Source organism: Aegilops tauschii, chromosome 6 (genome assembly GCF_002575655.3).
Source record: "Aegilops tauschii subsp. strangulata cultivar AL8/78 chromosome 6, Aet v6.0, whole genome shotgun sequence".
NCBI classification, from domain to species: Eukaryota; Viridiplantae; Streptophyta; class Magnoliopsida; order Poales; family Poaceae; genus Aegilops; species Aegilops tauschii.
The window spans coordinates 474,131,171-474,274,472 of record NC_053040.3 but is presented as its reverse complement, the minus strand read 5'-3'; the positions used below and the strand labels follow the sequence as shown (position 1 = coordinate 474,274,472).

General features: G+C 43.7%; 8 protein-coding genes, 4 long non-coding RNA genes and 2 pseudogenes across 18 annotated transcripts; 11 read left to right on the top strand and 3 right to left on the bottom strand.

The window, feature by feature from the left end:
- Nucleotides 1–2,706: 2,706 nt before the first annotated feature.
- Nucleotides 2,707–8,566, top strand: LOC141026307 (two-component response regulator ORR29-like). Its single transcript, XM_073502556.1, has 8 exons — nt 2,707–3,249; nt 5,368–5,583; nt 5,726–5,881; nt 5,964–6,125; nt 7,103–7,246; nt 7,344–7,420; nt 7,719–7,871; nt 7,966–8,566. Exons 2-8 carry the CDS (start codon nt 5,400–5,402, stop codon nt 8,308–8,310), a joined length of 1,221 nt encoding a protein of 406 aa, XP_073358657.1. The 5' UTR covers nt 2,707–3,249; nt 5,368–5,399; the 3' UTR covers nt 8,311–8,566.
- A 4,089-nt stretch (nt 8,567–12,655) lies between these two features.
- Nucleotides 12,656–14,068, top strand: LOC141026306 (uncharacterized). The gene is made up of 2 exons (XR_012188210.1): nt 12,656–12,939; nt 13,667–14,068. It is a non-coding gene; the product is annotated as an uncharacterized lncRNA (long non-coding RNA).
- Nucleotides 14,069–17,035: 2,967 nt separating this feature from the next.
- Nucleotides 17,036–25,469, top strand: LOC141026305 (uncharacterized). Of its 4 annotated transcripts, none has more exons than XM_073502553.1 (8): nt 17,036–17,356; nt 17,501–17,656; nt 18,867–19,010; nt 19,108–19,184; nt 19,284–19,397; nt 19,803–19,973; nt 20,062–20,243; nt 25,139–25,469. In XM_073502553.1, the coding sequence occupies exons 1-8, from the start codon at nt 17,173–17,175 to the stop codon at nt 25,188–25,190; spliced, it is 1,080 nt and encodes a 359-aa protein (XP_073358654.1). In that variant the 5' UTR covers nt 17,036–17,172; the 3' UTR covers nt 25,191–25,469. The 4 variants fall into 4 exon arrangements, with proteins under 4 accessions (XP_073358654.1, XP_073358653.1, XP_073358655.1 ...); XM_073502552.1 differs by having other exon boundaries at nt 19,278–19,397; XM_073502554.1 differs by lacking the exon at nt 17,501–17,656 and having other exon boundaries at nt 17,041–17,356; nt 19,278–19,397.
- A 4,577-nt stretch (nt 25,470–30,046) lies between these two features.
- On the top strand, nt 30,047–35,906 carry LOC141026304 (two-component response regulator ORR29-like). The gene is made up of 8 exons (XM_073502551.1): nt 30,047–30,589; nt 32,708–32,923; nt 33,066–33,221; nt 33,304–33,465; nt 34,443–34,586; nt 34,684–34,760; nt 35,059–35,211; nt 35,306–35,906. Exons 2-8 carry the CDS (start codon nt 32,740–32,742, stop codon nt 35,648–35,650), a joined length of 1,221 nt encoding a protein of 406 aa, XP_073358652.1. The 5' UTR covers nt 30,047–30,589; nt 32,708–32,739; the 3' UTR covers nt 35,651–35,906.
- Nucleotides 35,907–39,999: 4,093 nt separating this feature from the next.
- LOC120966662 (uncharacterized) lies at nt 40,000–41,412 on the top strand. The gene is made up of 2 exons (XR_005760854.2): nt 40,000–40,283; nt 41,011–41,412. It is a non-coding gene; the product is annotated as an uncharacterized lncRNA (long non-coding RNA).
- Nucleotides 41,413–44,384: 2,972 nt separating this feature from the next.
- LOC120970650 (two-component response regulator ORR29-like) lies at nt 44,385–52,828 on the top strand (annotated as a pseudogene).
- Nucleotides 52,829–57,406: 4,578 nt separating this feature from the next.
- On the top strand, nt 57,407–63,265 carry LOC109777717 (two-component response regulator ORR29-like). The gene is made up of 8 exons (XM_073502550.1): nt 57,407–57,949; nt 60,068–60,283; nt 60,426–60,581; nt 60,664–60,825; nt 61,802–61,945; nt 62,043–62,119; nt 62,418–62,570; nt 62,665–63,265. The coding sequence occupies exons 2-8, from the start codon at nt 60,100–60,102 to the stop codon at nt 63,007–63,009; spliced, it is 1,221 nt and encodes a 406-aa protein (XP_073358651.1). The 5' UTR covers nt 57,407–57,949; nt 60,068–60,099; the 3' UTR covers nt 63,010–63,265.
- Nucleotides 63,266–67,357: 4,092 nt separating this feature from the next.
- On the top strand, nt 67,358–68,767 carry LOC120970899 (uncharacterized). Its single transcript, XR_005765443.2, has 2 exons — nt 67,358–67,638; nt 68,366–68,767. It is a non-coding gene; the product is annotated as an uncharacterized lncRNA (long non-coding RNA).
- Nucleotides 68,768–71,708: 2,941 nt separating this feature from the next.
- LOC123495543 (two-component response regulator ORR29-like) lies at nt 71,709–75,024 on the top strand (annotated as a pseudogene).
- Nucleotides 75,025–81,524: 6,500 nt separating this feature from the next.
- On the top strand, nt 81,525–88,750 carry LOC109765621 (glutamate dehydrogenase 1, mitochondrial-like). 4 transcript variants are annotated; one of them, XM_073502547.1, is made up of 6 exons: nt 81,525–81,936; nt 83,017–83,267; nt 83,424–84,464; nt 87,594–87,814; nt 87,954–88,092; nt 88,629–88,750. In XM_073502547.1, exons 1-3 carry the CDS (start codon nt 81,934–81,936, stop codon nt 83,542–83,544), a joined length of 375 nt encoding a protein of 124 aa, XP_073358648.1. In that variant the 5' UTR covers nt 81,525–81,933; the 3' UTR covers nt 83,545–84,464; nt 87,594–87,814; nt 87,954–88,092; nt 88,629–88,750. The 4 variants fall into 4 exon arrangements, with proteins under 4 accessions (XP_073358648.1, XP_073358647.1, XP_073358650.1 ...); XM_073502546.1 differs by lacking the exon at nt 88,629–88,750 and having other exon boundaries at nt 87,954–88,359; XM_073502549.1 differs by lacking the exons at nt 87,594–87,814; nt 87,954–88,092 and having other exon boundaries at nt 88,629–88,648.
- Nucleotides 88,751–94,018: 5,268 nt separating this feature from the next.
- Nucleotides 94,019–99,315, bottom strand: LOC109765614 (protein FAR1-RELATED SEQUENCE 5). Its single transcript, XM_040393815.3, has 6 exons — nt 99,066–99,315; nt 98,160–98,256; nt 97,941–98,031; nt 95,192–97,330; nt 94,981–95,109; nt 94,019–94,408 (listed from the first exon to the last, which is right to left on the bottom strand). The coding sequence occupies exons 4-5, from the start codon at nt 97,322–97,324 to the stop codon at nt 95,086–95,088; spliced, it is 2,157 nt and encodes a 718-aa protein (XP_040249749.2). The 5' UTR covers nt 97,325–97,330; nt 97,941–98,031; nt 98,160–98,256; nt 99,066–99,315; the 3' UTR covers nt 94,019–94,408; nt 94,981–95,085.
- Nucleotides 99,316–102,729: 3,414 nt separating this feature from the next.
- On the top strand, nt 102,730–103,949 carry LOC141025442 (uncharacterized). The gene is made up of 3 exons (XR_012186896.1): nt 102,730–102,817; nt 103,469–103,639; nt 103,723–103,949. It is a non-coding gene; the product is annotated as an uncharacterized lncRNA (long non-coding RNA).
- Nucleotides 103,950–105,790: 1,841 nt separating this feature from the next.
- LOC109765619 (protein LITTLE ZIPPER 3-like) lies at nt 105,791–106,668 on the bottom strand. The gene is made up of 2 exons (XM_040391483.1): nt 106,565–106,668; nt 105,791–106,401 (listed from the first exon to the last, which is right to left on the bottom strand). The coding sequence occupies exon 2, from the start codon at nt 106,364–106,366 to the stop codon at nt 106,112–106,114; it is 255 nt and encodes an 84-aa protein (XP_040247417.1). The 5' UTR covers nt 106,367–106,401; nt 106,565–106,668; the 3' UTR covers nt 105,791–106,111.
- A 29,397-nt stretch (nt 106,669–136,065) lies between these two features.
- LOC120965977 (protein LITTLE ZIPPER 3-like) lies at nt 136,066–136,988 on the bottom strand. The gene is made up of 2 exons (XM_040391482.1): nt 136,852–136,988; nt 136,066–136,678 (listed from the first exon to the last, which is right to left on the bottom strand). The coding sequence occupies exon 2, from the start codon at nt 136,655–136,657 to the stop codon at nt 136,418–136,420; it is 240 nt and encodes a 79-aa protein (XP_040247416.1). The 5' UTR covers nt 136,658–136,678; nt 136,852–136,988; the 3' UTR covers nt 136,066–136,417.
- Between the last annotated feature and the right edge of the window lie 6,314 nt (nt 136,989–143,302).

Genomic DNA, 143,302 nt, shown 5'->3' with positions numbered 1-143,302 from the left:
TTTAGTTTCTTGCATTTCATCATGTTCTGGTTGCGTTGGTTGATCAGTGCAACTCACGAAAACAGTTTCCAATTGGTCGAAGTCTTAAAATGCGTCATGGTTGGTCAGAACATTGTCGTCTTTCCATTATTGGAAAATAGAAATTGGGTGAGGACATGACTATGTACAATGGAAATTGAGCCTATGTGCCCTGTTTGACTGCCAGAGTATGCCACCCTTTTTTAATCTGTAAGTATTCAGTTTGTGTTAAATTGGATTGCACTCCGGTGTAGTTCAGAATGACTGTTGTTCCACCAAAACTAATAACCATGTAACTGATGGTGACAATACAATAGTTACCACACGACGTTTGTATCGTCAATGCAAGCTCACTTGGGGTTTGATTCTCTTATCTGGTTGTTCATCATGTTGTGGAAATGCAGTTTATTTCTTCTCTCATCTTCCAGTTGGTAGATTCCATTTTATTAAGAATCTCTAACAGGTAGTGGATAGAGTGCATCCATCCGTCCATCATGGACTAAGTTGATTTCCCTTCATTGTTTTCACTATTCTTCATAGCCTGTTGTAAGTTTGATCATCAGAGACTGATGCCGAATACCATGCATTCCACAACTGTCTGAAATCTGTAGCCCTCCTTAGTCTCAGCGGTCATATGTATAATGTCCGTTGGCCTCGCACCACCAAACTCCTCGTTGACAAAGAGATTTGGCAAGGATATTGCTGAAAAGAATCTTGCGTGTCTCCGGGTCAAAGAATTTCGGCCAGCCAGAGCCGGAGAATCGACTGAAGCTAATTATTTTTTCCCACAAAAGCGAATAATAGAAATTGCGTAAAGGTATTCACCAATATATATCAACTAAGGACAACTTGGAACAAATTTATTGTACCTTGCCATGTTTTGTGCAGTTTTCAAATTCTAGAACCATCACGGTGACAGGGCAGCAACTTCCACCATTGGCTCCTGAGAGTGTTCATCTAAAGTTCATGTATGGGCAGGCAACTAGTAGAATTGCCCGCGCAGATGGGCAGGCAATGTCTATTATGTACACTTTTTTAGGAAAATGTTGGTTATTTTTTTATTAATTGAAAACATATGTAATCTCCAGTTTTTCAATGTTTTAGTTGTTGTTGAGGAATTCTTTTACTCGCCTTTAATTGGATATTATTTTTGTTGGTTCATGATTTCAGAGTATTGGAATTAAAACATGGCAAGTTGGCAATAAAATTGATTGAGCTCCCAGCCTATACTTGTTATAAATCGTTGTCCAAAAATATGCATGCAATCAAAGTCATCAATCGTTGATTCACATATTTAAAAAAATAAATATTTAGTCACATGAAAATAGTATCTGAACTTTCATGAATAATTTTTTATATCAACGTCATCATTTCTTAAATTTTAACTAGCATATTTACATAAAGATGAACAACCGAAGTTGTACATGGATGACTAGGTCTATCAGTCTATGCCTACAATGGCTACTACTACAGAATATACCTATTAGCACCGCGTGTCGCACACTTAAGGCATCAGAAATGTGTGCAAGAAACATTGCACACGGTTGTTTAGAAACGCTTGTGTGTGGCATATGATAGACAAAGTATGTACTTGTTCACCATTTGCAATGTGGTCATTCGCATAAAAATTGATGATAGATAGACCACTGTGCAAATATATCGACCCAATAGACCCATTTCAAGGATGGTATATATTTCGCAGAATGACCCACACCTCACCGCTGACCAGATCCTGCACCGCCACCACCATTTCTCTCTATATCTCTCTCAATTCCTCAGGGCGAGCTTCTTGAGGTCAGGGAGGTGGCCTCCTCGGCGAGCCACTTGAGATCCTATAACGGTGTGATCAGTAGCTTGTTGTCTCTCAATAGGCTGAAGGACTCTCTAGACGAGGGTGCCGATGGAGTGACATAGGTGAGCCTCCTTCCTCTACAGGTGGTCCATGGTGTCCAACATAACCCATTATCCTCTCCGCTCTCTACACAGGAAGCTGAGGACTCCAACTCCACCGGTGGGTGTGGCCAAACGAACACGAGCTCGCCGTGAGCAATGGTGGAGGCGAGCCGCGCTGTTTTTTTTTTTTTGGTTTGGCATACACGTCAGACATGGGTACCGACGATACCTCATTACGGCCACAAGTGCCCCAGCCATTGTGGTGTACGTTTTTGCATGTTTCTAATGTACCAAACTGTAATAGTGGTCATGCATTTACGAAAAAATATTTATTAAATCATCTCATCAGTTACATGCTCATAGCTACAGTACACATATGTGCAATATAAAGTTTCCTATCCGACACTATATACAACAAACACGAGTCACTGTGCATTTATCGAAGGAAATGTTGCACCTCATTTTTCCTGATAGTAATGATGCTTACCTTATCTGCGGAAGAAATATTATGATAATTATCTATTTTTTGGCTCGTCCGAGAAATTTAGTCTTAAGATTTGCTGGTCTTGTCTCTTGAAGGTGATCATAGGGATGGGCTATGAGTGTGTGTGTGTTCATAGGGGCGAGTGTTCGTGCATGTATGTGAACGTTTGCCTTTGTACTGTGTTTCTCAAAGAAGAAAATATAATAGAGTCTCCATATGTGATATCTTCGTAGTAGTATAAGGGTGTTTGATCAGTAATTTAAAAGCAAAATGTACATTGGGAAGTGGTACACATATGAGGTGATCGGCTTCTCCTCTCCCTGGTGTCGCCCCTCGGTGGCGACCCGGGGGCGAAACCCTAGCGTCGTGCACCACCTCCCCCTCCCCTTCCCCCTTCTCGCCGCTACCTGAGGGGTCGCCGGCTGGGACGTGCGACCACCAAGGAAGGTGGCGGCGCGGCTCCTCTCCGCCCCATGGTTCGTGTAGGGCGTTGGATCTGGGGCGGCGGCCCTAGCGGCGAGGGCGGCGCGTGCATGGCAGTAGGCGGCGGTCACTAGCACACGGAGACGCATCCTTGGTTGCGCGGGAAACGAGGAGGCGGTGGTCGGGGGCTCGGTGCGGGAGCCGACTCCACCGGTTCCCTGCGCCAGATCTAAAGAGGGCGGCATCTCCGCGCGCGGCCCGGCGAGCCCCATCTGCTCAGGACTCCGGCGTCCTCTGGTTCGTCGGGCCTGCAGGCTGGGTGGCGTGCTTAGGGTCGAGGGAGCGGATTGGGGGAAACCCTTGGCCCGCGGTGACGGCCACGACGTCGACGGCGCAGCGGGCGCGTTTTCCCTCTTCTGGGCCACACCGAGGTACATCCCTTTCCCTCCCCCATGTGTCCCTCGTGAAAACCTGAAATCCTCCATTTGGGCGGCGGCGACGCTCCGGCGTCGTCACCTTCTTGAAGGCGTCGCCTTTGGACAGCGGGGTGGCAGGCTCGGCTCTTGCGCTGAAGTTTGGCCGCCATGGCGGCCGGTGTTCTTCATGGGGCAACACTCTAGTGGCAGGGGTGGATGCCATTTTTTCCCGGCCTCTTCTTTGCCTCTAGTTCGACAACGTGGGTCTTTCATTCCTGTCTTCATCCCTTTAGGCCACCGGATGTGCCATGTCCACACGTGCTCGGGTAGAGCATCTCCGCCTTCCGACGGCGCAGCGCCCTACGAGCTAGGGCGAGAGGGCAGGGTGTGCCCTCTTCGGAGGCAGAACTAGAGGGTGTGCCAGCCGTGTGTGTTCTCAGGGTCTTGACGGCAAACGGGCTTCCTCCGGACTCCGGTGTTGGATCATCCTCCATGGTTTCCCTCCTCTTCGGCACGTTCGCGGCGGCGGCGGATTAGTTGTTTCTTGTGTGTCTTGTATCTTGAGCTGTTGTGTTGCTCTGTTCTTTTTCTGTTTTGTGTTGCTTTCGTGGCATATCGGTCTGTAAGGGCGTCATTGATTTAATGCCGGGCCTCGGCCTTTTTTCTAAAAAGAAGGTGGTATGCATATACACCAAAAGCCAGTGTGACAAACATTCACTTGTTCGTGCATGGAGAAATACGACTGGACACATGTCATAAAGAGATAACCATGTGTAAATGTGAAACCATGAATCTACACAACCTGATTTGGTTAAAAACAAGAGCTAGATTCATTTATTTGAGATCCATTGGTGGTTGAGGGGTGTGAGAACATATACACTATAGTTAATGTAGTGCAAATGATGTCACAAACATTTAAAGAGTGCAGCCCATTTTGTATCCATTCTAACTTCTAACCACCCATACCAGATATCTGCTGACCGGTGACATCAGACCATCCAAAGGGTGCAGCTCACATTGTCGCCATTCTAACTTTTGACTAGCCATAGCCGATATCTGCTGACTGGTGACATCTGATCGTCCAAAGGATGCAACCCACTTTGGATCCATTCTAACTTTTGGCCACCCATATTGGATATCGGGTGACCAATGACATCAGACCATCCAAACGGCACCGCCCATTGTGTACCCATTCTAGTCTCCAGCCATCCATAGCAAATTTCACTATTCACAATTTAGGAGACCATGTTAGACTCCTTGCTCATGATCAACTAGTACTTAAAGTAGAGTACTCTATTATGTTTGAAACTTTGTTTCTAGTGCAGACTTATGGACCTCACGTAGGAAATCACCTCTGAAAGTAATGTTCTTTAATTCTAAAATTTGAGGGTCACACAGAACACTGACTCTATGTCCATTGTTTCAACAATATTACAACTCTTTAGGAGAATGTGATTATAACTTTGACCTCGCCACTACATTGTGTTCACATCCATGCGACATCACTTTTTCATTTTGATTTGTGCCGCCAGTGACTGCGACATCACCAAAGAGTTGTGGTTTCAAGTGCACTGATCACTTTGAAACATCCTTTTTTTTGCACAAATACAAATAGAATAATCTTGCAATACAAAAAAGTTTTGCGGTTAGCTGACCCCACAGCTTACATGTAGAATCGCCGCTGAGTGCAGCTCCTCCGAAAAATGGTGTTATAATTGTGGTTTTGTTTTTACGTTGTCGTCGCATCCATGTGATGTGTTATGTCATTACGCTTTGTCGTTTTGGAATTCGACGCCTTCTATAACAAATATAAATACAAGTGTACACATAGATTTTCTCCACTACTTTAGGTGAAACATATCATTTCCGTACATATATGTTTGCTTGGTTTGTATATATTATGTAGCTAGTACTTTCGTGGTTATTGAACAATCTACATTTGGTGGTAACTCTTTTTTTGGAAGAGAGGGGGGGTGATTCATTTATTGTTGTGTCAGATTCTATCCCACCATGTGTGTCACCTTATAGGATGCATGGGCCACACCTGGCCACTTTGTGCTATTAGCTCTTTTGCATTTTTTAACAGTAATGTATTAAATTTTTATATTATATAAACATGACTGTGTGAAACAGAAGAAACGTTGTTGAGCTATAAATAGCCACCAATGCCCAATTGCCACATTCACGCATACAGAAAAATAGAAGCAAATAGAGCTCTCGCTTTGAGAAACCCCATGGCAGAAAGAGCAGAAGGAAGGCCCTCAGATGCGCTCATCGTGATGGTCATTGATGAAGATGAGTTCCATGCCAACTCTGCAAAATCCATGCTCTCTGAATTGAACTATTATGGTAAGGTTTTCTACATCCCATGAAAGAGGAACTATCTTCATCTTTATGAAAATATACATTTTCAACGTTTCATGGAAACCATTTCTTCTCATGTTTTGAGATGTCATTACATTCAGATAGTGAAGTTGATCTTGTTTTCCAGTGGCAGTCTATACAAGTCCCATAGAAGCGCTCGGTATTCTTGAAAAGAAAGCACATGATGTTGATTTTGTCATAGCAGCGGTGGACATGGAAGAGTTGAATGGCTTTCAGTTCCTGGAAGCAGCCAAAGATATGCATCGAAACCTTCAAGTGATCAGTATGTTCACTAATAATTGTCTCCAACTGCATGCACACGCATCTTCTTTTATGTGACATTGATAAGTCTTTTTTTTAAGCAGTGATGTCAGCAGATACAACAATGTACACAATGAAGAGATCTGTTGAACTTGGTGCTCGTTTTTTGGCGAAGAAGCCTCTTGATGCTACTACCATTCACAATATGTGGCAACATCTTGATGTAAAAGTTCTTAGGCTGAACAGGATGAAGTATCTGTTTCAAGGTTGAAATTAACATCTTATGACAAAGTATTTATGCTTATAGTTTCTAGAAAATATCTTAACACTATAATCTAATGGTTCATTGAAAATCTATTTTAATGTACAATTTTTCACATGGCCAATCCAATCATTCTTTGGAGTACAATACATCCATTTCAAAGTAGATTTCTTTTTATAGATTGGCACGAAACATAAGAGTAAGAGTAAAATATCATTGCTTCTCTTGAATTATTTTCATCTCTATCTCTTTTTCTTCACCAAGGCAAATAATTACTATCTCCTTCCATGTTTTCAAGAACACACATTTTGTGTCAAACTTTAGCCATCAATTTGACCCCCCCCCCCCCCCCCAACTGTAGAAGGGCCATTATTTTTTGGCAAAAGTTTAAGAGGTTCAAAAGATAGGTGCTTTGAAATGGAATGAGTCTCTACCAATAAGGTGAGTTGGTGGCGCATGTTCATTGGTGAAGCCTCCCCTCGCCCACGACATGCATTAACTCAATCAAATCAAATTAAATATTTTGATATGCCTCTCTTGGTGGGTGTAAGATAATTGCATTAACTCAATCAAATTAAATCGGTCATTCTAGCTATACGTCGGACATGGGAAAATCGAAAATCAAAGCAAATCTTTTACATTAACTCAATCAAATCAAATCAAATATTTTGCATTAACTCAGTCAAATCAAATCAAATCACTTCCTACATTAGAATATGTTGGGTGTAAGGTATATGTCGGATATGAGTGTTGAGTCACTAGAATATGTATGCCTCCGTTTATGAACGCGCAATTAGCTATATGTAATAGTAGTACAAGTTAGAGACGTCTGTTTTAGTGCATGCTTTCCAGAACATTATATTAATCTTCTCAATGTGGTAGTAACCTGAATTGTGTCAAGTAAAATAAGTCTTGTCTTCCTTTGGATTGCACGAAAACATGAAACTGCAAATATTAAAGTATTATGTTGTGCACACACAGGTGTTGGAGATAAAGCGCAAGATGGAGAAGAAGTTGGAGAGTCTGTAGCACAGCAAAAGGATGGAACTAAAACGACCACTCATTTCAAATGGATACCTTTCCTGGAGAGCAAGTTTTTATATGCTCTTCAAATACTTGGAGCAAGTAACTACCCATCTTAGGCCCAAGCACTTTCACTTCAGGATTAGCCTTCTCGATTTAAAATCGATAATATGAAATTTTACCTGTTAATTCATTTCAGATGCATCGCCCAGCAAGATAAAGATAATCATGAACGTGGATACTGTTACGAGGAAACAAATTTCTGCGCATCTGCAGGTGTGTTCCCAATACACATTTATTGAACTCTGGAGCATGTATGGAGTCATTTCAAATGAGCTAAGTCAAACATGTAATTTGACTGAAATAAGCCAAAGTGTCTTGTATTAGAAAAATTATTATAAAATGCTTTTGTTTATAAGTTAACAATACAGATGAACAGTGAACCCAAATTTTTGACTTGAAAAAAAACGAAAGGCCTGATATTATATAGTGTTTTCTAGTACCTAATTTATGAACTAAAGTTTTCATCTTTGAATGATTGTCTACTAATAATTGTGTATTTTATATTTTCAAGAAACATCGAAAGCGTATGGAAAGGGAACAAAACATGGCAATGTTTATGGATAGCTACGGGAATTGTGCCTCAAGTTCTAAATCCGTGAAGACTCGTCATACAATCCCTTACATGTCGGGCTATCATTCAGAAGACGATGTCCAAAGAACAATGGTGAGCTAACAATGGAAAGTTATTTATATATTATATTACTCAGAAAATAAAGTTAACACTTCAGTGATTAATTAGTCTTTCTAATTCATCTCAGATGCCAAGCTTGTTTGGAGACACTCAAGGCGTTGATGTATCTGCAGCAATGCGAAGAGCCTTACAACTTGGGGCTGTTTTTGACGAGTTCCAGTATTCCAATGGTCCTTCTAGTGACGAACCATGTGAAGGTATAGGACATAAAACAGGAGAAGATGGCATCGTTGATGACGCTAACGGCTCAAATTCATCTAGTCATGATCAAGTTGCTGCTCAAACATACAATTCAAGAGCTGCACAAGCAATCACATTCAGGAACAATTATCATCATGACCAAGTCTCCAACATAAGTAAGGTTCCAGTTGAGGGCCTTGTAGACTATCCAGATTCCGAGGATTCTGATTAAGAGGAGATGCCTTAATTCAACTAGATATTATTGAGTATGGACCTAAAATCTCACTAGACTCTATGGTGAGTTGAAGATTAACATGCAGAGCCGAGTCGGTGATGTTAGGGGCCTAATCAAAGTGTCGTTATTTTCTTTGCAAGATTGACAAAGACATTCCAATAAGATTGAATCGTGAGTGCTAGAAACTAAGAGGCAAGATAGCTTACTCTCCGATTTATACTAGATATACTAGTTCACTATTCTTGTAAACTAATCATGTGTGAGAACGACATCGTACCAGTTTGGACGAAAAAGACGCTTAGGCGTCCCTCATGAACATCCAGGTCGCCGACGAACCCAGCTCCACCCGTAGAGTCAGCTGGGCGCTACCGTTTGGCTGCTTCGAGCACGCCACCTCGATCTACCTCTATATGGGGAAAGTACCAGCCAGGGCTCTGTTCGCGTGTAGCCGCCCTCGGCCACCAGCAATGGTAAGCGCCTGCTGCCTGTTCCTATAGCTCACGATGTTGTCCGGCTATCATACCGGCTGTGGTGCGCTCAACGGCCTTCTGTCCCACTGCTCACTCGGTCTGACATGGAGTGGCCCTGTCACTCGTCGAGTTGAGGCAGGCCTGCTTCGAGATTCTAGGGCCCTTGCCTTTTATTTTTAGAGAATCCAGGGCCTTTGCCTGATCGTGACCGTGACCGTGCCCAACGGGAGCACGTAGAGGGTGCGGCCCACATAGCGAAGCACGCGGTTTTACTATAGTGCATTTCAAATTGTTTTGAAAACAGTGAACATATTTTGAAAACACAAAATTCTTTCAAGTTTGTCAATATTTATTGAAAACGCAAACGCTTTTTGAAATTTCCAAAAAAAATGAAATAGCGAACAATTTTTGAAATTTCGAACATTCCTTTCCGAACATTTATTAAAACAGAAGAAAATCGGTAAAACAACCAGAAGGAAGAGAAAAAACCTACCTGAACTGGACCGGAACCTTCTAGAAGGTTCCTAAAACCAGGAAACTTAGCGTGAATTGGGTCGGCCCATGAGTGTGTTGCATGTGCGAAACTTCAACAATCTGCCACAAATAAGCGATGAATAGGAATTGACATGCGCAACCGCATGGGCTAGCATGTGGGTGAATTGACGGGTCAGAAATTTGGAGCCCCACAGCTAAAAAAAGGAAATTCGGGGCCCCTAAAAATTGAAGCCCTTGTGCCATCGCACAGGTCACACGCCCCTAGGCACATACCTAGTAACATGGAATAGTGGCTAAAACAATATACATATATGGCATGGGGCTGACTGTATCTTACTTTATACAAATAGATGACTCGTTGCGACCATGGCGAAAAAACCAAACGCAGCCAAGAAGTGACGCTAACTATATGAAACTAAATAAATACATTGTTGGTTGGGTAACACAAAATGGTCGAATCATGGACCGAAGGGCCGAGTTTCGGCCTTTGGCGCCATCGAAATAACGAATCGGTGAGATTTTGATGCTCTGTGGCTTTATGGTTGTATTCCTGGCCTACTAATACACCAGGGCATGCTAGGGAAAGTTGATTGTGCGCCCTACCCCCAGGGCGTGCCCCTTGCCTTGTGGCTCCCTTGTATGTCTTCTAGCCTCCTACTGAAAGCTTCCAAGGTCTCTTTTTGTTTAGAAAAAATCATCAAAATATTTCATCGTGTTTGGACTTCGTTTGGTATGGATTTTCTGAAAAACCAAAAACAAGTAGAAAATAGAAACTGGCACTAGGCACTGAGTTAATAGGTTAGTTCCGAAAAATTATGTAAAATGGCTTATAGAACATACAAGATTGATAATATAATAGTATAAAAAATCAAGAATTATAGATACGTAAGAGACATGTTAAGAGTGCGTCCAAATACTAAAGAACGAGATCCTCTTATACATCTCTAGCTCGACAATTGCAAGAATCCATTTATCAAGTTCAGTGATCTACAAGGCCATGCAAGCTTATATCTTACCACCAGTTTATACCTATTACTCTCGGTACAAACATATAATTCATGCAAACAACCAATTGTTATTCAACTCTCTAAACAACTGAATTTCTTACGATTGGGTTGTTGTCTTTGTTGCTTGAGGACGATCAAGGTTTAAGCTTGTGGAGGTTGATGAGTGATATTTCTACGCTCATCACACCGTTGTTTGAATAGGATAACCTTAGAAATTCTGAGAAAATCACTGCAATATTGTCACTAATGACTAATGAATGCGAGAGATCGCAAAATCCTTTGTTTATTTTATTTCCATAGGTAAAGAGGCCATACATGAAGAAAAAATATCGGTTATAAGGAATCAAGCAAAATGGAGAAGAAAGTAACGAAGTAGGAGACGCAACAATTGATACCGAGCAAAAGACGACGTTTGGTACGAGCGAGAGTAGATTTCATCTTTGGTCCGTTAGTATTGATGACTTCGCAAAGTTGGTTTTGAGAGTCTGGGAATACGTTCCAAAATGTCACGTCCGCTCAGTATTTTTGTTTTCAAGTTAGCGGTGTTAAAGAAAGACCGGCTCACATTCAAAAACACATTGGGCATGCACGATCGCCCGGCTCAGTGTGCGCATCGGTCGCATCCTGCCGGTCTGTTTTGTTCATTGTTAGGTGGATGTCAGGGGTTGCCACGGCCTATTTCCCTCACGTCATGTTGGTCGGATGCCTTGTTTTTAGTTGACTACCCGATATTTGGACTTTGTGATCTGCCCGGATGGTTTCGAGTCACCTCGGTTTTTGAGAATAGGAGTCCTGGTTCCGATGGTTCAATTCATGTACCATAGGGGGGAAGGGTGTGATCGTCCTCTATTGACCCGACGGTTGGGTTGCCCTGGCCGGCTAAAGAAGGACATGAGCAACGATCATTAAACCAGGATGGTTCCTGATACTGTTTGAATGCAAACGAAGGAGAGGGTAAAATAACTCGAGAATTGTGCCATATTGCCATAGGAGTTGATACTGCCAGAGGATTAGGTCTCTGCGCCAATCAGAGATGCTCAAGTTTTCATCACGAGCAAAAGGTATTCATTAAAAGAATGTCTACTATACATGCCTCCCATAGATTGCTTAACTTTATGGTATTGTAGGCGTGTTTTATGATCTCTGCCCGGCCTTTGGATGATGCGGCCTTGCCAGTTAGAGGGTTGGTTGGGAGGGGAACATGGTTCTGATGGCTGAGGTCGGTTGGGGTGGGGGGGGGTGGGGATTGCGGTTGGACTTTCTGTCAATCAGGTCATTGGGTTGCCCTGCCTGGCCAGCGAAACACTTAGGCAACAATCTCCGTTGTCCGTCTTTGCTAAATATACAAGGCACCTACAAAGGTAATACAAATATAATTACTTATAGGATATTCACGAGAAAATTCCTTCAAATGGTACACCTAATTTCCCAATTGTTGTTTTTCTGTCACATTTACCATACAAGGGAAGGTCGGAGCATCAAAAACAAATCTGCAAAGAAAGCTATGGGAAATTATCGCCATTAAGGCAAATAGAAACACTTCACAAGCGTAATCGTTAGCACACAGTTGAGAAAAAAATCCTTTAAATAGTTTGCTTAACTTCTAGGTTTCTGTTGGTCTCTGCGCTAATTGGCACAACGGGTCAGCTAGTAAACATATAAGATTGTGAGGACCAAGGAACTGTGCACACAAGACTCGGATATTCAAACGCCACACTGAACCCATGCACCAACACAACCTGAACTCCTAGCCACCCTCAACCTAATCAATGTAGGTAAGTTCATCTTCCACGATGTGTTACTCTATATTCATATTTCCTAATTTGGACAACTACACGGGCAAGCTCGCCATTGAAGGCTACGGTTTGTGTGATGGTGTACATGTATGGAAGTTTTACTCACAAACCACGCCATTTGCCCTATCATGTGTCAGCACTCCTTCGGTCCATCACACGCACACGCACACACACACACCTCAAACAAATGTGGATCCAATCGCATCCGGCCCAGAATAAGTAAATATGTAACCCCTCCATGGAGTAGTTGCTCCACCTTCCTCCATCTCAGGCGATACGCACCCGGTCACATGAGATAGAACAAGGTTGGTGCAGTGTTGTCGTTATGCTCACATGGTTAAATTGATAAGTACCATCCAACCATGGAGCCTTTGTCCTTCACCTCAGCATTCATTAACACGCCTATGACATAATGCGATGGTCCCACCCATCTTGTCAATTATAAACCATGACGTGTATTCAGTGTTGTATTTTCTCATTTGGCTCTCTCCGGAAGAGAGGATGACACATATCCCATGATATAGTGAATGACAAGATAATTTGGACCATTTCTCGCTGCTTTCGGTTCGCCCGCTCTCATATTGTGCCAACATTATTACTAAAGCAGCTTTTCTGGGTCCTTCGAGACCCTCCTGGTATTAAATACAAGTTCTTTTCTATAAGAACAACCAACATCCATCAAACACCCATCACTTTCTCTTTATCCCTTCCTTCGACATTCTCTGTTTTCCTGCCCCACCAAGTTATAGGTGAGAAGGCATGAGAGAAGAGTCCCCTCTTGCGTTGCTTGGAGAACTGAGCACTGTCAAGGAGGAGGAGGAGGTGGTGGTGGAGGAGCATGACTAGCGGCGGCTGCAGGTGAGCTAATCTGGTCAGCTCATGATTATTGTGTATCTTCTCCATTTGGCTGGTCTCACTCACTGACTCACCACATCCAACACCTCTATAGCTTCGGCGTAGGCAACCTTTTTGACATAATGTCAGAGAGGCTTAATGGCGAGGAAACCATGGAAACGACTCTGGCCAGGGGGCGGGGCCCTCCCGAATGATCTTCTCTGCTATCTTATGTCGTTCCTACCTTCCCACGACTCTGTGCGGACGTGTGTTCTTGCTAAGCGATGGAGCATGCTTTGGAAGTCTATGCCCGCACTGCGCAGCGATGACCCCAATAGTTATGACGCCATTAGTGGCCCCAGCAGATTTGTGAACGAGTTGCTTCACCTTCGCACAAGAGTAGGGGTCTTAGCGCAGCAACAGAAACTATTAATTTCCTCAACTGAATGCTTGATTAGGTAATGTAAGGTGGTTTGGACTAATTTAGGTAGTATCGAAGGCACAAATCTGAAGTGTACATTTTTTTATTGGACTAGGACAGTTTGACACCCTCCTCTATGGTTGTTTCGTGTAAGCGTTACCCAAAATGCTTCCTACCAAATTTAAGTTAAAACATCTGCTCACTTTCATGTTCCATTACTATCCCATTACAAGAATTTCTCAGATTATGCCCTGATAGCTAGTTAGACTAAAACCGAAGAGTTCGTATGAGACTTTCATGTGCTCAATGGATCCTTTGTTGTTTATGCAGGGTTCAATTTCGATCTATATATGATCAGATCATCCTCGTTCTTCAAACTTGAGGCCCTCGGATCTGGTGCCATGAAGTTGTTGTGTTTAGTCTACTAGTGTGCTATTCATATGAAGTTATGAACTCTTATGTGATTTGTTGTGTTTCGTCTACTAGTGTCCTATTCAAATGAACTCTTATGTATTGTTGTGTAGCTTGTTGCTTGGATGTTGTCATAAATCATATCATGTTGAGGTTTGGAGTGCCGCGGTAGTCCTAGTGCACTTTTGCTCATCTCATGAACTTAGTGTCAGGCCTGAACCGATTATGTAATTGTGGTAAGATGTTTTAGGCACCTGTCTAGTGTCGTTTCTAGATTGTGCTAAGTAATATGCAACATGTGATTGTCTGCTTCTTTCTAAACATGCCATGTTGATTGAGTGTGTCCATGCTAAAAAATACAAGTTACAATTTCCAATGGAGGTGGATCTTGCGCTCGAGAAGTATGGGGGTCTTTTCCTGCCGATGTTCCACAACATCATTGGCACGCCTGTAGCTGCGCACTCTTGAGGTCCATGAAAGGAGTCTGTGAAGGTGCTTTTTAGTTCATGGTTTGCTTCTCTTCTCTCGCAACGGTGAAGACTGATGGCGAGATGGTTGTCGCTCAGGGACCCCTAGGGGCTTCTTTGTATTTTTATTTTCCTTGATTGTTTGTGCAATGTTGTAGCACATGTATGTCTATAGGTTGTGTGCATCCTAATGATGCAGATGCCGAGGGTCAAGCCTCCTTTTTGAACAAAATACATGTGTGTTTCTAGATTGTTTAGTCTATATACAATCTCCATTACTCTCTTCCCTCTTGAAAAAGAACACTCTCAAGGATAGACAACCATAATATACCTACCATCTCATTAATGCTCTTCCCAGTCAGTCCACTCTTTCTCACCACAACTCTCGTTGGGGAGGTGAAACGGTGGTTGTGGACTTGCAGTGATAAATTCATTAAGGTTTCACTCTTTTCCTTCTTTAGAGAATTCCTTATTTGACCCTGAATAAAAATGTGGTTTCATATTTGTCCTTGAAAAAATCTTCCATATTTGACACATGGTTGAAGTTTTGTTCCTTATATGAAATTCCGTCAATTTTGGTTACTAATGGTGTTGAGTGAGGCAAGAAAATACAATTTCCCCCCTGTTACATCCCCACTATGACCAAATAAGGAATAGCCTCTTATGAGTTCATGAATGGGTGTGACCTAGACGTAGACGAGCTCGCCGTCAGCAATGGTGGAGGCGAGCCGCACTGCTTTTTTTGGTTGAGCATGTACACGTCAGACATGGATGCCGACGATGACCCTACCTCATTACGGTGACAGGTGCCCCAGCCATTGTGATGTTTTTGCATGATTCTAAATGTACCGAACTATAATGGTGGTCATGTGTTTACAAAAATATATATTTATTAAAGCATCTCATCATTTATATATTCATAGCTGCAGTACACATATGTGCCATAGTTTCCTATCCGACACTATAATATACAACAGACACGAGTCACTGTGCATTTATCGAATGAATTGTTTCAGCTCATTTTTTTCTGACAGTGATGATGCTTACCTTATCTGTGAAAGAAATATTATGATAATTATCTATTTTTTGGCTCGTCGGAGAAATTCCGTCCCAAGATTTTCCGGTCTTGTCTCTCGGAGGTTCTCATGAGATGGGCTATGAGTGTGTGCGTTCATAGGGGTGAGTGTTCATGCATGTATGTGAATGTCTGCCTTTGTACTATGTTTCTCAAAGAAGAAAACATAATAGAGTCTCCGTCTGTGATATCTTTGAAGTTGTATAAGGGTGTTTGATCAGTAATTCAAAAGAAAAATGTACATTGGGAAGTGGTATGCATATACACCAAAAGCCAGTGTGACAAACATTCACTTGTTTAGGCTGCATGCATGGAGAAATATGACTGGACACACGTCATAAAGAGACCACCATGTGTAAATGTGAAACCATGAATCTACACAACCTGATTTGATTAAAAACAAGAGCTAGGTTCATTTATTTGAGACCGTTAGTGGTTGAGGGGTGCGAGAACATAAACATTATAGTTAATCTCATGCGTAAATGTGAAATCATGAATCTACACAACCTGATTTGATTAAAAACAAGAGCTAGATTCATTTATTTGAGACCATTAGTGGTTGAGGGGTGCGAGAACATAAACCTTATAGTTAATGTAGTGTAACTGATATCACAAACATTCAAAGAGTGCAGCCCACTTGTATCTAGTCTAACTTTTGACCATCCATATCGGATATCTGCTGACCGGTGACATCAGACCATCCAAAGGATGCAGCCCACTTTGTAATCATTCTAACTTTTGACCATCCATACTAGATATCGGTTGACCGATGACATCTGATCGTCCAAAGGTTGCAACCCACTTTGTATCCATTCTAACTTCTGACCACCCATATCAGATATCCGCGGACCAATGACATCAGACCATCCAAATGGCGCTACACATTTTGTAAATATTCTAGTTTCTAGCGGTCCATACAAAATTTCACTATTCACAATTTAGGAGACCATGTTAATTAGACTGCTTGGCTATGATAAACCAGTACTTAAAGTAGAGTACTCTATTATGTTTGAAACTTTGTTTCTCGTGCAGACTTATGGACCTCACGGAGGAAATCACCACTCAAAGCAATGTTATTTAATTCTAAAATTTTAGGGTCACACGTAAACACTGACTCTAAGTTCATTGTTTAACAATATTACAACTCCTTAGGAGAATGCGGTTATAACTTTGATCTCGCCATTACATTATGTTCACATCCATGCGACATCACTTTGTCATTTTGATTAGTTCAGCCAGTGATGGTGCCAGCACCAAAAAGTTGTGGTTTCAAGTGCACTAATCACTTTTAAATGTCCTTTTTTACACAAATACAAACATAACTAAACTTGCAATACAAAAAAAGGTTTTGCGGTCAGCTGACCCCACAACTTACACGTAGAATCGCCGCTGAGTGATGCTCCTCCGAAAAATGTGGTTATAATTGTGGTTTTGTTTTTACGTTGTCGTCGCATCCGTGCGACAATGTGTTATGTCATTACGCTTTGTCGTTTTCGAATTCGATGTCTACTATACACAAATATAAATACAAGTGCACACATAGATTTTCTCTATTACTTTAAGTGTAACAGATCATATATGTGTGCTTGGTTTGTATATATTTGAAACATATTATGTAGCTAGTACTTTCGTGGTTATTGGCCAATCTACATTTGGTGGTAACTCTTTTTCGGGGGGGGGGGGGGGCTGTGATTCATTTATTGTTGTGTCGGATTCTATCCCACCATGTGTGTCACCATGTAGGATGCCTGGACCACACCTGCCCACTTTGTGCTATTAGCTCTTTTGCAAAACGATAGTAATGTATTATGTTATTTTTATATATATTATACATATGACTATGCGAAACGGAAGAAACCCTGTTGAGCTATAAATAGCCACCAATGCCCAGTTGCCACATTCACACATACACAAAAATAGAAGCAAATAGAGCTCTAGTTTTGAGAAACCCCATGGCAGAAAGAGCAAAAGGACGACCCTCAGATGCACTTAGCGTGATGGTCATTGATGAAGATGAGTTTCATGCCAACTCTGCAAAATCCATGCTCTCTGAATTGAACTATTATGGTAAGGTTTTCTACATCCCATGAAAGAGGAACTATATTCATCTTTATGAAAATATACACCTTTTCATGTTTCGTGGAAACCATTTATTCTCATGTTCCGAGATGTCGTTACATTTAGATAGTGAAGTTGATCTTGTCTTTCCAGTGGCAGTATATACAAGTCCCATAGAAGCACTCGGTATTCTTGAAAAGAAAGCACATGATGTTGATTTCATCATGGCAGCAGTGGACATGGAAGAATTGAATGGCTTTCAGTTCTTGGAAGCTGCCAAAGATATGCATAGAAACCTTCAAGTGATTAGTATGTTCATGAATTATTTGTCTCCAACTGCATGCACATGCATCTTCTTTTATGTGACATTGAGAAGTCTTTTATTTTTTTAAGTAGTGATGTCAACAGAAACAACAATCTACACAATGAAGAGATCTATTCAACTTGGTGCTCTTTTTTGGCGAAGAAGCCTCTTGATGCTAATACCATTCACAATATGTGGCAACATCTTGATGTAAAAGTTCTTAGGCTGAACAGGATGAAGTATCTATTTCAAGGTCAAAATTAACATCTTATGACCAAGTATTTATGCTTATAGTTTGTACGAAATAACTTAACACTATAATCTAATGGTTCATTGAAAATCTATTGACGTACAACTTTTCACTTGGCCAATCCAAATAATCTTTGGAGTACAATACATCTTTCAAAGTAGATTTCTTTTTATAGATTGGCACAAAAAGTGAGAGTAAGAGTAAATATCATTGCTTCCCTTGAATTATTTCTCATGTCTATCTATTTTTCTTCACCAAGGAAAATAATTACTCTCTCCTTCCATGTTTACAAGAGCACAAATTTTGTGTCAAACTTTCGCCATGAGTTTGAACCCCCCCCCCCAATGTAGAACGGCCATTATTTTGGCAAAAGTTTAAGAGGTTCAAAAGATAGGTGCTTTGATGAATCTCTACTATTAAGGTGAGGTGGTCGTATGTTCATTGGTAAAGCCTCCCCTCGCTCACATCATGCATTAATCCAATCAAATCAAACTAAATATTTTGCAGTGCCCCTCTTGGTGGGTGTAAGGTTTGCTTTAACTCAAGCAAATCAAATCGGTCGTTCTAGCTATATGTTGGACACGGGCAATAAAAGAAAATCAAAGCAAATCTTTTGCATTAAGTCAATCAAATCAAATCAAATATTTTGCATTAACTCGGTCAAATCAGATCAAATCACTTCATGCATTAGAATATGGTGGGTATAAGGTATATGTCGGATACGATTGGTGTTTAATCACTAGAATATGTATGCCTCCGTTGTAATGCACGGGAAATCAGCTATATGTAATAGTAGTAAAAGTTAGAGACGTTGGTTTTGGTGCATGCTTTCCAGAACATTATATTAATTTTCTCAATGTTGTAGTAACATGAATTGTGTCAAGTAAAATAAGTCTTGTCTTCCTTTGTTATTGCACGAAAACATGAAACTGCTAATATTAAAGTATTATGTTGTGCACACGCAGGTGTTGGAGATAAAGCCCAACATGGAAAAGAAGTTGGAGAGTCCGTAGCACAGCAAAAGGATGGAACTAAAACGACCACTCAACTCAAATGGATACCTTTCCTAGAGAGCAAGTTTTTATATGCTCTTCAAATACTTGGAGCAAGTAACTACCCATCTTAGGCCCAAGCACTTTCACTTCGGGATTAGCCTTCTGGATTTAAAATCGATAATATGAAATTATATCTGTTAATTCATTTCAGATGCATCGCCCAGCAAGATAAAGATAATCATGAACATGGACACTGTTACGACGAAACAAATTTCTGCGCATCTACAGGTGTGTTCCCAATATACATTTATTTGTACTTTGGAGCATGTATGGAGTCATTTCAAATGAGCTAAGTCAAACATGTAATTTGACTGAAATAAGCCAAAGTGTCAAACATGTGAGGGATGTGATGCTCAACCTGGTGGAACCAACTATCCCGTGGCTCTGCAAAGTTTGTCGGGTGCTACAAATTTGAAGTTGAAAATATATGATCCGACACGGGTATGCTCCCTTTTCGCCACCTCCTATTGTTGTTTGACATCCACTAGATTCCATGTATGTCTGCATGAAGATATTTGTCAATATAATCTTATCAAGCCTGTTCCTTACATGTGTTGCATGTTTTCCAGAATTCACATGCTTGAATCTTGATGTTTCTTGAACACATTTGTTGCTATGCATACCGCTACTGGATAATTTAGTCATGTGTACTATTCATAGATGTAGGATTGAGATTATAGTACAGCTTGGGTTACAAATCGTGGTATATGCTAACTGTTAATTGCTATACAAAAAGAGAGCCATCAGAAAGCTTTCAAAGCATGTACTTCCGTATCTAAAAAAGGAGCTTGTACTTCTGAATTCAGATCTTGAATTGTGGTTTAACCTTCTCCATTTTATTTCCAGTTATCTATTTTCAGAATGGATTTGAAATGGCGCCCTGTGTTTAGGAAGTTAAAAACATTGTTGCTCAATGAATGGTGTGTCGGTGATGATTTTACTGGATTGATTTACTTTCTCCAGCACTCACCAATTCTAGAGACACTTAAGCTTCAGCTTGATCTTGAAAGTTCTGAGGTATATATATTCTCAGAGTAAGATAGCTTGTCTTTGAAGTTACCATTTACCATTTGTTGACCTAAGCAAAATATTTTGTTTACTACAGGATTATCATTTGAGCAAAACTGATGAAAGTTGTAACTTAAAGGAACAGTCATTGCTATCACCACATCTCAAGGTAGTCAAAATTATATGTTGCACGCCGGAAGATGTGATAGTTCGCCGTATTTTAAAGATTCTATGTGCCCATGGAGTGCCTTACGAAAAAATTGAGGTTGAAGTTCGCATGTAAGTTGCCATCATCATTCTTCATCATTATTATCTTTCAGTCGCCAACCAATACATTAACATACTTGGATAAAAAAATCTTAGCCCCAAGCAGAGTAGGACGATATATCCACACCACTTTTTACGTCCTTATAGCCCACCATGACACCGTACTATACTTGGGAACCACAATGTTGCACGTTTAATGGTGGCATTGATGCTTCTTGTCATCACCATAGGTGTGGATGGAACCCAACGGTAACACTGGCTAAACAACTAGAGCTGCAACATGTGCTTGGTAGCTACATGCAGCAGAATGCCCATGTTAGCAACGCACAAGAGTAGGGAGCTTAATTATCAGTTAGCGCAGCAACAGAAAGCATTAATTTCCTCAACTGAATGCTTGATTAGGTAATGTAAGGTGGTCTTGACTAATGTAGGTAGTACCGAAGGCAGAAATCTGAAGTGTACATTATTTTATTCGAATGGGACAGTTTGACACCCTGCTCTATAGCTGTTTCGTGTAAGCGCTACCCAAAATGTTTCCTACCAAATTTAAGTTAAAACTTCTGCTTAGTTTCATGTTCCATTACTGTCCCATTACAAGAAGTTCTCAGAATAAGCCCTGATGGCTAGCTAGACTAAAACTGAAGAGTTCGTATGAATTCAAGCATTCTGTGTTGGCCCAGTCCCGACGCCGAGTACTTCCGGTGACGGCAATATGACTGACGACGAACGACGATGACGAACGAAGCTCACTGACGAACTCGACGAAGTGCTTTTACGTCGAGGTGCACCGCAACACAAAGCTAGCCTCCTGCTAGTTTATCTCCAATCAATCCTTCCTGACGTGTACTAGTACTAAGCACTAGCACCTCTAGCCGGGACACAATACGAGCACGTACGCACACTTGATCGATCTGTACTTTGATCGACTCGGCGCAGGCTACGTACACGAACACTTGATCGATTTGGATGGCCACAGGACCGTATCGGTCCTGAACTTTCTTTGTATTGATTTGATCTTGATCGGTACAAAGATTATAAGGGGTGGTTCCATATATATACTAGTATAGCTAGCCTATACATAAACCTATTAGGTGACTGACTCCTAGTCCGAGCCGGCTAGGAGACGGAGACGTGTTTAACTCCAACAATCACCCCCCTAAACACGACGTCGTCACGTCACAGCTCCGACGCCGATCCTTCTTCGCATCTTCAAGAACTTCTCTTGGTCCAAAGTCTTGGTTAGCATATCCGCCAGTTGATCATTGGTGCAAATGTAGTTGACCTTCATCTTACCTTCTTTCACGCTGTCCTTTATGTACCGATACACCGTATCAATGTGCTTGCCCCTATCATGATGCACTGGATCCTCGCGTAGAAATGTTGAAGACTCACTGTCAACATTGAGCACCAATTGTTCCGGATCTCGATCCATGAGATCACCGTGCAGCCTCCCTAGCCACACACCTTGACACATCGCAGTGGCAGCTGCAATATACTCTATTGCATCAACTGCGGGTGCTTTACTCTTCTTGCTCAGTTCAAGACGAGGTTTCATTGAAGCTTCAATTAGATTGCAATCTTTCATGCCACGGTTTTCAAGTATCTTCCTTGTGTATGCCTCCTGGCATAGTGTGATCTCCTCTGTCTTTTGATGTACCTCTATCCTGGGGTAGAAGCTCAAAAGACCTAGATCATCCCTCTTGAAAATCTCCTTCATTTGTAACTTGAACTTTGCAATCACCTCTTCATCTGCTCCAGTAATCAATAGGTCGTCGATGTAGATGCCAACTAGTAGACGATCCCTTCCTTCACCTCGCTTGTACATTGCATGCTCTAGTGGGGCTTTCTCAAATCCAAGAGAAATCAATGTCCGACCAAGTTTGATGTTCCACTCCCGAGGTCCTTGCCATAGCCCATACAAGATTTTGTGTGACTTCAGTACCTTGTGCTCTTCTCCCTCTTTGATGAAATCTGATGGTTGATTCACATACGCATCTCCTTTTATCTCGCCATCCAAAACCGCAGAGTTTACATCCATGTGATGTACCTTCCATGAGTCCTGAGCCGCGAGAGTGATGAGTAATCTCACCGACTCCGTCTTTGCAATGGGAATGAACACTTCTTCGAAGTCCACACCTTCCTCTTGCACATACTCTTTGGTTAGTAGCCTCGCTTTGTGCTTCATGCACCCTTCAACATCCTTCTTGACCTTGAATTCCCACTTGAGCTCCATAGCCTTTTCATTGTTGGGAAGATCCACAAGCTCCCATGAATTATTGTCATGGATCGACCCCAACTCTTCTATCATAGCATGACGCCAACACTCCTTTGTATTTGCGTCCACAAATTCCACCGGTTCCTCGGGGCTTACTAGACACCGTCGCCCACTCCCGTTCACCATTATCGGGTTAATCATCCGAAGAAATTTCTCCGGATATGGGTGTAACTCCGGCTGTAGATGTTCGGTTGTAGATGGACGTGTCGTTTTCTCCAGTACTTTCGGAGGCGACATAGGTGCCGAAGTGACGTCATCTTCTGCGTACAATTCTGCTAGCAACTGCGAGCCACCACCGATGCTCGCTTCTAGGCTGACAAATAGAGTACTGGACATACTTGCTGACTGGCCACCACCAAGTGATGCTACTGCACCCCCTGCGCATGAGATTGGTGCTGCATCATTTACACGTAGTAAAGTTTCAGGTGCCACCACGTATGAACCATGAGACACTTCCCCAAGTGGGTCTTTTCCTTCCTCTGGATGTTGCCCACGTTCTGGCCCATGCACCATGCCTCCACGTGGTGATGCTTGAGCTGCTAGCTTGCAGTGGCCACCACCGCCCAACTCGCTGGAGTGATTGGCTTCTTCTGGGTACCCGTCCTTTGCTAGGCTGCGCCCTCCGACACACATGGCTGGGCTTTGCAACAGAACGCGTGTGCCTCGCTCGCCCCGACTCGCTACTTGGCGACCGCCTGCAACGCTCTTTGCCGAGTTGTTTTCGTGGACATCTGGCGCCATGTACGCCATTACGTCATTGTCTTTTGTGTCGCTTTTGCGGCCGCCTACGGGCCTCTCCTCCAGTTGACCAACACAAAGACTGCTTCTCCATGGTCGAGCACACGCTGCTTTCGCTGTATCCGATCCAGCAAAGTTAGCACTTACGTCTGTAGCATCGACGTAAGTTTCGGAGTCACCTCCCGCATCAGTAGCATCGACACGAGTTTCCGAACCATGATTATGAAGGTGAACTTTTTCTTTCACGAGCACAACAATTTCTTTAGCCGGCTCTTGAAGAACTGGATCCTGCTTGTCCACGAGTTCACACATCAACATCATGTCACTATCATCTCCTTGCTGGGCTATGAGCGCCTTCTGCTTCGGTGCTTTCTCGCAGTCAGCCTTGAAGTGGCCGAGGAGGCCACAGTTATAACACCTCACTTTTCTGATGTCAAACTTTCTCCTCGGTGGTGGTGCAGCCTCATCCTCCGAGTCGTCGTCCGAGTCCGCGTCCGAGTCGGCGAAGTTCTTTCTCACCGAACGCTGCTTCCCCTTCTTCTTGCTGCTGCTCGTGGATCCGCCTTGCTTTTCCTTTGACAAAGCGATCCACTGCGCCCTTGTGAGCATCACAAGCTCGTCGTTCCTCCCGTCCCCAAGACTGTACCGCATCCGCTCGTCGTGAGCCTTGTACCGTCCGACAAGATCGTCGATGGAGAGAGTCGCGAGATCGACGCACTGCTCGATCGCCGTGACAATTTGCAGGTACCGGGGAGGGGCTGCACGCAAGAACCGCCAGACAACCGAGGCCTCCGTGAGGTTTTCTCCAAGCGCGCGGATCCGATTGACGAGAGTAGCCACCCGTGAAGCAAACGCATCCACGGACTCATCGTCGCCCATGACCAAAGTCTCGTAGTTCCTTAGGAGAGTTTGGAGATTGGCTTGCTTGACGCGGGTGTGTCCCTCAAACATGAGCTTCAGCGTATCCCACACCTCCTTCGCCGTTGCTTTGGCGATTAGGTGCTGGAGGACATCCATCGGCATCACCGAGTAAATCGCCGACGCCGCCTGCCGATCCTTCCGGTGCTCGGCTCCCTCCTTCTTGAAGGTGTCGCCTCCTGGGTCGACCGCGTCCCATAGCTCGTTGGCGCGGAGGCCACACTCCATGAGGGCCTTCCACACCCCGAAGTTCTCGCGATCAAATCATGGGTACGACGAACTCGCCGGAGCAGCAAATACTTTAGCCGCGCCGGAGTACTCCGCCAGCTGCTTGTTCTTCTCGTCGTCCGCCATGATCCTCCGTTACTAGAAGATCAACCTTGCTCTGATACCAATTGTTGGCCCAGTCCCGACGCCGAGTACTTCCGGTGACGGCAATATGACTGACGACGAACGACGATGACGAACGAAGCTCACTGACGAACTCGACGAAGTGCTTTTACGTCGAGGTGCACCGCAACACAAAGCTATCCTCCTGCTAGTTTATCTCCAATCGATCCTTCCTGACGTGTACTAGTACTAAGCACTAGCACCTCTAGCCGGGACACAATACGAGCACGTACGCACACTTGATCGATCTGTACTTTGATCGACTCGGCGCAGGCTACGTACACGAACATTTGATCGATTTGGATGGCCACAGGACCGTATCGGTCCTAAACTTTCTTTGTATTGATTTGATCTTGATCGGTACAAAGATTATAAGGGGTGGTTCCATATATATACTAGTATAGCTAGCCTATACATAAACCTATTAGGTGACTGACTCCTAGTCCGAGCCGGCTAGAAGACGGAGACGTGTTTAACTCCAACATTCTGATAGCTAGATCAACCAACAAAATTTCTCATAATATTCCCTGCATTCCTTCCGGTACGAGACTTCATGTGCTCATTGTGTCCTTTGTTGTTTATGCAGGGTTCAATTTCGATCTATATATGATCAGATCATCCCCGTTATTCAAACTTGAGGCCCTCGGATCTAGTGCCATGAAGTTGTGGTGTTTCGTCTACTAGTGTCCTATTCATATGAACTCTTATGTATTTCTGTGTAGCTTGTTGCTTGGATGTTGTCATAAATCATAACATGTCGAGGTTTGAAGTGCCGTGGTAGTCCTAGTGCACTTTTGCTCATCTCATGAACTTAGTGCCAGGCCTGAACCGGTTATGTAATTGTGGTAAGATGTTTCATGCACCTGTCTAGTGTTGTTCTGGATTGTGGTAAGTAATATGCAACATGTGATTGTCTGCTTCTTTCTAAACATGCCATGTTCATTGAGTGTGTTCGTGCTCGAGAATACAAGTTACGATTTCCAGTCGAGGTGGATCTTGGGCTCGAGAAGTACGGGGGTCTTTTCCAGCCGATGTTCCCCAACGTCATTGTCACCGCCTCTAGCTTCACATTCTTGAGGTCCATGAAAGGAGCCTTCTGCAAATGTGCTTTTCAGTTCGTGGTTTGCTTCTCTTCTCTGGCAGCGGTGAAGGCTGATGGCGAGATGGCCGTCGCTCAGGGACCTCTAGGGGCTTCTCTGTATTTTTATTTTCCTCGGTTGTTTGTGCAATGTTCTAGCACATGTATGTGTGGATCCTAATGATGCAGAGGCCGAGGGTCAAGCCTCCTTTTTGAAAAAAATACATGTGTCTTTCTAGGTTGTTTGTTAGTCTGTATATAATTTCCATTACTCTCTTTGTTGAAAAAACACACTGCTCAAGGATAGACAACCATCAAACACCCATCGAAAACCTACCATCTCATTAATGCTCTTCCCAGTCACTCCGCTCTTTCTCGCCACAATGAGTCTTTGAGGAGGTGAAATGGTGGTTGTGGACTTGCGGTGATAAATTCATTAAGGATTCTATATTTTCCTTCTTTAGAGTATTCTTTATTTGACCCTGAATAAAAATGTGGTTTCCTATTTGGCCCTGAAAAAATAAAATCCTCCCTATTTGACACATGGTCGAAGTTTTGTTCCTAATATGAAATTCCATCAATTTTGGTTACTAATGGTGTTAACTCAGACAAGAAAAATACAATTTCCCCCTGGTATAATATTTATGACCTAGGCATGTCAATGGCGCGACAAATGACGCTGCAAGGCCCGTTTAGTTAGATTTACTTAACTCGATAGTTCATTTTCCCACAAAAAGAGCTTTATTGAACTACTAGACCGATAAGTGGGGACCCGGTTTACATCCCCACTATGACCAAACAAGGAATAAACTCGTAGGAGTTCATAAATGGATCTTCGTGAGCATATTAGCATCAACTGTCGTAGTCGCACTCAGATTGCAAGTTATGAATGGATAATACTGGACTTGGATATTTGTCTAGTAGCCTCTACCGGACCATTACAATCTGGCCATGCATGGCCTGACATTGTAATTCATGAACTCGCCGCGAGTCCACCCTCAAATCCTGCGAGATTCGGACACCCATCTGCCTCGTCATCCCCGACGAAGTCGCCAACCACGCACGTGTCCAAGGACACCAAGGCAGTCACTTAGTTCACCTCATCCTAGGTTGCCTTGTTTGATATAACGATGGTGATCTCTTGTATTTAGCATTGGATTGTATTCTGACCATGTAAGGATTGTGGTCATTTAGGTCTGAAGAAATAGTCATGTTGCTGCTTGAATGTTCGGTGTATGCCTAAATTTCACTTCATATTCTTTGCTTTGAACATGTTCATTTGATCTCTTCTTGGTCTTGAAACTGGTTCTGTACGTCTTTGCTTCTGTAAAGTCAGAAACTTCCCGTCTTTGTTCCGATCCTTGTCAGTCTCAGTCTGTAGGTACATATTTAAAAAAAGTTAGATGTGTCCGCAGATACAGCCACTGAATTTACATCTCAAATTTGATATCTGCAGATACATAACGGCAGGGGTTGTTATGATACTGGCTGCTGATCTTTGGCACGATTGAACAAAAACATCTTGGTACCAAACTTATCGTACACTTTCATGTTTTCTGCAGATCTCAGTTTCCAGAAGGATCCTCCTAACGCACGAGGCCCTGGAGCTTCCACCATTAATGGCTACAAAGATGTGTCCTCGGTCGTCATGTAGGTGTTAAGCCTTTTGTTAGTCTGTAATGGTGGTCCTGTGTTGGCCATTATCGCTAGATTTAGTTTCTTGCATTTCATCATGTTCTGGTTGCGTTGGTTGATCAGTGCAACTCACGAAAACAGTTTCCAATTGGTCGAAGTCTTAAAATGCGTCATGGTTGGTCAGAACATTGTCGTCTTTCCATTATTGGAAAATAGAAATTGGGTGAGGACATGACTATGTACAATGGAAATTGAGCCTATGTGCCCTGTTTGACTGCCAGAGTATGCCACCCTTTTTTAATCTGTAAGTATTCAGTTTGTGTTAAATTGGATTGCACTCCGGTGTAGTTCAGAATGACTGTTGTTCCACCAAAACTAATAACCATGTAACTGATGGTGACAATACAATAGTTACCACACGACGTTTGTATCGTCAATGCAAGCTCACTTGGGGTTTGATTCTCTTATCTGGTTGTTCATCATGTTGTGGAAATGCAGTTTATTTCTTCTCTCATCTTCCAGTTGGTAGATTCCATTTTATTAAGAATCTCTAACAGGTAGTGGATAGAGTGCATCCATCCGTCCATCATGGACTAAGTTGATTTCCCTTCATTGTTTTCACTATTCTTCATAGCCTGTTGTAAGTTTGATCATCAGAGACTGATGCCGAATACCATGCATTCCACAACTGTCTGAAATCTGTAGCCCTCCTTAGTCTCAGCGGTCATATGTATAATGTCCGTTGGCCTCGCACCACCAAACTCCTCGTTGACAAAGAGATTTGGCAAGGATATTGCTGAAAAGAATCTTGCGTGTCTCCGGGTCAAAGAATTTCGGCCAGCCAGAGCCGGAGAATCGACTGAAGCTAATTATTTTTTCCCACAAAAGCGAATAATAGAAATTGCGTAAAGGTATTCACCAATATATATCAACTAAGGACAACTTGGAACAAATTTATTGTACCTTGCCATGTTTTGTGCAGTTTTCAAATTCTAGAACCATCACGGTGACAGGGCAGCAACTTCCACCATTGGCTCCTGAGAGTGTTCATCTAAAGTTCATGTATGGGCAGGCAACTAGTAGAATTGCCCGCGCAGATGGGCAGGCAATGTCTATTATGTACACTTTTTTAGGAAAATGTTGGTTATTTTTTTATTAATTGAAAACATATGTAATCTCCAGTTTTTCAATGTTTTAGTTGTTGTTGAGGAATTCTTTTACTCGCCTTTAATTGGATATTATTTTTGTTGGTTCATGATTTCAGAGTATTGGAATTAAAACATGGCAAGTTGGCAATAAAATTGATTGAGCTCCCAGCCTATACTTGTTATAAATCGTTGTCCAAAAATATGCATGCAATCAAAGTCATCAATCGTTGATTCACATATTTAAAAAAATAAATATTTAGTCACATGAAAATAGTATCTGAACTTTCATGAATAATTTTTTATATCAACGTCATCATTTCTTAAATTTTAACTAGCATATTTACATAAAGATGAACAACCGAAGTTGTACATGGATGACTAGGTCTATCAGTCTATGCCTACAATGGCTACTACTACAGAATATACCTATTAGCACCGCGTGTCGCACACTTAAGGCATCAGAAATGTGTGCAAGAAACATTGCACACGGTTGTTTAGAAACGCTTGTGTGTGGCATATGATAGACAAAGTATGTACTTGTTCACCATTTGCAATGTGGTCATTCGCATAAAAATTGATGATAGATAGACCACTGTGCAAATATATCGACCCAATAGACCCATTTCAAGGATGGTATATATTTCGCAGAATGACCCACACCTCACCGCTGACCAGATCCTGCACCGCCACCACCATTTCTCTCTATATCTCTCTCAATTCCTCAGGGCGAGCTTCTTGAGGTCAGGGAGGTGGCCTCCTCGGCGAGCCACTTGAGATCCTATAACGGTGTGATCAGTAGCTTGTTGTCTCTCAATAGGCTGAAGGACTCTCTAGACGAGGGTGCCGATGGAGTGACATAGGTGAGCCTCCTTCCTCTACAGGTGGTCCATGGTGTCCAACATAACCCATTATCCTCTCCGCTCTCTACACAGGAAGCTGAGGACTCCAACTCCACCGGTGGGTGTGGCCAAACGAACACGAGCTCGCCGTGAGCAATGGTGGAGGCGAGCCGCGCTGTTTTTTTTTTTTGGTTTGGCATACACGTCAGACATGGGTACCGACGATACCTCATTACGGCCACAAGTGCCCCAGCCATTGTGGTGTACGTTTTTGCATGTTTCTAATGTACCAAACTGTAATAGTGGTCATGCATTTACGAAAAAATATTTATTAAATCATCTCATCAGTTACATGCTCATAGCTACAGTACACATATGTGCAATATAAAGTTTCCTATCCGACACTATATACAACAAACACGAGTCACTGTGCATTTATCGAAGGAAATGTTGCACCTCATTTTTCCTGATAGTAATGATGCTTACCTTATCTGCGGAAGAAATATTATGATAATTATCTATTTTTTGGCTCGTCCGAGAAATTTAGTCTTAAGATTTGCTGGTCTTGTCTCTTGAAGGTGATCATAGGGATGGGCTATGAGTGTGTGTGTGTTCATAGGGGCGAGTGTTCGTGCATGTATGTGAACGTTTGCCTTTGTACTGTGTTTCTCAAAGAAGAAAATATAATAGAGTCTCCATATGTGATATCTTCGTAGTAGTATAAGGGTGTTTGATCAGTAATTTAAAAGCAAAATGTACATTGGGAAGTGGTACACATATGAGGTGATCGGCTTCTCCTCTCCCTGGTGTCGCCCCTCGGTGGCGACCCGGGGGCGAAACCCTAGCGTCGTGCACCACCTCCCCCTCCCCTTCCCCCTTCTCGCCGCTACCTGAGGGGTCGCCGGCTGGGACGTGCGACCACCAAGGAAGGTGGCGGCGCGGCTCCTCTCCGCCCCATGGTTCGTGTAGGGCGTTGGATCTGGGGCGGCGGCCCTAGCGGCGAGGGCGGCGCGTGCATGGCAGTAGGCGGCGGTCACTAGCACACGGAGACGCATCCTTGGTTGCGCGGGAAACGAGGAGGCGGTGGTCGGGGGCTCGGTGCGGGAGCCGACTCCACCGGTTCCCTGCGCCAGATCTAAAGAGGGCGGCATCTCCGCGCGCGGCCCGGCGAGCCCCATCTGCTCAGGACTCCGGCGTCCTCTGGTTCGTCGGGCCTGCAGGCTGGGTGGCGTGCTTAGGGTCGAGGGAGCGGATTGGGGGAAACCCTTGGCCCGCGGTGACGGCCACGACGTCGACGGCGCAGCGGGCGCGTTTTCCCTCTTCTGGGCCACACCGAGGTACATCCCTTTCCCTCCCCCATGTGTCCCTCGTGAAAACCTGAAATCCTCCATTTGGGCGGCGGCGACGCTCCGGCGTCGTCACCTTCTTGAAGGCGTCGCCTTTGGACAGCGGGGTGGCAGGCTCGGCTCTTGCGCTGAAGTTTGGCCGCCATGGCGGCCGGTGTTCTTCATGGGGCAACACTCTAGTGGCAGGGGTGGATGCCATTTTTTCCCGGCCTCTTCTTTGCCTCTAGTTCGACAACGTGGGTCTTTCATTCCTGTCTTCATCCCTTTAGGCCACCGGATGTGCCATGTCCACACGTGCTCGGGTAGAGCATCTCCGCCTTCCGACGGCGCAGCGCCCTACGAGCTAGGGCGAGAGGGCAGGGTGTGCCCTCTTCGGAGGCAGAACTAGAGGGTGTGCCAGCCGTGTGTGTTCTCAGGGTCTTGACGGCAAACGGGCTTCCTCCGGACTCCGGTGTTGGATCATCCTCCATGGTTTCCCTCCTCTTCGGCACGTTCGCGGCGGCGGCGGATTAGTTGTTTCTTGTGTGTCTTGTATCTTGAGCTGTTGTGTTGCTCTGTTCTTTTTCTGTTTTGTGTTGCTTTCGTGGCATATCGGTCTGTAAGGGCGTCATTGATTTAATGCCGGGCCTCGGCCTTTTTTCTAAAAAGAAGGTGGTATGCATATACACCAAAAGCCAGTGTGACAAACATTCACTTGTTCGTGCATGGAGAAATACGACTGGACACATGTCATAAAGAGATAACCATGTGTAAATGTGAAACCATGAATCTACACAACCTGATTTGGTTAAAAACAAGAGCTAGATTCATTTATTTGAGATCCATTGGTGGTTGAGGGGTGTGAGAACATATACACTATAGTTAATGTAGTGCAAATGATGTCACAAACATTTAAAGAGTGCAGCCCATTTTGTATCCATTCTAACTTCTAACCACCCATACCAGATATCTGCTGACCGGTGACATCAGACCATCCAAAGGGTGCAGCTCACATTGTCGCCATTCTAACTTTTGACTAGCCATAGCCGATATCTGCTGACTGGTGACATCTGATCGTCCAAAGGATGCAACCCACTTTGGATCCATTCTAACTTTTGGCCACCCATATTGGATATCGGGTGACCAATGACATCAGACCATCCAAACGGCACCGCCCATTGTGTACCCATTCTAGTCTCCAGCCATCCATAGCAAATTTCACTATTCACAATTTAGGAGACCATGTTAGACTCCTTGCTCATGATCAACTAGTACTTAAAGTAGAGTACTCTATTATGTTTGAAACTTTGTTTCTAGTGCAGACTTATGGACCTCACGTAGGAAATCACCTCTGAAAGTAATGTTCTTTAATTCTAAAATTTGAGGGTCACACAGAACACTGACTCTATGTCCATTGTTTCAACAATATTACAACTCTTTAGGAGAATGTGATTATAACTTTGACCTCGCCACTACATTGTGTTCACATCCATGCGACATCACTTTTTCATTTTGATTTGTGCCGCCAGTGACTGCGACATCACCAAAGAGTTGTGGTTTCAAGTGCACTGATCACTTTGAAACATCCTTTTTTTTGCACAAATACAAATAGAATAATCTTGCAATACAAAAAAGTTTTGCGGTTAGCTGACCCCACAGCTTACATGTAGAATCGCCGCTGAGTGCAGCTCCTCCGAAAAATGGTGTTATAATTGTGGTTTTGTTTTTACGTTGTCGTCGCATCCATGTGATGTGTTATGTCATTACGCTTTGTCGTTTTGGAATTCGACGCCTTCTATAACAAATATAAATACAAGTGTACACATAGATTTTCTCCACTACTTTAGGTGAAACATATCATTTCCGTACATATATGTTTGCTTGGTTTGTATATATTATGTAGCTAGTACTTTCGTGGTTATTGAACAATCTACATTTGGTGGTAACTCTTTTTTTGGAAGAGAGGGGGGGTGATTCATTTATTGTTGTGTCAGATTCTATCCCACCATGTGTGTCACCTTATAGGATGCATGGGCCACACCTGGCCACTTTGTGCTATTAGCTCTTTTGCATTTTTTAACAGTAATGTATTAAATTTTTATATTATATAAACATGACTGTGTGAAACAGAAGAAACGTTGTTGAGCTATAAATAGCCACCAATGCCCAATTGCCACATTCACGCATACAGAAAAATAGAAGCAAATAGAGCTCTCGCTTTGAGAAACCCCATGGCAGAAAGAGCAGAAGGAAGGCCCTCAGATGCGCTCATCGTGATGGTCATTGATGAAGATGAGTTCCATGCCAACTCTGCAAAATCCATGCTCTCTGAATTGAACTATTATGGTAAGGTTTTCTACATCCCATGAAAGAGGAACTATCTTCATCTTTATGAAAATATACATTTTCAACGTTTCATGGAAACCATTTCTTCTCATGTTTTGAGATGTCATTACATTCAGATAGTGAAGTTGATCTTGTTTTCCAGTGGCAGTCTATACAAGTCCCATAGAAGCGCTCGGTATTCTTGAAAAGAAAGCACATGATGTTGATTTTGTCATAGCAGCGGTGGACATGGAAGAGTTGAATGGCTTTCAGTTCCTGGAAGCAGCCAAAGATATGCATCGAAACCTTCAAGTGATCAGTATGTTCACTAATAATTGTCTCCAACTGCATGCACACGCATCTTCTTTTATGTGACATTGATAAGTCTTTTTTTTAAGCAGTGATGTCAGCAGATACAACAATGTACACAATGAAGAGATCTGTTGAACTTGGTGCTCGTTTTTTGGCGAAGAAGCCTCTTGATGCTACTACCATTCACAATATGTGGCAACATCTTGATGTAAAAGTTCTTAGGCTGAACAGGATGAAGTATCTGTTTCAAGGTTGAAATTAACATCTTATGACAAAGTATTTATGCTTATAGTTTCTAGAAAATATCTTAACACTATAATCTAATGGTTCATTGAAAATCTATTTTAATGTACAATTTTTCACATGGCCAATCCAATCATTCTTTGGAGTACAATACATCCATTTCAAAGTAGATTTCTTTTTATAGATTGGCACGAAACATAAGAGTAAGAGTAAAATATCATTGCTTCTCTTGAATTATTTTCATCTCTATCTCTTTTTCTTCACCAAGGCAAATAATTACTATCTCCTTCCATGTTTTCAAGAACACACATTTTGTGTCAAACTTTAGCCATCAATTTGACCCCCCCCCCCCCCCCCAACTGTAGAAGGGCCATTATTTTTTGGCAAAAGTTTAAGAGGTTCAAAAGATAGGTGCTTTGAAATGGAATGAGTCTCTACCAATAAGGTGAGTTGGTGGCGCATGTTCATTGGTGAAGCCTCCCCTCGCCCACGACATGCATTAACTCAATCAAATCAAATTAAATATTTTGATATGCCTCTCTTGGTGGGTGTAAGATAATTGCATTAACTCAATCAAATTAAATCGGTCATTCTAGCTATACGTCGGACATGGGAAAATCGAAAATCAAAGCAAATCTTTTACATTAACTCAATCAAATCAAATCAAATATTTTGCATTAACTCAGTCAAATCAAATCAAATCACTTCCTACATTAGAATATGTTGGGTGTAAGGTATATGTCGGATATGAGTGTTGAGTCACTAGAATATGTATGCCTCCGTTTATGAACGCGCAATTAGCTATATGTAATAGTAGTACAAGTTAGAGACGTCTGTTTTAGTGCATGCTTTCCAGAACATTATATTAATCTTCTCAATGTGGTAGTAACCTGAATTGTGTCAAGTAAAATAAGTCTTGTCTTCCTTTGGATTGCACGAAAACATGAAACTGCAAATATTAAAGTATTATGTTGTGCACACACAGGTGTTGGAGATAAAGCGCAAGATGGAGAAGAAGTTGGAGAGTCTGTAGCACAGCAAAAGGATGGAACTAAAACGACCACTCATTTCAAATGGATACCTTTCCTGGAGAGCAAGTTTTTATATGCTCTTCAAATACTTGGAGCAAGTAACTACCCATCTTAGGCCCAAGCACTTTCACTTCAGGATTAGCCTTCTCGATTTAAAATCGATAATATGAAATTTTACCTGTTAATTCATTTCAGATGCATCGCCCAGCAAGATAAAGATAATCATGAACGTGGATACTGTTACGAGGAAACAAATTTCTGCGCATCTGCAGGTGTGTTCCCAATACACATTTATTGAACTCTGGAGCATGTATGGAGTCATTTCAAATGAGCTAAGTCAAACATGTAATTTGACTGAAATAAGCCAAAGTGTCTTGTATTAGAAAAATTATTATAAAATGCTTTTGTTTATAAGTTAACAATACAGATGAACAGTGAACCCAAATTTTTGACTTGAAAAAAAACGAAAGGCCTGATATTATATAGTGTTTTCTAGTACCTAATTTATGAACTAAAGTTTTCATCTTTGAATGATTGTCTACTAATAATTGTGTATTTTATATTTTCAAGAAACATCGAAAGCGTATGGAAAGGGAACAAAACATGGCAATGTTTATGGATAGCTACGGGAATTGTGCCTCAAGTTCTAAATCCGTGAAGACTCGTCATACAATCCCTTACATGTCGGGCTATCATTCAGAAGACGATGTCCAAAGAACAATGGTGAGCTAACAATGGAAAGTTATTTATATATTATATTACTCAGAAAATAAAGTTAACACTTCAGTGATTAATTAGTCTTTCTAATTCATCTCAGATGCCAAGCTTGTTTGGAGACACTCAAGGCGTTGATGTATCTGCAGCAATGCGAAGAGCCTTACAACTTGGGGCTGTTTTTGACGAGTTCCAGTATTCCAATGGTCCTTCTAGTGACGAACCATGTGAAGGTATAGGACATAAAACAGGAGAAGATGGCATCGTTGATGACGCTAACGGCTCAAATTCATCTAGTCATGATCAAGTTGCTGCTCAAACATACAATTCAAGAGCTGCACAAGCAATCACATTCAGGAACAATTATCATCATGACCAAGTCTCCAACATAAGTAAGGTTCCAGTTGAGGGCCTTGTAGACTATCCAGATTCCGAGGATTCTGATTAAGAGGAGATGCCTTAATTCAACTAGATATTATTGAGTATGGACCTAAAATCTCACTAGACTCTATGGTGAGTTGAAGATTAACATGCAGAGCCGAGTCGGTGATGTTAGGGGCCTAATCAAAGTGTCGTTATTTTCTTTGCAAGATTGACAAAGACATTCCAATAAGATTGAATCGTGAGTGCTAGAAACTAAGAGGCAAGATAGCTTACTCTCCGATTTATACTAGATATACTAGTTCACTATTCTTGTAAACTAATCATGTGTGAGAACGACATCGTACCAGTTTGGACGAAAAAGACGCTTAGGCGTCCCTCATGAACATCCAGGTCGCCGACGAACCCAGCTCCACCCGTAGAGTCAGCTGGGCGCTACCGTTTGGCTGCTTCGAGCACGCCACCTCGATCTACCTCTATATGGGGAAAGTACCAGCCAGGGCTCTGTTCGCGTGTAGCCGCCCTCGGCCACCAGCAATGGTAAGCGCCTGCTGCCTGTTCCTATAGCTCACGATGTTGTCCGGCTATCATACCGGCTGTGGTGCGCTCAACGGCCTTCTGTCCCACTGCTCACTCGGTCTGACATGGAGTGGCCCTGTCACTCGTCGAGTTGAGGCAGGCCTGCTTCGAGATTCTAGGGCCCTTGCCTTTTATTTTTAGAGAATCCAGGGCCTTTGCCTGATCGTGACCGTGACCGTGCCCAACGGGAGCACGTAGAGGGTGCGGCCCACATAGCGAAGCACGCGGTTTTACTATAGTGCATTTCAAATTGTTTTGAAAACAGTGAACATATTTTGAAAACACAAAATTCTTTCAAGTTTGTCAATATTTATTGAAAACGCAAACGCTTTTTGAAATTTCCAAAAAAAATGAAATAGCGAACAATTTTTGAAATTTCGAACATTCCTTTCCGAACATTTATTAAAACAGAAGAAAATCGGTAAAACAACCAGAAGGAAGAGAAAAAACCTACCTGAACTGGACCGGAACCTTCTAGAAGGTTCCTAAAACCAGGAAACTTAGCGTGAATTGGGTCGGCCCATGAGTGTGTTGCATGTGCGAAACTTCAACAATCTGCCACAAATAAGCGATGAATAGGAATTGACATGCGCAACCGCATGGGCTAGCATGTGGGTGAATTGACGGGTCAGAAATTTGGAGCCCCACAGCTAAAAAAAGGAAATTCGGGGCCCCTAAAAATTGAAGCCCTTGTGCCATCGCACAGGTCACACGCCCCTAGGCACATACCTAGTAACATGGAATAGTGGCTAAAACAATATACATATATGGCATGGGGCTGACTGTATCTTACTTTATACAAATAGATGACTCGTTGCGACCATGGCGAAAAAACCAAACGCAGCCAAGAAGTGACGCTAACTATATGAAACTAAATAAATACATTGTTGGTTGGGTAACACAAAATGGTCGAATCATGGACCGAAGGGCCGAGTTTCGGCCTTTGGCGCCATCGAAATAACGAATCGGTGAGATTTTGATGCTCTGTGGCTTTATGGTTGTATTCCTGGCCTACTAATACACCAGGGCATGCTAGGGAAAGTTGATTGTGCGCCCTACCCCCAGGGCGTGCCCCTTGCCTTGTGGCTCCCTTGTATGTCTTCTAGCCTCCTACTGAAAGCTTCCAATGTCTCTTTTTGTTTAGAAAAAATCATCAAAATATTTCATCGTGTTTGGACTTCGTTTGGTATGGATTTTCTGAAAAACCAAAAACAAGTAGAAAATAGAAACTGGCACTAGGCACTGAGTTAATAGGTTAGTTCCGAAAAATTATGTAAAATGGCTTATAGAACATACAAGATTGATAATATAATAGTATAAAAAATCAAGAATTATAGATACGTAAGAGACATGTTAAGAGTGCGTCCAAATACTAAAGAACGAGATCCTCTTATACATCTCTAGCTCGACAATTGCAAGAATCCATTTATCAAGTTCAGTGATCTACAAGGCCATGCAAGCTTATATCTTACCACCAGTTTATACCTATTACTCTCGGTACAAACATATAATTCATGCAAACAACCAATTGTTATTCAACTCTCTAAACAACTGAATTTCTTACGATTGGGTTGTTGTCTTTGTTGCTTGAGGACGATCAAGGTTTAAGCTTGTGGAGGTTGATGAGTGATATTTCTACGCTCATCACACCGTTGTTTGAATAGGATAACCTTAGAAATTCTGAGAAAATCACTGCAATATTGTCACTAATGACTAATGAATGCGAGAGATCGCAAAATCCTTTGTTTATTTTATTTCCATAGGAAAAGAGGCCATACATGAAGAAAAAATATCGGTTATAAGGAATCAAGCAAAATGGAGAAGAAAGTAACGAAGTAGGAGACGCAACAATTGATACCGAGCAAAAGACGACGTTTGGTACGAGCGAGAGTAGATTTCATCTTTGGTCCGTTAGTATTGATGACTTCGCAAAGTTGGTTTTGAGAGTCTGGGAATACGTTCCAAAATGTCACGTCCGCTCAGTATTTTTGTTTTCAAGTTAGCGGTGTTAAAGAAAGACCGGCTCACATTCAAAAACACATTGGGCATGCACGATCGCCCGGCTCAGTGTGCGCATCGGTCGCATCCTGCCGGTCTGTTTTGTTCATTGTTAGGTGGATGTCAGGGGTTGCCACGGCCTATTTCCCTCACGTCATGTTGGTCGGATGCCTTGTTTTTAGTTGACTACCCGATATTTGGACTTTGTGATCTGCCCGGATGGTTTCGAGTCACCTCGGTTTTTGAGAATAGGAGTCCTGGTTCCGATGGTTCAATTCATGTACCATAGGGGGGAAGGGTGTGATCGTCCTCTATTGACCCGACGGTTGGGTTGCCCTGGCCGGCTAAAGAAGGACATGAGCAACGATCATTAAACCAGGATGGTTCCTGATACTGTTTGAATGCAAACGAAGGAGAGGGTAAAATAACTCGAGAATTGTGCCATATTGCCATAGGAGTTGATACTGCCAGAGGATTAGGTCTCTGCGCCAATCAGAGATGCTCAAGTTTTCATCACGAGCAAAAGGTATTCATTAAAAGAATGTCTACTATACATGCCTCCCATAGATTGCTTAACTTTATGGTATTGTAGGCGTGTTTTATGATCTCTGCCCGGCCTTTGGATGATGCGGCCTTGCCAGTTAGAGGGTTGGTTGGGAGGGGAACATGGTTCTGATGGCTGAGGTCGGTTGGGGTGGGGGGGGGGGTGGGGATTGCGGTTGGACTTTCTGTCAATCAGGTCATTGGGTTGCCCTGCCTGGCCAGCGAAACACTTAGGCAACAATCTCCGTTGTCCGTCTTTGCTAAATATACAAGGCACCTACAAAGGTAATACAAATATAATTACTTATAGGATATTCACGAGAAAATTCCTTCAAATGGTACACCTAATTTCCCAATTGTTGTTTTTCTGTCACATTTACCATACAAGGGAAGGTCGGAGCATCAAAAACAAATCTGCAAAGAAAGCTATGGGAAATTATCGCCATTAAGGCAAATAGAAACACTTCACAAGCGTAATCGTTAGCACACAGTTGAGAAAAAAATCCTTTAAATAGTTTGCTTAACTTCTAGGTTTCTGTTGGTCTCTGCGCTAATTGGCACAACGGGTCAGCTAGTAAACATATAAGATTGTGAGGACCAAGGAACTGTGCACACAAGACTCGGATATTCAAACGCCACACTGAACCCATGCACCAACACAACCTGAACTCCTAGCCACCCTCAACCTAATCAATGTAGGTAAGTTCATCTTCCACGATGTGTTACTCTATATTCATATTTCCTAATTTGGACAACTACACGGGCAAGCTCGCCATTGAAGGCTACGGTTTGTGTGATGGTGTACATGTATGGAAGTTTTACTCACAAACCACGCCATTTGCCCTATCATGTGTCAGCACTCCTTCGGTCCATCACACGCACACGCACACACACACACACCTCAAACAAATGTGGATCCAATCGCATCCGGCCCAGAATAAGTAAATATGTAACCCCTCCATGGAGTAGTTGCTCCACCTTCCTCCATCTCAGGCGATACGCACCCGGTCACATGAGATAGAACAAGGTTGGTGCAGTGTTGTCGTTATGCTCACATGGTTAAATTGATAAGTACCATCCAACCATGGAGCCTTTGTCCTTCACCTCAGCATTCATTAACACGCCTATGACATAATGCGATGGTCCCACCCATCTTGTCAATTATAAACCATGACGTGTATTCAGTGTTGTATTTTCTCATTTGGCTCTCTCCGGAAGAGAGGATGACACATATCCCATGATATAGTGAATGACAAGATAATTTGGACCATTTCTCGCTGCTTTCGGTTCGCCCGCTCTCATATTGTGCCAACATTATTACTAAAGCAGCTTTTCTGGGTCCTTCGAGACCCTCCTGGTATTAAATACAAGTTCTTTTCTATAAGAACAACCAACATCCATCAAACACCCATCACTTTCTCTTTATCCCTTCCTTCGACATTCTCTGTTTTCCTGCCCCACCAAGTTATAGGTGAGAAGGCATGAGAGAAGAGTCCCCTCTTGCGTTGCTTGGAGAACTGAGCACTGTCAAGGAGGAGGAGGAGGTGGTGGTGGAGGAGCATGACTAGCGGCGGCTGCAGGTGAGCTAATCTGGTCAGCTCATGATTATTGTGTATCTTCTCCATTTGGCTGGTCTCACTCACTGACTCACCACATCCAACACCTCTATAGCTTCGGCGTAGGCAACCTTTTTGACATAATGTCAGAGAGGCTTAATGGCGAGGAAACCATGGAAACGACTCTGGCCAGGGGGCGGGGCCCTCCCGAATGATCTTCTCTGCTATCTTATGTCGTTCCTACCTTCCCACGACTCTGTGCGGACGTGTGTTCTTGCTAAGCGATGGAGCATGCTTTGGAAGTCTATGCCCGCACTGCGCAGCGATGACCCCAATAGTTATGACGCCATTAGTGGCCCCAGCAGATTTGTGAACGAGTTGCTTCACCTTCGCACAAGAGTAGGGGTCTTAGCGCAGCAACAGAAACTATTAATTTCCTCAACTGAATGCTTGATTAGGTAATGTAAGGTGGTTTGGACTAATTTAGGTAGTATCGAAGGCACAAATCTGAAGTGTACATTTTTTTATTGGACTAGGACAGTTTGACACCCTCCTCTATGGTTGTTTCGTGTAAGCGTTACCCAAAATGCTTCCTACCAAATTTAAGTTAAAACATCTGCTCACTTTCATGTTCCATTACTATCCCATTACAAGAATTTCTCAGATTATGCCCTGATAGCTAGTTAGACTAAAACCGAAGAGTTCGTATGAGACTTTCATGTGCTCAATGGATCCTTTGTTGTTTATGCAGGGTTCAATTTCGATCTATATATGATCAGATCATCCTCGTTCTTCAAACTTGAGGCCCTCGGATCTGGTGCCATGAAGTTGTTGTGTTTAGTCTACTAGTGTGCTATTCATATGAAGTTATGAACTCTTATGTGATTTGTTGTGTTTCGTCTACTAGTGTCCTATTCAAATGAACTCTTATGTATTGTTGTGTAGCTTGTTGCTTGGATGTTGTCATAAATCATATCATGTTGAGGTTTGGAGTGCCGCGGTAGTCCTAGTGCACTTTTGCTCATCTCATGAACTTAGTGTCAGGCCTGAACCGATTATGTAATTGTGGTAAGATGTTTTAGGCACCTGTCTAGTGTCGTTTCTAGATTGTGCTAAGTAATATGCAACATGTGATTGTCTGCTTCTTTCTAAACATGCCATGTTGATTGAGTGTGTCCATGCTAAAAAATACAAGTTACAATTTCCAATGGAGGTGGATCTTGCGCTCGAGAAGTATGGGGGTCTTTTCCTGCCGATGTTCCACAACATCATTGGCACGCCTGTAGCTGCGCACTCTTGAGGTCCATGAAAGGAGTCTGTGAAGGTGCTTTTTAGTTCATGGTTTGCTTCTCTTCTCTCGCAACGGTGAAGACTGATGGCGAGATGGTTGTCGCTCAGGGACCCCTAGGGGCTTCTTTGTATTTTTATTTTCCTTGATTGTTTGTGCAATGTTGTAGCACATGTATGTCTATAGGTTGTGTGCATCCTAATGATGCAGATGCCGAGGGTCAAGCCTCCTTTTTGAACAAAATACATGTGTGTTTCTAGATTGTTTAGTCTATATACAATCTCCATTACTCTCTTCCCTCTTGAAAAAGAACACTCTCAAGGATAGACAACCATAATATACCTACCATCTCATTAATGCTCTTCCCAGTCAGTCCACTCTTTCTCACCACAACTCTCGTTGGGGAGGTGAAACGGTGGTTGTGGACTTGCAGTGATAAATTCATTAAGGTTTCACTCTTTTCCTTCTTTAGAGAATTCCTTATTTGACCCTGAATAAAAATGTGGTTTCATATTTGTCCTTGAAAAAATCTTCCATATTTGACACATGGTTGAAGTTTTGTTCCTTATATGAAATTCCGTCAATTTTGGTTACTAATGGTGTTGAGTGAGGCAAGAAAATACAATTTCCCCCCTGTTACATCCCCACTATGACCAAATAAGGAATAGCCTCTTATGAGTTCATGAATGGGTGTGACCTAGACGTAGACGAGCTCGCCGTCAGCAATGGTGGAGGCGAGCCGCACTGCTTTTTTTGGTTGAGCATGTACACGTCAGACATGGATGCCGACGATGACCCTACCTCATTACGGTGACAGGTGCCCCAGCCATTGTGATGTTTTTGCATGATTCTAAATGTACCGAACTATAATGGTGGTCATGTGTTTACAAAAATATATATTTATTAAAGCATCTCATCATTTATATATTCATAGCTGCAGTACACATATGTGCCATAGTTTCCTATCCGACACTATAATATACAACAGACACGAGTCACTGTGCATTTATCGAATGAATTGTTTCAGCTCATTTTTTTCTGACAGTGATGATGCTTACCTTATCTGTGAAAGAAATATTATGATAATTATCTATTTTTTGGCTCGTCGGAGAAATTCCGTCCCAAGATTTGCCGGTCTTGTCTCTCGGAGGTTCTCATGAGATGGGCTATGAGTGTGTGCGTTCATAGGGGTGAGTGTTCATGCATGTATGTGAATGTCTGCCTTTGTACTATGTTTCTCAAAGAAGAAAACATAATAGAGTCTCCGTCTGTGATATCTTTGAAGTTGTATAAGGGTGTTTGATCAGTAATTCAAAAGAAAAATGTACATTGGGAAGTGGTATGCATATACACCAAAAGCCAGTGTGACAAACATTCACTTGTTTAGGCTGCATGCATGGAGAAATATGACTGGACACACGTCATAAAGAGACCACCATGTGTAAATGTGAAACCATGAATCTACACAACCTGATTTGATTAAAAACAAGAGCTAGGTTCATTTATTTGAGACCGTTAGTGGTTGAGGGGTGCGAGAACATAAACATTATAGTTAATCTCATGCGTAAATGTGAAATCATGAATCTACACAACCTGATTTGATTAAAAACAAGAGCTAGATTCATTTATTTGAGACCATTAGTGGTTGAGGGGTGCGAGAACATAAACCTTATAGTTAATGTAGTGTAACTGATATCACAAACATTCAAAGAGTGCAGCCCACTTGTATCTAGTCTAACTTTTGACCATCCATATCGGATATCTGCTGACCGGTGACATCAGACCATCCAAAGGATGCAGCCCACTTTGTAATCATTCTAACTTTTGACCATCCATACTAGATATCGGTTGACCGATGACATCTGATCGTCCAAAGGTTGCAACCCACTTTGTATCCATTCTAACTTCTGACCACCCATATCAGATATCCGCGGACCAATGACATCAGACCATCCAAATGGCGCTACACATTTTGTAAATATTCTAGTTTCTAGCGGTCCATACAAAATTTCACTATTCACAATTTAGGAGACCATGTTAATTAGACTGCTTGGCTATGATAAACCAGTACTTAAAGTAGAGTACTCTATTATGTTTGAAACTTTGTTTCTCGTGCAGACTTATGGACCTCACGGAGGAAATCACCACTCAAAGCAATGTTATTTAATTCTAAAATTTTAGGGTCACACGTAAACACTGACTCTAAGTTCATTGTTTAACAATATTACAACTCCTTAGGAGAATGCGGTTATAACTTTGATCTCGCCATTACATTATGTTCACATCCATGCGACATCACTTTGTCATTTTGATTAGTTCAGCCAGTGACGGTGCCAGCACCAAAAAGTTGTGGTTTCAAGTGCACTAATCACTTTTAAATGTCCTTTTTTACACAAATACAAACATAACTAAACTTGCAATACAAAAAAAGGTTTTGCGGTCAGCTGACCCCACAACTTACACGTAGAATCGCCGCTGAGTGATGCTCCTCCGAAAAATGTGGTTATAATTGTGGTTTTGTTTTTACGTTGTCGTCGCATCCGTGCGACAATGTGTTATGTCATTACGCTTTGTCGTTTTCGAATTCGATGTCTACTATACACAAATATAAATACAAGTGCACACATAGATTTTCTCTATTACTTTAAGTGTAACAGATCATATATGTGTGCTTGGTTTGTATATATTTGAAACATATTATGTAGCTAGTACTTTCGTGGTTATTGGACAATCTACATTTGGTGGTAACTCTTTTTCGGGGGGGGGGGGGGGGGGGGGGGGGGGCTGTGATTCATTTATTGTTGTGTCGGATTCTATCCCACCATGTGTGTCACCATGTAGGATGCCTGGACCACACCTGCCCACTTTGTGCTATTAGCTCTTTTGCAAAACGATAGTAATGTATTATGTTATTTTTATATATATTATACATATGACTATGCGAAACGGAAGAAACCCTGTTGAGCTATAAATAGCCACCAATGCCCAGTTGCCACATTCACACATACACAAAAATAGAAGCAAATAGAGCTCTAGTTTTGAGAAACCCCATGGCAGAAAGAGCAAAAGGACGACCCTCAGATGCACTTAGCGTGATGGTCATTGATGAAGATGAGTTTCATGCCAACTCTGCAAAATCCATGCTCTCTGAATTGAACTATTATGGTAAGGTTTTCTACATCCCATGAAAGAGGAACTATATTCATCTTTATGAAAATATACACCTTTTCATGTTTCGTGGAAACCATTTATTCTCATGTTCCGAGATGTCGTTACATTTAGATAGTGAAGTTGATCTTGTCTTTCCAGTGGCAGTATATACAAGTCCCATAGAAGCACTCGGTATTCTTGAAAAGAAAGCACATGATGTTGATTTCATCATGGCAGCAGTGGACATGGAAGAGTTGAATGGCTTTCAGTTCTTGGAAGCTGCCAAAGATATGCATAGAAACCTTCAAGTGATTAGTATGTTCATGAATTATTTGTCTCCAACTGCATGCACATGCATCTTCTTTTATGTGACATTGAGAAGTCTTTTATTTTTTTTAAGTAGTGATGTCAACAGAAACAACAATCTACACAATGAAGAGATCTATTCAACTTGGTGCTCTTTTTTGGCGAAGAAGCCTCTTGATGCTAATACCATTCACAATATGTGGCAACATCTTGATGTAAAAGTTCTTAGGCTGAACAGGATGAAGTATCTATTTCAAGGTCAAAATTAACATCTTATGACCAAGTATTTATGCTTATAGTTTGTACGAAATAACTTAACACTATAATCTAATGGTTCATTGAAAATCTATTGACGTACAACTTTTCACTTGGCCAATCCAAATAATCTTTGGAGTACAATACATCTTTCAAAGTAGATTTCTTTTTATAGATTGGCACAAAAAGTGAGAGTAAGAGTAAATATCATTGCTTCCCTTGAATTATTTCTCATGTCTATCTATTTTTCTTCACCAAGGAAAATAATTACTCTCTCCTTCCATGTTTACAAGAGCACAAATTTTGTGTCAAACTTTCGCCATGAGTTTGAACCCCCCCCCCCCCAATGTAGAACGGCCATTATTTTGGCAAAAGTTTAAGAGGTTCAAAAGATAGGTGCTTTGATGAATCTCTACTATTAAGGTGAGGTGGTCGTATGTTCATTGGTAAAGCCTCCCCTCGCTCACATCATGCATTAATCCAATCAAATCAAACTAAATATTTTGCAGTGCCCCTCTTGGTGGGTGTAAGGTTTGCTTTAACTCAAGCAAATCAAATCGGTCGTTCTAGCTATATGTTGGACACGGGCAATAAAAGAAAATCAAAGCAAATCTTTTGCATTAAGTCAATCAAATCAAATCAAATATTTTGCATTAACTCGGTCAAATCAGATCAAATCACTTCATGCATTAGAATATGGTGGGTATAAGGTATATGTCGGATACGATTGGTGTTTAATCACTAGAATATGTATGCCTCCGTTGTAATGCACGGGAAATCAGCTATATGTAATAGTAGTAAAAGTTAGAGACGTTGGTTTTGGTGCATGCTTTCCAGAACATTATATTAATTTTCTCAATGTTGTAGTAACATGAATTGTGTCAAGTAAAATAAGTCTTGTCTTCCTTTGTTATTGCACGAAAACATGAAACTGCTAATATTAAAGTATTATGTTGTGCACACGTAGGTGTTGGAGATAAAGCCCAACATGGAAAAGAAGTTGGAGAGTCCGTAGCACAGCAAAAGGATGGAACTAAAACGACCACTCAACTCAAATGGATACCTTTCCTAGAGAGCAAGTTTTTATATGCTCTTCAAATACTTGGAGCAAGTAACTACCCATCTTAGGCCCAAGCACTTTCACTTCGGGATTAGCCTTCTGGATTTAAAATCGATAATATGAAATTATATCTGTTAATTCATTTCAGATGCATCGCCCAGCAAGATAAAGATAATCATGAACATGGACACTGTTACGACGAAACAAATTTCTGCGCATCTACAGGTGTGTTCCCAATATACATTTATTTGTACTTTGGAGCATGTATGGAGTCATTTCAAATGAGCTAAGTCAAACATGTAATTTGACTGAAATAAGCCAAAGTGTCAAACATGTGAGGGATGTGATGCTCAACCTGGTGGAACCAACTATCCCGTGGCTCTGCAAAGTTTGTCGGGTGCTACAAATTTGAAGTTGAAAATATATGATCCGACACGGGTATGCTCCCTTTTCGCCACCTCCTATTGTTGTTTGACATCCACTAGATTCCATGTATGTCTGCATGAAGATATTTGTCAATATAATCTTATCAAGCCTGTTCCTTACATGTGTTGCATGTTTTCCAGAATTCACATGCTTGAATCTTGATGTTTCTTGAACACATTTGTTGCTATGCATACCGCTACTGGATAATTTAGTCATGTGTACTATTCATAGATGTAGGATTGAGATTATAGTACAGCTTGGGTTACAAATCGTGGTATATGCTAACTGTTAATTGCTATACAAAAAGAGAGCCATCAGAAAGCTTTCAAAGCATGTACTTCCGTATCTAAAAAAGGAGCTTGTACTTCTGAATTCAGATCTTGAATTGTGGTTTAACCTTCTCCATTTTATCTCCAGTTATCTATTTTCAGAATGGATTTGAAATGGCGCCCTGTGTTTAGGAAGTTAAAAACATTGTTGCTCAATGAATGGTGTGTCGGTGATGATTTTACTGGATTGATTTACTTTCTCCAGCACTCACCAATTCTAGAGACACTTAAGCTTCAGCTTGATCTTGAAAGTTCTGAGGTATATATATTCTCAGAGTAAGATAGCTTGTCTTTGAAGTTACCATTTACCATTTGTTGACCTAAGCAAAATATTTTGTTTACTACAGGATTATCATTTGAGCAAAACTGATGAAAGTTGTAACTTAAAGGAACAGTCATTGCTATCACCACATCTCAAGGTAGTCAAAATTATATGTTGCACGCCGGAAGATGTGATAGTTCGCCGTATTTTAAAGATTCTATGTGCCCATGGAGTGCCTTACGAAAAAATTGAGGTTGAAGTTCGCATGTAAGTTGCCATCATCATTCTTCATCATTATTATCTTTCAGTCGCCAACCAATACATTAACATACTTGGATAAAAAAATCTTAGCCCCAAGCAGAGTAGGACGATATATCCACACCACTTTTTACGTTCTTATAGCCCACCATGACACCGTACTATACTTGGGAACCACAATGTTGCACGTTTAATGGTGGCATTGATGCTTCTTGTCATCACCATAGGTGTGGATGGAACCCAACGGTAACACTGGCTAAACAACTAGAGCTGCAACATGTGCTTGGTAGCTACATGCAGCAGAATGCCCATGTTAGCAACGCACAAGAGTAGGGAGCTTAATTATCAGTTAGCGCAGCAACAGAAAGCATTAATTTCCTCAACTGAATGCTTGATTAGGTAATGTAAGGTGGTCTTGACTAATGTAGGTAGTACCGAAGGCAGAAATCTGAAGTGTACATTATTTTATTCGAATGGGACAGTTTGACACCCTGCTCTATAGCTGTTTCGTGTAAGCGCTACCCAAAATGTTTCCTACCAAATTTAAGTTAAAACTTCTGCTTAGTTTCATGTTCCATTACTGTCCCATTACAAGAAGTTCTCAGAATAAGCCCTGATGGCTAGCTAGACTAAAACTGAAGAGTTCGTATGAATTCAAGCATTCTGTGTTGGCCCAGTCCCGACGCCGAGTACTTCCGGTGACGGCAATATGACTGACGACGAACGACGATGACGAACGAAGCTCACTGACGAACTCGACGAAGTGCTTTTACGTCGAGGTGCACCGCAACACAAAGCTAGCCTCCTGCTAGTTTATCTCCAATCAATCCTTCCTGACGTGTACTAGTACTAAGCACTAGCACCTCTAGCCGGGACACAATACGAGCACGTACGCACACTTGATCGATCTGTACTTTGATCGACTCGGCGCAGGCTACGTACACGAACACTTGATCGATTTGGATGGCCACAGGACCGTATCGGTCCTGAACTTTCTTTGTATTGATTTGATCTTGATCGGTACAAAGATTATAAGGGGTGGTTCCATATATATACTAGTATAGCTAGCCTATACATAAACCTATTAGGTGACTGACTCCTAGTCCGAGCCGGCTAGGAGACGGAGACGTGTTTAACTCCAACAATCACCCCCCTAAACACGACGTCGTCACGTCACAGCTCCGACGCCGATCCTTCTTCGCATCTTCAAGAACTTCTCTTGGTCCAAAGTCTTGGTTAGCATATCCGCCAGTTGATCATTGGTGCAAATGTAGTTGACCTTCATCTTACCTTCTTTCACGCTGTCCTTTATGTACCGATACACCGTATCAATGTGCTTGCCCCTATCATGATGCACTGGATCCTCGCGTAGAAATGTTGAAGACTCACTGTCAACATTGAGCACCAATTGTTCCGGATCTCGATCCATGAGATCACCGTGCAGCCTCCCTAGCCACACACCTTGACACATCGCAGTGGCAGCTGCAATATACTCTATTGCATCAACTGCGGGTGCTTTACTCTTCTTGCTCAGTTCAAGACGAGGTTTCATTGAAGCTTCAATTAGATTGCAATCTTTCATGCCACAGTTTTCAAGTATCTTCCTTGTGTATGCCTCCTGGCATAGTGTGATCTCCTCTGTCTTTTGATGTACCTCTATCCTGGGGTAGAAGCTCAAAAGACCTAGATCATCCCTCTTGAAAATCTCCTTCATTTGTAACTTGAACTTTGCAATCACCTCTTCATCTGCTCCAGTAATCAATAGGTCGTCGATGTAGATGCCAACTAGTAGACGATCCCTTCCTTCACCTCGCTTGTACATTGCATGCTCTAGTGGGGCTTTCTCAAATCCAAGAGAAATCAATGTCCGACCAAGTTTGATGTTCCACTCCCGAGGTCCTTGCCATAGCCCATACAAGATTTTGTGTGACTTCAGTACCTTGTGCTCTTCTCCCTCTTTGATGAAATCTGATGGTTGATTCACATACGCATCTCCTTTTATCTCGCCATCCAAAACCGCAGAGTTTACATCCATGTGATGTACCTTCCATGAGTCCTGAGCCGCGAGAGTGATGAGTAATCTCACCGACTCCGTCTTTGCAATGGGAATGAACACTTCTTCGAAGTCCACACCTTCCTCTTGCACATACTCTTTGGTTAGTAGCCTCGCTTTGTGCTTCATGCACCCTTCAACATCCTTCTTGACCTTGAATTCCCACTTGAGCTCCATAGCCTTTTCATTGTTGGGAAGATCCACAAGCTCCCATGAATTATTGTCATGGATCGACCCCAACTCTTCTATCATAGCATGACGCCAACACTCCTTTGTATTTGCGTCCACAAATTCCACCGGTTCCTCGGGGCTTACTAGACACCGTCGCCCACTCCCGTTCACCATTATCGGGTTAATCATCCGAAGAAATTTCTCCGGATATGGGTGTAACTCCGGCTGTAGATGTTCGGTTGTAGATGGACGTGTCGTTTTCTCCAGTACTTTCGGAGGCGACATAGGTGCCGAAGTGACGTCATCTTCTGCGTACAATTCTGCTAGCAACTGCGAGCCACCACCGATGCTCGCTTCTAGGCTGACAAATAGAGTACTGGACATACTTGCTGACTGGCCACCACCAAGTGATGCTACTGCACCCCCTGCGCATGAGATTGGTGCTGCATCATTTACACGTAGTAAAGTTTCAGGTGCCACCACGTATGAACCATGAGACACTTCCCCAAGTGGGTCTTTTCCTTCCTCTGGATGTTGCCCACGTTCTGGCCCATGCACCATGCCTCCACGTGGTGATGCTTGAGCTGCTAGCTTGCAGTGGCCACCACCGCCCAACTCGCTGGAGTGATTGGCTTCTTCTGGGTACCCGTCCTTTGCTAGGCTGCGCCCTCCGACACACATGGCTGGGCTTTGCAACAGAACGCGTGTGCCTCGCTCGCCCCGACTCGCTACTTGGCGACCGCCTGCAACGCTCTTTGCCGAGTTGTTTTCGTGGACATCTGGCGCCATGTACGCCATTACGTCATTGTCTTTTGTGTCGCTTTTGCGGCCGCCTACGGGCCTCTCCTCCAGTTGACCAACACAAAGACTGCTTCTCCATGGTCGAGCACACGCTGCTTTCGCTGTATCCGATCCAGCAAAGTTAGCACTTACGTCTGTAGCATCGACGTAAGTTTCGGAGTCACCTCCCGCATCAGTAGCATCGACACGAGTTTCCGAACCATGATTATGAAGGTGAACTTTTTCTTTCACGAGCACAACAATTTCTTTAGCCGGCTCTTGAAGAACTGGATCCTGCTTGTCCACGAGTTCACACATCAACATCATGTCACTATCATCTCCTTGCTGGGCTATGAGCGCCTTCTGCTTCGGTGCTTTCTCGCAGTCAGCCTTGAAGTGGCCGAGGAGGCCACAGTTATAACACCTCACTTTTCTGATGTCAAACTTTCTCCTCGGTGGTGGTGCAGCCTCATCCTCCGAGTCGTCGTCCGAGTCCGCGTCCGAGTCGGCGAAGTTCTTTCTCACCGAACGCTGCTTCCCCTTCTTCTTGCTGCTGCTCGTGGATCCGCCTTGCTTTTCCTTTGACAAAGCGATCCACTGCGCCCTTGTGAGCATCACAAGCTCGTCGTTCCTCCCGTCCCCAAGACTGTACCGCATCCGCTCGTCGTGAGCCTTGTACCGTCCGACAAGATCGTCGATGGAGAGAGTCGCGAGATCGACGCACTGCTCGATCGCCGTGACAATTTGCAGGTACCGGGGAGGGGCTGCACGCAAGAACCGCCAGACAACCGAGGCCTCCGTGAGGTTTTCTCCAAGCGCGCGGATCCGATTGACGAGAGTAGCCACCCGTGAAGCAAGCGCATCCACGGACTCATCGTCGCCCATGACCAAAGTCTCGTAGTTCCTTAGGAGAGTTTGGAGATTGGCTTGCTTGACGCGGGTGTGTCCCTCAAACATGAGCTTCAGCGTATCCCACACCTCCTTCGCCGTTGCTTTGGCGATTAGGTGCTGGAGGACATCCATCGGCATCACCGAGTAAATCGCCGACGCCGCCTGCCGATCCTTCCGGTGCTCGGCTCCCTCCTTCTTGAAGGTGTCGCCTCCTGGGTCGACCGCGTCCCATAGCTCGTTGGCGCGGAGGCCACACTCCATGAGGGCCTTCCACACCCCGAAGTTCTCGCGATCAAATCATGGGTACGACGAACTCGCCGGAGCAGCAAATACTTTAGCCGCGCCGGAGTACTCCGCCAGCTGCTTGTTCTTCTCGTCGTCCGCCATGATCCTCCGTTACTAGAAGATCAACCTTGCTCTGATACCAATTGTTGGCCCAGTCCCGACGCCGAGTACTTCCGGTGACGGCAATATGACTGACGACGAACGACGATGACGAACGAAGCTCACTGACGAACTCGACGAAGTGCTTTTACGTCGAGGTGCACCGCAACACAAAGCTATCCTCCTGCTAGTTTATCTCCAATCGATCCTTCCTGACGTGTACTAGTACTAAGCACTAGCACCTCTAGCCGGGACACAATACGAGCACGTACGCACACTTGATCGATCTGTACTTTGATCGACTCGGCGCAGGCTACGTACACGAACATTTGATCGATTTGGATGGCCACAGGACCGTATCGGTCCTAAACTTTCTTTGTATTGATTTGATCTTGATCGGTACAAAGATTATAAGGGGTGGTTCCATATATATACTAGTATAGCTAGCCTATACATAAACCTATTAGGTGACTGACTCCTAGTCCGAGCCGGCTAGAAGACGGAGACGTGTTTAACTCCAACATTCTGATAGCTAGATCAACCAACAAAATTTCTCATAATATTCCCTGCATTCCTTCCGGTACGAGACTTCATGTGCTCATTGTGTCCTTTGTTGTTTATGCAGGGTTCAATTTCGATCTATATATGATCAGATCATCCCCGTTATTCAAACTTGAGGCCCTCGGATCTAGTGCCATGAAGTTGTGGTGTTTCGTCTACTAGTGTCCTATTCATATGAACTCTTATGTATTTCTGTGTAGCTTGTTGCTTGGATGTTGTCATAAATCATAACATGTCGAGGTTTGAAGTGCCGTGGTAGTCCTAGTGCACTTTTGCTCATCTCATGAACTTAGTGCCAGGCCTGAACCGGTTATGTAATTGTGGTAAGATGTTTCATGCACCTGTCTAGTGTTGTTCTGGATTGTGGTAAGTAATATGCAACATGTGATTGTCTGCTTCTTTCTAAACATGCCATGTTCATTGAGTGTGTTCGTGCTCGAGAATACAAGTTACGATTTCCAGTCGAGGTGGATCTTGGGCTTGAGAAGTACGGGGGTCTTTTCCAGCCGATGTTCCCCAACGTCATTGTCACCGCCTCTAGCTTCACATTCTTGAGGTCCATGAAAGGAGCCTTCTGCAAATGTGCTTTTCAGTTCGTGGTTTGCTTCTCTTCTCTGGCAGCGGTGAAGGCTGATGGCGAGATGGCCGTCGCTCAGGGACCTCTAGGGGCTTCTCTGTATTTTTATTTTCCTCGGTTGTTTGTGCAATGTTCTAGCACATGTATGTGTGGATCCTAATGATGCAGAGGCCGAGGGTCAAGCCTCCTTTTTGAAAAAAATACATGTGTCTTTCTAGGTTGTTTGTTAGTCTGTATATAATTTCCATTACTCTCTTTGTTGAAAAAACACACTGCTCAAGGATAGACAACCATCAAACACCCATCGAAAACCTACCATCTCATTAATGCTCTTCCCAGTCACTCCGCTCTTTCTCGCCACAATGAGTCTTTGAGGAGGTGAAATGGTGGTTGTGGACTTGCGGTGATAAATTCATTAAGGATTCTATATTTTCCTTCTTTAGAGTATTCTTTATTTGACCCTGAATAAAAATGTGGTTTCCTATTTGGCCCTGAAAAAATAAAATCCTCCCTATTTGACACATGGTCGAAGTTTTGTTCCTAATATGAAATTCCATCAATTTTGGTTACTAATGGTGTTAACTCAGACAAGAAAAATACAATTTCCCCCTGGTATAATATTTATGACCTAGGCATGTCAATGGCGCGACAAATGACGCTGCAAGGCCCGTTTAGTTAGATTTACTTAACTCGATAGTTCATTTTCCCACAAAAAGAGCTTTATTGAACTACTAGACCGATAAGTGGGGACCCGGTTTACATCCCCACTATGACCAAACAAGGAATAAACTCGTAGGAGTTCATAAATGGATCTTCGTGAGCATATTAGCATCAACTGTCGTAGTCGCACTCAGATTGCAAGTTATGAATGGATAATACTGGACTTGGATATTTGTCTAGTAGCCTCTACCGGACCATTACAATCTGGCCATGCATGGCCTGACATTGTAATTCATGAACTCGCCGCGAGTCCACCCTCAAATCCTGCGAGATTCGGACACCCATCTGCCTCGTCATCCCCGACGAAGTCGCCAACCACGCACGTGTCCAAGGACACCAAGGCAGTCACTTAGTTCACCTCATCCTAGGTTGCCTTGTTTGATATAACGATGGTGATCTCTTGTATTTAGCATTGGATTGTATTCTGACCATGTAAGGATTGTGGTCATTTAGGTCTGAAGAAATAGTCATGTTGCTGCTTGAATGTTCGGTGTATGCCTAAATTTCACTTCATATTCTTTGCTTTGAACATGTTCATTTGATCTCTTCTTGGTCTTGAAACTGGTTCTGTACGTCTTTGCTTCTGTAAAGTCAGAAACTTCCCGTCTTTGTTCCGATCCTTGTCAGTCTCAGTCTGTAGGTACATATTTAAAAAAAGTTAGATGTGTCCGCAGATACAGCCACTGAATTTACATCTCAAATTTGATATCTGCAGATACATAACGGCAGGGGTTGTTATGATACTGGCTGCTGATCTTTGGCACGATTGAACAAAAACATCTTGGTACCAAACTTATCGTACACTTTCATGTTTTCTGCAGATCTCAGTTTCCAGAAGGATCCTCCTAACGCACGAGGCCCTGGAGCTTCCACCATTAATGGCTACAAAGATGTGTCCTCTGTCGTCATGTAGGTGTTAAGCCTTTTGTTAGTCTGTAATGGTGGTCCTGTGTTGGCCATTATCGCTAGATTTAGTTTCTTGCATTTCATCATGTTCTGGTTGCGTTGGTTGATCAGTGCAACTCACGAAAACAGTTTCCAATTGGTCGAAGTCTTAAAATGCGTCATGGTTGGTCAGAACATTGTCGTCTTTCCATTATTGGAAAATAGAAATTGGGTGAGGACATGACTATGTACAATGGAAATTGAGCCTATGTGCCCTGTTTGACTGCCAGAGTATGCCACCCTTTTTTAATCTGTAAGTATTCAGTTTGTGTTAAATTGGATTGCACTCCGGTGTAGTTCAGAATGACTGTTGTTCCACCAAAACTAATAACCATGTAACTGATGGTGACAATACAATAGTTACCACACGACGTTTGTATCGTCAATGCAAGCTCACTTGGGGTTTGATTCTCTTATCTGGTTGTTCATCATGTTGTGGAAATGCAGTTTATTTCTTCTCTCATCTTCCAGTTGGTAGATTCCATTTTATTAAGAATCTCTAACAGGTAGTGGATAGAGTGCATCCATCCGTCCATCATGGACTAAGTTGATTTCCCTTCATTGTTTTCACTATTCTTCATAGCCTGTTGTAAGTTTGATCATCAGAGACTGATGCCGAATACCATGCATTCCACAACTGTCTGAAATCTGTAGCCCTCCTTAGTCTCAGCGGTCATATGTATAATGTCCGTTGGCCTCGCACCACCAAACTCCTCGTTGACAAAGAGATTTGGCAAGGATATTGCTGAAAAGAATCTTGCGTGTCTCCGGGTCAAAGAATTTCGGCCAGCCAGAGCCGGAGAATCGACTGAAGCTAATTATTTTTTCCCACAAAAGCGAATAATAGAAATTGCGTAAAGGTATTCACCAATATATATCAACTAAGGACAACTTGGAACAAATTTATTGTACCTTGCCATGTTTTGTGCAGTTTTCAAATTCTAGAACCATCACGGTGACAGGGCAGCAACTTCCACCATTGGCTCCTGAGAGTGTTCATCTAAAGTTCATGTATGGGCAGGCAACTAGTAGAATTGCCCGCGCAGATGGGCAGGCAATGTCTATTATGTACACTTTTTTAGGAAAATGTTGGTTATTTTTTTATTAATTGAAAACATATGTAATCTCCAGTTTTTCAATGTTTTAGTTGTTGTTGAGGAATTCTTTTACTCGCCTTTAATTGGATATTATTTTTGTTGGTTCATGATTTCAGAGTATTGGAATTAAAACATGGCAAGTTGGCAATAAAATTGATTGAGCTCCCAGCCTATACTTGTTATAAATCGTTGTCCAAAAATATGCATGCAATCAAAGTCATCAATCGTTGATTCACATATTTAAAAAAATAAATATTTAGTCACATGAAAATAGTATCTGAACTTTCATGAATAATTTTTTATATCAACGTCATCATTTCTTAAATTTTAACTAGCATATTTACATAAAGATGAACAACCGAAGTTGTACATGGATGACTAGGTCTATCAGTCTATGCCTACAATGGCTACTACTACAGAATATACCTATTAGCACCGCGTGTCGCACACTTAAGGCATCAGAAATGTGTGCAAGAAACATTGCACACGGTTGTTTAGAAACGCTTGTGTGTGGCATATGATAGACAAAGTATGTACTTGTTCACCATTTGCAATGTGGTCATTCGCATAAAAATTGATGATAGATAGACCACTGTGCAAATATATCGACCCAATAGACCCATTTCAAGGATGGTATATATTTCGCAGAATGACCCACACCTCACCGCTGACCAGATCCTGCACCGCCACCACCATTTCTCTCTATATCTCTCTCAATTCCTCAGGGCGAGCTTCTTGAGGTCAGGGAGGTGGCCTCCTCGGCGAGCCACTTGAGATCCTATAACGGTGTGATCAGTAGCTTGTTGTCTCTCAATAGGCTGAAGGACTCTCTAGACGAGGGTGCCGATGGAGTGACATAGGTGAGCCTCCTTCCTCTACAGGTGGTCCATGGTGTCCAACATAACCCATTATCCTCTCCGCTCTCTACACAGGAAGCTGAGGACTCCAACTCCACCGGTGGGTGTGGCCAAACGAACACGAGCTCGCCGTGAGCAATGGTGGAGGCGAGCCGCGCTGTTTTTTTTTTTTTGGTTTGGCATACACGTCAGACATGGGTACCGACGATACCTCATTACGGCCACAAGTGCCCCAGCCATTGTGGTGTACGTTTTTGCATGTTTCTAATGTACCAAACTGTAATAGTGGTCATGCATTTACGAAAAAATATTTATTAAATCATCTCATCAGTTACATGCTCATAGCTACAGTACACATATGTGCAATATAAAGTTTCCTATCCGACACTATATACAACAAACACGAGTCACTGTGCATTTATCGAAGGAAATGTTGCACCTCATTTTTCCTGATAGTAATGATGCTTACCTTATCTGCGGAAGAAATATTATGATAATTATCTATTTTTTGGCTCGTCCGAGAAATTTAGTCTTAAGATTTGCTGGTCTTGTCTCTTGAAGGTGATCATAGGGATGGGCTATGAGTGTGTGTGTGTTCATAGGGGCGAGTGTTCGTGCATGTATGTGAACGTTTGCCTTTGTACTGTGTTTCTCAAAGAAGAAAATATAATAGAGTCTCCATATGTGATATCTTCGTAGTAGTATAAGGGTGTTTGATCAGTAATTTAAAAGCAAAATGTACATTGGGAAGTGGTACACATATGAGGTGATCGGCTTCTCCTCTCCCTGGTGTCGCCCCTCGGTGGCGACCCGGGGGCGAAACCCTAGCGTCGTGCACCACCTCCCCCTCCCCTTCCCCCTTCTCGCCGCTACCTGAGGGGTCGCCGGCTGGGACGTGCGACCACCAAGGAAGGTGGCGGCGCGGCTCCTCTCCGCCCCATGGTTCGTGTAGGGCGTTGGATCTGGGGCGGCGGCCCTAGCGGCGAGGGCGGCGCGTGCATGGCAGTAGGCGGCGGTCACTAGCACACGGAGACGCATCCTTGGTTGCGCGGGAAACGAGGAGGCGGTGGTCGGGGGCTCGGTGCGGGAGCCGACTCCACCGGTTCCCTGCGCCAGATCTAAAGAGGGCGGCATCTCCGCGCGCGGCCCGGCGAGCCCCATCTGCTCAGGACTCCGGCGTCCTCTGGTTCGTCGGGCCTGCAGGCTGGGTGGCGTGCTTAGGGTCGAGGGAGCGGATTGGGGGAAACCCTTGGCCCGCGGTGACGGCCACGACGTCGACGGCGCAGCGGGCGCGTTTTCCCTCTTCTGGGCCACACCGAGGTACATCCCTTTCCCTCCCCCATGTGTCCCTCGTGAAAACCTGAAATCCTCCATTTGGGCGGCGGCGACGCTCCGGCGTCGTCACCTTCTTGAAGGCGTCGCCTTTGGACAGCGGGGTGGCAGGCTCGGCTCTTGCGCTGAAGTTTGGCCGCCATGGCGGCCGGTGTTCTTCATGGGGCAACACTCTAGTGGCAGGGGTGGATGCCATTTTTTCCCGGCCTCTTCTTTGCCTCTAGTTCGACAACGTGGGTCTTTCATTCCTGTCTTCATCCCTTTAGGCCACCGGATGTGCCATGTCCACACGTGCTCGGGTAGAGCATCTCCGCCTTCCGACGGCGCAGCGCCCTACGAGCTAGGGCGAGAGGGCAGGGTGTGCCCTCTTCGGAGGCAGAACTAGAGGGTGTGCCAGCCGTGTGTGTTCTCAGGGTCTTGACGGCAAACGGGCTTCCTCCGGACTCCGGTGTTGGATCATCCTCCATGGTTTCCCTCCTCTTCGGCACGTTCGCGGCGGCGGCGGATTAGTTGTTTCTTGTGTGTCTTGTATCTTGAGCTGTTGTGTTGCTCTGTTCTTTTTCTGTTTTGTGTTGCTTTCGTGGCATATCGGTCTGTAAGGGCGTCATTGATTTAATGCCGGGCCTCAGCCTTTTTTCTAAAAAGAAGGTGGTATGCATATACACCAAAAGCCAGTGTGACAAACATTCACTTGTTCGTGCATGGAGAAATACGACTGGACACATGTCATAAAGAGATAACCATGTGTAAATGTGAAACCATGAATCTACACAACCTGATTTGGTTAAAAACAAGAGCTAGATTCATTTATTTGAGATCCATTGGTGGTTGAGGGGTGTGAGAACATATACACTATAGTTAATGTAGTGCAAATGATGTCACAAACATTTAAAGAGTGCAGCCCATTTTGTATCCATTCTAACTTCTAACCACCCATACCAGATATCTGCTGACCGGTGACATCAGACCATCCAAAGGGTGCAGCTCACATTGTCGCCATTCTAACTTTTGACTAGCCATAGCCGATATCTGCTGACTGGTGACATCTGATCGTCCAAAGGATGCAACCCACTTTGGATCCATTCTAACTTTTGGCCACCCATATTGGATATCGGGTGACCAATGACATCAGACCATCCAAACGGCACCGCCCATTGTGTACCCATTCTAGTCTCCAGCCATCCATAGCAAATTTCACTATTCACAATTTAGGAGACCATGTTAGACTCCTTGCTCATGATCAACTAGTACTTAAAGTAGAGTACTCTATTATGTTTGAAACTTTGTTTCTAGTGCAGACTTATGGACCTCACGTAGGAAATCACCTCTGAAAGTAATGTTCTTTAATTCTAAAATTTGAGGGTCACACAGAACACTGACTCTATGTCCATTGTTTCAACAATATTACAACTCTTTAGGAGAATGTGATTATAACTTTGACCTCGCCACTACATTGTGTTCACATCCATGCGACATCACTTTTTCATTTTGATTTGTGCCGCCAGTGACTGCGACATCACCAAAGAGTTGTGGTTTCAAGTGCACTGATCACTTTGAAACATCCTTTTTTTTGCACAAATACAAATAGAATAATCTTGCAATACAAAAAAGTTTTGCGGTTAGCTGACCCCACAGCTTACATGTAGAATCGCCGCTGAGTGCAGCTCCTCCGAAAAATGGTGTTATAATTGTGGTTTTGTTTTTACGTTGTCGTCGCATCCATGTGATGTGTTATGTCATTACGCTTTGTCGTTTTGGAATTCGACGCCTTCTATAACAAATATAAATACAAGTGTACACATAGATTTTCTCCACTACTTTAGGTGAAACATATCATTTCCGTACATATATGTTTGCTTGGTTTGTATATATTATGTAGCTAGTACTTTCGTGGTTATTGAACAATCTACATTTGGTGGTAACTCTTTTTTTGGAAGAGAGGGGGGGTGATTCATTTATTGTTGTGTCAGATTCTATCCCACCATGTGTGTCACCTTATAGGATGCATGGGCCACACCTGGCCACTTTGTGCTATTAGCTCTTTTGCATTTTTTAACAGTAATGTATTAAATTTTTATATTATATAAACATGACTGTGTGAAACAGAAGAAACGTTGTTGAGCTATAAATAGCCACCAATGCCCAATTGCCACATTCACGCATACAGAAAAATAGAAGCAAATAGAGCTCTCGCTTTGAGAAACCCCATGGCAGAAAGAGCAGAAGGAAGGCCCTCAGATGCGCTCATCGTGATGGTCATTGATGAAGATGAGTTCCATGCCAACTCTGCAAAATCCATGCTCTCTGAATTGAACTATTATGGTAAGGTTTTCTACATCCCATGAAAGAGGAACTATCTTCATCTTTATGAAAATATACATTTTCAACGTTTCATGGAAACCATTTCTTCTCATGTTTTGAGATGTCATTACATTCAGATAGTGAAGTTGATCTTGTTTTCCAGTGGCAGTCTATACAAGTCCCATAGAAGCGCTCGGTATTCTTGAAAAGAAAGCACATGATGTTGATTTTGTCATAGCAGCGGTGGACATGGAAGAGTTGAATGGCTTTCAGTTCCTGGAAGCAGCCAAAGATATGCATCGAAACCTTCAAGTGATCAGTATGTTCACTAATAATTGTCTCCAACTGCATGCACACGCATCTTCTTTTATGTGACATTGATAAGTCTTTTTTTTAAGCAGTGATGTCAGCAGATACAACAATGTACACAATGAAGAGATCTGTTGAACTTGGTGCTCGTTTTTTGGCGAAGAAGCCTCTTGATGCTACTACCATTCACAATATGTGGCAACATCTTGATGTAAAAGTTCTTAGGCTGAACAGGATGAAGTATCTGTTTCAAGGTTGAAATTAACATCTTATGACAAAGTATTTATGCTTATAGTTTCTAGAAAATATCTTAACACTATAATCTAATGGTTCATTGAAAATCTATTTTAATGTACAATTTTTCACATGGCCAATCCAATCATTCTTTGGAGTACAATACATCCATTTCAAAGTAGATTTCTTTTTATAGATTGGCACGAAACATAAGAGTAAGAGTAAAATATCATTGCTTCTCTTGAATTATTTTCATCTCTATCTCTTTTTCTTCACCAAGGCAAATAATTACTATCTCCTTCCATGTTTTCAAGAACACACATTTTGTGTCAAACTTTAGCCATCAATTTGACCCCCCCCCCCCCCCCAACTGTAGAAGGGCCATTATTTTTTGGCAAAAGTTTAAGAGGTTCAAAAGATAGGTGCTTTGAAATGGAATGAGTCTCTACCAATAAGGTGAGTTGGTGGCGCATGTTCATTGGTGAAGCCTCCCCTCGCCCACGACATGCATTAACTCAATCAAATCAAATTAAATATTTTGATATGCCTCTCTTGGTGGGTGTAAGATAATTGCATTAACTCAATCAAATTAAATCGGTCATTCTAGCTATACGTCGGACATGGGAAAATCGAAAATCAAAGCAAATCTTTTACATTAACTCAATCAAATCAAATCAAATATTTTGCATTAACTCAGTCAAATCAAATCAAATCACTTCCTACATTAGAATATGTTGGGTGTAAGGTATATGTCGGATATGAGTGTTGAGTCACTAGAATATGTATGCCTCCGTTTATGAACGCGCAATTAGCTATATGTAATAGTAGTACAAGTTAGAGACGTCTGTTTTAGTGCATGCTTTCCAGAACATTATATTAATCTTCTCAATGCGGTAGTAACCTGAATTGTGTCAAGTAAAATAAGTCTTGTCTTCCTTTGGATTGCACGAAAACATGAAACTGCAAATATTAAAGTATTATGTTGTGCACACACAGGTGTTGGAGATAAAGCGCAAGATGGAGAAGAAGTTGGAGAGTCTGTAGCACAGCAAAAGGATGGAACTAAAACGACCACTCATTTCAAATGGATACCTTTCCTGGAGAGCAAGTTTTTATATGCTCTTCAAATACTTGGAGCAAGTAACTACCCATCTTAGGCCCAAGCACTTTCACTTCAGGATTAGCCTTCTCGATTTAAAATCGATAATATGAAATTTTACCTGTTAATTCATTTCAGATGCATCGCCCAGCAAGATAAAGATAATCATGAACGTGGATACTGTTACGAGGAAACAAATTTCTGCGCATCTGCAGGTGTGTTCCCAATACACATTTATTGAACTCTGGAGCATGTATGGAGTCATTTCAAATGAGCTAAGTCAAACATGTAATTTGACTGAAATAAGCCAAAGTGTCTTGTATTAGAAAAATTATTATAAAATGCTTTTGTTTATAAGTTAACAATACAGATGAACAGTGAACCCAAATTTTTGACTTGAAAAAAAACGAAAGGCCTGATATTATATAGTGTTTTCTAGTACCTAATTTATGAACTAAAGTTTTCATCTTTGAATGATTGTCTACTAATAATTGTGTATTTTATATTTTCAAGAAACATCGAAAGCGTATGGAAAGGGAACAAAACATGGCAATGTTTATGGATAGCTACGGGAATTGTGCCTCAAGTTCTAAATCCGTGAAGACTCGTCATACAATCCCTTACATGTCGGGCTATCATTCAGAAGACGATGTCCAAAGAACAATGGTGAGCTAACAATGGAAAGTTATTTATATATTATATTACTCAGAAAATAAAGTTAACACTTCAGTGATTAATTAGTCTTTCTAATTCATCTCAGATGCCAAGCTTGTTTGGAGACACTCAAGGCGTTGATGTATCTGCAGCAATGCGAAGAGCCTTACAACTTGGGGCTGTTTTTGACGAGTTCCAGTATTCCAATGGTCCTTCTAGTGACGAACCATGTGAAGGTATAGGACATAAAACAGGAGAAGATGGCATCGTTGATGACGCTAACGGCTCAAATTCATCTAGTCATGATCAAGTTGCTGCTCAAACATACAATTCAAGAGCTGCACAAGCAATCACATTCAGGAACAATTATCATCATGACCAAGTCTCCAACATAAGTAAGGTTCCAGTTGAGGGCCTTGTAGACTATCCAGATTCCGAGGATTCTGATTAAGAGGAGATGCCTTAATTCAACTAGATATTATTGAGTATGGACCTAAAATCTCACTAGACTCTATGGTGAGTTGAAGATTAACATGCAGAGCCGAGTCGGTGATGTTAGGGGCCTAATCAAAGTGTCGTTATTTTCTTTGCAAGATTGACAAAGACATTCCAATAAGATTGAATCGTGAGTGCTAGAAACTAAGAGGCAAGATAGCTTACTCTCCGATTTATACTAGATATACTAGTTCACTATTCTTGTAAACTAATCATGTGTGAGAACGACATCGTACCAGTTTGGACGAAAAAGACGCTTAGGCGTCCCTCATGAACATCCAGGTCGCCGACGAACCCAGCTCCACCCGTAGAGTCAGCTGGGCGCTACCGTTTGGCTGCTTCGAGCACGCCACCTCGATCTACCTCTATATGGGGAAAGTACCAGCCAGGGCTCTGTTCGCGTGTAGCCGCCCTCGGCCACCAGCAATGGTAAGCGCCTGCTGCCTGTTCCTATAGCTCACGATGTTGTCCGGCTATCATACCGGCTGTGGTGCGCTCAACGGCCTTCTGTCCCACTGCTCACTCGGTCTGACATGGAGTGGCCCTGTCACTCGTCGAGTTGAGGCAGGCCTGCTTCGAGATTCTAGGGCCCTTGCCTTTTATTTTTAGAGAATCCAGGGCCTTTGCCTGATCGTGACCGTGACCGTGCCCAACGGGAGCACGTAGAGGGTGCGGCCCACATAGCGAAGCACGCGGTTTTACTATAGTGCATTTCAAATTGTTTTGAAAACAGTGAACATATTTTGAAAACACAAAATTCTTTCAAGTTTGTCAATATTTATTGAAAACGCAAACGCTTTTTGAAATTTCCAAAAAAAATGAAATAGCGAACAATTTTTGAAATTTCGAACATTCCTTTCCGAACATTTATTAAAACAGAAGAAAATCGGTAAAACAACCAGAAGGAAGAGAAAAAACCTACCTGAACTGGACCGGAACCTTCTAGAAGGTTCCTAAAACCAGGAAACTTAGCGTGAATTGGGTCGGCCCATGAGTGTGTTGCATGTGCGAAACTTCAACAATCTGCCACAAATAAGCGATGAATAGGAATTGACATGCGCAACCGCATGGGCTAGCATGTGGGTGAATTGACGGGTCAGAAATTTGGAGCCCCACAGCTAAAAAAAGGAAATTCGGGGCCCCTAAAAATTGAAGCCCTTGTGCCATCGCACAGGTCACACGCCCCTAGGCACATGCCTAGTAACATGGAATAGTGGCTAAAACAATATACATATATGGCATGGGGCTGACTGTATCTTACTTTATACAAATAGATGACTCGTTGCGACCATGGCGAAAAAACCAAACGCAGCCAAGAAGTGACGCTAACTATATGAAACTAAATAAATACATTGTTGGTTGGGTAACACAAAATGGTCGAATCATGGACCGAAGGGCCGAGTTTCGGCCTTTGGCGCCATCGAAATAACGAATCGGTGAGATTTTGATGCTCTGTGGCTTTATGGTTGTATTCCTGGCCTACTAATACACCAGGGCATGCTAGGGAAAGTTGATTGTGCGCCCTACCCCCAGGGCGTGCCCCTTGCCTTGTGGCTCCCTTGTATGTCTTCTAGCCTCCTACTGAAAGCTTCCAAGGTCTCTTTTTGTTTAGAAAAAATCATCAAAATATTTCATCGTGTTTGGACTTCGTTTGGTATGGATTTTCTGAAAAACCAAAAACAAGTAGAAAATAGAAACTGGCACTAGGCACTGAGTTAATAGGTTAGTTCCGAAAAATTATGTAAAATGGCTTATAGAACATACAAGATTGATAATATAATAGTATAAAAAAATCAAGAATTATAGATACGTAAGAGACATGTTAAGAGTGCGTCCAAATACTAAAGAACGAGATCCTCTTATACATCTCTAGCTCGACAATTGCAAGAATCCATTTATCAAGTTCAGTGATCTACAAGGCCATGCAAGCTTATATCTTACCACCAGTTTATACCTATTACTCTCGGTACAAACATATAATTCATGCAAACAACCAATTGTTATTCAACTCTCTAAACAACTGAATTTCTTACGATTGGGTTGTTGTCTTTGTTGCTTGAGGACGATCAAGGTTTAAGCTTGTGGAGGTTGATGAGTGATATTTCTACGCTCATCACACCGTTGTTTGAATAGGATAACCTTAGAAATTCTGAGAAAATCACTGCAATATTGTCACTAATGACTAATGAATGCGAGAGATCGCAAAATCCTTTGTTTATTTTATTTCCATAGGAAAAGAGGCCATACATGAAGAAAAAATATCGGTTATAAGGAATCAAGCAAAATGGAGAAGAAAGTAACGAAGTAGGAGACGCAACAATTGATACCGAGCAAAAGACGACGTTTGGTACGAGCGAGAGTAGATTTCATCTTTGGTCCGTTAGTATTGATGACTTCGCAAAGTTGGTTTTGAGAGTCTGGGAATACGTTCCAAAATGTCACGTCCGCTCAGTATTTTTGTTTTCAAGTTAGCGGTGTTAAAGAAAGACCGGCTCACATTCAAAAACACGTTGGGCATGCACGATCGCCCGGCTCAGTGTGCGCATCGGTCGCATCCTGCCGGTCTGTTTTGTTCATTGTTAGGTGGATGTCAGGGGTTGCCACGGCCTATTTCCCTCACGTCATGTTGGTCGGATGCCTTGTTTTTAGTTGACTACCCGATATTTGGACTTTGTGATCTGCCCGGATGGTTTCGAGTCACCTCGGTTTTTGAGAATAGGAGTCCTGGTTCCGATGGTTCAATTCATGTACCATAGGGGGGAAGGGTGTGATCGTCCTCTATTGACCCGACGGTTGGGTTGCCCTGGCCGGCTAAAGAAGGACATGAGCAACGATCATTAAACCAGGATGGTTCCTGATACTGTTTGAATGCAAACGAAGGAGAGGGTAAAATAACTCGAGAATTGTGCCATATTGCCATAGGAGTTGATACTGCCAGAGGATTAGGTCTCTGCGCCAATCAGAGATGCTCAAGTTTTCATCACGAGCAAAAGGTATTCATTAAAAGAATGTCTACTATACATGCCTCCCATAGATTGCTTAACTTTATGGTATTGTAGGCGTGTTTTATGATCTCTGCCCGACCTTTGGATGATGCGGCCTTGCCAGTTAGAGGGTTGGTTGGGAGGGGAACATGGTTCTGATGGCTGAGGTCGGTTGGGGTGGGGGGGGTGGGGATTGCGGTTGGACTTTCTGTCAATCAGGTCATTGGGTTGCCCTGCCTGGCCAGCGAAACACTTAGGCAACAATCTCCGTTGTCCGTCTTTGCTAAATATACAAGGCACCTACAAAGGTAATACAAATATAATTACTTATAGGATATTCACGAGAAAATTCCTTCAAATGGTACACCTAATTTCCCAATTGTTGTTTTTCTGTCACATTTACCATACAAGGGAAGGTCGGAGCATCAAAAACAAATCTGCAAAGAAAGCTATGGGAAATTATCGCCATTAAGGCAAATAGAAACACTTCACAAGCGTAATCGTTAGCACACAGTTGAGAAAAAAATCCTTTAAATAGTTTGCTTAACTTCTAGGTTTCTGTTGGTCTCTGCGCTAATTGGCACAACGGGTCAGCTAGTAAACATATAAGATTGTGAGGACCAAGGAACTGTGCACACAAGACTCGGATATTCAAACGCCACACTGAACCCATGCACCAACACAACCTGAACTCCTAGCCACCCTCAACCTAATCAATGTAGGTAAGTTCATCTTCCACGATGTGTTACTCTATATTCATATTTCCTAATTTGGACAACTACACGGGCAAGCTCGCCATTGAAGGCTACGGTTTGTGTGATGGTGTACATGTATGGAAGTTTTACTCACAAACCACGCCATTTGCCCTATCATGTGTCAGCACTCCTTCGGTCCATCACACGCACACGCACACACACACACCTCAAACAAATGTGGATCCAATCGCATCCGGCCCAGAATAAGTAAATATGTAACCCCTCCATGGAGTAGTTGCTCCACCTTCCTCCATCTCAGGCGATACGCACCCGGTCACATGAGATAGAACAAGGTTGGTGCAGTGTTGTCGTTATGCTCACATGGTTAAATTGATAAGTACCATCCAACCATGGAGCCTTTGTCCTTCACCTCAGCATTCATTAACACGCCTATGACATAATGCGATGGTCCCACCCATCTTGTCAATTATAAACTATGACGTGTATTCAGTGTTGTATTTTCTCATTTGGCTCTCTCCGGAAGAGAGGATGACACATATCCCATGATATAGTGAATGACAAGATAATTTGGACCATTTCTCGCTGCTTTCGGTTCGCCCGCTCTCATATTGTGCCAACATTATTACTAAAGCAGCTTTTCTGGGTCCTTCGAGACCCTCCTGGTATTAAATACAAGTTCTTCTCTATAAGAACAACCAACATCCATCAAACACCCATCACTTTCTCTTTATCCCTTCCTTCGACATTCTCTGTTTTCCTGCCCCACCATGTTATAGGTGAGAAGGCATGAGAGAAGAGTCCCCTCTTGCGTTGCTTGGAGAACTGAGCACTGTCAAGGAGGAGGAGGAGGAGGTGGTGGAGGAGCATGACTAGCGGCGGCTGCAGGTGAGCTAATCTGGTCAGCTCATGATTATTGTGTATCTTCTCCATTTGGCTGGTCTCACTCACTGACTCACCACATCCAACACCTCTATAGCTTCGGCGTAGGCAACCTTTTTGACATAATGTCAGAGAGGCTTAATGGCGAGGAAACCATGGAAACGACTCTGGCCAGGGGGCGGGGCCCTCCCGAATGATCTTCTCTGCTATCTTATGTCGTTCCTACCTTCCCACGACTCTGTGCGGACGTGTGTTCTTGCTAAGCGATGGAGCATGCTTTGGAAGTCTATGCCCGCACTGCGCAGCGATGACCCCAATAGTTATGACGCCATTAGTGGCCCCAGCAGATTTGTGAACGAGTTGCTTCACCTTCGCACAAGAGTAGGGGTCTTAGCGCAGCAACAGAAACTATTAATTTCCTCAACTGAATGCTTGATTAGGTAATGTAAGGTGGTTTGGACTAATTTAGGTAGTATCGAAGGCACAAATCTGAAGTGTACATTTTTTTATTGGACTAGGACAGTTTGACACCCTCCTCTATGGTTGTTTCGTGTAAGCGTTACCCAAAATGCTTCCTACCAAATTTAAGTTAAAACATCTGCTCACTTTCATGTTCCATTACTATCCCATTACAAGAATTTCTCAGATTATGCCCTGATAGCTAGTTAGACTAAAACCGAAGAGTTCGTATGAGACTTTCATGTGCTCAATGGATCCTTTGTTGTTTATGCAGGGTTCAATTTCGATCTATATATGATCAGATCATCCTCGTTCTTCAAACTTGAGGCCCTCGGATCTGGTGCCATGAAGTTGTTGTGTTTAGTCTACTAGTGTGCTATTCATATGAAGTTATGAACTCTTATGTGATTTGTTGTGTTTCGTCTACTAGTGTCCTATTCAAATGAACTCTTATGTATTGTTGTGTAGCTTGTTGCTTGGATGTTGTCATAAATCATATCATGTTGAGGTTTGGAGTGCCGCGGTAGTCCTAGTGCACTTTTGCTCATCTCATGAACTTAGTGTCAGGCCTGAACCGATTATGTAATTGTGGTAAGATGTTTTAGGCACCTGTCTAGTGTCGTTTCTAGATTGTGCTAAGTAATATGCAACATGTGATTGTCTGCTTCTTTCTAAACATGCCATGTTGATTGAGTGTGTCCATGCTAAAAAATACAAGTTACAATTTCCAATGGAGGTGGATCTTGCGCTCGAGAAGTATGGGGGTCTTTTCCTGCCGATGTTCCACAACATCATTGGCACGCCTGTAGCTGCGCACTCTTGAGGTCCATGAAAGGAGTCTGTGAAGGTGCTTTTTAGTTCATGGTTTGCTTCTCTTCTCTCGCAACGGTGAAGACTGATGGCGAGATGGTTGTCGCTCAGGGACCCCTAGGGGCTTCTTTGTATTTTTATTTTCCTTGATTGTTTGTGCAATGTTGTAGCACATGTATGTCTATAGGTTGTGTGCATCCTAATGATGCAGATGCCGAGGGTCAAGCCTCCTTTTTGAACAAAATACATGTGTGTTTCTAGATTGTTTAGTCTATATACAATCTCCATTACTCTCTTCCCTCTTGAAAAAGAACACTCTCAAGGATAGACAACCATAATATACCTACCATCTCATTAATGCTCTTCCCAGTCAGTCCACTCTTTCTCACCACAACTCTCGTTGGGGAGGTGAAACGGTGGTTGTGGACTTGCAGTGATAAATTCATTAAGGTTTCACTCTTTTCCTTCTTTAGAGAATTCCTTATTTGACCCTGAATAAAAATGTGGTTTCATATTTGTCCTTGAAAAAATCTTCCATATTTGACACATGGTTGAAGTTTTGTTCCTTATATGAAATTCCGTCAATTTTGGTTACTAATGGTGTTGAGTGAGGCAAGAAAATACAATTTCCCCCCTGTTACATCCCCACTATGACCAAATAAGGAATAGCCTCTTATGAGTTCATGAATGGGTGTGACCTAGACGTAGACGAGCTCGCCGTCAGCAATGGTGGAGGCGAGCCGCACTGCTTTTTTTGGTTGAGCATGTACACGTCAGACATGGATGCCGACGATGACCCTACCTCATTACGGTGACAGGTGCCCCAGCCATTGTGATGTTTTTGCATGATTCTAAATGTACCGAACTATAATGGTGGTCATGTGTTTACAAAAATATATATTTATTAAAGCATCTCATCATTTATATATTCATAGCTGCAGTACACATATGTGCCATAGTTTCCTATCCGACACTATAATATACAACAGACACGAGTCACTGTGCATTTATCGAATGAATTGTTTCAGCTCATTTTTTTCTGACAGTGATGATGCTTACCTTATCTGTGAAAGAAATATTATGATAATTATCTATTTTTTGGCTCGTCGGAGAAATTCCGTCCCAAGATTTGCCGGTCTTGTCTCTCGGAGGTTCTCATGAGATGGGCTATGAGTGTGTGCGTTCATAGGGGTGAGTGTTCATGCATGTATGTGAATGTCTGCCTTTGTACTATGTTTCTCAAAGAAGAAAACATAATAGAGTCTCCGTCTGTGATATCTTTGAAGTTGTATAAGGGTGTTTGATCAGTAATTCAAAAGAAAAATGTACATTGGGAAGTGGTATGCATATACACCAAAAGCCAGTGTGACAAACATTCACTTGTTTAGGCTGCATGCATGGAGAAATATGACTGGACACACGTCATAAAGAGACCACCATGTGTAAATGTGAAACCATGAATCTACACAACCTGATTTGATTAAAAACAAGAGCTAGGTTCATTTATTTGAGACCGTTAGTGGTTGAGGGGTGCGAGAACATAAACATTATAGTTAATCTCATGCGTAAATGTGAAATCATGAATCTACACAACCTGATTTGATTAAAAACAAGAGCTAGATTCATTTATTTGAGACCATTAGTGGTTGAGGGGTGCGAGAACATAAACCTTATAGTTAATGTAGTGTAACTGATATCACAAACATTCAAAGAGTGCAGCCCACTTGTATCTAGTCTAACTTTTGACCATCCATATCGGATATCTGCTGACCGGTGACATCAGACCATCCAAAGGATGCAGCCCACTTTGTAATCATTCTAACTTTTGACCATCCATACTAGATATCGGTTGACCGATGACATCTGATCGTCCAAAGGTTGCAACCCACTTTGTATCCATTCTAACTTCTGACCACCCATATCAGATATCCGCGGACCAATGACATCAGACCATCCAAATGGCGCTACACATTTTGTAAATATTCTAGTTTCTAGCGGTCCATACAAAATTTCACTATTCACAATTTAGGAGACCATGTTAATTAGACTGCTTGGCTATGATAAACCAGTACTTAAAGTAGAGTACTCTATTATGTTTGAAACTTTGTTTCTCGTGCAGACTTATGGACCTCACGGAGGAAATCACCACTCAAAGCAATGTTATTTAATTCTAAAATTTTAGGGTCACACGTAAACACTGACTCTAAGTTCATTGTTTAACAATATTACAACTCCTTAGGAGAATGCGGTTATAACTTTGATCTCGCCATTACATTATGTTCACATCCATGCGACATCACTTTGTCATTTTGATTAGTTCAGCCAGTGACGGTGCCAGCACCAAAAAGTTGTGGTTTCAAGTGCACTAATCACTTTTAAATGTCCTTTTTTACACAAATACAAACATAACTAAACTTGCAATACAAAAAAAGGTTTTGCGGTCAGCTGACCCCACAACTTACACGTAGAATCGCCGCTGAGTGATGCTCCTCCGAAAAATGTGGTTATAATTGTGGTTTTGTTTTTACGTTGTCGTCGCATCCGTGCGACAATGTGTTATGTCATTACGCTTTGTCGTTTTCGAATTCGATGTCTACTATACACAAATATAAATACAAGTGCACACATAGATTTTCTCTATTACTTTAAGTGTAACAGATCATATATGTGTGCTTGGTTTGTATATATTTGAAACATATTATGTAGCTAGTACTTTCGTGGTTATTGGACAATCTACATTTGGTGGTAACTCTTTTTCGGGGGGGGGGGGGGGGGGGGGGGGGGCTGTGATTCATTTATTGTTGTGTCGGATTCTATCCCACCATGTGTGTCACCATGTAGGATGCCTGGACCACACCTGCCCACTTTGTGCTATTAGCTCTTTTGCAAAACGATAGTAATGTATTATGTTATTTTTATATATATTATACATATGACTATGCGAAACGGAAGAAACCCTGTTGAGCTATAAATAGCCACCAATGCCCAGTTGCCACATTCACACATACACAAAAATAGAAGCAAATAGAGCTCTAGTTTTGAGAAACCCCATGGCAGAAAGAGCAAAAGGACGACCCTCAGATGCACTTAGCGTGATGGTCATTGATGAAGATGAGTTTCATGCCAACTCTGCAAAATCCATGCTCTCTGAATTGAACTATTATGGTAAGGTTTTCTACATCCCATGAAAGAGGAACTATATTCATCTTTATGAAAATATACACCTTTTCATGTTTCGTGGAAACCATTTATTCTCATGTTCTGAGATGTCGTTACATTTAGATAGTGAAGTTGATCTTGTCTTTCCAGTGGCAGTATATACAAGTCCCATAGAAGCACTCGGTATTCTTGAAAAGAAAGCACATGATGTTGATTTCATCATGGCAGCAGTGGACATGGAAGAGTTGAATGGCTTTCAGTTCTTGGAAGCTGCCAAAGATATGCATAGAAACCTTCAAGTGATTAGTATGTTCATGAATTATTTGTCTCCAACTGCATGCACATGCATCTTCTTTTATGTGACATTGAGAAGTCTTTTATTTTTTTTAAGTAGTGATGTCAACAGAAACAACAATCTACACAATGAAGAGATCTATTCAACTTGGTGCTCTTTTTTGGCGAAGAAGCCTCTTGATGCTAATACCATTCACAATATGTGGCAACATCTTGATGTAAAAGTTCTTAGGCTGAACAGGATGAAGTATCTATTTCAAGGTCAAAATTAACATCTTATGACCAAGTATTTATGCTTATAGTTTGTACGAAATAACTTAACACTATAATCTAATGGTTCATTGAAAATCTATTGACGTACAACTTTTCACTTGGCCAATCCAAATAATCTTTGGAGTACAATATATCTTTCAAAGTAGATTTCTTTTTATAGATTGGCACAAAAAGTGAGAGTAAGAGTAAATATCATTGCTTCCCTTGAATTATTTCTCATGTCTATCTATTTTTCTTCACCAAGGAAAATAATTACTCTCTCCTTCCATGTTTACAAGAGCACAAATTTTGTGTCAAACTTTCGCCATGAGTTTGAACCCCCCCCCCCCCCCCCCCAATGTAGAACGACCATTATTTTGGCAAAAGTTTAAGAGGTTCAAAAGATAGGTGCTTTGATGAATCTCTACTATTAAGGTGAGGTGGTCGTATGTTCATTGGTAAAGCCTCCCCTCGCTCACATCATGCATTAATCCAATCAAATCAAACTAAATATTTTGCAGTGCCCCTCTTGGTGGGTGTAAGGTTTGCTTTAACTCAAGCAAATCAAATCGGTCGTTCTAGCTATATGTCGGACACGGGCAATAAAAGAAAATCAAAGCAAATCTTTTGCATTAAGTCAATCAAATCAAATCAAATATTTTGCATTAACTCGGTCAAATCAGATCAAATCACTTCATGCATTAGAATATGGTGGGTATAAGGTATATGTCGGATACGATTGGTGTTTAATCACTAGAATATGTATGCCTCCGTTGTAATGCACGGGAAATCAGCTATATGTAATAGTAGTAAAAGTTAGAGACGTCGGTTTTGGTGCATGCTTTCCAGAACATTATATTAATTTTCTCAATGTTGTAGTAACATGAATTGTGTCAAGTAAAATAAGTCTTGTCTTCCTTTGTTATTGCACGAAAACATGAAACTGCTAATATTAAAGTATTATGTTGTGCACACGCAGGTGTTGGAGATAAAGCCCAACATGGAAAAGAAGTTGGAGAGTCCGTAGCACAGCAAAAGGATGGAACTAAAACGACCACTCAACTCAAATGGATACCTTTCCTAGAGAGCAAGTTTTTATATGCTCTTCAAATACTTGGAGCAAGTAACTACCCATCTTAGGCCCAAGCACTTTCACTTCGGGATTAGCCTTCTGGATTTAAAATCGATAATATGAAATTATATCTGTTAATTCATTTCAGATGCATCGCCCAGCAAGATAAAGATAATCATGAACATGGACACTGTTACGACGAAACAAATTTCTGCGCATCTACAGGTGTGTTCCCAATATACATTTATTTGTACTTTGGAGCATGTATGGAGTCATTTCAAATGAGCTAAGTCAAACATGTAATTTGACTGAAATAAGCCAAAGTGTCTTGTATTTGAAAAATTAATATAAAATGCTTTTGTTTGTAACTTAACAAAATAGATGAAGAGTGAAACAAAAAAAAAGAATTGAACAACAAAACAAAAGGCCGATATTATATAGTGTTTTCTGGTACCAAATTTATGAAGCTAAAGTTGTCATCTTTGAATGATTGTCTACTAACAATTGTGTATTTAATATTTTCAAGAAACATCGAAAACGCATGGAAAGGGAACAAAACATGGCAAAGTTAATGGATAGCTACGGGAATTGTGCCTCAAGTTCTAAATCCGTGAAGACTCGCCATACAATCCCTTACACGCCCGGCTATCATTCAGAAGACGTAGTCCAAAGAACAATGGTGGGCTAACAATGGAAAATTATTTATATATTATATTACTTAGAGAATAAAGTTAAAACTTCAGTGATATATTAGTCTTTCTAATTCATCTCAGATGCCAAGCTTGTTTGGAGACACTCAAGGCGTTGATGTATCTGCAGCAATGCGAAGAGCCTTACAACTTGGGGTTGTTTTTGACGAGTTCCAGTATTCCAATGGTCCTTCTAGTGACGAACCATGCGAAGTTATAGGACATATAACAGGAGAAGATGGCATCGTTGATGAAGCTAATGGCTCAAATTCATCTAGTCAGGATCAAGTTGCTGCTCAAACATACAATTCAAGAGCTGCACATGCGATCACATTCAGGAACAATTATCATCATGACCAAGTCTCCAACATAAGTAAGGTTCCGGTTGAGGGCCTTGTAGACTATCCAGATTCCGAGGATTCTGATTAGGTGGAGGTACCTTAAATCAACTAGATATTGAGTATAGACTTAAACTCTCACTAGACTTTATGGTGAGTTGAAGATTAACATGTAGGGTCGGGCAGATAATATTCAGGCCCTGTGGCAAACTCTGAAATGGGGCCTAATCAAAGTGCCATAATTTTCTTTGAAAGATTTACCAAGACAGTCCATAAAGATTGAATCATGAGTGAGTTCTGGAAACTAAGAAATCAGATAGCTTACTCTCCGATTTATACTAGATATACTAGTTCACTATTCTTGTAAATTATTCATGCATGAGAACGACAACGTACCAGTTTGGACGAAAAAGACGATTAGGCGTCCCTCATGGACATCCAGGTCGCCGACGAACCCAGCTCCACCCGTAGAGTCAGTTGCGGGCTACCGCTTGGCTGCTTCGAGGTTCGAGCGCGCCACCTCGATCTCTCTATATATGGGAAAGTACCAACCAGGTCTCCGTTCGCGTGTCGCCGCCCTCGGCTACCAGCAACGGGCAACGACGGCGAGCTCATGTTCCAATAGCTCACGATGTTGCCCGGCTACCAAACCGGCGGCGGCACGTTCAACGGCCTTCTCCCCCGCTGCTCACTCGGTCTGACATGGAGATGCCCCATCACTCGTCGAGTTGTCCAGGCAGGCCTTCTTCCAGATTCTAGGGCCCTTGCCTTTTATTTTTAGATAATCCAGGACCCTTGCCTGATCGTGGTCGTGCCCAACGGGAGTACATCGAGGGTGCGGCGCACATAGAGAAGCATGAGGCTTACTGTACTGCGGTTCAAATTGTTTCGGAAACAGTGAACATATTTTGAAAACATGAAATTCTTTCAAGTTTGGAAAGCGCGAACACTTATGTGAAATTTCCAACATTTTTTTGAAAAACCGAACAATTTTTTAAATTTCCAAGCTTTCTTTCTGAACTTTTTCTTGAAGAAACGCAAACATTTTTTGAGATCAGGAACAATTTTTTAAAATGCCAACATTTTTTCACTCTATGAACAAATTTTGAAAAAAAGGAATTTTTTTGAGATTCTGAAGAATTTCTTAAAACACAAACATTTTTTAAATTTGAGAACAATTTTTAAGAACATGAAATTTTATGAAATTCTGAACAATATTTGAAATTTTAAAATAATTTTGGACAAAAACATGAAACAGAAAAAAGAAACAGAAGAAAACCTGTAAAAGAACCAAAAGGAAGAAAAAACCCTACATGAACTGGACCGGAACCTTCTAGAAGGCTCCTAAACTTGTAGCGCTAATTGAGTCTGCCCATGAGTGTGCTGCATGTGCGTAACAACGGCAATCTGCCACAAATAAGCAATGAATAGGAATTGACATGCGCAAAAAAAAAAAGACACGCGCAACCGCGTGGGCTTGCCAGGCGGCAGTAATGGGCTTGTAGCATGTGGGCTGAATTGACACCTCGGAAATTTAGGGCCCCTAAAATTTGAAGGCCTTGTGCCATTGCACAAGTCGCACGCCCCTAGGCCCAGGCCTAATAACATGGAATAGTAGCTAAAACAATAGAAATACTTGCCATGGGGTTGATTGTATATTTATACAACTAGATGACTCGTTGCGACCATGACGAAAAAACCCAAATGCATCCGAGAAACGAGGCTAACTATATGAAGCTGTAACTAATACATTGTTGGTCAGGTAGCAGGACATGGTTGAATCGTGGGTCAACGGGCCGAGTTTCGGCCTTTGGCGCCAACGAAATAACAGCTCCTGGTGTGATCTGGACGCTCTGTGGCTTTATGGCTGCACTCCTGGCCTACTGATACACCACAACATTCTAGGGAACACTAATGGTGCACGAAAAAACCAACTGAAAAGGGAGGAACTGGTGCGTGGGGCGGCGCTATCGGCAAGGGCAAGAACCCTGCTAACAAGAGTGGCGTCGTCACTAACACCACCAAGGGGAACTGGATCATATCCTTGGTGTCGAACCTGCAGCTGGAGGGCCTTGCCACTCTTGGTTATATCCCAAGACGGGCACAAGTATCGTGGCGTCTACCAGTCAAGAATGAGCTCGTGGCGGCGCCTCGCCGAGTGCATGGGTTTTCTGTTTGATTATATCGCACAATAATCCTAGGTGTCCATGTGCGCTAATGCACTTTTTTTCCTGTCTATAACTAGTAAGCATGCACGTGCAACGCACGTCTAACACAAACATACATTATATCAAACATCCAGAAAATTTGAAATATTATTCTTCGTGAATTAGTATGCCTTTTTTTAAAAGATGAATCAGTATGCCTCTTTAATCCAAATATCAGACCATCTTTCATATAAGTTGCATCAATTATATCTCCTCTTGCAAAAATACACACTTTTTCAATATATAGTTCCCCAAACACATTAATCTCTCGCAAGTGAATTCTGGTGAAGTTCGTGTGCCAGTAGGCGTCTGTGGAGGTGAACGCCGAGCTGGTGGGGCGTAGGGCGGCGGAAGGGGGTCAATTCATGCCGGCGAGCCTGTGCAGAGCCAGCATGACCTGCTGCGGATCGCCGCCGCCGAGGGGATCACCGTCGTCCACGCCACGGTGCCCGCCACCGCCATCGTCGAAGCGACCATTTCTTATTTCTGAATCCAGTTTCATGGCTTTGTACACTGGACAGACATTTATTCAGACCACATTCATGATCTCATCCATATAATGTACAACTTATAAAAACTTACACAAGCAAGCTATCATCAACCTCAACATTACCCAGTTCATTTAACATTATGCTTCTTGCCATCATCAGAGTACTTGTTCTGTGTGACACGATAGCAGTACCATCAGATGAAATAGTTACCGTCAGTAAACAAATACATGAACTAATGGCCATGGTCATACATAAAGTACATGGTTAGAGAACTGAAGTTGTACCTTGCTGCATTTTGAAGTGTAGTTTGGATCACTTTCACAGGGTCGATGATACCATCCTTGACCATATGAACATACTCCTCTACAGTATCCGAAATGCAAGAGTTAACTACCGAACCTCTAAAGATTACTACTCTGCTGGAGGATTATTAAACATGACATTTTTGCTGCAATTCAAAATGAACAACTAAAACACAGTTAAAAAGCACAGACCTATTGCTGCTAAAGGACAATCTGAACATGCAGAACAGAGCATACACAATAGGAAATGACTACAAATCACCCTCCTGCAATGTAACAACAGTGTGTACACATCTATTCCTCCCAAATCACAGTACCTTAATTTCAGAAACTAATGGCCAGTCAAAAAAGACATACAAATTATCAGAAAGTCGTCAGCAGTCTGGCAATCAGATAGAAAGGAGAAATGAATTGGTCATGCAACAGACCCTCACTGGAGAAAAGAATATACAACACACTGGGATATGATTATGCTAAAAAGAGAACATACCTGAGAGGAAGAGCTATCAATTACCATGCAAAAGCTGCTCTTATAGTTATTGGCAATGAAAGGGCTCTAGGTCAAAAATTGATGTGTGATCTCGACTTTGTTTAAATGAAAGGTGTTGGCTTATTAAATTTATAGGACTAAAAAGACAACATGCACAAATTATCACTTGAGTTTGCACGGGATCGCTAACCAGATAAGGATGAGCAAATCAAGTAATCCCCCATTATACATAATAACTTACTAAAAAGGTCCACTCCCTAGCCCATTGAGCATATTCAGTAGAAAGTAACGGAAGCACCAATAAGAGTAATAAAAAAAGTAAGATTGTGATCAGAAGATTGTAGCTTACCAAGATTTTTTTCTCCTGCCTACACTGAACTTCTTAACATCATGGCTGCAGAAGAGACAAAAGAGAAGTATACACTTGATTAGATTTAAAACTGATTTCCAATGGTCCTCCTGCATCGTAGGTACCATGTTCCCTTGAAGGTAATATCAACAAAATAAATGTCTTGCTCTAAAGTCTCGATTAACATAATAAACATATATGTATGGAATATAGAGTAATTCAAAAAGGAGAAGTGATCCAATTGAAAGGGATTGTGTGAGGAATGAAACAACTCCATTAACATTTCAGACCCGGATGAACCTATCTATAACAACAGTCAAATAAATAGATGAGCGGGCATACCCGAATTCCACTGCGGAAAGAGTGGGTGATTACTTTTCACGCTTATTCGCCAATAGGTAATTTATCAGATGGATCAAATGAACTCCATTGTATTAATCAGTAGTCAGTGCGGTGGCAGGTTAGTTCTTGGTGTTTCAGGCCAAAAGATGAGCTCCAAGAGTTTCCGAAATAAGTCTAGCACTATAGCTAGCATAGGATTACACCACCCATCATTCTTGGCATGATTTGTGGTACAGGATGGCGCCGCACCACTCGTGCAATTGACGTGTGGTTAAAGTGTGATCAGCAGCTGCATCCACCTCAAAAGAAAAACAATAATTGGTAGAGACCTAGAGGAAACTGAGTGAGAAATAGCTCAGATTAAGCATTCATAATTTGGTTCTGTAGTAAAATCTTGGTCAGAACATAAATTACCTAAGACTCTGCTGTACGGAAGCTCTAACTCCATCAACGAATTTGGATCTTTTCTCTGTCCTGCAGATAACATATTTAGTATTTCAAGCATGATCTAGGAAAGAGTTATTTTAAAGCCTAATTGATCATGGAAGAAGCAAGAAGAGCTTACCTTTGATCCATAATTGCAGACCCAGCGATTTTCTTTGCTATAACAGCCCTTGTGAAGTGATCTTGCCTCATGAGTGTCTCCTACCTCCGTTGAAATATAGTTGTGCCAGACCAGACCTCAAAAATTAACCCAAACACAGATTCAAATGACTGCTAGAGCAGCTAGCTAAGCATGACAAATTTCTATAAACTTGCACAAATATCTACCTAATTAGTTTGAAAACGAAACCAACTGCTGGTATCCTTGAAAGATAAAAAAAAGATCAAGCGAAATGTAACTGATCCATAGATCACTGACCCATGTACAGTTTCAGAGTTTCTCGTTCCTTTGTGGTGCACACTTTTGAGTATAGCAGAGCAGAGCTCATCTTCTCACCATGACTGAATTGATCACCACGCATCAGGATGATATCCTGATAGTCCACGATATCAAGCTGACGCCGGATCACTGCTTGAGCCCACTCATCATGCTGCCACTAGGAACTTGTGCGACGTCTGCGTGGGACATCACCGTCTTCTTGGCCCACGACTGGTTCTTGGGGGACACCCTGTTCGCCGCCGACACGTCCACGCGACGGAGGCGTGCCGACCTCGGCTCCTTCCGCGCCCACTCGATCCGCTTTTCCTTGGTGCAGCAGGCCCGGAGGGAGCGGCGTCAGCTCCGTGGTGGCCTTCCAGGTCCTCGCGGCGTGCTTTGGGGTCTTGAGCGGATCGGCGACCGCAACGATGGCGTCTGTTGCGCGGGCAGCAGCGGAGGCGGGGAGGGCGTTCGTGGGGAGAGGGGAGCACGACGGTGGGGAGGGAGGCGGGGCGCTGTTGGGGGTAGGGGATGATGCGTTTAGCGGCTTGATGTGCGGAGGTTTGTTTGCCTGGGGTGGATCGCGCATCGCGGGGGGCAGGACGTGCGTAGAGTCTGCCTGGCAGAACATTTAATCTGGAGCGTTAATTTGTGCAGCTGATCTTTGATGTAATATGGATTGTCAGATATGAGTTAGTTTGATTGATCTAACGTCTCTGGTACTCCTGTGTACAATTTGTTGTGTGGTTTTAGGGGTACTCAAGTTTGCTCTTTTAATAGTAGTAGAGATGTAATATGGATTGTCAGATATGAGTTAGTTTGATTGATCTAACGTCTCTGATACTCCTGTGTATAATTTGTTGTGTGGTTTTAGGGGTACTCAAGTTTGCTCTTTTAATAGTAGTAGAGAAGTGACACACGAGGCAAACTAGGGTTAGGCAAACCTTTTCTCGATATAGTCTGGTGAGCTAGTGACGCATGTTTAATCTTGGTATGTAGACTGACAATGGTGGGTTATAAATCACAAGACGGCAGTTGAGATTATTTTTTTGAGAAATATTTGAGATAGATTGTTCATGGATAATATTGGACTTTGATATTTGTCTAGTAGCCTCTATAGGACCATTGCCATCTGGCCATGCATGGCTCGCCATTGTAACTTGTGAACTTTGAGTCAGTTAAGCTAGTGCCTTACAACAAGAAGCCCACCATCACCTCCCGCAAGATTCATACCTACGTCTAGCTCATTCTTCCCCGCAAGCTCGCCAAGCACGATATCCGAAAGCACCAAGTCTGTCACCAAGTTCACTTCATCCTAGGTTGCCTTGTGGTTGTTCGATATATTTGATCATACTCTTGTAGTTAGCACCGTTTGTAAGGATTGTGGAAAGGAAGTAGATTTGTGGCACGAAGGGGCAAGGCGTGCAAATTTTACGCCACATGTGGCACAAAGGGGCGAGGCGTTCAAATACAAAGCTTATATTTTTAATTACAACTGTTACAGTGATTGGCGAATTTAGGAGCCGTCCATTCACTACGATCAAACGGTGGAGAAATAGGAGTTACGAGGAGTTACGAGAGTAAAATTACATGAAATTACAAATAACTGTGGGACCATTACAAGATTATGGTGGGGCTAATCATTTTTCAAAAGGGTAGATTCGTCCAATTTAGTGTGCAGCGCTGGGAGAAAAGGAAAAAGAAACCTAGCCACGCACGGTTCTTCCCCCTCTGTCGATCCCCTCTCCGCGCCTCCTCCTCTGCCGTGTTGCTGCGCCGCCGCACGCTTCTTCCCCCCCTCTCCGCGCCTCCTCCTCTGCCGGTCGCTGCGCCGCCGGCTCAGCCGCTTGTCCTGCGCCTTCTCCTCCCCGCTCCTCGCTGAGTCATCGACCAGATCGGCGTCCATGTTCAGCAGCGGCGGGGGCATCTTCGGCGGAGGAGGCGGGTGGTCGTGGCGGCGGCACCTTCAGCGGCGTCGCCGGACTCCCGTCGCTGACCTCGGCCTCACCCAGAAGAGGTCTTGTCCGCCCATGCCGCCAAGGAGGGGGAGCAGCCGTGCCCGGACGAGGTCGTCCCCAACTCCTGCATCTAGTCGTCGACCTTACCAACACTGCAGTCGCCGCTGCTGGTCGAGGTCGCCCAGGTTGACACCGGCCCCGCCGGCCTGCAGGTCATCCTGCCCGACATGGTACGTACGGTCTCTTGTTGATTGGGCAGTTCAATTCGGTGGTTCCAAGCGAGGAAGTGGTTGGATGTGCGATGGTCTAGCGGCGTAGATACGCGATAGATTTGTGCTTTGTCGATTGATGCACATGGGGAGCTATCCAGTTACCCTGGAGAGGAATCAAATTTCTTGTAGAATGATATTTGCAGTGTTATTGTTCGTCACGTACAAAGCGCAGGAATCATATTAATAAGTTATACATTGTTTGTGCCATAATTTGCCATCTTGGATAAGGAATGATAGAAGACAGAAGGACCAAAATCATCTACACTTGCTCACTACTAAGTGGAAATTTGCTACTGCAACCCTTCTGGTTTAGGAAAGTGACAGTTTTCAGCAATTGTTTAGCCGTAGGGAAGAACATACAACATATCCCTTTATTCTGCCCATTCGTGTCTGATGGAGCAGTTGTAGGACGTTGTTTTTTCTCTTTGATGTTCTTTTCCAGGTGAAATCCATGGCTGCTTCCGAAAACGTAAAATTTGTAAGCAGACGTTTTATTTGCCAAAAGATGGTTGTTGTCCTGCCACTAGACTGACCATCCAGCTTTTAATTTTAGTGTAATATCAAGGTATTGCAATTGAACTCTTCTTAAGGTAATTCTCTGTTTTATCTGAACTCACTAAGATTATTTGCTTTTTCTTTGGTCTTTTGCGCATTTAAAATGCCAGAGAAAATTTTGCCAATCTCTTTAATTTTCACGCAAAGCTAAGATGTTTCCCATTTATAATTTAGAGACAAGCATCTTGTCAAAGCTTAGGCTTACAATGGAGACACCATCAGTGGCAATTGCAAAGTTCTGTGCTTGATATGTCAGTATCTTTCTAATCTCCCACTTCACGCGCTGAAATTAAAGAGGAAAGGAGCACACAATGAGCACCCACAAGTAATATATTCTGCCAAATATATACAAGCATGCCTACACAATGCTAGTAATAATCGTTGTGTACAATGGCGCCATACATTGTGGAGCAAGGCCAGAACTATGTTTCTTCATCTACATTTTGCACAGATGAGCAATTATCATCTTCTTGCCTTTTTCAGGTATTTGGCAATATTGGTTCTTGGGCTGCCCAATTGATCACTGAAGCTGGTGGCAAGGTGGTCTCCATCAGAGATGTCACAGGGGCTGTCAAGAACTCCAATGGCATTGACATAGCCAAGCTGATGAAGCACTCGGCAGAGAACCGCGGGATCAAGGGCTTTGACGGAGGCGACGCCGTCGACCCGACCTTGCTGCTCACGGAAGAGTGCGACGTGCTCATCCCGGCAGCTCTGGGAGGAGTCATAAACAAGTAATCTTCTATTTCCTCGTCCCATCTCACTTCATCCAATCTTTATCAGATTACTGCTCAGAAGCTCAGTTAAAGTATCCTCCTGGCTGTTATTTTTTGTGTATCTGAATACATTTTTGTTAATAAAAAGTCCGTTCGATTTTCTTCTTCTACTAGGGACAATGTTGATGCCATCAAAGCAAAGTACATCATCGAGGCTGTTAACCACCCAACAGACCCCGAGGCCACGAGGCAAGAACACCAACATTTTGCCACAAAACTAAGCTGCATTTGTTGACACATTCACACATTGACTGACAGCAGAGAAATGTTCATGTTCGTGGTGCAGATTCGGGCAAAGAAGGGCGTGCTGATCCTACCGGACATCATGGCCAACTCCGGCGGAGTGATGGTGAGCTGCTTCGAGTGGGTGCAGAACATACAGGGGTTCATGTGGGACGAGGAGAAGGTGAATCGGGAGCTCAAGACATACATGACCCGCGCCTCAAACATAGTTCTGAATATTTAGGCAATGTATGGCACAGTAGAAAATGGAAAGTAGTTATGTAAAGTATATCTTCGAAAACCAGAATTGGCTCAATTTGGAAGAATGCCTACTTCATATGAATTTCTTGCCCGCTTTGCACGCGTTGCTACATGTGTATTATCATGCCTTAGCCATAATCATTGTCAACAAATATGGAACAGAAGAAGTATGTCTCCTATTTTAGTCCTCTCTGTCATGTTCGCGTGCACAACCTATTTTGCCAATGAGCAAGTTTAGCATCTGTTTGTTCTTCCATGATCTTATGCTGGTTGCCTGGTTCTCATTGTCGTCCTAGCTGTCTAGTTAGTAAGCAGAACTCTGTTAGAGTAAAGCTAGCTGGGACATCTGTTTCAGTATTGTTACCCAACAGACTTAGGCCTAGATATATTAGTTGTAAATTCATTAGCTCCATGTATCGCATTAGTTTCGATGCAAAACACAAGCTGCAATGTGCCAACTCTTGTCGACATGTCTATATCAGTATAAAAATGGTACATGGTGTTCCTGATGCTATTCCTTCTTATTTTCTGCAGGAGAGGCTGGCATTTGACAATATGGTTCTGTGTGTGCATTGACTGCTGGTGCTGCAGCCTGAAATTTTTCTTGTGGAGTGGACTGAAGTAATCCATCAAACTAGCTGCATTATTGATTCTGTTCTTTTTGCTGGCGAGGTAATAATCTCCCACTCAACTCGTGATGTGAGAAATAGTAGTGTAACCATGATATTTACATAATTGCTCATGTGTTCTATATGCTATGATTTTTCTTCCTTAATTACCCTGCCTCAGCCATAATCATCATCCACTTAAACCAGAACGGTATACTTACGCAGTGTATGGCGCCGTTAGAATGGGGAGCATGCGTTTGTAAGTAGTCACTTATGGTAGTGTTTTAGATGTAAGGTTACTCCGATGCAGAAAGGTATGGATCAGATGGTGCAAATGATAGAAGTGGATCTTGCAACTCATTAGTTGGGTTTTTTCTAAAAAGAACCAATGAAAAGTCAAGCATTTGGATGGACATAAGCATACAAATAATATGCAAAAACATTAGAACATAAGTGTAGTCTTTAATTCAAAGAACATGCCATGAAGATCAATCATTTGGATCTGCCCTTGAAGTGCCTCTCCGTGTAGCCCATTCATGGCTGTACGAATGGGCTGGACACGGCGTTTGATGGTTTGCGCTTGCGTCTTTTTGACTCCACTTGTTTAGCGATAGTCTCTGTGTCAAATTGTTGTTTCACTGGATTACTAGGAGGGGCATTCTTCCTCGGGCGTCCACGTTTACGCTTTGGGGCACCGGATGTGTCTGGTTTGTTTGTAACATCAGGGTTGCTGACAATCGTGACGTCGTCGTCTGCACCTTTTCGTTCCTCTGGAATGCTGGCTTCGTACTCGTCCTTCTGTAGAGGAAATAGTGTTCATGAAAGGTAGGAACTACATGACATGAAATGCTAGTTGTGTAGAACTTACCTCTATAGGATTCTTGTATGATTTTTTCCGAAGCTTGTTGCAATCCGAACACAGCAGGCTTGAACATATTTTCCAGCTGAAAATATGTATTTCTGCCTGAATTAGATAGTGACGCATAGGTTAGGATAGTGGTGAAGCATAGATAGTGCATGATTACAAATGTAATTTAGTGTTCGGCAGACCTGTGTGAAATCCTCAGTAATTTTGTCTCCGTCCCATGTCAACATGTATTTGAGTGTGTACGCCCCACAGGAATAACTGTGATGTAAAGTTGAAGTTAAGTATTGTAATGTAGGTGAGGAATCATGTAGCTGCCTATACGTACCCATCCGTCTGTTGTGGTATGTTAGTATAGCAAGTGGTTTTCCACTGGGTAATATTGATGGGTTTAGGCAGTGTTACCAAGCCATCCTCGACCGCTTCGTTGATACACGCCTGAATGGACTCCACCTGGTGTATGAGGAGTGATTCAAGGGATTGCGTCAGTGCATTTCAAAAAGTGTCACATGAGGTAAGAGGAAGCAAGAGAGCAAGCATACCAGTGCAGTTTCCTTGGCAATGTCACGATATGCTTGGATGGAGTTTAGGACCTGGGTCTCTTCTTTGTCTAAATTAAACACGAGTAATAACCAGTGCATGCTGTGCACATTCATTGGGACACGTACCTGGCAGAAAATTAAAGCGGACTCAATTTAGGGAAAATCAAGATATACAATTAAACAAGTCAGGAAATATGCATACCATTTTGCGTCCTACAAATTTCGTTGCTACATTAGCAACATGTGGGCTTTTGCATCCCATTGGAATACCCCCAAATTCGCCTAGCAATCTTCTGCTTTCTACGGTGGAAATGAATGATGTAGCATCAGTTGCAACATTGCTAATGTGTGCATATGCATTAATAACCTGCAAAATTTGTAGTCATGTAATATGGCACAATTTAGAATACTTGATGTAGATTGCAGTATACGGGCCTTACGTCATCGACGAAGAATAGTTTGCTAACATTTGGCTTGAGTTGATGAACTGTTAGCACAATGTCTTCGATGTGAACTACCTCAACAAGGTCGTGACTCCCTCGGATGAAAAATGCAGCCTCATAGTCTTCATCTGTCAATATGTAATCATTGTTGAATACAGGCTTCCGTGGTGGGATGTCTTGGTCCAACTCCTCGTTTTGCCCCACAGGTTTTGCACTAGGTGTACCAGCAGAAGTCCGTGCTTTCCATGCGTCAAATCCAGGAGTTGATGAAAACTTGCCATTGCTTGGTTGCTCTTGTTCCTAAAATTAGGAGTTGGTCAATGAACAGAAATTAGCTCATGTTAGCAAGGTTATGGGCCATAGTTATCACCTGTACGTATGCATTGTTCGTCGTTGATTGTTTGTTTGTTTCAACTAGGGATCTTAATTCCTGTAACATGAAATGCATAGAATGAAAATATAGGAAGTTATGGGTAAAATTGATGTTGTAGTGTCACTTACCTGGAGTTCCCTTTTGAGGTCTCCAACTTCCCTTTTGAGGTCTCCAACTTCGTCCTCCAGCTTGGACAACCTAGGTTGAGTGGCAATTTTATCCCTTATGTTTATCACGTCCTCGGTCACGGTGATTATTCTTTTATCTAATTTGTGCTCTACTTCTACTACTTGTTTGACCAACTTTTTCTCTTGTTCTGCAAATAGATCGTTCTGGGTTTGAAGTATCATGTCCATCTGCATAAAAGAAATGTCAACTCGTTTTGTTAGAAGAAAAATAAGTGTGGTTAGGTGTGACCTTTGTTGTGTTATTGAGAAGGATGTGTCTTGGAGCAACTTACTTGTTGGCTACTCATAGTTTGACCTCGTGGTTGTGGTCGATAGATAGCATCTTCATGCGCATGTGTATCTTTGTTGGTATGCTGGTCATTTGTAATGTTGGTTGGCTCCAGACCGCCGATGTTCATGACAACCTTTGAAAAGATATAAAGAATCAGTACTAAGAAATAAATATGGTAAATAAAGAAGTCAAGTCTAGAAAGGTACCAATCCATTATATAGGCCTCCTTTATCATAAGCCTCATGTCTTATTTTACCTGTGGCTTCATCCCACCGTGCCATCAGCGAACGGGGTATACGAGAATACAAAATCGATTCAGCACGAACATGTTCCCAATACCAAAACTATAGGAAATATTAGTTCATCAATGATAGAGATATATGCATCATATGAATAATAGTTGAATGACAACTACTGTTGTAGCACTTACTTGGAGCAAAGCTATATTTCCTTGTAGATTGACTTGATCCTTATAATTAAAAGTATTGATGGATGTTATCAAATGGTCCAGTGTGAAACATCCCCAGTTAAAATTGGGAATTCTTGCGACGTCTTCAACAAGGACGAAATATTTGGAGTCGACATAATCTTGTACCGTGGGTGCTAAAAAATGCCAATAGCATACAAAACAAACCGCCTGATGAAATGATCATCTGGAGTTTTGGAGGCTTTAATTTTGTCCTCGAGGTCACTCAGCTTAAGTCTTCCATCTGTTTGATAAGCCCTTAACAGGTTTGCGTCTTTTGGTTTTCCCATTTCCATATATATATTTTTCCCCTCTATTGGAAGGTCCATTAATTGATAGACATCCGTTGGAGTTATAGAAATGTCCTTAGCAGCAATGTGAATACTCTGCATGTCGTGGATGTAGCTCTTCGCTAGCAGCACCAACATAATACGTCGGAGAGACACTGACTTCATCTTTGTTAGCCCTCCAAGACCGGTTTGAGTGCAGATGGCCTTTAGGTGCTCGTCATCTAATCCATCAATCATTTGCGCGAACCTTATCGGTGAGCACATTAACCTCATATTTGCATGTTTCACACTGAGTTCGTCCAAAAAAGCCTGAAATACGTGTAAAGGTAAAAGAACTATGTGTTTTCAAAGATTTTCACCTAACTGGGAAAAAATATACCTGATTGGTTAAGTCTGGTAATTGTGTGTCGGCACAACTTGTAGGAGAACTGGCCATTCCTTGAAAATATGCACAAACAGAGACTGAGTCATGTCAGAGAATAAACATAAGCTATGGGGTTGTACCATACTGTAATTGTTCCACCTGTTTCTTACAGAGCACAAAATTACTATGATAAGCTATTTAATTTAATTACTTCTTTGTTACTACCTCTCCAGAGGTGTACTTAACCACACAGATTGATCGGTGATTAATGATTACTTACTAAATTTTCTCTACTGTCGTTAATGTGAACAACACGTGGTATTTATTCTGCCATTTGATATTTATATACAAAGTTTTGGATTATATTGACCTCACTGTTTCTAAGGGGTGTAAAAATACCAGGCGTTCTAACCGTGATGCGAATAGGTGGATGAAGAGGAAGCAGTGCCGTCGTATCGCACAGGCCAGGTGGGTGGTGGCCGCTGGCTCCGATCCCCTGGGTGGTTGGGTGTGGCTGGCGGCTCCAACCGCCCCGGTCAGGAGGGCGGCGTTGGCGTTCAAGCTGAATGCATGAAGTGTCCACGGAGAGAGTTTGACGCCAGCGACGAGCATAGAGAGGCGGATCACGATGCTGTGGACGGAGCAAAATTCAGAGAAAACCCATAAGATCTCATGATGGCTTCATGCACAGAGTAAGCGGAATCCATTCTTTGGTTTTAAATCATCTCATGTGTTGCCTTAGTTCTAACTGATGACAAGATTCGGCATTCTCACCTTCAATCCAACGTGTGGATGAAGAACAAGCAGTGACGTCGTATTCCGCAGGCCGGATGGGCGGTCGCCGGCGGCTCCGTTCCCGTGGGTGAGGACGGCAGCTCCGTTACAGCCGGTGAACAGGGCGGCGGCGATGGGACTGGCGTTGGAGGAGAAGGTCGCGTGTGAGAAGGCGGCTGGAATGGAATGTGAGTGGAGAATCGAGTTGCAGCCGGCTAGGCCAGTTGGATTGGAGGTTGTTGCAGATAATGGGGGAGGTGGGAGAGAAGTTTGGGAGGGCCGATAGATATGCGCGTGGTGGGTTCAGCTCCTCTACAGTTCAGTTGTTACTGTATGGGTGCTGTAGGCTCTACTATCAACACCAATTCTTTTGGCACGTCATTTTTTTCTTCAGAATCTGCCACGTCTGTTTCTGGCTTGCGCCCGGGCTTAGGCGATCTCTTTGGCCAAACTAATTGTGTGTTAACTTCTTTTTTTTCTATGGTAGTACATGTCTCATTCATATATCATAAAAAACAAAGTACAAGTCACGTAAAGGCCGACATGACATAAGTGAAAAGATAGCAAAACATCTCTGACCTTGACACCAACACCTGTCACCTGCCTCCGGCACCACCACATCAGCCATCGAAGAAAAGAATGATGGATCACCTCCTCACCCGAGCTCGACGCGGCTCCATCGTTGATATGCAGCTTTGCGGACCTTCAAGGTGGCTCACCAAAAGTGAAGGCATTGCCGTTGAACGAATCAGACCGGGGCCTCGTCAGGAAATGATATGAAGAATTTTTAGAGCATCTACAATCGGATTTGGCAAATCCGTCCCCTCAAATGCCCGCGGACGCATCCGGGCACGCCCGCGGGCGCATCCGGACGGGCCCTCATATTTTCTTCTGTGCATCCACATATCTCAAATCCGGACTCTCAAATCCATGCAAATACATGCACGTCGATCATGCACCACAATGTCGCACGTAAATAACAAATGTTGGTACCTCATGTTGTAGTCCCGGCCGTTGACAAGCGTAGTTGCACGGCGGTGATTCCCCATTGCAAAGCCTCCTAAACACCGGAGATCGTTGAAGCACGTTGATGCCGTTGTGAGAACCGGGCATTCCAAAGAAAGCATGCCAAATCCATAAGTCATGTGATGCCACCGCTTCTAGTATGATGGTGGCCTCTCTGGTGTGACCTTGATACATTACCCGCGGACCTTTGGGGCAGTTTTTCCATTGCCACTACATGCAATCAATTGATCCGGGCATTCCTGGAAACCCCCTTGCCTGTCCAATAGCCAACAACTTCTTCTGTGTCCCGTGCATTTGGTTCTCTGAGATACTCCGGTCCAAACACCTCAATCACGGCGCGAGCAAATTTGACAGTAGTCTTGAGGCACGTGCTCTCCCCCATCCTGACGGACTCACCAACGGCGTCTGCAGCAGTACCAAGTACTATGGGTCATCCGGGTACATCAGTACCACCATGTGTTGTATATTATCAGTAGCACTATTAATCCCTGGAACCCTTTTAGCACAATGGGTCATCCGGAAATGTTAACACCACGAGTCACCCTCAACGAGTAAGACCGATTCTCATGACAGCAGCTGGCTATCACCACTACGGGTACTCCGAACCCAAAACTACTTTGACATGGGTGGGCAGCTCGGCGGTCCGACTGGTAGTTGTGGGTCATCCGCTACAGGTAGTACCACGACCATTTCTCTTTACGTCTAGTACTACGGGTCATCCGGATACATCACTACCACGATGAGTCGTCTGATACTACCAGTACCACTATTGATCCCCGGATCCCTTTTAGCACAATGGGTGGCCAGCTGGGCGGTCCCACCAATAGCACTTCAAGTACTCCTCGGCTGGACCCCGACTACCATTAGTTATCGATGATTCTGACTTGGACTACCCGACAATAGTTGGCTATCACCACTATGTGTATTCCGAACCCAAAACTCCTGGCACGCAACATCTATAACGGTCTTTCTCGACCCTGACTACCGGTACTAGTGGGTGTTTCAGACTACGACTACCCGTAGTGGTGAGTCCGAACGAGTAATGCCTCCGCTACAATGTGCAAAAGAGAAGGATTTTTTTTAGTTTCTTGTAAGCTTTTTTTAGACAAAGTTTCTTTTAAGTTTATTTTTAGTTGAAGTTTCTTTTAAGTAACAAGAACATTTTGTTATTTCAGATTTACGATATTTGATCCACGTGAGCACAAAAGCCTAGATAGTACTTAGCAGCCCAACTTACCAGCCACGTACGTAAACCTAGCCATAGACGCAAATCCCATCGAGAGCAGTTCATCAGGCGGCGGCTCCCTCTCCTCCACGCCCGGCGACGTCCTCTCCTCCGCGTCCGGTGACCCAGTGCTCCGCAACCGAACTGTATGTACACATATGGTGTTTCCCTCCCTCTTATTACCAATCAGATTCAATTAATACAGTGGATGTGGACGGTGCCGCGGCGGCCGATCTGCGGATCCTTTTAGTGACACATCGCATGCACTAAACTAAAATACAGAAATCTAATACTTTCTCTAAATTGTAGCAGTATGGGCATACTTTATAATGATCATGCCCTTCATTCATCTCTTTTCAAACTAGGAATACATCGTGGAATAGAATTGATCATTTATTTCTCATTGTATTATAGAGGTTGTTAGCGGAATTACCAAGCACTCCGTATCTTCAGTTCGGCCACATTGTGTTGAATAGTGACAGTTTGAAATTAATAGATATTTCAATTTTCAAACATATTGTAACTAGCACTGTTCTATTGGTTTCTATAGGGACCATGGATTCAAAGGCACGGCACAACCGAATGGATGATGACAAGTACTTGCATCAGGCGCGTCAAGAGATGGACAAGAATATGCAGCGAGAGCGAGAGGTGATGGACAAGAATCTGAAGTAGGAGCGGGCAACCGTGGACCGCATGAGGAAGGAGGAGCGTGCAGCCGTGGAACAGATGATGACCGAGGAGCGTGCAGCCATGGATCAGAGGTTGAAGCATTTCCATGACGATATGGACCTAAAATTGAAGCAGGAGCGCAAGGACCTGGATCGCGCTATGCAACTCGAGCGTGGCAGGATGGAATTCAATATCATGCAGGCGCATGCGAACATGGACCGTATGTTGCAGCAGGAGCGTAATGACATGAATCACAAGGCCAAGATGGAGGGGATCCGATTGGAAGGGAATGGGAATATGATGCAAGACCGCGTTCTACATCTCGAGCGTGGTAAAATGGGCTTCAATAACATGCAGACGCGTGCGGGCATGGACCTTAACTTACCGAAGGACCGCAATGATCTGGATTACAAGGCCAAGATGGAGCAGATCCGCATGGAAGGAAATACGATGTAGGACCGTGCTAATACACGTCTGAAGGTACGTTCCTTTACTAAGATTATTATTCATTATGTTATCCACACACAAAGCAAAATCAGTTTGTAACCACAGCAGGCTCAGCAGGATGAGAAGGCCAAAATGGAGGAGATCCGCATGGAAGGGGGTATGATGCAAGACCATGCTAGTACAGGCACGAAGGTACCTTTCATTATTTACTTATTATTCATTAAATTATCCACACACAAACGAAAATCAATTTATATCAACAGCATGCTCAGGCACAACAAGACATCAGTACACTAGAGCAATCTGTCTCATCACCACCTCCGCAGGCAAAATGCGACATCGCACCACCGGAACAATCTGTCTCATCACCACGTCGCCGAGTAAGTATGTTTTACAAATGGTATGCACATCCTACGTATGAACACTTTAATATTGTGCAAAAACTGATGTCAACGAGCCGTATGTAGGTAGTTGTAATGCAATTTATTGTTCATGTGGACGAAGAACTTTCTCATGTTCCTCAAGCATACCACAACAAGAAACCTGGTATGACGACAGTAGTTGAACCTGGCAAGGTGGACTGGCAGATAATGGTGAAAAATTTGCGTTACCATGGGTACAAAGGGGAAGCAGATTTGTACTACATCAAGCCTGGGTGCGTACCACCTGAAGGAATGGTACAGATGTCAGGCCAGCATGACGTCGATGAAATGTTGCACGCTTTAGAAGGGATAAAGAAATGTCATTTGTACATTGTGAAGAATTGTGCATTCTTAGATAATAGCGATGATGACATGTCTGAACAGGTTGGTTATATTTCCAAGTTCCTATTTATTATACAAAAAATGGCCACATCATTTGCATAAATACCTTTCGCATGCATTTGGGCAGGACATGTCCGAAGAAGACATATATGCATGTGGGTACATGGATATCGGCGAGAGGGACTTGGGCGAATATGGGTCATCGCCCAAAAGGAAGAAACTTGCAGATAACAATCCGAAGAAGGCATTGGATTTCGGCAGCAGTGACGAGCCTCTTCAGTAGGCTTTTGGTTTTTCTACAATTTCAAGCTTTATAGCTGAACTATTGTCCCAAGTAGTTTTTTCATTATTTTCGAACCAACAATCACTTCATTGAAGTGACAATTGTGAGACTATGTTTACAATAATAGGCTTTCAACTTTGAGTTGTTGCTCAATTTTTAGATGAAAGGTTCCTTTGCTGCCCGCACACTTAATTGTGGCTTTTACTATTTTTGTATTGCATGTGCTGCACTAGTCCAAACCAGTTTTATGTTCATAACGTCAATTAAACGAGGGACTCCACTTGAAATCAGTGGCGGAGCTTCAAAGAAATCTTAGGAGGGGTGAAGCTACATTTTCTATGGTTCGAGGGACTCCAAGTATGATCTACATCGACTCATCTTCTTCCGCTGCAACTCGGAGTCGGTAACGATCGCACTCAAACCGTTGATGCATCTTCATGTTATTCCTGGGTGGCACAGCAGTCAAGCACAAGGGGGAGTGCGGCGCGGATCACGGAGGAAGATGGACATCAAAGACATCAATACACGTGATGATCCAGTTATCTCTACTATTAAAATCTACTGTTAAAGGCGAATGTGTGCGTCATTGTATATATCTAGATCCGAAAACGCGCATAATCATATGCCTGCCAACGTCACATGTAAAATGCATAATCTTAAACCTGTATAAGCGATGGCATGCTCCAGCAAATTGTATTATACAACATCCTGAAAGCACAGTATAGAAAATCTGATAGAATATGCCTCGACCCGTCCACAAAAACACAAAGTCGGCACTGTTCCCCACCTGCAGCCGAGCAATCTGACATCCTCAACACAGCAAACATCTCACTTGCTAAACTATCTGGACTGCAGATCACTAATTACATAACATTCTCACTAATCCACAATGAGATATGACAAAAACAGTTAGAACTGCTACCCAGGAAATGCATGCAGCTCCCTGTTCTTCTTGATGACGCCCTTGTCGCTGACCATCCAAAATCTTCCTCATACCCTCCTTCACATGGCATTCCTGGTTCAAGGAAACATAGGAAGGATTCAGGATCAGAATATTTTGCTATCATTGGTCACTCAAATGTTATGTGCGTAAATCAAAAGAATCAACTTTGATCAATGAACATAGTTTCTTTTATCGAAAGCTCCAGGCAGTACACCTTAAATGTCCTCATATTGGAGACTAGCATGTTTCCATTTCATAGTTGCATTCCATTATAAAAAAACTGATAATACAAGAAGAAATATGTGCCTGAGGAAAACTTCCATGGTTCATGCACAAGCTCAGTCATGTAAAATGGACCCATACTTATAATAAATTAAGGATCAAACATGATCAGAATCTCAGGTAACAAATAAAGTAATTTGTTCTTCACAAAACCAAAAAGACAAAGCATCATGCTCAAGGAGCAAGTTGAGAGAGCCCCTCCCTGCATGTAGGAATGGCTTTCTGCTAGCACATGTAAACTTGCTTTAGGACAAAAAGAACTCAATGTCCATATAACAGATAATACTTTTAGGCTTTAGCAGCTAGGTTGCACCACAGGATCAAAGTGGAAAGAAAAGACCAAGAAACACAGTAATGCTCACATAGGATATTCAGGGTTGGGGCACTTCGCCACCAACACAACATCACTCTCTTGAGGCTCAACAGCTGCGTCCATTTTGCCAATGGCCTTGTACAGAGAGCTGTAGCTAACAGTTTGCTGCCATCATTTCCTACACAGCAACAGATATAATCAGTGCACTATAGTAATGAGTAAATCAGATGTAAAAATCAAAGTTAAGACATATTTGACACCTCTTTCAATTTATTGCATTTACGCCGATTATGACCTTCCACCCCACAGTAGCCACATTTCCTCTTTGATCTTTGCTTCTTCATCTTTGCCTGCAGCCTTTTCTTCGGTGCACCTCGGCCTTGCACATGCACTGGGTCCAGAACCTTTTCCAAATCTCCACAATCAATTTCCGTGGTCTGTGGCAGCACCGGACCAAATCTAATGCATTCTTCCTCACCACGGCTTGATTCCTTGCTGCCATCTTGTTCACTCAGAACCATCTTCAGATGCTGATACTCCTCACTAGATTGACATGCCCGGAAACATGCCGCGTGACTCAAATTCCGCAATTCACGGTACCTCATAAGGCTTGCCGAATAGTCATACATCTCGCTCTTTCTGGTCGAAGGGAATGCAGACTTCGCACTCATCGTCCACCTCATGGGAACACAACACCAAGGCAGCAGTTCCACTTGACATATTCCCAAGATGTAGAATATGTGAGAGCAAGGTGTTCCCAAGCATTCCAGCTTACGACAAGAACAATTGATCATGTACAAAGAACCTTCCTTCATCTCACAGCGCACTTCAAACTTCTTCTCTCTTCTATCGATCTTAGCCACAACATATGTAGTCAACTCCCATGCATCTAGTATCTCGCTGATAACACATTTTCTAACAACACTTATGCTCCATCTGACCAACTGAAACATACAAGGCGTGAAAACCCGGGCAGCATGTTTCTCGAGACTTGAAGCATCAGCGTCTGTAAATGGAACGGACTGCAAGGCCACGATGTCTAGGATCGCCTCGTTCAAGCGTCGTCCGGAAAGGCAACGCTCATAGTGCTCTAGCATATCAAACAATGTCATCTTACCCTCAAGATGTGTATGTAGCACAGAGTTTAGGCTCTCACTCCGCTGATTGCTGCTCAATCCTAAGAAACAGCGCCCCACCAGGTATGGAGCACACCACAGCTTCCTCATCTGATACATCTGATGCAGCCACGACTCCTCACTTGTCACTTCATTCCTTCGTAAGAACTCTATCCATTTTCTCTCATGCTCTTCAATAGAAGACGAGTCATATATGAAAGATCTGAATTCTTCCCTAACCTCATCATCATGCAGATGGCGTACGATGTTCTGCTGAATGTGCCATACACACAGCCTGTGGTATGAGTCAGGCCACACCATCCTGATCGCTCTCTGCATTGCAAGGTCCCCGTCAGTGATTACAGATATCGGATGCTTCTGCGACATGGCTTCAGAAAATGTCCGCAACATCCACTCGTACGCCTCGTTAGTTTCATGAGAAATGATCCCGCATCCAAAGATAACTGTGCTGCGGTGGTGATTCAACCCGACAAATGGCACAAACGGCAGATTGTACTTATTGGTCCTGTATGTGCTATCAAAAACCACAACATCGCCGAAAGCCTCGTAGTCAAGGCGGGATTGAGTATCGGACCAGAACAATCCCTTCAGATGCCCATCTTTATCAACCAAGTATTTGAAGAAATAATCTGGGTCTCTCTCTTGCCGCGCCATCATGTGACAGATCACCGTCTGAGCATCACCGGCAGCGACTGTTTCCTGCTTGTAGCGATGACAGAAGTTATAGATGTCCCTCGTCATGCATCCAACATGGTCGTATCCACCGTACTGCATGCACAACACATCCATGATTTTGTGTTTCCGGATTCCAACACTTTCCATCTCTATAATGTCTGCTTTCTGCTCGTCGCTGATTCTTCTGTGGGAACGCAAAAAGCAAGCAAGGTCTCGTGGGGCCAGAGGATGGTTGTGTTCATCGATGAAATCCTTCACAAACCACCGCCCTGTTTTCGCGACTCTTACAATGACAAATTTCGCTTTACACCCCACACGAGTGATATTCCGTGGCTTCCTCTTCCTATCTTCTCTCTTCCTCTTCATGTGCTTCTCTTCACGGCAACCTTCACGACTACAGACAAGTTTCCTCAGAATTATCTTCTCGTTCGCTTCATCCCACTCAACATAGCCTTTTCTCACACTAAAGCCTTTCTCAAGAGCATACTTGTTATAGAACTCAAAACCTTCATCCTCGCTATGAAACATCCTGCTGACAATGTTTACGTACTCATCCAAACACTCTGCACTTGCATCGGCCATGTCTTCCTGCATATCACATATAAATTATCAACTGGTCTCAATCATGTACTGGATGTAAAATAATTTCCATGCTCACATGTTCCCCTCAAGATAAAAGGTTCAGAGATTCAGAAGTTCCATCATGGCTTATTTTGTTCAGGTTAGTCTATGTTTTGTTCTCTTGTTCTCAAGATAAAAACTTAAACTAAGTGATGCTCTTGGTGCTTAAATATAATGGATATTGCAACAAAGAAGTTCAGTTCAACGCTGTTGCTACTGCACTGCTTTTACAAGATTCAGATTTATGCTAGCTAAAAATTGTACATACTGTACCAACCTATGGACAATTCTATGCACCGTTTATATGGTACTATTTAAAATCTGTGCATTGCTTTTCATGGCAACCAATCATAACACAGCAGTTAACACGATATAACAGCTCATAACTGTGGATGGCTGGTCATGTTCTGAAAGAACTATTTGGCTGCAGCATATCTTCAGAAGTGAATTAATAATATGGTATACAATGAAGCTAATTATTAAATTATTCTAGTCAACTGGTCACATAGCCTTTTTACCATCAGAATCAATGATAAGAGACATCCAGTGGGGTTGGAACATGTTTACGATAAATTACCTTTAAAACAAGCTCAAAGTATCCAATATCAAAATCCAGTGTATTTGGAGTATAAGGCTTGACTACTTCCTCACCAGTAGCATCCTTCCCTCTGCAGTCGGTTAACAAAATACAGAAAACAGAATCAGAATATTCAACTCACTCCATGTACTAAAAAGGATGACCATAACTCAACATCATAATTGTACACCAGGATATGAGCAGTACAAATGGTCAGACCTGCATCTTATATATCGGCCAATTGCAAGGCCCAAAACAGAAGTAGGTCTAGGGAAACTAATTTGAACTTGGCCACATTATGACTGATCTGTCTCTTCTGCACAACATCATAGCACATCCATTAATTTTTATATTAAACACAAACTTCAAAAGCAGTAATCTTGAATGCAGCATATAACTTTGTCCACAGGGTACTAAATGTGAAAATGAGGATCCCGCAAAAAAAATCCGCACACTGATTAATTAAGCTGGCATGCTAGCTAGCTCACCTAATTTAGGCTGCCTTTTTCATGGTGGGGCTAGTTAGTACTGATTCTTTAGACTATATCTCTTGCGGTTGTTCACAACACTGATTGTGTGTTTTGTACTCTTCATGTACTATTGGTTAATTAAGGTAGGTCATTTGGTTCCTATGATGTCATATGAAGTTTGACTGCAAACTGAATAAAACTGCAACTGTTATGTGATCACTTCAATTTGTTTTCTTCTGCCTCTAATCTCTCTAGCTAGCTACATATTGACATTTGTTCCCACTACAAGGTTGTTGGATTTAATCATGCTTTTCATTCAATGACAGTGCGTGTAATCTAGAATGGGAATCATATTCGGTGGCGAGTGAGCCTACCGACTTATAATTCAGTCATTGACTTGCCAATGATTCCAGCTCCTATTCTCTGAACCTAACCCGTGATCAGTCTTGATTTGATACATGCAGAGAGAGTATTTTCCATACAGTGTATTCCATAGAAAATGTTATGGCGCCACTAGCAAATTAGTACGCAGTACGGTTCGCATCAAGCAACTGAAATTCCTCTGACAGCCGGCGGACAGTCTGACTACCAACGTGCGGGGCGGGGGGAGGGGGGTGGGGTGGGGTGGGGAGGGGTGTAGGGGAGGGAAAGGTACCTGTCCACGGAGTGCTCGCCGGCGTTGCTGGGCGTCGCCGGCTGCTTGGCGGAGGGAGGCGCTGCAGTGGCGGTGGGGCAGGGAGACGTCGGCCGGCTCGGCGCGCCGCAGCGGTTAGCAGTTCCTGGCGTTGGCTGCTTGAATGGATTGGGGCCGCCGCCAGATCTCTTGATCGGAACGACAGAAAGGGCGGCGGCGGCGGCGGCAATGCTTTGGAACGACGGAAAGAGTTATCTGTGCGGGGGCGGACGAACTATTTCTCTTCGGAACGGATTGGAAAAATCTGACCATTCTACCCTTTTGACCAAAAAACAAACCTTTAACTGATTTTTCAGATCCGACGGTCAGGAAAAAACAAGGGTAGAGTTACATGAAATTACGAGTTGTAACTCGCCAATCACCCTAAAAGAGCTCATTTTTAATACATGGTCGATTTTTCTATACATATTTGTAACATTTTTCAAATGCTTGAGCAACATTTCCCAAACACAAGTTAAACTTTTTTTAAATATATAGACAACATTTTTCTATGCACATTTGAACATTTTGAAATGTTTGCTCAATATTTTTGAGATACAAGTTTGACATTTATTAATACATTGTCAACGATTTTTCTATACACATTTAACATTTGTCAAATGCTTGACTAAAAAAATTCAAATACTTGGTTAACATTTTTTCAAATGCTTTAACATTTTGTGAATACATGATCAACTTTTTTCTCATATTTTCTGCGTTGTACACATGAGAAACGTTTTCTTTATAAAAAAAAGTGCAGCCCGATGCATATTGCTCCCGCTTGCGCAAGGTCCATGGAAGGGTCCAGCCACTTTGGGTCTATTGTACGCAGCCTTTCCTTACAATTCTGCAAGAGGTTGTTTCCAGAAATATTTTCTTTATACAAATTTAATATTTTTTTTAATACATGGCCGACATTTTTCTATACATATTTTAACATTTTTAAATGCTTGATTAAATTTTTTCAAATAAAACTTTGATATTTATTTTTTGAATACATGGTCATTTTTTACTATACACATTTAAAAACATTAATGCTTCATGAAATATTTTCATATACTTGTTAATTATTTCTCAAATGCGTGATTAAAAGATTTAAATACATGATCAACTTTTTTCACATGCATTGTATTTTTTTCTATACATTTTCAGTATACACATTTAACATTTTTTTCAGATGTTTTTATGTAAAACATATTTTGCAATATATTTTGTTATTATATTTGGAAGTGTAAACAAGACTAAAAAACAAAAACAAAAAACGTGAAAACGAGGCGGTGTTTCCCGCGTGACTAGGCTGGCCCATTTAGTGAGGTGCTTGATGCGAGAGCACGCTACGTCTCGCTACACAGCGCTGCCCGGGGACTATTCAGAAAGAAAAAGCAAGCAAGAGGAAAAGAGGCCTCGAGAGAGACGAACAAATGCGCCACCTCACGGCCATGTCCTCATCATCCTCCAACTCGTTGCTCTCTGCTTGCAGTAGCAGCGCCATTGCCATGGTGCAACATCCATCTGGTGCCCCATCGTAGAACATGGCGCACCCATCGCCGCCACCTTATAGCAGCGTGATCGTTGTCTTAACATCCCTCATTAACGTTTTAGCATGTAGTATACTTGCCGCTGTCATCGCAGCACCCCTAGGCGGCAGTAGTATCACGGATGCACCTCCATCACCATCACAGCTCGCCACTGTGCCGGTTCCAGCATGTCGCCATGCCGGTTCTAGCATGACGCGACCACCATGGAGCACGCCGCCATGCCGGTTCCAGCATATCCCTCTGCCTGTTGTGTGGGGAAAGAGAAAGGAGAGGAAGCGTGTGGATGGGAGGGGATAAGGGGCCTACTGGACGCCTGCACTCAGCTAGCCAACGAACACAATGTCTGGCCGGTAGGCCGATTTTAATCGTTCTCTATTTTTAAGTCCTCCATGTAAATTGTGCTTAATTGTAATATATATGTGCCTATGCCCCCACCCCCATTGTCCAAAATAGTCTTTTCTCCTTTTTTTTGGATTTGGGCCCACAGTCATATTTCTGACAGATCAAAGCAAGCGAGAGGAGCACTCGGCCATTCCTTCAAAGAAAAAAGAGGGAAATAGTAAGGGGGCCAATCCCAACGAATGTGCCCTCTCCCGTTAGATTCGTTTGCACAATTCTTGGCGCAGGATTGGAGCCACGTCAGATTTTGAAACTAGTTCCTTGTAAGATAAAAGCCAGCAAACGTAGGACCATTCAAAATATTTTCAGCCACCGCACTGGCTAACGTCCTGGCATCGAATCCTAGTCTCTCTTTTTTTCCTTTCTTTTCACCATATGGCAATTTTTCTAGAGAAAATTAAAAAGGCGGTTTATAAAATTCTGGACTATGTCACATGGCAATTTAATTGGTTTTCCTTTTTTTGGTTGAAAAGTCAAGTTTTGTTTTGTACATGGCATTTTTTATTCTTAAGGATAACATTCTTTGTTTCTTAAGAGATGGCATTTTTATATTTCGAGATGGCCTTTTTTATTGAGAGATTGCATTTTTATTATTTAGAGATGGCATTTTTTGTTTATTAAGAGATGGCATTTTTATATTATAAGAGATGTCATTTTTTATTGTGACATTTTTCTTCTTCTTTTGTTGACATGACAACTCAAATTATAGGACCATAGCACGTTTAAATACATTTTTTAACACCCATGGTTAATTTTTTATATTAGAGGACAGATTTTTCACAAATTCAGAGATAAGAAAATGTTTTTTTAGTTCATGACCTTTTTTATAAAAAAGGAACAGTTAACTGGACCTTTTGAGTCAATTGGGGTCGCCCTGGCCCATCATCCCAGCGAACGAGCAGAAACGATCGAACGAGACAGAGAGAGGAACAAATACGCCGCCGCACCGCCGGCGTCGGACATTGGAGCTCGCCGCGCATCGCCCGCAAGCCCGTTGGAACTCGCCGCATCACCGACGATGTTGTAGGTGTCAAGCGTGCGGTGGCAGTGGTGATAACCTCTTCCGCCACTCCCTGTTTGTCTTCCTCTCCCACCACCTAGGAGGAGGAGCACGCAGGTCTTCTAGTGGCGGCCGGAGGTGATAATCACGGATTCTTCCCGTCTGTCTTCTCCCTGTGGCTGCTCTCACTCACTGACTCACTGCGTCCTGCAACTCTGCAGCTTCGGCGCAGGCCACACGTTCGACGGAATGTCTGAGAGGCTCAACTACGAAGAAAACATCGAAACGGCCGCGGCCGGCGGCGAGGACGGCATCGGCACCTTGCCGGACGAGCTCCTGCAGACGAGGTGATGTGGTGATTATCTTGTGTTTCCCTGCCTACTCCCCATCTGGTTGCTCCCGCGCACTGACGCTATGTGGCGGTGGCTCGTGGCGAGGACCGCATCAGCGCCCTCCCGGACGAACTCCTCCAGTACGTGATGTCGTTCCTGCTTTCCCGCGACGCCGTGCGGACATGCGTGCTCTCTAGGCGCTGGCGCACGCTCTGGAAGTCCGTGCCCGCCCTACCCATTGATGATCCCGAGAGCTACCACGGCGCTACGGGCTCCAGCTTGTTTGTCAATGAGCTGCTTCGTCTCCGTGACCCGACGCCTCTGAATGTATGTGACATCCGTTCTGGTTGTCAGGAGACTGCGAACACCAATTGGGCCAAGGAGGCATTCCGACACATGGAACCATGGCTCCTGCATGCTTTATCCTGTGAAGTTCCAGTGCTTCGAATTTGTTTTCCCTGGCAGGTAATCAACATGACTCTTGTCTCATCGCACTTGAAGAGGTTACATCTTTACCGCATGCGATTTGAGGGATGCTCTCTGGATTTTTCGAGCTGTAAGGTGCTAGAGGTGTTAGAGATGAAAGCTTGTCATATCCATGTGAATCTCTTGTCCCAGTCATTACGATTTCTTAAAATTCACAACACGAGTTTTGGTTTTGATCCCCGCACTCTTATTTCTGCCCCAAATCTCATTGGCTTCAGACTATCCGATAAGGGTATGCTCCCACTTTTTCTAACTCCAATTGTTCTTTGCCATCCACTAGATCCCATGTAAGTTTGTATCCAGTTATCTATCAATAGAAGCTTATGGAACAAGCTCCTTGTGTGTGTTACATGTTTTCACTAATTCACATGCTTGAATCTTGATGTTTCTTGAGCATGTTTGCATGCACACCGCTACTTGATACTTTAGGCATTTTTAATATTCAAACATGTAGGATTGAGATTAAAGTACAGCTTGGATTATCAATCTTGGTGTCTGGTAACACTTAATTACTATGAAAAATAAGAACCACCAGAAAGTTTTCAAAGCATGTACTTATGTATCTCAAAAAGCATTGTGTACTTCTGAAGTTATATCTTGAAATTTTGTTTAACCCTCTTCATTTTCCAGCTGTCTGTTTTGAGAATGGATTTGACATGGCGCCCCATGTTTAGGAAGCTAAAAAAGTTGTTGCTCAATGAGTGGTGTGTGGCTGATGATTTCACTTGATTGATTTACTTTCTCCAGCACTCACCCATTCTAGAGACACTGATACTTCAGCTAGATTTGCAAACTTCTGAGGTATATATATTCTCCAAGTATGATAGCTTTTATCTTTGAAATTACCATTTACCTTTTGTTGCAAAATATTTTGTTTGCTACAGGACTATCATTTGAACAAAACTGATGAAAGCTGTAACTCAAACGAATAATCATTGCTATCACAACATCTCAAGAAAGTCAAAATTATATGTTGCACGGAGGAAGATGTGATAGTTCACCGTATTATAAAGATCCTATGTACCCATGGAGTACCTTTTGAGAAAATTGAGATAGAATAGACCTTCTGTTCGCCTGTAAGTAACCATTATCAATCTTCATGATTATTAGCTTTCAGTAGTCAGCATATATAGCTTTGTGGTTGTCTGGCTTCTTTCTGAACTTGCCGTGTAGGTTCAGCGTGTTCATGCATGACAAGGTACACAAACTCTGCAACACACATAAATCGAACCGCAACATATAAACAGAGGATAGAAAAAACACATGAGTTTTGTATACTCAGTTCCCAAAATGTTTGAGACCAAGAGAGGCGGCGGCCGTAGAATGTGTGTGTGGGAGGGACTAAGCATCGCTCTCATCATCCGTCCGCAAGCTGCTTGAGGAATGGAGTAAATTGCAATAACCACCATAGTTGCGAATCCTAAATAAAAATACCACAACCTTTCACTTTTTTTGACAAAAACAATCTGGTTTTCTGTTGACAATTGGCCGAAAGCACTGATCGGTCGATTAGCAGCCCCTGACACTAAATCTGACGGGTGGGTCCCTCCATAAGTGATGATGTGGCATGAGAAAACTCACACCGTTTGACTCAAAATTAGACTGGCATATGGCCCACATGTTGTCCTCTCTCCCACCCGTCTTCCTCCTCTATAACCGGTGTGTTGGTTTGCCAGCCCAACGTCATGGATGCGCGATTTTGGAGCAGCCCTGCTCTCTCCCCTGTCGTGCGGTGGTCGACGGGGCCACCCAACCTGAACCATGGTTGCGGCATGCCAGGCGGGATGGTCCCACAGCATTCGTGGACGCAACCAGCAAGGAGGGCATTTTCCCTCTCCTGCCTCTGGTTTGGGAGTTTTGTAGTTAAATACCACTTTTTTTTGGCCTTGTGTGTACTTTCGTAAATCCAAGACGAAGCGCGGCTTTGGGCTAGAGCCGAAGCCAGGGGTCTGAGTCGAATATTGTTGTAGATCGTTCCGGGTATTCTAGGGCTGAGGAACCCCATGTCTTCTTCTCACGCGACCCAGATTAGTGTTTGATTGATGTGTTTTGATTTGGGATGCCCCCTTGACGTACTTCATTTTCTACTTCTTTTTTATGCTTGCTTCATTTTCTTACTTGCCAATGAAAAGACACGCACCCCGCATATTCCCAAAAAATGCTAATATAGCCGGATAGCCTTCCTCCATCCATCTCTAACAAAAACAAATAATTACTACTCCCCCGTCTGAGCATTTTTTACACTACACTCCAAACCTTTCTCGCACTAATACGATAATACTGTATTAAGTTCTACTGTATACACTAACATATTGTAACTGAAAAAGCCTGGCATTGTGAAACTGCCAGCGGAATGTGCATCGTCTGCGCTGCAGAAATGAAAAGGGGAAACATAGTACGTATCGATGTGGATAGGACGCAAACCTAACGATTAATTGGACTGGACTTAGGCTCACTCGAGTGCTGGTGACGTAGTCTGCAGTTGAGGATCAATTGCATTGCATGCAACCTCGAGTCATGCGCTACCTCCATTGCAATTCAATTCACGAGTTCAACCGATCGTGTTGTGCCACGTCCACCCAAGAGACCATGATCAGAATACTGTCCTATATTCATTTCCTGCTTATTGTCAGGAAAATGTACCACATCTGACTACCTCTGTTTCAAGAAAAACAAACAATATAAACCCTTCTTTTTGGTGGAATTGAGTTGTATTTATAGTACTAATGTTGGAATCCTCTTCAGAGTTTTTTTTAGTGTTTATAGTGTGGTCTGATTGAAGTAATATCCGGCAAACTCGGAACCTATTTCAGTCAAAGAATGGTTGTGTGCCTCCTGTGAGGCACCCCTTTTCGAAAAAGAAAAGAAAATCAGTCAAGGAGCCTCGCTTGTTGAAACGCATTCACCTGTCTGGCATTGCATAAACATGACGCCGTGTTTGTAAAAGATGGATTTTCGCAAATTGTTCACGTTAAACCGCGGATTTCGCAAGTACATTACTGGAATAACGTGAACTAATCTTTCGTACTCTGGTACCTACGTACCCATCAGGGCTCAGGCCATCACACTGCAACAAGAAAAGCCATGCAAATATAACCCCCAAAGGCCAAAGCGCTAGCTGCTACACATAACCAAAAGTAGAACTAAACCATCCATGCCAGCTCTGATGGACCTATCCCGTACACTACATACTACTACTAGCTAGTGTTTCGCAAAGATGACTACAGCTTCCACGAGTGCATGCATGCACGCGCGCGCGCATCTCCGGCGCGATCACTGGGGCTGCTGCTTGCCGGACTTGGACGGCGCCGCGCGCGCCGACGCCACGTTAGCGCCGGACGGCCCGCCGCCCTTGGCCAGCTGGGCCGCCGTCTTGGAGGAGGCCGCCATGTGCTGCTGCTTGCGCTTGAGATCGGCGAGGAGCTGCTCGTTCTCCTGGGCCAGCAGCTGTGCTGTCCGCCGGAGCCGCTCGTTCGCCTGCATGATGTACAGGTTCTCCAGGTACAGCTCCGTGTTCGCGCGCTCCATCCTCCACGCCCTGCTAAGCTAGCCCCCTGCAGCACCTTCACATCCATCGATGGCAAGTTAGTAGTACTCAGGCCAAAACATATTCGGACAAATGCGTGCGTTTGATTTAGAAACAGCTAGCAGCACTCAAGATTCAAGAAAGAAGGCAAGAAATGCACCAAGGAAAGGATTGAGAAATGCAGTGCTGCTTCTTCATACCGTGAAATGGCAGTACTTGGGCCTGGAAGGCACGGACAGACAATGGCAGTAGTAGCAGAGGAAGAAGAAGGCTAGCTGGCTATAGCTCGAGTGAGGAAGAACTTGTGGTGGGGGGAGAGCACAGGCGAGGGTGCGAATTTATAGGCCCACCCCAGCAAAGCAGCAGTGGATCGCAATGTGTACTCCAGTATTCTCCTGCACAGCTTCAATGCAGGCCGAGCTGCCTAGGGCTCTGCAGGATGTGTACATTCATGGTGGTGGTTAGCTGTCAATGAGAAAGTGTGATGATGGTGATGAATTGATGACGCACTTCTGGTTTCTCTCGGTCCAAAGATACGCAATCATTCTTATTCTCGGCCCTGCCGCGCGCTTCTCCCGGCTGGCAGCATTTCCAACGTATTCATCCCAGTCTCTCTCCCTTCACAAACGGTCAAACTTGGAGTTTACACAGTGCACCTAAGAATTTGTAAACCAGGTGCATGTATTCTCCAAGAATTGGTAAGCTTACGTTAGTCCAAAAACGAGTATTGTCCTTGCAACTCCAACACGGATCATCAAAAACAAATGAGTTCGTGGACAGCGGGCGGGAACCGGTCATCCAACCGTAGTCACTAGCTCAAAGTGAGGGGAACAGCTTGTGTGTGTGCGTGTGGGGGGGGGGGGGGGGGGGGGGGGGTGGTATTTACAATCAAGCGGACGAAATTTAACAAAGTCAGACTAAATTTAAATATAGCTAAACTAAACTAGGCGAGGTACCGGACGCATGACCCCCTGACCATAGGAAATTCCGCCTTGCCCGGGAGCCGGGCCAAACACTCGGACTCAGCCAACCCACTGGGAGGAGCTAGTTGTTGAGTCGGTGCCGATGGCGGGCGGTGGTTTGCTCGATGGTCTTGGACCAATCCAGAGCCCATGCCTCCGCGAGCGTCAGGTCTATGAGCACCGAGGCTGGCACGACGCCTGTCTTCACAACTTGTCAAACACACCATGTTTGCCATTCCCGTCGCTCCACCTCAACGAGGCATTTGTTGGTCGCTAAGGAGGACGCGTCGCCGCCACTAAGGTATTAGTCGAGGCAGCCGCGCAGCTTGGGAAAACGCTAGGGAGGACGACTCTCGTGTCTTCACGACGAGCGCCCACCAATGGCTCCAGGGTTGGGGATGCAATGGAGATGGTTGCTTCTCTAGTGTGGAAGTCGGAACTGCGATGTGGGGAGGTCGACTCCTCCTTCACGCGGTGTTCAATTTGGACGCCTTATGGGGCGCAGGGAATGGCTACGCCGGACCGCGCTCGATGATCGACCCCTCAGCACCATCTACATCTGTCACATGAACTAGTCCGGTGCAACAACCTTGGCAAGGAGGGGCGGCTTCTGCTCCCCATTGTCTGAGGAGAACGACTATGGTTTGACGTCCGAGGGATCCATGGACGCCGAGGGCCTAAAGACAGTGGGCGGTGGTGCCAAGATCCGGAGCTTCCCCAAGATCCAAAGAATAAGCGAGTTGGGAACCACTTGGAGGCGTCAGACTTGCCCATCATAGTGAACGGTGGTGGAGGTATGTAGGAGAGCAGAGGAGCGGTGGAAATGTAGGTGGCCGTCCGATCACATCCTCTTTGAGCAGCATGAATGTGGGGAGAAGGGTTCTAGAGCAGAGGGAGAGAGAGGGATTTTGGTGGGCCCGTGTTGTCGGAGTCCGACATGGCGGATTTTCATACTCCCGCAAAGTTCCCTTGCCCCAGTTCGGTTTCAAGGATTTCAGACCGTCCGCACTGTAAACAAGGCGCTCATGGATATCTTGTGGGTTAGCGATGGATATTTTTGTAGTGTTCACAAGCCAAGTTTAGAGAAAAGTTGTTATGCTTTTGCATGGAAAGGTTAATAATTTGTTAAAGTTTTGCCATGGAAAAAATCTTAAAACTTTTGCAATGTCAACAATTCAATTTTGCCATATCACCAATATATAATTGCCATGTAAAAAATATTTTAATACAGATTTCTTCTTAATTTTTTACATGGGACATGGAAAATTTATGTTATGCGCTTTTTTTCATCTTAACCATGGAAATTTTATTGTACATACCGCGGCAAATTATTTGTACATTCTGTAGCCAAAAAATCTACATAGCATGAAAAAAATCCTTTTGTTAAATACCATGAAAATTTTCAACATTTCCATGGTTTAAAGATCAAAATTCATAATTTTTGCCATGCGCCAATTGCAAAATTTCCCAAAATTTTACCATGTTTTATATGGACAAAATTTCCATTTTTGCCATGTGAGCAATGTAAAAAAATTCAATAATTTGTGATGTCCTAGTAAAACATATTTTTGGTATTTGTTGCCATGTGACCAAAAAGACTAAATTCATGTTTTTTCAAAAATTTCCAAGGTTTTTGGGAGTTTTTTTTCTTATCGTTCCAATGGGTAATAGAAAACATAGTACTTACATGGCAATTTTTGGGAAAAAAATCTTCATTTGACACGACAAATCAATCATTAGCTTGGTGGTAAATTCATACAGTTCCCGTTGGCAACTCTACCTTTTAATTTATAATTTCATTTTTTTCATGGTAATTTTTCATGCTCACACCATGGCAAAAGAAATTGTTCTCACAACAGTTTGTACAACTTTTGTTCTCTAAAATTAAATCTCATGGCATTTCCGTTTTCATAGCTATGGTAAATTAGTTTATGCTGGACCATGACAAATTAAGTTACCAAGCTATAGCAAATTGCTTTGCTGGATCATGGCAAATTGAGTTTGCCATGCATGGCAATTTACTTGCTTCCATCATGGTATTTTGTTTGTGTACTTTTTCATGAATTTTCTTTTCGCAATACAGTATATATTTTACCTAGAACATGGCATTTTTTAACAAATTTATATTATTATTTTTTGTACAATTTATGGCAATCGGGCTGGGAGGCCTAGTAAAAGGGCCTGTCTAGCCTGGTTCGCGCTCAGGTGGTTCTCGTGGCGAACGAAACTGTTTGCTTTATATTCCAGTCTTCACATTGCAGTCCTTCGGGAATTCCTCATCATTTGGGAAAATCCCTCTCATATTCATCTCTTCCAAGGAATTCTAGACACCATAGCTTGAAAGTTCACTTTGGGACCCGCAAAAGAAAAGTTCACTTTGGGAGTATTCCGTGCCCTCGGCATACATACAAGGCTCAATTTTTTGGCCGCGCCTCCACTCCCATGGTTCCAACGGTTCGAAAGGATTGAGCTCCCCCCAAGTGCAAGTTATTCGGATGGCTTGTCATCCAAAATAAAGTCTACCATCATTTGAAAATGATTTTTTTACTACATGCCGTTAGAAAAAGAAAAGAAAAAATGTTTTTTATATTTACTTTTTTGAGCAACGATTGTTTTTATATAATCTGCCATTAGAAAAAGTACCGGTATGTTTTTTTTTAGAACGAAGACGCAAAAAGCGTCCGGCTTTAAATTAATAAAGCCCTCCAAAGGGGCAAAAAGTACCGGTATGTCATGGTGAAAAAACAGAGGCAAGCTTGGCTACCGAAGTCAATGGCAGAACATCTACAGTAATTAATATACTGTACACTTTAGTCCCGTAGTACTCGAGTGCGGCAGCGCGGTAAGTCTTGCTTCAAATCAAACTCGCCCTTGCTGATCTCCGCACAGACCTCGTATAGTCCCGACGCATCAACATGATGATGAGATGCATTCAAGACGGTGCAGCTGTGTTCACTGCTCTATGTGTTGCCAAGAGCAACCTTCTAGAGCAGTAGCAATGCATACCTCTTCTATTCAAACCTCCATCATCATGGCACATCACTTCATTCTCCAAGATTGATGTGAAACAGTGATACATATCTTGTTCAAGATTTTGGAAAATGTCAAGAATGTGATAATTTTTGGCTTGCTGGGTCCTGTTGATTCTGCAGACACTTCTTCAACATCTTGACCAGCTAGTACTATAGTATAAAGTTTTTCTCTGTAGCGGAATGAAATTTAGCAGCAATGTGCAAGTTTTCCAGTGAGCAAATTACTTTCTGTATCTCATCTTATAGGAAGAATAACCCTCTCTGTATCTGTAATTAACACTCAAGTTCAGCTCAACCTTTTGGATTTTATCATACTGTGATCCATTTACCAGTAAAGATTTTGAATATGAAATGTGGAGATTTCTGAAGAAGTTTGCCAAAACAAAAGGATTTCTGAAGAAGAAGAATAAATTTCTCATAACACTCCAAATCCTGGTCAGATACGGTTCCTGTAACTAACCTCATTGCTTACATAAATCTAGTACTAGTAGCAGTACAGACGAACCAGTACTCCAGCTGAGATATGGTGCAGGCACGAGTGCCAGAGATGTAAGGGATGGTACCCTACAGAATAATGCAAGATTTGGATTCTTGGTCCGACTAGACATATTGACCATGGAAACCGCTCTGCCTCTGCCTCTCTGCCTGCAAAAATCATGATGACAGAGCCAACTGAAGTTGCAGCATGTTCTTCCTTCCTCCATTCCTGTGAACGCAGTGCATGGTCATTGCTGGAGACTGAGAAGACTGAAAGACAGTACAAACATACACAAGGAAGGAAAAACAAAAGCCTGCCATTGATGTGCACCTTCCCTTGGAATATGAATGCACTGCCAGGAGCTGGGGCGGATAGGGCTTCAACTTGGCCCATTACTGGGAGGACTGAGCTCAGCAGTACTTCACTCTGTCACAAAGACCTGTACGTCACATACTCCTCGCTGATGGTACTCTACTCCGGTGGCATGGCTGGAATTATTTGATTTGTGTCGTGTTGCATGTATGGATGATTTATGGCATGCCTGCTTGATTTACAGATTTTGTTAGAGCTCATGCCAGCTGTCAAAGGAGTACTATGTCTGAGTTTCATCTTGGAGCTGCTCTTCCGGAATCTGATCCTTCTCGTGTTCGCCCATTGGGACAGAGTCGATAGAACTCCGACATAGATTCCTGCCATCTCCTTGAGTCTCTAAGGCCAACTCCAACACACGACTTCAAACGGACGTTCATTTTGTCTGGATTTTGCCTGGTTGAGTTGGGCAATGGGGCGGCGTCTGGCGGTTTTCCTGAATGCGCTGGCCGTGCGCCCAACAGGTGGACGCATCTGGTCCGCCACGGCCGGCTGGAGGCCCTATATATAACATTTTTGGGCCACCGAAACACATTTCTTTTATTTCACTCAATGACATTTTGATACATTGAAGTACATAATTCACTAATTCTTCACTACGAGAGCAAGAGCAAAAAAACAAGAACCACAAAATTAGACACTTTAAAAGATATCCACCTTTCATAACTACTCCCACTAGTTGAATCAATATTTTCTCTATGTCTTCATTGTTGATCTCCGGCTTCTTGGCTTGCACACTTCTTTCTTCTTCGATCCTGAAGAAGTCACTAGTAGAAAAAGGGGCTTTCGTTCGGGCCTGGCCAGCCCATTAGTCCCGTTTCTTATACGAACCGGGACCAACGGGTGCATTCGTCCCGGTTCGTGAGCCCAGGTGGCCGGCCGGGGCCTCGCGGGCTTTGGTCCCGGTTCGTCTGGACCCATTTGTCCCGGTTCTAGGAACGAACCGGGACAAATGGGCCTCGCTCCTGGCCCATAACCATTGGTCCCGGTTCCAGCCACGAACCGGGACAAATGATTTGCCTATATATAGCCCATCGCCAGCGAGCAGAGCACTCCACCCTGCTCTGTTTTTTGCTGGCCGGCGAGGGGAGGGCATTTGGGTGCTCTAGCTCACCTCCTATGCACATGAGGTGTTCGATGAAATGTCCGAGCCACACTAGTTAATATTTCTTCTCTCGAAACTCGACCTCCGAGCTCCATTTTCCCCGAGATTTTTCTACGTTTAGCGGTCTGTCACGTCCCGTTTCCGTCTTCACCGCCGTCGATCGCCCGCGCCGATCTCGTCGCCGGCACCACCGTGGTTAGCCTCTTGTTCTTATCTTCTTTCTGAAAGAAAAAAAAATTCTTACTTGAGATAGATACTTGTCTAATTTTCTTACTTTTATTATTCCTTGTTATTATATAGTGCGATGGTTCTGTTATCCGCCCCCGTCGGCCCTCGTCCTGTCTATGATTCGGATGTGGTATATATTATCTTTTTATAACTATTTGGTTCATTTATTGTTTATGACAATTATGCCGACCAACGTGACATAGATTTTATTTATGTAGGAGGTGGTTGAACCGGAAATTCCAACCGACCCTATTGTCGAGAGGTTAAATTTAGTCGAAGAAGAAAACAATTAATTGAAGAAAAAAATAAAAAAAAATTGAGGAGAAGATGATATTGGAGTTGCATGTTGCGGATGTCGTCGATGATCACAAGATCAAGATGGATGCAATGCGGTTGAAGATTAGAAAGATTAGAAAATATGCCATTCATACCGAGGCTTGGTATCATTATGCCGTTGGATCAATTGTTACCTTAGTTGTGATTATGATCGCATTTGTTGTTGCATTGAAAGGTTTTACATAGTTTCAATGTATGGTTTAAATAGATGCTCTGGAGAGCTATATGTTGTTCAATTTGAACTATGTATGTACTTTGGTTTTAATGTGATGATGAACTACTATTAATTTGGTCACTTATCTATCCATGTTCATTTGTAGTGATTTTCAATTTCAGGGTCTTATAGCTGAAAAAAATCAGTAAATGCATGAAAAATAACAAATGAAGTCAGAAAGGGTTGAAAATTGATGATGTGGCTTTGAATGGTGCATTTTGAACATAGAAAAACTATGGAGTTCAAATAAGTTCAAAAAAATGAAATCCTTTTGTAACAGACGAGTTTCCGTATGAAACCCTGATTCTTCGAAAGAGATTGTCCGTTTTGTACACGAAGTGCATCCAGTTTTGGCCGTAAGCCTCTCTACTTTCTTGCACATGCTATGTGGGTGAAATGATGACACCATGCCAATTTTTTAACCTTTTCAGAGTTCATTTGAAATGCTTTTCAATTTCAGGGTCTTATAGTTGAAAAAAATCAGTAAATGCATGAAAAATAACAAATGAAGTCAGAAAGGGTTGAAAATTGATGATGTGGCTTTGAATGGTGCATTTTGAACATAGAAAAACTATGGAGTTCAAATAAGTTCAAAAAAATGAAATCCTTTTGTAACAGACGAGTTTCCGTATGAAACCCTGATTCTTCGAAAGAGATTGTCCGTTTTGTACACGAAGTGCATCCAGTTTTGGCCGTAAGCCTCTCTACTTTCTTGCACATGCTATGTGGGTGAAATGATGACACCATGCCAATTTTTTAACCTTTTCAGAGTTCATTTGAAATGCTTTTCAATTTCAGGGTCTTATAGTTGAAAAAAAATCAGTAAATGCATGAAAAATAACAAATGAAGTCAGAAAGGGTTGAAAATTGATGATGTGGCTTTGAATGGTGCATTTTGAACATAGAAAAAATATGGAGTTCAAATAAGTTCAAAAAAATGAAATCCTTTTGTAACAGATGAGTTTCCGTATGAAACCCTGATACTTTGAAAGAGAAACAAAATAAAATAATCAGTAAATGCATGAAAATTTAATAGCAAAAATAATTATCTCAAAATAAAATAAATAAGTAATTTGAAACAAAATAATATAAACTTTAATAAAATATATAAGTAGAAACAAAATAAAATATAATATAATAAACTTTAATAACATAAATAAAATTTATGAAACTAAAATTATCAAAGTATTTTCTGTTCAAAACATTATAAGCAACCTCTAAAATTTATGAAACTAAAATTATATAAAATTGATGCAACTAAAATTATCAAAGTATTTTCTGTTCAAGATCATTAAAAGCAAAAAGAATTTTCATAAAGAACTTTGTTTGTTAGAAACTTTAATAGCAAATATATAAGTAGAAACAAAGTAAAATAAAATAAATAAGTATTTTGTTGTAAGTAGAAACAAAACAAAAAAAGCAAAAAAGAAAACAAAAAAACTGGGAAAAAATTGCCACCTACTGGGCCACCACGGCCTGAATACGACTAGAAACCCATCAATGGGCCAGGATTCAGGCCCGCAGAAGACCCAGTAGACCCATCTGGCATAGTAGTGACAATTAGGCCCGTAAGCCTGCAATAGAGAGGAGCTCGAGAGGGGTGCGGCAGTGGGGCTTATAAACCACTGCGCGCCCCTCTCAACTAGCGAGGTGGGACTAAACTCCCACCACCACGCCGATGTGCGCGTCCTTTGGTCCCGGCTGGTGGCACCAACCGGGCCTGAAGGTTGGCATTGGTCCCGGTTCGTGCCACCAACCGGTACCAATGCCCCCCTTTAGTATCGGTTGGTGCCACCAACCGGGACCAAAGGCCGCCGCTTCCCGCCCTTTGGACTGCTGAAAAGAGACCTTTGGTCCCGGTTGCTGGCACCAACCGGTACTAAAGGGGGGCATTGGTATCGGTTGGTGGCATGAACCGGGACCAATGCTCTGTGTATATAAGCTGAACTTGTGAAATTTTTCATTCAGTTCTTAGATCTGCCTCTCTGCTGCCGAACACCTCGACGCCGCCAGGCTGCCGGACCTCGACGCCGACGCGCCCCTGCCTGCCTCAACGCCGTCGCGCCCCTGCCGTGCCCCGACGCCGTTGCCGCGCCCTGCCTGCCCCGACGCCGCCGCGCCCCTGCCGTGCCCCGACGCCGACGCTGTGCGCCCCTGCCTCGCCCCGACGCCGTCGCGCCCCTACCCTGCCCCGACGCCGCCGCCGTGCGTCCTTGCCTCGACCTCGACGCCAACGCCGCCGCGCCCCTGCCCTGCCCCGACGCTGCGCCACGCCCCTGCCCTGCCGTCAACGCCGCCGCACCACTGCCCGCCGGACAGGCAGGTACTCCCTCCTCCCTCCCACCCCTCTCCTCTGTCCTTCCTTCATGTATGTGATGATGGTGAAGTTGGTTCAGTGCAAAGTTTCAGAGAATTGCATGTTTTTAGCCATGTCCACAAGCTGTTTGATGAAATGCTAGGGCTAGCTAGGGAACTTTGTTTTATGTGAAACTTGGCAGGATGATGTCTCCTTGGATGTTGGTGAAGATGGTCAAGTTGGTTTGTTAAAAGGAAAAACTTGTTAGTGCAAGTTTTATTAAAATTTAGTGCTGGACAGAAACTACATGAATTTTTTTGGTGGACTTGCTAGATGAAATTGGGGCTGCCCTTCTGGACTTAAGGGTTTAGTAGGAAGGACAACAAGATGTAAAAAATTCATAATTTTTTTTGCAAGGAAAAATAGGGTTGTAGTTCAATGCCAAGATTGCACCAAAATTGAAAAATGGAAGTTGTGCTCAAAATTTTCAAATGACCAAAGTGGGTTTTTGAATAAAAATGATCTATAGGCATCAGAGGACTTCTCAAAAAATTTGTGGCACTTGAAAGGAATTATTTGAAATAGTTCTAGTGCAAAAAGTTACATTTAAGAAAAAATAAGAAAATTCTACTGATGTTTTTGTTCATAGCATTTTTTTGTCCATGTATGTATGTATGAATGGATGGATGGATGGATATGGATGTATATACAAAATATTCATATATGATGTTTTTTTGTTCATAGCAATTTTTTTCCATGTATGTATGTTCATATATGCAAAAGTTACATTTAAGAAAAAATAAGAAAATTCTATTTTTTCTTATTCTCTTCTATCCCGATAACTTCAACACGAGGGGGGGGGGGTCGATATACCCCCTCCCCGATAACATTATTTTCCCATGTATGTATGTCGTCGTTGTCGATATAACCCCCTCCCGGATAACTTCGACATGAGGGGCGGTCGATATATATACCCCCTCTCGACCGTGATAACTTATACCACGGGAGCACCCCCCCCCCCAGCCCTCTCGCTCGACCAAAACTCTCGAGGACACCGAAACCCTAGAAAAAAACGATGTCGGTCTCCAACCCCCTCCCGCCACGCCCCTACCCGATCGACAAACTCCCTTGAGGCCACCCAAATTTACCAAGTTAAAAGAGCATTGTCGTCGAGGCCACCCCGAACCCTTGAAGCGTTGTTGAGGCCACCCCAAACCCTTGAAGCGTTGCCGAGGCCACCCCAAACCCTAGAGAAGCGTCGAGGCCATGCCACTAATATGATTCCTTATTGTGCTTAGCTAGCTAGTTCAACGTTTGCCACTAATATATCCATCTGTCATGTTTGAATAATAATTGCCATGTTGTAAATATTTGCAGAAACTATGGATCCGCACCCGCGAGACGAAGCAAAAGAAGCGGTGTTGGGGGAGATAATCGCACACGGAAGTGATGCCGTCTTGTCGTTTCTCAACGACAGATGCACCGATGGTCTGGAAAGACAGGATGAAGAAGCAGGCTACGACGATGATCAAACAATGGAGGAGGAAGGACACCGTGATGACGTCTCCGGTGACCGAATGGAGGGGGAAGGACACCGTGATGACGGCTCCGGTGACCGAACAGAGTCCGGCCAGGTATATATATTAATTAATTAAGCATGTGCTGACTATACCTAATTGATGCATTAATTGTTTTTGGTATGTACACATATTAACTCTCTTCTTTTTCTTATTTTCTAGCCCTCCGGATCGAGCAACACTTCGGTAACGAGACGAGGCCCGAAGAGAAAGTTGCGCGCGAATGAAAGGTACACGATCATCGAAATTGATCGCGCTGGCCAACCGATTGAACCCCTCCGGACCAAGCAAAAATTTAATGCTCAGTGCGGGGTTCTAGTGAGGGACATGATCCCGATCAGCATCGAGCAATGGTTCAAGCCTAAGGACAAAGACTCTCAGGTGTCTTATGTCAGCGATAGGCAGAAAGCTGATCTTTGGACCGCGCTGCAGGAAAATTTCACCTTCCCGCCAGAGGAGGATCCGGAGAATCCAGTTAAAAAGCCAATGATCAAGGCTTATGCTCTTAAGAAGATGGCTGAGCTATTCAGGAGGTGGAAAAATGAGCTGAAATCATCGTTTGTCGACCAAGACAAGACTCCAGAATTCATCGGCCGATTTGAGAAGATCAAAGATTAGTGGCCCGAATTTGTCACCAAAAAGAAATCTGAGAGAGCAGCGAAGATGTCGGCGACAAACAAGAAAAATGCTGCAAAGAAGAAGCATCACCATCGCACGGGGTCAGGTGGCTACCTGAAAGCCCGGCCGTTGTGGGACAAGGCTGAGAATGACCTCATTGATAAAGGGATCGAACCAGAGACGCGACGCTGGCCAGACCGTTGTAGGACTTGGTTCTTCGGGGTTGGGGGAAAATTGGACCCTGTAGCAGGGAAGTGCATTTGGACCGATGAGCAGCTGAACACACCCATCGTGAAGCTTCAGGAGTATATCGAAAAGGCGCAGCAAGGGACGTTCGTTCCGGACAGAGAGAACGACAAGCTCACAGAGGCCCTCGGGAATCCTGAGCACCCCGGACGGACACGAGGCACGCCAGGCTCCCTTTCATGGAAGGTTGGATTTCCCGACGCAGGCGGTTACAAACGCCGGGAGAGGAAGAAGAAAAAGGAGTTGACCCAAATACAGGCGCTGCACGCAAGGGTACAAGCGCTAGAGGAACGAGAGGCAGTTCGCAGCACGTGACCTGCCGAAGCTACACCCGAAGCTACCCCGCCATCTTAGCAGAGAAGCGGCGTGGCTTCCACGGAGCTGCTTCAGGAGCCTGTCTTCACGGCTCCTGCTAGCTACCCCGTAGATACTATCACGGAGTCTCAGCATTGCCACCTTATGACGAAGTGGATGGAATTGAAAGTCAAGGCGGCTGTTGGCTCTGTTGCACCTCCTGAACCTGGCGCAACTTTTACTGCCGGCCGATTCCAGAAGGATATGCTAGGGTGATGGTGGATGAAATCACAGAACGATTTGAGGACCTCCAGCTTGACCACCCTACGGGTGAAGGGGAGACTCGGTTGGGTTCTTGTCTGAAGACTCCATGCCTATGGTGGAAGGAGCTCATCAACCTTCCGAACTAGATACCTCCGCCTCCTCCTCCTCCTCCGGTGAGTCAGGGCACTCTGCCTCCTCCACCGCCTACTCCTCCGGCGAGTGACGATCAGGGCACTCAGCCTCCTTCTCCGGCGCGTGGCGGCACTCCGCCTCCTTCTCCGCCTGCGCCGGCGCGCCCGAGCAGCCACCAGCTTCCTCCTTCTCCGCCTCGCCAGCAAGGGCGGAAGAGACCCGCCGCCGCCCCGGCTGCTCCGGCGCGTCGTAGTCCTTCTCCTCCGCCTCGTAAGCAAGCACGAAAGAAGACAGCCGCAGCCGCTCCGTTTGCTCCGGCGTCTAGCAGTACAACCAGAGGCGGGAGGCAATACAGATACGGTCCACGTCTCAAGCCTCTAGAGAAGTTACCATACGAGATGACCGTGGAAGAAAACAAGAAGATCGTGCAAAAAGAAGTGAAGGACTTCTTTGAAGGGGCGAAAGCAGAGAGACATCCACCTCCGAAGGAGAAGGTAGATGCGGTGAAAGCAAAGCGGACTATTGATGCCCTGAGGAAACCACCAAAGTCTACGCCAAAAACCAACTATGAGCGCGTTACTGAAAAGGCATATCTCAAAGCGGAGCGGTCGGGAAGTACTGTCAGTGATCAAAGGTTAAAAGAACGACGAGCAGCTGGGAAAAAATTGCCCAGCTCGGCGAACAAGCGAACCAATCGTGCCCCCCGCTCAATATGTCTAGCGACATCGTCGCTAATGCTCCGGGGATGGTGCCCGGTTATAGAAATCTTGGAGATTACCTGCCCGATGATGTACATTATGATTTCTTGGAGGTGGACGAACACAAATACGAGTACGGGAAGCCTCTTGTCAAAGATGAAAAATCTCTAACAACGATGATGCGAAGATTCCATAATTGGTACATGAAAACCTGCAGAGAGTCTGGGGGGGGCGGATACTTTGTATCTGAGAGTTAAAGAGGAGCACGACCTCGTTGGAATTGATCTGTTGACTGTTCCATTTGAGGAGTTCTTCCAGTTCTTCAATCAAAAGGCCCTCGATAAATTAACGGTCACTTGCTACTGTCTGTAAGTACTACTTCTGTCATTAAGTCTCCATATATAGCTTAGCTCTTTAATTGCATGTATTTATAATTATCCTCGCTATATTATGCAGATTGAAGATCGTCGAGTGCAGAAAAGTAGAAATGTATGATATTGGGTTCATTAACACAAATCTCATAGATGAATTTCAGGTTAAAAAGAGGGCCGAAGAGGCCGAGGCCAACTTGCTCAAATCATTGTTAATAAATCAAAACAAAGATTTAATACTCTTTCCTTACAACTTCAAGTGAGTGTTACTGTCGTGTGCATATTCGGTTTCCCTTATTACTCGAGCGAGGTTATAGTAATGTAATTGATGAGTTATGCATGCGTGCGCAGCTTTCACTATATTCTCCTGGAGATTAAGCTTGAGCGGGGACTAGTAACCGTCTTAGACTCGAGACGAAAAGATCCCGAGACCTATGCGAACATGACTAAAATTCTCAACAAGTAAGTTCAATCGATCATTATCGCACCATATCGGCAACTTTTTGTTCATTTCCTGATATCTCAAGTAATAATTATTTTCTTTGTCTTGCAGGGTTTGGAAACAGTTCACCGCAGAAGCTCCGGGACTACCGAAGGAGCTGCGATGTACATACCCGAAAGTAAGTACTACTAGCTAGCTAGTTGCGCGCATCTCCCATTGATTCTAGCTACTTTCATCAATGCCATTTATAATGCTTCATTATCAGTTTGATTGACCTCTATTTCTCGTAAAGTGCTTGTGGCAGGAACAAGGGAATGATTACTGTGGATACTACGTGTGCGAGTTCATCTACAACGCGACTTGCAAAGATAAGCGGGGCTACTCTAAAAGACAATATGAAGTGCGTAAGCAATAATATTCACAATTTCATTTTATTACACCATCATTTCTGTTGAGTTTCATTCATATATATGTATTAACCCCCTTCTTCAAATTAGACGTGGCAGATGCGGAATGAACTCCTACCACAAGATAGCATGAAAGCAATTCAAGAGGAATTGGCGGGATTCTTTCTTGACCACGTCATCAATAAAGCCGGAGAATACCATATGGAAGTTGAGTTCAAATGCTAGAGGATTGTAAGAGATCTTACATATTGTATATGTATGTAGCCAGTAGCGTCGGATAGATAATACGAAAACTTGTTGTTCGACCAATCTCTCGGAGAAGGAGAGGTCGATCACTTCCCTCGATATGCATGACGAACTTCTGTACTTAATGGTTTCCTTCATTTTCTTACTAGCTAGCATGTCGAGGGCCTCTCTATACGTATAGTACGTACCGTCGACCAAGCACGGAGATATGAGAGGACACTTCTCTCTATTAATTAATTAGCTACCTAACACAATATATGAAACACCTTAATTAACCATACAAAACCCCCAAATCCACCCCCCTTTCAGAAAAAAAACAAAACCCTAGCCCCTGAACAGCTGACGCGGGGATGCCTATTGGTCCCGGTTGGTGCCACCAACCGGGACTAAAGGGCCTCCTGCCTGGGCTCGCAGCACCGGCCACGTGGAGGCCCATCTGTCCCGGTTAGTATAAGAACCGGGACTAAAGGCCTAGGCATTAGTAACGACCCTTTAGTCCCGGTTCCCCAACCGGGACAGATGGGCCTTATGAACCAGGACAAATGGCCCTTTTTCTACTAGTGAGTAGAGGTCGTTTCGCATCTAGTCGCATCTCTAGCCTCTATTCTAGCAATGAGTGCACGAGCATCTATCAAATTTCATGCTATGTAATCTTCTTCTCAATACCACAATTTGCACCCATCCTACACACAAATTTGAGTAAGCAATGAGCTACCAAAAATGCGCTGAATCCGGTAAGCGCAACCGAATCAAAAGAAGCACATACTGAAGGAAATATGCCCTAGAGGCAATAATAAAGTTGTTATTTTATATTTTCTTATATCATGATAAATGTTTATTATTCATGCTAAAATTGTATTAACCGAAAACTTGATACATGTGTGGATACATAGACAAAACACAGTGCCCTAGTAAGCCTCTACTAGACTAGCTCGTTAATCAAAGATGGTTAAGTTTCCTAACCATAGACATGTGTTGTCATTTGATGAACCGGATCACATCATTAGGAGAATGATGTGATGGATAAGACCCATCCGTTAGCTTAGCATAATGATCGTTAACTTTCATTGCTACTGCTTTCTTCATGACTTATACATATTCCTTTGACAGTGAGATTATGCAACTCCTGAATACCGTAGGAACACCTTGTGTGCTATCAAACGTCACAGCGTAACTGAGTGATTATAAAGATGCTCTACAGGTGTCTCGAAAGGTTTTTGTTGGGTTGGCATAGATCAAGATTAGGATTTGTCACTCCGTGTATCGGAGAGGTATCTCTGGGCCCTCTCGGTAATGCACATCACTATAAGCCTTGCAAGCGATGTGACTAATGAGTTAGTTACGGGATGATGCATTACGGAACGAGTAAAGAGACTTGCCGGTAACGAGATTGAACTAGGTATGATGATACCGACGATCGAATCTCGGGCAAGTAACATACCGATGACAAAGGAAATGACGTATGCTGTTATGCGGTTTGACCGATAAAGATCTTCGTAGAATATGTAGGAGCCAATATGAGCATCCCGGTTCCGCTATTGGTTATTGACCGGAGATTTGTCTCGATCATGTCTACATAGTTCATGAACCCGTAGGGTCCGCACGCTTAACGTTCGATGATGATTTGTATTATGAGTTATGTGTTTTGGTGACCGAAGTTTTTTCGGAGTCCCGGATGAGAACACGGACATGACAAGGAGTCTTGAAATGGTCAAGATGTAAAGATTCATATATTGGAAGGTTGTATTCGGACATCGAAATGGTTTCGGGTGGTTCGGGTATTTTTCCGGAGTACCGAGGGGTTACCGGAACCCCCCGGGGAAGTGTTGGGCCAACATGGGCCTAAGGGAGAGAGAGGGAAGCCCGCGGGGGGTGGCGCGCGCTCCCCTCCTATGGAGTCCAAATAGGACAAGGAGGAGGGGAGCGGCCCCCCTTTCCCTTTCCCTCTCCCTCTCCTTCATTTTCCCTCCGGTGGAAGAAAGGAAAAGGGGGGGGGGGAATCCTACTCCTAGTAGGACTCCCCCCCCATGGCGCGCGCCCCCTAGCCGGCCTCCTCCTCCTCCCCTCCTTTATATACGTGGGCAGGGGGCACCCCAAAGACACATCAATAGTTCTCTTAGCCGTGTGCGGTGCCCCCTCCAAAGTTTACTCCTCCGGTCATATTCACGTTGTGCTTAGGCGAAGCCCTGCGCGGATCACTTCACCATCACCGTCACCATGTCGTACGTTCGGTACTCGGATCGGTTGGATCGTGAAGACGTTCGACTACATCAACCGCGTTAACATAACGCTTCGCTTTCGGTCTACGAGGGTACATGGACACACTCTCCCCTCTCGTTGCTATGCATCTCCTAGATAGATCTTGCGTGAGCGTAGATTTTTTTTTGAAATTGCATGCTACGTTCCCCAACAGTGGCATCCGAGCCAGGTCTATGCGTAGACGATATGCACGAGTAGAACACAAAGAGTTGTGGGCGGTGATCGTCATACTGCTTACCACCAATGTCTTATTTTGATTCGGCGGTATTGTTGGATGAAGCGGCTCAGACCAACCTTAAATGACCACGTTCATGAGACCGGTTCCACCGACAGACATGCAACTAGTTTTGCATAAAGGTGGCTGGCGGGTGTCTGTTTCTCCAACTTTAGTTGAATCGAATTTGACTGCGACCGGTCCTTGTTGAAGGTTAAAACAACAAACTTGATAAATCACCATTGTGGTTTTGATGCGTAGGTAAGAACAGTTCTTGCTAGAAGCCCGTAGCAGCCACGTAAAACTTGCAACAACAAAGTAGAGGACGTCTAACTTGTTTTTGCAGGGCATGTTGTGATGTGATATGGTCAAGACATGATGTGATATACATTGATGTATGAGATGATCATGTTTTGTAGAAGTTATCGGCAACTGGCAGGAGCCTTATGGTTGTCGCTTTATTGTATGAAATGTAAACGCCATGTAATTGCTTTACTTTATCACTATGTGTTAGCGATAGTTGTAGAAGCAATAGTTGGCGAGACAACCACGACGCTACGATGGAGATCAAGGTGTCGTGCCGGTGATGATGGAGATCATGACGGTGCTTTGGAGATGGAGATCGAAGGCACAAGATGATAATGGCCATATCATGTCACATATTTTTGATTGCATGTGATGTTTATCTTTTATGCATCTTATTTTGCTTAGTACGACGGTAGCATTATAAGATGATCCCTCACTAAAATTTCAAGGTATAAGTGTTCTCCTTGAGTATGCATGGTTGCGACAGTTCGTCGTGCCGAGACACCACGTGATGATCGGGTGTGATAAGCTCTACGTTCACATACAACGGGTGCAAGACAGTTTTGCACATGCGGAATACTCGGGTTAAACTTGACGAGCCTAGCATGTACAGACATGGCCCCGGAACACTGGAGACCGAAAGGTCGAACGTGAATCATATAGTAGATATGATCAACATAGAGATGTTCACCATTGAAGACTACTCCATCTCACATGATGATTAGGCATGGTTTAGTTGATATGGATCACGTGATCATTTAGATGATTCGAGGGATGTCTATCTAAGTGGGAGTTTTTAAGTAACTTGATTAATTGAACTTAATTTATTATGAAATTAGTCCTGATAGTATTTGCATATCTATGTAAATCAATAGCTCACGATATAGCTCCTATATATTCTTATATGTTCCTAGTGAAAAATAAGTTCAAAGATAATAGTAGCAATGATGCGGACTGGGTCAGTGATCTGAGGTTTATCCTCATTGCTGCACAGAAGAATTATGTCCTTGATGCACCGCTAGGTGAAAGACCTGTTGTAGGAGCTGATGTAGACGTTATGAACATTTGACAAGCTCAATATGATGAGTACTTGATAGTTTAGTGCGCCATGCTTTACGGCTTAGAATCGGGGCTTCAAAGACGTTTTGAACACCGTGGAACATATGAGATGTTCCAAGAGGTGAAATTGGTATTTCAGACTCATGCCCGTGTCGAAAGGTATGAGACATCTAGCAAGTACTTTGCCTACAAGATGGAGGAGAATAGCTCAGCCAGTGAGCATGTGCTCAGAATGTCTGGGTACTACAATCACTTGAATCAAGTGGGAGTTAATCTTCCAGATAAGATAGTGATTGACAGAGTTCTCTAGTCACTATCACCAAGCTACTAGAACTTCGTGATGAAGTATAATATGCAAGTATGACGAAAATGATTCCCAAGCTCTTCGCAATGCTGAAATCAGCAAAGGTAGAAATTAAGAAAGAGCATCAAGTGTTGATGGTTAACAAGACCACTAGTTTCAAGAAAAAAGGCAGGGGACAGAAAGGGAACTTCAAGAAAAACAACAAACAAGTTGCCGCTCCCATGAAGAAGCCCAAAGCTAGACCCAAGCCTGAAACTGAGTGCTTCTACTGCAAAGGAAATGGTCACTGGAAGCGGAACTGCCCCAAATACTTGGCGGATAAGAAGGATGGCAAAGTGAACAAAGGTATATTTGATATACATGTTATTGATGTGTACTTTACTAGTGTTCATAGTTGAAAGATCGTGGATGTCGCCTAGAGGGGGGTGAATAGGCGCTTTAAAATAATTACGGTTGAGGCTTGAACAAATGCGGAATAAACCTAGCGGTTAATTTGTCAAGCACAAAACCTACAACAACTAGGCTCACCTATGTGCACCAACAACTTATGCTAAGCAAGATAAACAACTAAGTGATAGCATGATATATGACAAGAAACAATATGGCTATCACAAAGTAAAGTGCATAAGTAAAGGGTTCGGGTAAGAGATAACCGAGGCACGCGGAGACGACGATGTATCCCGAAGTTCACACCCTTGCGGATGCTAATCTCCGTTTGGAGCGGTGTGGAGGCACAATGCTCCCCAAGAAGCCACTAGGGCCACTGTAATCTCCTCACGCCCTCGCACAATGCAAGATGACGTGATTCCACTAAGGGACCCTTGAGGGCGGTCACCGAACCCGTACAAATGGCAACCCTTGGGGGCGGTCACCAAACCCGTACACTTTGGCAACCCTTGGGGGCGGTCACCGGTACCCGTCAAATTGCTCGGGGCGATCTCCACAACCTAATTGGAGACTCCGACGCTTGCCCGGAGCTTTACACCACAATGATTAAGCTCCGAACACCACCAACCATCTAGGGCGCCCAAGCACCCAAGAGGAACAAGCTCAAGGGCACCAAGCACCCAAGAGTAATAAGCTTCTCAACTTGTAACTTCCACGTATCACCGTGGAGAACTCAAACCGATGCACCAAATGCAATGGCAAGGGCACATGGAGTGCCCAAGTCCTTCTCTCTCAAATCCCACCGAAGCAACTAATGCTAGGGAGGAAAAAGAGAGGAAGAACAAGAAGGAGAACACCAAGAACTCCAAGATCTAGATCCAAGGGGTTCCCCTCACATAGAAGAGAAAGTGATTGGTGGAAATGTGGATCTAGATCTCCTCTCTCTTTTCCCTCAAAAACTAGCAAGAATCCATGGAGGGATTGAGAGTTAGCAAGCTCGAAGAAGGTCAACAATGGGGGAAGAACACGAGCTCAAGAGATAAGGTTCATTGGGGAAGAAGACCTCCTTATATAGTGGGGGGAACAATCCAACCGTTACCCCCCACACCACCCCCGCAGAGAGCGGTACTACCGCTTGGCCAGCGGTACTACCGCTCCCCCCTGCGGTACTGCCGCTGGGGCCAGAGCGGTACTACCGCGGTGGTCAGGGCGGTACTACCGCATACGAGCGATACTACGGCCCCCACTGCCGCGGCTAGTACCGTAAAACCCGACACGAAAAAAGACCCCTCGAATCGAGGCGGTACTAGCACGAGACCGCAGCGGTACTACGGCTGGGGGCTACCAGCGGTACTACCGCTCTAGAGCGGTACTACCGCTTGTAGCACCCAAGCGGTACTACCGCTCCGGCCCGCGGTACTACCGCTGGGACCAAAACTGCCATAACTTCTGCATATGAGCTCCGAATTGAGCAAACTCAACCTTGTTGGATAGAGGAAGACGAGTAGCATCAAAGCAGCGACTGGTTATAGTAAGAAGAGGCAGGGGAGGTATGCCAACAAATAGAGGAGTGAAACCTCCAACCGAGAAGAATCGGCATAACCTTCCAACATCGAAAACATCATAGAAGATGCGAGTGAACTCCGCTTTCGATGAACTCAAGCTTGTCATCAAGATGACCATAAGCTCCAAAACTCACAAAGAGAAAAACCAAACAAGAACCAAGAAAGATGATGCAAGGATGCAATGGTTTGAGCTCTCTACGAATGATACGATCAAGCTACTCATCGAGAGCCCCCCTTGATAGTACGGCAATCAATCCTATAACCCGGTCTCCCAACTACCATCATGAGACCGGTAAAATAGAAAACCTATCAAGGGCAAACATTTGCCTTGCACATGGTCCACTTGAGCTAGATGATGACGATCTTGACTCCCTCAAGTTGGACCACCTTTCTTGGTCGCGTTGGCTCGATGAAGACTAGTTGATTGCACCCCCATACTCCACTATGGGTGAGCCACTCTTCCGCACATCTTCAAAAGTCCATTGTCACCACAATGGACGACAAGCTTCAAGCATTTGATCTCTTCATGATGCTTCACTTGAACTTGCACACCGCAACATCTTCACAAGTCCATTGTCACCACAATGGACGGCAAGCTTCAAGCATTTGATCTCTTCATGATGCTTCACTTGAACTTGCACACCGCAACCTAACCCCACAAAGAACTCTCACGAAGATCATGGGTTAGTACACAAAGCATAATTGACAATGCTTACCACACCATGGGATCGCTTGATCCCTCTCGGTACATCTTCTACGCTTTGTGAGTTGATCAAGTTGATTCACTCTTGACTTAGTCTTGATCAACCTTGAATCTTTTCAACTCTCTTCATTTGGATGATGTCTTGAAGATATACATGAATGATCACACAATCTTCTTCTCCAAGACATGCTTGCAATAAGCTCAACTCTCACATGACCAATCTTTGGATAATTCCTTAATAACACCTTGGTCACCACATAAACTCCTTGAAACCAACACATGAACTTCAAGAAATGCCTATGGACAAATCCTTCAAATATAACTCAAGGCAACCATTAGTCCATAGAGATTGTCATCAATTACCAAAACCAAACATGGGGGCACCGCATGTTCTTTCAATAGTAACCCCTGGGTATTTGATATCGGTTCAATTGCTAGGATTAGTAACTCAAAATAGGAGTTGCAAAATGAACAGAGACTAGTTAAGGGCAAGGTGATGATGTGTGTTGGAAGTGATTCCAAGGTTGATAAGATCACCATCGCACACGCCCTCTACCTTCGGGATTAATGTTGAACCTAAATAAATGTTATTTGATGTTTGCGTTGAGCATAAATATGATTTGATCATGTTTATTGCAATACGGTTATTCATTTAAGTCAGAGAATAATTGTTGTTCTATTTACATGAATAAAACCTTCTATGGTCATACACCCAATGTGAATGGTTTATTGAATCTCGATCGTAATGATACACATATACATAATATTGATGAAAAAAGATACAAAGTTGATAATGATAGTGCAACATATTTGTGGCACTTCCGTTTAGGTCGTATTGGTGGAAAGCGCATGAAGAAACTCCATGTGGATGGACTTTTGGAATCACTTGATTATGAATCATTTGATGCTTGCAAACCATGCCTCATGGGAAAGATGACTAAGACTCCGTTCTCCAGAACAATGGAGTGAGCCACTGACTTACTGGAAATAATACATACCGATGTATGCGGTCCGAAGAGTGTTGAGGCTCACAGACGGTATCGTTATTTTCTAACCTTCACAAATGATTTAAGTAGATATGGGTATATCTACTTAATGAAACACAAGTCTGAAACATTTGAAAAGTTTAAAGAATTTCAGAGTGAAGTGGAGAATCATCGTAACAAGAAAATAAAGTTTCTACGATCTGATCGCGGAGGCGAATATTTGAGTTACGAGTTTGGCCTTCATTTAAAACAATGTGGAATAGTTTCACAACTCACGCCACCTGGAACACCACAGCGTAATGGTGTGTCTGAATGTCGTGACCGTATTTATTACATATGGTGCGATCTATGATGTCTCTTACCGATTTACCACTATCGTTTTGGGGTTATACATTAGAGACATCTGCATTCATGTTAAATGGTGCACCATCTAAATTCGTTGAGACGACACTGTATGAACTATGGTTTGGAAAGAAACCTAAGCTGTCGTTTCTTAAAAGTTTGGGGTTGCGATGCTTATGTGAAAAAGTTTCAGCCTGATAAGCTCGAACCCAAATCGGAGAAGTGCGTCTTCATAGGATACCCAAAAATAACTGTTGGGTACACCTTCTATCACAGATCCGAAGGCAAGATATTTGTTGCTAAGAATGGATCCTTTCTAGAGAAGGAGTTTCTCTTGAAAGAAGTGAGTGGGAGGAAAGTAGAACTTGATGAGGTAATTGTACCTTATCTCGAATTGGAAAGTAGCCCATCACGGAAAACCGTTCCCGTAATTCCTACACTAACTAGTGAGGAAGCTAATGATGAGGACCATGAAACTTCAGATCAAGTTACTACCAAACCTCGTAGGTCAACCAGAGCACGTTCCGCACCAGAGTGGTACGGTAATCCTGTTCTGGAAGTCATGTTACTAGACCATGATGAACCTACGAACTATGAGGAAGCGATGATGAGCCCAGATTCCGCAAAATGGCTTGACGCCATGAAATCTGAGATAGGATCCATGTATGAGAACAAAGTATGGACTTTGGTTGACTTTCCCGAAGATCCGCAAGCCATAGAGAATAAATGGATCTTCAGGAGGAAGACGGACGCTGATAGTAGTGTTACTATCTACAAAGCTAGACTTGTCGAAAAAGGTTTTTGACAAGTTCAAGGTGTTGACTACGATGAGATTTTCTCACTCATAGCGATGCTTAAGTCTGTCCGAATCATGTTAGCAATTGCCGCATTTTATGAAATCTGGCAAATGGATATCAAAATTACATTCCTTAATGGATTTCTTAAAAAAGAGTTGTATATGATGCAACCAGAAGGTTTTGTCGATCCTAAAGGTGCTAACAAAGTGTGCAAACTCCAGCGATCCATCTATGGATTGGTGCAAGCATCTCGGAGTTGGAATATACGCTTTGATAAGGTGATCAAAGCATATGGTTTTAGACAGACTTGTGGTGAAGCCTGTATTTACAAGAAAGTGAGTGAGAGCACTACAACCTTTCTGATAAGTATATATGAATGTCATATTGTTGATCAGAAATGATGTAGAATTTTCTGGAAAGCATAAAGGAGTGTTTGTAAGGAGTTTTTCAAAGAAAGACCTCGGTGAAGCTGCTTACATATTGGGCATCAAGATCTATAGAGATAGATCAAGACACTTGATAAGACTTTCGATGAGTACATACCTTGATAAGATTTTGAAGGAGTTCAAAATGGATCAGTCAAAGAAGGTTCTTGCCTGAGTTGTAATTAAGGTATGAAGTTGAGTAAGACTCAAAACCCGACCACGACAGAAGATAGAGAGAGAATGAAAGTCATTCCCTATGCCTCAGCCATAGGTTCTATAAAGTATGCCATGCTATATACCAGACCTATTGTGTACCTTGCCATGAGTTTGGCAAAGGGGTACAATAGTGATCCAGGAGTAGATCACTGGACAGCGGTCAAATTTATCCTTAGAAGACTAAGGAGATATTTCTCGGTTATGTAGGTGATAAAGAGTTCATTGTAAAGAGTTACGTCGATGCAAGCTTTGACACCGATCTGGATGACTTTGAGTCTCAATCTGGATACATATTGAAAGTGGGAGCAATTAGCTACACTAGCTCTGTGCAGAGCATTATAGACATAGAAATTTGCAAAATACATATGAATCTGAATGTGGCAGACCCGTTGACTAAACTTCTCTCACAAGCAAAACATGATCACACCTTAGTACTCTTCGGGTGTTAATCACATAGTGGTGTGAACTAGATTATTGAATCTAGTAAACCCTTTGGGTGTTGATCACATGGCGTTGTGAACTATGGGTGTTAATCACATAAAGATTTGAACTATTAGTGTTAAATCACATGGCGATGTGATGGACAAGACCCATCCGTTAGCTTAGCATAATGATCGTTAAGTTTTATTGCTACTGCTTTCTTCATGACTTATACATATTCCTTTAACTATGAGATTATGCAACTCCCGAATACCAGAGGAACACCTTGTGTGCCATCAAATGTCGCAACGTAACTGGGTGATTATAAAGATGCTCTACAAGTGTCTCCGAAGGTGTTTGTTGGGTTGGCATAGATCAAGATTAGGATTTGTCACTCCGTGTATCGGAGAGGTATCTCTGGGCCCTCTCGGTAATGCACATCACTATAAGCCTTGCAAGCAATGTGACTAATGAGGTAGTTACGGGATGATGCATTACGGAACAAGTAAAGAGACTTGCCGGTAATGAGATTGAACTAGGTATGATGATACCGACGATCGAATCTCGGGCAAGTAACATACCGATGACAAAGGAAATGACGTATGCTGTTATGTGGTTTGACCGATAAAGATCTTCGTAGAGTATGTAGGAGCCAATATGAGCATCCCGGTTCCGCTATTGGTTATTGACCGGAGATGTGTCTCGATCATGTCTACATAGTTCACGAACCCATAGGGTCCGCACGCTTAACGTTAGATGACGATTTGTATTATGAGTTATGTGTTTTGGTGACCGAAGTTTGTTCGGAGTCCCGGATGAGATCACGGACATGACGAGGAGTCTCGAAATGGTCGAGATGTAAAGATTCATATATTGGAAGGTTGTATTCGGACATCAGAATGGTTTCGAGTGGTTTGGGTATTTTTCCGGAGTACCGAGGGGTTACCGGAACCCCCCGGGGAAGTGTTGGGCCAACATGGGCCTAAGGGAGAGAGAGGGAAGCCCGCGGGGGGGGGGGGGGGGGGGGTGGCGCGCGCACCCCTCCTAGGGAGTCCGACTAGGACAAGGAGGAGGGGCGCGGCCCCCCTTTCCCTTTCCCTCTCCCTCTCCTTCCTTTTCCCTCCGATGGAAGAAAGGAAAAAGGGGGGGCGAATCCTACTCCTAGTAGGACTCCCCCCCATGGCGCGTGCCCCCTGGCCGGCCTCCTCCTCCTCCCCTCCTTTATATACATGGGCAGGGGGCACCCCAAAGACACACAAATAGTTCTCTTAGCCGTGTGCGGTGCTCCCCTCCACAGTTTACTCCTCTGGTCATATTCACGTAGTGCTTAGGCGAAGCCCTGCGCGGATCACTTCACCATCACCATCACCGCGCCATCGTGCTGACGGAACTCTCCCTCGACACTTTGCTGAATCAAGAGTTCGAGGAACGTCATCGAGCTGAACGTGTGCAAAACACGGAGGTGTCGTACGTTCGGTACTTGGACCGGTTGGATCGTGAAGATGTTTGACTACATCAACCGCGTTAACATAACGCTTCCGCTTTCGGTCTACGAGGGAACGTGGACACACTCTCCCCTCTCGTTGCTATGCATCTCCTAGATAGATCTTGCGTGAGCGTAGGATTTTTTTTGAAATTGCATGCTACGTTCCCCAACACATACCCCATCTCTTTTGCACTTGAAGAACAACCATCCGGGATGTTCCGACGTGGTAGAAACGAGGCGCACGACATGCTGCAGGCAGTCCACTTTATGACCGATAACGGTGAGCCGATGAGCCGCTGGGCCAGCGCCGTGCCCGGGCGACGGCCGGGCGTGTCTTTGCCGGTGAACCGGCTACAAGATAGATCCGAGCGGCTAGAGGCGGAGCCAATACCTGCATGCGGCGCGGAGGCATTTCCCGGGCTGTTCGGTCCGGTACCCGGCCAATCCATGGCAAGGCGCGGTCACCGGCGACCGGATGCGTCCCATTAGGTGGCGGATGCGCCATATCCGACGGCCGGCGGCAACCACAAATATACCGGTTGTGCGCCGGCAATGGGCGAGAGAGGCATAAATCCGGTGGTCGTGCTTTCGATGGCCCGGGCTGGACATCGAGGAGGCGGCCGTAAAATGGGCAACTGCGGCTATGGTGGGGGCGGCAGCGGGGGAGGACGGAGTGGACGAGAAATTGGAGCGTTTGTGTTCCCATTGGGCGGGCCAAGGAAGAACAAGGGCACGTGTCCCGCCCGTCCACGCATGTCCGTTTCGACACAAATGCGACCCAAATTTGCGCTGGAAATGGGTCGAAAGTGGACAAAAAACGGATGTTTTTCCGTTTGCTCCGGCGCATTGGGTCGCGGTTTAATTTGTGTCCGTTTAGCCCCAAACGGACGCGGCCGGACCATTTGGGGTCGTGCATTGGTGTTGGCCTAAGGTTTGAGTTTCTTGACGTATGTGTAAGATAGTGAGATTTCATGTCAGACGCTTTGGATCTATTCAAGGGTTCAATGGCGACAACTGCAGCTTTGGAACGCTGGTCCTTAGGGCATGTGCACAAAAACTTTCTAGCTCTCATCGACAAGGTCAGGTTGATTCTGATAAGGCAGCGGCAAGAGCGGCGCGTCGGTTGCTCGTTCTGATGGCGGTAGTGGTCATTCGGTGGTCCAGGAGCTCGATATAACTCTTATTATGTTTGGGTACTCTGTATTTCTGGCGAACATATATAATAGATCCGGCGTCTTTTTTGCACAAAAAAAGGTAAGTCATGAGTGTACAATTAGGGCTCCTCGTTTGATTCAAAGGAGTTTTATAGAAACTTTAGGGGATGATCCTTATGGAAACAAATTGCCAGGACGTTTGATTCACATGATTGATATTCATATGATTTTTCTACACACTACAATGAAACTTCTCAAATCTATTGCTATAATTCCTTTTATTTTTATGGTGTCAACACTATTTGTTCTAAACTCATGTATTCTTTTAATCATGTGTGATTATATAGGACATATGATATTCTAACATAGACCAAATAGTGTTTTAGTGCTAAAAAAATTAACTTGATTGCTTCAATGGAGAAATGCCAAAGCCCCTAATAGTAGTAAAAACTAGTATCTTAATTTTCTAGATGTCAACTAAGTAATACTCTCTCCGTCCTAAAATAAGTGTCGCTGCTTTAGTACAAGGACGGAGGGAGTATGGCAGTTGGTGCTGAGGCTCATCTTTGCGCTTACTAAATTGTGTTGTGCTCATCTTTTGTAGCTGTCAACTAAGCAATATGTTTGAGGACTTTTGTGGGAGTAAAAGTTTGTTAGCCAAGCGATGAAATCGATAAGTTTAGATAATCTATTTATCGTAGTCCACCGTGATGGCAAAAAGCATACTTAATGATGCTGTGCGATCATCCTTTTGTGAGAGATCAACCTGTTTTTCATTTCTGAAATGTCTAAAGCAGAACCGTCCCTTTGATGCTTTTCATTCATTTTATTATTGATCGTCATGTTTTCCTATTTAAACAACATTCAAAGTACACATTCACAACATGTTCCATACACACATCTACATTCATGTCACATTTGCATTGCATTTTATAAATAGATTTATACATATCCAACAGTAAGAGACAAAGTGCTAAAATCTACAGTGTGTCTAGGGTCAATATATGCAATATTTTTAAGATAAGTAAGGTCGGTGACGTTGCATATTTCACATTCCAATGAGTCCTTCAAATCACTGGAAAGAGTGCCATCTTCTCATGTTATAGGTGAAGAGGGGCGACACGGTCAGATCTACAATATAGATATATTTGCACAAGAATGTAGTAAGTAGTTCATATGGATTTAACAAATTTTAAAGACTTATAAATGATGCACTTGTAGGGTCCTCGTCGTACACCTCCTTTCACTATCTTTGCTTATTGCAACTAAAATATAGTGTCTCTACTGATGTGACATTTTAGTTACAGTACTGCGTAAGACACTCTTATCAAAATAAGTGTTTTGTGTTGTAAACTAAAAGGTCACAATAGCAACATGTGTGTAGAAAACTCTGGTTGCAAACAATAAGGCCTCCTTTGGTTTAGAGGAATCTTGTAGGAATTTCATAAAATAGGGTTTTTATAGGAAAAATTCTTTTAGAGCCCTTTGGTTTGTAGGAATGAAATCCTATTCCTATGGAGGAATTCTTCCTATCCTCCAGGTTTAAACATTAGCCTAGACTCAATAGAAAAAATCCTACGATGTGAATCAAAGGTCATCTCCTTTCCTATTCCTACTCATAGGATTTGAGATACATGTCATCTCATTTCCTATGACTTTCCTATTCCTGCGATTTTCCTACCCTATGAACCAAAGGAGGCCTAAGTAGAATAAGCTTAACGTAGGAAAATTAACAGTATGAAATTTAACACAGACATTGCAAAGCTAATAGCCAATTTCATTTATCAACAAATATGCATACAGTTTCCTAACGAGGATTGTTTGACTTTGGTAGAACCATAGAAGAACCATGTGCTTGAGTCATTGTTGCATGCAAGGAATTAAATCAGATGCCCAAATCATACTGTGTCATATCAAACCTGGAAGCATACATATATATGATTAAAAAATTAGAAATTGTGAGTTGATCTACCTCTACCAAGTAGGAACTAGGGTTATTTCACGGCAACAAAAAAACTAGACCAGTAGGGGAAGAAGCCCCTACTGATTTTTATAATAAAAAAGGAAATGTGAGACCCGTGTAAGAACCGAGGTTCGAACACGCGCCGGCTAAGCACTGCCCCCTGACCACTGAGCTGAGAGCTCATCCACCCACAGAAGAGGAATGGATAAGGAGGAGACGCAAGGACGGCGGCGACGGTGACGGAGAGAGTTGAGGACAGCGCGGGTGGCACGGCAACAACATGCCGTACGTCTGCTCGGCGCATGCAATGACAACCGATAAGATCGCCGTCGCCGTCAATCGGAGAGAACGGTCGTGACAGAGAGATCGAGTTGGCAGCGGTGAGGCAAATCTACTATGGCGATCAGGGTGTGAAATGGGGGAATGGGCTAAAGTTTGGGATGAATTGATGATAGGGGGTTATGTAGTTAGGGTATAACAGCGCCAAAATTTATTGGCACCAAGGCTGATGTGGCAGAACAAGAGAACGATGTGAGCCGGAATTTACACGAAGTAAAAAACTGAGCTCCAAACAGCTAGTTCCACACCTTCGGTCGTAATGAGTGGTGTAACAAACTCTATTCTCCTTCTTAATTAATGGATGAGGCAAAGATTATGTCTCCATCTTGAAAGAAAAGAAAAACTTCACGCCTTCAGTCGGTAAGTGTAGTATTATTGCAATATTTCTGTCAGGAGCCTCACTTTCTATAACTCCTTCACACCCCTGTCTGGCAGTCGAGCCATTCCATATACACGCCGTGTTTGTAAAAGAAAGATTTTCGCAAATTGTTCACATTAAACTACAGATTTTCATCTTACTGGTAGTCTAGTACGCTACGTACCCATCACCATCAAGGCAATCAGACTTAAACAAGAAATGGCGCCACAGAGGCAAAGCCATTCAAATACAAACCCCAAAAGCGCTAGCTGCCACCACTACTACTTCCTCTAGCTAAACAACCGAAAGTAGAACTAAATCGTCCACTAGGACTACTAGCTTGTGCATGCATGCCAGCTCTAATCTACAATCTGCTGAGTACATATAGTGCTACTTAATTAACTAGTACTCCTCTTCCACGACTGCATGCACGCACGCGCGCGACTCCGGCGAGATCACTGGGGCTGCTGCTTGCCGGGCTTGAGGCTGGCCGCGTTATGGCCGGACGGCTCGCCGCCCTTCACCAGCTGGGGCGCCGTCTTGGAGGAGGCCGCCATGTGCTGCTGCTTGCGCTTGAGATCGGCGAGGAGCTGCTCGTTCTCCTGGGCCAGCAGCTGTGCCTTCCTCCGGAGCCGCTCGTTCTGCTGCATGATGCACAGGTTCTCCAGGTACAGCTCCGTGTTCGCCCGCTCCATCCTCCACGCACTGCTATCCACCTGCAGCACATTCACATCCATCTATAGTTAGATAGTACTCAAACTCAAACACATTCCAAATGTCTGCGCTTGATTTAAGAAGAACTAGCACCTAGCAGCCCTCAGGATTCAAGAAAGATGGCAAGAAATGCAGTAAGGATGGATTGTGAAAATGCAGTGCTACTTCTTCATACCTCTTTCTGATGGTAGTACTCGGGCTTGGAAGGCACGGACAGACACTGGCACTAGGAGCAGAGGAAGAAGAAGGCTAGGAAGAACTTGTGGGAAGGAGACGCGCGAGAGTGCGTATTTATAGGCAGGCCCCAGCAAAGCAGTGGATCGAAATGGTGTTCTCCTCTCCTGCACAGCTTCAATGCGGGCCGAGCTAGGGCTGGAGGATGTGTACAGTGTACATTCATGGAGGTGGTTAGCTGTCAATGAGAAAGTGTGATGATGGTGATGAATTGATGACGCACTTCTGGTTCTCGTCCAAAGATACGCAATCATTCTTATTCTCGGCCGTGCCGTGCGCTTCTCCCGGCCGGCAGCATTTCCAACGTAGTACCCATCCCTCCAGTCTCTCAGTCTCTCTCTCTCTCCAGAAACGGTCAAACTTATGGAGTTACACAGCCCTGAAGAATTTGCAAACCAGGCGCATGCATTCTCGACGAATTGGTAAGCTTTCTCTAGTCCAAAAATGAGCAGTATTTGTTTTTTAGAAAACTTCGGATCTTTTCATCATGCCATGGCGGTATAAAAAAGAAAAAAGTCCATTTTACTACCCTCGACAAATTTATTACCCCTGATTTTTTTTCGGTTCCCTTACCCCCTAAACAATCCCATAACGGACAAAAAACCCCGTGGGTGGTTTTCTGGACTTGCAGCTGATGTGGTGCTGGTCAATGCTGGTTTTGACTTGCGGGTGGGTCCCACTTGTCAGTTTTTTTAATAAAAACTAAGAAATATAAAAGAAGTACTGTACCTGGGCCTTACCTCTTGTAAATTTTGGCCCAGCCCAACCCAGCGAGGGGCAGGGTCGTCTTCAACAGCCGGCGCTGCTCGTTGAAAGCACGCTGCCAGAGGTAGCCGTTTGCATCTACGCGGCCAACATCCACTCCTCGTCAGCAAACCTTGTCTACGAGGGCCTCCTTGCCCTAGAAAGCTCAAACGTCGACTCAATCGATCGATGACGCCCAAAATCGAATGAATCGAGCTCATCTTCCTCACTTCCGACCATCAGTTGCCGCCGTCGATCTGTTGCCTCTCGAGTCTCCCCGACCTTTGTGACCTTGCCGTGAGCTCCATGCGGTGCTGCCAATCTTCCAGACAGGTCGTTGATGAGCGCCTCTTCTTCCAACCCCCTCCCCACGATGCCTCACTCCGGCGACCGCGGGCGAGGTCCGTGACCTCGCCATGGGCCCTCCCCAGCCCATTATACCGCTTTGGCATGCTCACGGTGAGCGCCTAATGCCAGTGCATCCCTCTCCCCTCTTCCATGTGCCTTGTAGTGCCCTGCCACCTAGCTTCGAACGGCTCCGCCGCTGGCCTCGGCCATGCCTGAGGGTCTGACCGTCCCCGCTCGCGCTACCACCTCCGTTCTACGCGGAGCGAGCCCAGGAGCACGCAGGACGAATCCACCGGCCATTTGGTCGCCGGGATAGAGCTCCCACGCCCTCTGCTGTGACGTATGCTCGCCGGCGGCCTTAACACCGGTGGTTAGATTAGGGGATTAGTGTTAGGTTATGTTAGTCTTGGGTCACTGACCACAACCCCCATCTAATTAACTCTTGTGTTTAACCACCAAGCCAATGACGTGTGGCCCCCCTGGCCGGTTTGACTAGTCAGTGCTGGCTGGGCTGACTTTTTTAACAGGTGGGCCCCTCTCTCACTTGTCAAATACCGCTTTGACCTTGGGGAAAACCATCCAGGGTCCGATTTTGTCCGGTATGAGATTGTTTAGGGGGTGAAAGGAGCAGAAAAAAGGAACAGGGGTTATGTGAACCACCAACTTTGTTGAGGGTAGTAAAATGGACTTTTTCTATAAAAAACATAGAAATCCGAGCAAGAAAAGTAAACTCAAAAATAACAAAATTGCATCCATATTTGTAGATCACTTAGAGCAATTCCAACGCGCCGACTCAAACGGACGACGGATTTGTCCGCTTTTTGTTCGTTTGGATCGGCCACCCGCTCGGCGTCCGCCCTCTTTAAGATTTGGGTCGGCGGTGCGCCCAACGGCAGCGACCCATTTCATGTCCGCACGCAAATTTTGAAAAAGGCCCGCAGACATAGATCATGCCAGTGGCCATGTCATCACCCGAAGTCCATGCCGGCACCATGCTAGCTTCAGAAAAACAGCACGCAGTTCAGCTGGCGCACTTGCCAGCGGCCGGCACACATGCCAACACACAGAAAAGGGGCGGGAGAGTTCATCCACGCTATCGCGGCCGTGGTCATGCCAGCACACTTGCCGGATACAAGAAAGGATGGCGCTCGCCGCCATAGATCACTCGTCGTCGAACTTGAGCATGTCAGCTTGCATCTTCTCGAACCAAGGCCTCTTCCTTGGCGACACGGTGTTGAGATCCACCTTCATGATCTCCACCCCATCATCATGCTTGCGAGAGCCACTTCTTTTGCCTTGGTCTTGGCATTGGCGGCCTCGATATCTAGCATCTTCGATTGCCTCTCCACCTCCATCTCAAGCATCTTGGCTTGCTTCTCCGCCTCCATGTCAAGCCTCCTTCTTTGGATCTCCATGAAGGCGTTCATTTGTTCTTCCTTGTATCGCCGGCGCTCTTCCTCCCTCGAGTCCTTCTTGGTCATCATGCCCTCCACGCTTGCGATCAAGGCGTTCGACGCCCCATCCCGCTTGTCCTCCTTCTTGGAGTTGGTCTCCCCCCGAGGCCGTGGCTTCTCGCCGTCTTCCTCCTCCACGGCCTTCTTCCCCCCACGCGACTTGAGGGCGGCATATTGCGCCTTGAACTTCTCCTCGTCTTTGATGACCCTCCAACAATGGGAGAGGTTGAAGCACTTGCCATCGTGTTGGACCTTGAATGCCTCCAAAGCTTGGAATGCCTACAAATGAATTGCATGCAAGTATATTGGCAAATGGATATGGAAATGAACATGCAAGAGCATAAACGGAATAACACAAAAAGAGGGCCGCTTGCTAGCATACCATCTCTTGCATGCCGATGCCGCTCACAGGGTGTGCCTTGATGCTCTCAAGAGTGGCACAAAACTTGTTGCACTCTTGTTGGATCACCTTCCAACGATTCGAAATGGACACCCATCCGCGCGTGTTTTGCATTTGGTACGGTGGAAACTTCTTGCGCTCATGGAACTCACGATGGACACGGGTCCAAAAGGTTGATGCCTTTTGTTCGGCGCCGGTCTTGGGGTCTTGCCCAATGTCCCTCCAACACTCACAAAGAAGCTTGTCCTCGACCGTCGTGTACGCCTTGGTCCACCAGCTCTTGCGCTTCGGCTTCCCCCCGGCGGCTTGGTTGGCGACTCCCTTGTCCGCTCGTCGGCCGTCAGCTTCTTCTTCGGCTTGGGCGCGACGGCGGTCTTGCGGGGGCGCGCGAGGCTTGCCTTTGTCGGAGGGGGCGAACGTGGTGCCGGACGAGGCGAGGGAGGCGAGGCCGGCGGCAGCATTGAGGTCGGCGTCCACGGTGAGTGGTGGGAGCGCGCGCGGGCGAGAGGGTTTGGGGAAAATGGAGGGAAATGGTGGAGGCTGCCACCAACCAACGGGCCAGGGGAGGAGTAGGCGGGAGCGCGCGCGTTCGTCTCGTGTCCGCACCGACGCAATTCCGGCTCAAAAATGGGTCGGCAGGCGGACGAAAAGCGGATGCGCGTCTGTTTGGGTCGACGAGTTGGGCCGACTTTTCTGTCCGCCCGACCCAAACGGACGAGCGCGGACGAAATGGGTCGGTGCGTTGGAGTTGCCCTTAGCAATGACTACAAGCACTAGTAGACACCCGGGAGTCGTCGTGCTAAGGCGCCCAGACCAGCGCACTAGAATAACAACCGCTAGGGCTGATGAAGAGAAGTATACATTGAAATAATCCAATTCGTACATACACGAACGAAGACGAACATGGACAGGATCCAAGTAGATCCACCGAAAAGTAGCACCGACCGAATTCTGCGAGATCCGCCGGAGACACACCTCCACACACTCTCTGACGATGCTACATGCATCATCAGAGCGCGGGCTAGGCGGGGGGGGGGGGGATCTTATTCCTATTTCAAGGAGCTACCACTATCTCATCCTCTTGAGTAGGACACAAAACCTAAATAAACTCACAAAAACACCTAAAAATGGAGCAAGATCCCTTCCGCACACAAGGGTCGGGGTCCACCGCACCTCCATGGCCCTAGGGCCACCGAAGATGAGGCGAAGAGATGCCGGCGCGAACGAGAGGCAGAGGAACCCTAAGTCTTTTTCTTATAGAGGACCGTTGGTTGTGTCTAAAAAAATAGTAGTATTATCCTTGGGGATATGTCAAATGTGTAACCGACTGAAATGTGTGTACAATGACAATAACTTGTTTTTAACTATTGGATCCGGAGTATTATCGTTGAGGATACGTCATGTAATGACAATGACCGAGATATCTTTGTGGCGGCCACCAAGGTTACTGTGGTAAAAACAGAAACAAACCAAAATTTTAGGATTCTCCATGGCTCAAGGGTATTGGGCCAAGAGACATCGCCTCCAAGATCTATGAGCTCTCGCGAGAAGAGTTGCATTGTAAGCAAGGCACTGATTGGTAACTTGTGGGTTAGCCACCTTGACACCCACCATGACATTTCTTTGGAGCACATTTCAGGAATTTCTCACCCTTTGGAAAAAGCCCTCTCATATTTACTCTCCCAAGGAATTCAAGACACCATAGCTTGGGAATTCACTTCCAATAAAAAATACTCCGTGTCCTCGGCATACAAGGCTCAATATGTTGGCCTCGCCTCCACTGTCATGGTTCCAACGGTTTGGAAGATCTGAGCTCCCCTTAAGTGCAAGTTTTTTCGTGTGGCTTGTCATCCAAAATAAAGGATCGGCGACCGATAGATTGCATCGCCATGGATGGACGAATTGCGGTATGTGCCCTCTGTATAAGCGAGTGCATGAGTCTACCGTGCATCTCACTTGTCATTGTAGATACATATTGCGCCGGGTTTGGAAGGAGATCACTAATTGGCTTGGGCTTCAACACATCATGGTTACGGATTGGCACCTTGTGACCCTTGTGAATGATTGATGGAGCGGTTGGCGGGCATAAGGGTCCAAAATAGAAAGTCCATCCACTCCTCGATGATGCTTGTAACTTGGGAAATTGGAAATAAGGGAATTTGGGATTTTTTTTCGCAACCTTAGGACCCCTCTTTGGGGTTTCTCAGGTGCTATGCATTTGAGTAATGTAATTCCACAATGTTTCCCCGCTTGGCAGGTCTTTGTTTAAGTGTCGTTCCTTAATCAATGAAAACAACAAGCTTTTTGTCTTGCTTAAACAAAATAATGTAATCCCATACACGATTCAACATAATTACTACACATATTTGAAAGATTTGCCCAAAAGATTGATAGAAAAACGGCTTCGTGTTACTCAGATGGGAGTCTAACCTAGCCACCACCGGCGTGAGTCGTTCGTCCTCCTGATTTCCCAGCGCCGTGCCGGATGATGCCTGGGGGCCTCCTATGGTCGATGGTAGCAATGGGTCGGGCAGCTATAGGTGGTCGGATCTGATGTTCAGTGAAGGTGATGGCGGGCGTGAAGAGGCCTGGCATCAAAGATGATCGTGGAGGGCCGACGGATAGCTGGTGCTCGTGCTGTTGCGGTGGCTTGTTGTGGGGTACGACAAGATCTGGCTAGACTTGGTGTGATGCATGCAATGTGACGGCATGGTTGGGGGCGGCTTCCTCTAGGTGGGATGCACATGTGTGGAGGTGGCGCTTTGGCGAGGGAGCCTCGTCCGGATATGCTTGTCTACCACCTCCGGCAGCTCTCTCAGGAGGATGGTGTTGGATGGTGATGCGGGCTTCGGCATCAAGGAGATTGCGGCATGGTGCGGGATAAGACATGGCATGGTGCCTACGAGATGTGGGTGTGGACGCTGGGAGGGTGACCCTAGGTTTGTGGCATCGACGGCTTGGGCCATTGTGGTGGCTAGGGATTGGAAGGCAGGCGGTTCAACTAGTTTCGTCTCGGAAGTGTGAGGCGACACCGGGTGAAGGCTTGACTCCGATTGTGTGAGTCTGCAATGGTGGCTCCCATGGATGTCGTTGCCTTCTTGAAGACGTTGTTGTGGTAAAGTGCTCCTCTCCCCTACCAGTCCTTGCTCCGAGGGAAACCTCAGATCCGTGCTTTCGTAGATTGGACGATATCGACGCCTTGCATCGTGCCCCTGTTAGAGCAACTCTAGCAGACCCCGCAGAACGCCGGCCCGCAAAACGCGTTTGCAGTTCGCGCAAAACCGCTTTTGCGGGCCGGCGAGGGCTAGCACAGATGCAAACCCCCCAAACGGACCCGTAAAAAGGTATATTCGCAGAATATGCTTTTTTACGGGTCGGCTATGCGGGTTTTGCTCGGGCAACAGCGCAACAACCCGCAAAACAGAAAAACTGCAAATCTGAAATTT

Bases quoted from the DNA above. Each gene is read 5' to 3' on its own strand.
- LOC141026307 (XM_073502556.1), top strand. From the start codon at position 5,400: ATGCCCAATTGCCACATTCACGCATACAGAAAAATAGAAGCAAATAGA. The intron at 7,247-7,343 runs GTAACTACCCAT...AATTCATTTCAG, and splicing joins TCTTCAAATACTTGGAGCAA to ATGCATCGCCCAGCAAGATA. The intron at 7,421-7,718 runs GTGTGTTCCCAA...TATATTTTCAAG, and splicing joins AAATTTCTGCGCATCTGCAG to AAACATCGAAAGCGTATGGA.
- LOC141026305 (XM_073502552.1), top strand. From the start codon at position 17,173: ATGCCCAGTTGCCACATTCACACATACACAAAAATAGAAGCAAATAGA. The intron at 17,657-18,866 runs GTATGTTCATGA...GTGCACACGCAG, and splicing joins TAGAAACCTTCAAGTGATTA to GTGTTGGAGATAAAGCCCAA. The intron at 20,244-25,138 runs GTAAGTTGCCAT...TTGTTTATGCAG, and splicing joins ATTGAGGTTGAAGTTCGCAT to GGTTCAATTTCGATCTATAT.
- LOC141026304 (XM_073502551.1), top strand. From the start codon at position 32,740: ATGCCCAATTGCCACATTCACGCATACAGAAAAATAGAAGCAAATAGA. The intron at 33,466-34,442 runs GTTGAAATTAAC...GTGCACACACAG, and splicing joins GATGAAGTATCTGTTTCAAG to GTGTTGGAGATAAAGCGCAA. The intron at 35,212-35,305 runs GTGAGCTAACAA...AATTCATCTCAG, and splicing joins ACGATGTCCAAAGAACAATG to ATGCCAAGCTTGTTTGGAGA.
- LOC109777717 (XM_073502550.1), top strand. From the start codon at position 60,100: ATGCCCAATTGCCACATTCACGCATACAGAAAAATAGAAGCAAATAGA. The intron at 62,120-62,417 runs GTGTGTTCCCAA...TATATTTTCAAG, and splicing joins AAATTTCTGCGCATCTGCAG to AAACATCGAAAGCGTATGGA. The intron at 62,571-62,664 runs GTGAGCTAACAA...AATTCATCTCAG, and splicing joins ACGATGTCCAAAGAACAATG to ATGCCAAGCTTGTTTGGAGA.
- LOC109765621 (XM_073502547.1), top strand. The intron at 83,268-83,423 runs GTAATCTTCTAT...TTCTTCTACTAG, and splicing joins CTGGGAGGAGTCATAAACAA to GGACAATGTTGATGCCATCA.
- LOC109765614 (XM_040393815.3), bottom strand. From the start codon at position 97,324: ATGGCCGATGCAAGTGCAGAGTGTTTGGATGAGTACGTAAACATTGTC. The intron at 95,110-95,191 runs GTGTCAAATATG...GTTGCTGTGTAG, and splicing joins AATGCAATAAATTGAAAGAG to GAAATGATGGCAGCAAACTG.
- LOC109765619 (XM_040391483.1), bottom strand. From the start codon at position 106,366: ATGGAGCGCGCGAACACGGAGCTGTACCTGGAGAACCTGTACATCATG.
- LOC120965977 (XM_040391482.1), bottom strand. From the start codon at position 136,657: ATGGAGCGGGCGAACACGGAGCTGTACCTGGAGAACCTGTGCATCATG.